This window comes from Eretmochelys imbricata, chromosome 4 (genome assembly GCF_965152235.1).
Source record: "Eretmochelys imbricata isolate rEreImb1 chromosome 4, rEreImb1.hap1, whole genome shotgun sequence".
In the NCBI taxonomy this organism is placed as follows: domain Eukaryota; kingdom Metazoa; phylum Chordata; order Testudines; family Cheloniidae; genus Eretmochelys; species Eretmochelys imbricata.
The window spans coordinates 53565190-53709368 of record NC_135575.1 but is presented as its reverse complement, the minus strand read 5'-3'; the positions used below and the strand labels follow the sequence as shown (position 1 = coordinate 53709368).

General features: G+C 39.7%; 1 protein-coding gene across 1 annotated transcript; it reads left to right on the top strand.

Annotated features, from left to right (window-relative positions):
- The first annotated feature begins 50891 nt into the window (after window positions 1–50891).
- Window positions 50892–121444, top strand: SLC7A11 (solute carrier family 7 member 11). Its single transcript, XM_077814436.1, has 12 exons — window positions 50892–51168; window positions 54144–54270; window positions 58940–59055; window positions 68119–68244; window positions 76128–76227; window positions 81598–81642; window positions 109226–109349; window positions 110593–110696; window positions 111452–111548; window positions 114591–114740; window positions 116557–116734; window positions 121377–121444. The coding sequence occupies exons 1-12, from the start codon at window positions 50892–50894 to the stop codon at window positions 121442–121444; spliced, it is 1512 nt and encodes a 503-aa protein (XP_077670562.1).
- The last annotated feature ends 22735 nt before the right edge of the window (window positions 121445–144179 follow it).

Sequence of the window (144179 nt, the reverse complement as noted above, 5' to 3'; positions counted from 1 at the left end):
ATTAAACAGCTGCTGAAAAGAGTGAGCTGGCCATTTAGAAATCACCAGATAAATGTTCACTGTTTCAGCAGATGGATAATGTTGCATCTGGGTTTCATTCTCATCTCTGCCATGGTCTTTCTGTATGACCATAGGCTAGCCATTTAGGGCAGAACTTTCAAAAGTGCTTAAGGGACTTAGAAGCACAAGTCCTACTGAAAGTATTGTGCTCCTAAATCACTAAAGTGCTTTTGAAAATTACACCCTTGATTGTTCTGTGCCTCTGTTTCCCCACTGTTATAAATGCCTTAAAACAGGGAATTAGAATGGAATTGCTCACATAATTAAACCATAACAAGACTCAATCTCACCTTGATTTCCTTTCATTTCTCTTCACCCTTTGCCTCTAAGTATCCTAATAGGCCTCAAACAAATGATTAGTTTTCTTTTGTGCACAGTCATGTTTTCCATTGTTTGAGACAGGTTACTAAGCTACATACTCCACATTTTTCTCATGCTGGGAGGGTGGATTAACGTTTTTACCATCTTATGTAGCTCACTATCCTTCCTCATTTCTCTGCAGACATCATGCTTCTAAAGGGGAGAATATTATCGGTTTGGAACACTGGGTAATTTTACATTTTAACATACTTTAGTTTCATAGATTACAACCAATGAGGAATATAAGGTATTAGAGATTCAGAAGGTCCTAGACTGGTTTAATTGCTCTGAAAATTGATCAAAGTCAGACTTTATATATAAAAAGATATAAAATGCATGTTCTCTCTTCTTTTCAGTCCCTCTTTGTGGCATAGTTCCTTGTGCCACTAAAGAGGATGCTTGATATTTCATAGCAAAGAGAAAAAATATAAAGCAGGATAGTTAGTGCTGCTTATTCTCAGTGGAGCTAGAGGTACAGAGGTAAACAATTTTTCAGGTAAGTCTTGTATTAATATTTACACGTTCTCATTTCATACATGGTAGTGTCCTTAAAATAAATATTAGTTTCCCTCTATCCATATGGTTTTATTTAAAAGGGATATGAGTCTCAACTCTTCAGCTTCCGTTTTTATATCTCCCAACATCTGTGACACAGGACCTGGGTCTGTCTTTCCAGGAAATATCAGTCATAGCTCGAATAGGCTTATGATTTAATACAATATATTCAGAATCAGGGCTGTCCTTAGGATTTAGGGGGCCCTATGCAGTATTATTAAACTGATGCCCCTATGCCTGACGGCAGCCCAGACTCACATTTCAGATAAGGGTGGTCTTTTGAAGGATTTATTTAAAAAACTCTATGTCTGGAGATCCAAGCATTTAAGGCTAAAGATGAATACTCAGATTGTGCATCTAAAAATCTATGCAAGGATTTTTTAGATATGTGATTTTTATAATCTTCAGCAACACACTAATGAAATATTTTTAAAGCAAATTTTAAACTAAAGTTCTGTAGACTAACATGTTCTGAGTAAATATTACAGTAATGCACAACTGTTTTTGTCAGTATATTCAGAAACTGACAGTATACATCTGGGGGTTGGCAAATGCCTGTTAAATGCCCAAATAAATTTTTTAGTCTGTAAGGTGCCACAAGTACTCCTCATTCTTATTACCACTTGTATAGCTCTTTAACAGTTTCAATGTTGAGCTAATAGGTCTGGCAGGCTGGAAGACTTTTTCACTTTTAAGTACTAGATCCCCTCCGGAGCAAGACTCACCAGGCTGCAGCAGCCAGCTGTGGTGGGAGCCTGCAGGAAGGGTCAGAACAGGGATAGAAAGAGGTGGTGTGGTGGGTAGAGACTAAGACCCAGGGGTGCCCCAAATTTTTGGGTGCCCTACGCAGCCGTGTATGCTTCATATGCCTAAGGACAGTCCTGTTCAGAATAAATAGTGAGGGATAAAATCTGTATTGGTTCTAACTACTTTTTAGTAAGGGAGCTGCTTCTTCAAGTTCTGATCATTCGCCCATTGAAGTAAATCATACTTCTGCCATTGATCTAAATGGGACCAAAATTGGACCCTTATTTTAATAGCACACAATAGAGATGGGCTCAGGTCACAAAACTGGGATCTGGATTTGGAGGTATGTGAATCTGGGTCTTTAGTTTGAACCCTTCTCTACCACAGAACTTGTCTGAGATTGTGTATAGATTAGTTTCTTCTACTTAGTTCTCACCAAAAGCAATGGTTGAAATTGTTTCTATTGTAGTGTTTTTTAAGGATATGAATAAAAGCACCCCATAATTATATTTGCGTGAATGCAGAATAGAATACAAGTGCTTTCAGAAACTGTTTTAATTTCATACATAGTAAAATGAGATTATTTTTACTGATTGTGAACTTTAACACATAGATCCTAAGTCTTAGCAGTCGAGATTTTCAAATAGGTAAGCTACCTATGCAGCCCCTTTTCCCCTTCATAACCATTACACACACACGCACACACACACAGTATATTCCATGAGAATTGTCTGCATACATGTACAATCTAAATGAATTTCCAAAACATTATAAAAGAGAATAACAATGGACATTTTTTATCTTATAATTCCTTCATATCAACTCACAGCCTGATTCCTCACTGAGTTTTGAACTCATATACACAAATGCTAAGAGGGTGTAAAATGAACCACTCTTTCTATATTATATAATTATGAGATTAAAAAGTCAGGGGGCCTTAAAATTCCACGTGTCCATGTTTCAGTTGCAGGAACTCAGTGTTATTCAGTGGAATTCACCTTAGAAGTCATGAATTCCTCTGCAGGATGTGAAAATGTAAAGCTCTAGGTCTGTACCACACTGCACTTGGAATCTATCTTTGAGAAGAGCAGACAGGTTTTGTCTTATTTGTTCAGGAGGAACTGATGTATTGCTCAGAAAGCAGCTTTTCTATTAAAAAATTGCCACAAGCCAGTTTCATCACAGGAGTATAAAATGGTGTAAGTGTCCAGAATTTGCAATGAATTCAGTCCTGAAGAGATCCAATGGTGGTGGAATATGGTGTGTTACAGCCCCAGGCTATCTTTCCAAAGCTGACTCAGTTCTCGGCCATCAGTATTTGTATAATTTCATTTCAGTTTCTGGTGGACAGCAGTCCACATCATAAAACCATCACTGAAACCAAAGTATCAGCAGAAAGGCCAAAGACTGAATCTGAATGTAGGATTGTTAGAGGTGGTTCTCAGAGACTAGAGTTGGGTCACACAGGGTGGACAGTGAAGAATCCTGAACGTTCACTGCTTATGCTTTCATGGTCCTTTGGGTAGTGAATACCATTCTCTAGGGCTGTCAATATGGCTCCATTCATAAGAACAAATGTCTATCTGTCTTTCTTGATTCTCAACCTCAGGCCTGTCAGGCTCAAGTGAATGCTTTAGGGATCTTCAACAGGAGTTAGGGAGAAAGAACAGAACATCAGTCAAGCAATAGAGTAATAGACTTACTTAAAAAAGAAAAAGTGAATGGATTTACATTCTCCACATCCAAAGGACACATACTGAAGCATGTGAAGGATATTTAGCCAGTAAGATTGCATCCTTTCCAGTTAATTGTTTCTCCCTGAGTAGCATCTAGTCATTTCTTGAATGACCCCAGTTCCTTTTCACTCTTTCTGCTATGTTTTCCCTACATTAGCTGTCCACATAGTGCTTTTCTGTTTCATTATTAACAGCTGGTGTTAACATCCTTGTAACCTTTTCCCTGCTTGCTGTCATGTTAGTCAGACTTTTTTTGACCTTCTGCCCTGAGTTATCCAGGAGGAAAATGTCAATGGAGAAACTTGTAGCCTGTTTTGGTGCCCCTTCAAGAATGCTGTTGATATTTTTTTCACCCCTGGTAATTTATAGCTACTGTCACCCTTGAAAGTGCAGAGCACAAAGGTGAGCCTATAATTATGGCCAAAGGCAGATCCCTGAAATGTTGAGCTGTGTCCTAGTGCTGAGCATCAGAATTTCAAATGAGGCAAACCCAGCTGTAAGAGAAGCAAAACAACAGCAGCAAAATTACAGCACCAAAGAAATGCAAAGAACAAACCTTTCTTCAGACTACAGTTCAAGGGATGGCAGCTAGAACTTGGTTTGCGGCATCCCATAAGCTCAACCAGATGATTCAATTTTGTTCTTTTCAGATGGAAGTTTAAATCATTTCCTAATGATCATCAGTCCTTCCTATAAGATTGCTGTCAGCCTGCTTGGAATTCAAGATCAGAACAATAATTTGGGGATTATGAGAGTTCTGCTGGACATTGTTACTTTCCTAAAGCTTCCCCTGAGCCTGCTTTGAAATCTTTCAAGAGTTTTTCTTAGACAGGAAAATGGAGAGAGAGATACTTGTTTTGCTCTTCTGGTAATCCCCAGGTGAAAGTGCGGTTATGAGAGTCCTAGGTTTCCATCTGGTCATATTCTGTTCCCATGTGCTTCTCCTACTGCCCCTTTCCAACCAGCATTTAATTATAATGAATAATACTGGATATCATGGTATATCATGGTCAGAAACCACAGTACATAAGCAGAGCTTCAAATGGAAACATTTTTAGCCTGATCCAAACTAACTGAAATCAATGGGCATCTTTCCATTGACTTAATTGGAGTTTGGATAGACCCTAAATGCTTTGTCAGGGATTTGATGCTTGATCAATCTCCCTATGAAGGGAGAGGATCTTAGAGTGACTGTTATGCTGGGGATATGTGAAGAATGAGAATGGTCAGGACAGGGGCATTGAGTTAGTGGACATGAAATTTGATTTGATTTCATTTTTGGTTTAGAAAAAAAACAACACTGCAGGAAAGAAGGTGAAATCTTTAAATATCTCCCACTGTGTTGTCATTTTTGCCAGATTGATTTAACACAGTATTGTCACAAAAACAACTAAAGCAGGCCAGTCACACTTTAATAATATAGAAAAAAAATAAGTTTAGCAGTAACCCAGTAAACGTATATGAAAGAAACAGATATGGTGTTGTATAAAGAACTTACAACCAATATCAGGAACTTTTAAAAGGTGCTTAAATTTGCCTATGCATATACATAATAAATACTGCTGTCCTTAGTGTTGTGTCCACAGACAAATACACTAGGAGCTCTTAAAGGACCAGATTTTCAAAGTTAAATGTTCTTAGTTGTGCACAGACTTTTGCATGTGCTTATGTTATGTATACAAATACAAGAGTTCTCTGCCTGTGCGAGAAGCCACCCACTTTTTGAAGAGAGCTACCACATCCCTGTTTGAGATTACTTTTTATTCCCAGCTCATACAGATACTTCTGAAGAGCAATATTTTTCCACAGACTGTCCCATTTATAGCTGCTCAGGAATTTTCCATTGAACTAATTCTTCTATGGAAAATGCAGTTTTCACAATATCAATTTTTTCAACTTTCCATTGGGAAAATGTAAAGGAAATATTTTATTTTGGGTCAGGTGGCTCAGAGGACGCACAATAGGTTGTTTCAGGGCAAAGTTTCTTACCCACCAATTAACTATTCATATATTTATTATTATTATGATTTATTATGCATATTTTGGTAATGTCCAAAGGCTCCATCTGGGATCAGGGCCTCACTGAACTGGACACTGTACAAAAACATATGAATGTATAGGGTCTGCCCTAAAGAGCTTACAGTTTTAAGACAACAGGAGTGGGATAAAAGATTCAAGCAAAGTGATGAGGGTGGAGATCAGCATGAGGTCTGCTTGTTCCATGGCTTTTCTTTGTTTGCTTGTTTTAAATATAAACTGTCCCCGAGTGTCTATCTAACTAGACAACATCAGTGCCTGCTGCTCTGGCGGCTGTCTTAATCTCTCACCTAACGGACTGGCTCCCAGAGGAGGTGGACGTGTGGCTTAAACCTTCAAGGAGGCTGTCTAGAGCAGAAGTCGTCTTTTTCATCTCCCAGTCTAAACATTTGCAGGGCATTCCTCAGAATAGGTGGCTAGACTGAAGTGGGGGAAAAGGTGGAGAGGCAGAAAATCTTCTTCATTCTACTTTCCATATCTTTCTGTACCCAAAATGTAAGATTGCAGCAGTCAAGTTTAATTTGCCTTAAGGTCTCTAACAGGGATAAAGAATAATTCAGTAAAGAAGGGATCAGTCAGCTCAGCTGAGTTATTGATTTATGAAGATACTGTGGCTATCACTGAATCACCACTAGGCAACTTATGATGTGGCACTTACACTCACATGCACTAAGCAATGGATAACTTTATATTCCCTTACACATCAGAATTTGACCCTGAGTGAAGGACTCTGAGGGAGTTTGGGGGGATAAAATTACATGCTAAGGAGCTGGAGAGCAGGACAAACAAGTAACAGGATGTGATAGAATTAGGGCTGTCAAGCAATTAAAACAATTAATCATGATAAATCGCATGATTAAAAAATAATTGTGACTAATTGCGCTGTTAAACAATAATAGAACACCATTTATTTAAATGTTTTTGGATGTTTAAATGTTTTTTACATTTTCAAATATATTGATTCCAATTACAACACAGAATACAAAGTGTACAGTGCTCACTTTTTATTATTATTTTTATTACAAATATTTGCACTGTAAAAAACAAAATAAATAGTATTTTTCAGTTCCCCCATTACAAGTACTGTAGTGCAATCTCTTTATCACGAAAGTTGGATTTACAAATGTAGAATTATGTACCAAAAAAACTGCATTCAAAAATAAAACAATGTAAAACTTTAGAGCCTATAAGTCCACTCAGTCCTACTTCTTGCTCAGCCAGTTGCTCAGACAAACAAGTCTGTTTACATTTACAGGAGATAATGCTGCTTGCTTCTTGTTCACAATGTCACCTGAAAGTGAGAACAGGCGTTTGTATGGCACTATTGTAGCTGGCATCGCAAGATATTTATGTGCCAGATGCGCTAAAGATTCATATGTCCCTTCATGCTTCAACCACCATTCCAGAGGACATGTGTCCATGCTGATGACAGGACTGCTTGATAATGATCCAAAGCAGGGGTCCCAACGTGGTGCCCGTGGGCGCAATGGCGCCCACCAGGGCAGTTGCATGCACCCGCAGGACACCGTGCCGCCGAAATGCCACCACCGAGCACGGCCACCGGAGAACCGCCCACTGAAATGCCGCTGAGAAGTGTTGCCGTTGCTTCTGCGACGATGCTTCTTTCTGCTGCCGCTTCTCAGCGGCATTTCGGCGGCGGAGTGTCTGGTGCCCACCACAGTCATCTGGGAATAGGAATATGCTATTCCCACAGAAAGGTTGGGGACCACTGATCCAAAGCAATGTGGACTGATGCATGTTCATTTTCATCATCTGAGTCAAATGCCACCAGCAGAAGGTGGATTTTCTTTTTTGGTAGTTTGGGTTCTGTAGTTTCCACATCGGAGTGCTGCTCTTTTAAGACTTCTGAAAGCATGCTCCACACCTCATCCCTCTCAGATTTTGGAAGGCACTTCAAATTCTTAAACCTGGGGTCAAGTGCTAAAGCTATCTTTAGAAATCTCACATTGGTACCTTCTTTGCATTTTGTCAAATCTGCAGTGAAAGTATTCTTAACATGTTCAATATTCAAACAACATGTTCTGGGTCATCATCAGAGACTGCTATAACACGAAATATATGGCAGAATGTGAGTAAAACAGAACAGGAGACATACAATTCTCTCCCAAGGAGTTCAGTCACAAATTTAATTAGCACATTATTTTTTTTAACGAGCGTCATCAGCATGGAAGCACGTCCTGTGGAATGGTGGCCGAAGCATGAAGGGGCATACAAATATTTAGCATATCTAGCACATAAAATACTTTGCAATGCTGGCTATAAACGTGCCATGCGAACGCCTGTTCTCACTTTCAGGTGACATTGTAAATAAGAGGCGGGCAACATTATCTCCCATAAATGTAAACAAACTTGTTTTTTTTAACAATTGGCTGAACAAGAAGTAGGATTGAGTGGACTTGTAGGCTCTAAAGCTTTACATTGTTTTGTTTTTAAGTGCAGTTATGTAACAAAAAATCTACATGTGTAAGTTGCACTTTCACAATAAAGAGTGTACTACAGTACTTGTATGACGCGAATTGAAAAATACTATTTTTTTGTTTATAATTTTTACAATGCAAATATTTATAATAAAAATAAGTGAGCACTCTACACTTTGTATTATGTGTTGTAATTGAAATCAATATAATTGAAAATGTAGAAAAATGTCCAAAATATTTAATAAATTTCAATTGGTATTCTATTGTTTAACAGTACAATTAAAACTGGGATTAATTGCGATTATTTTTTTTTAAATTAACTGTGTGAATTAACTGCGATTAATTGACAACCCTAGATAGAATGTGTGTTAAAAGTGTGGTTGGATGCAGACAATGCAGGGAGAAGAAAGAAGAATGACTGTGATGGCCCTGTTTGTTCTTATTCTCTCCTTAAGCAATTACCCGGTACTCTGTCTCCCATACTGAAGCAAAATGCAGCACATGCCCAGATCCCACACCAGCACGAGTATTTTCCGGATAAAAAGACCTTATGGGTTGTCTGCTTAACATAAAAATTAAAAAAAACATTACTGGACTAAATATGGGCTTACAATGCAAATTTCGAACAGCTTAACAAAATAGTCCAGATATATATACAGGGGACTTGTTTTTTATATATAATGAGCAGATAAGTAATAAAACGGCTAGACTCAGAAACTCACAAAACCCCGGAATTCAGGAGGGACCCATACTGGCTCCCTAGTTAAGATTGAGTTCCATTTTGCTCTTGAAGCAGGGAGATGAGCTCTTTGTGGTGTAATTTTAAAAATTACAATGTATCTTCCCCCTCAAATTAATACGCTTTCTCTTTGAACATTGTTTTTTTGAAGGATTTACTTGTAAATCCTTCAATGGAGGCTGAAGAATGGTCATCATTTTCAAGAGACTTCCCTGAACAAGTGCCCTCTTTCAAAATGGCTTGCCATGTCTTGTTCTCAGTGGGACTGAGGCCACAGGCTGCCTTCGGTTAAGATATCCTTCTCAAAATGGCCATCATTTCCCATTGTCCTCAATGGGACTGAGGCCATAGACTCAAAGGCTTCAGCCATGGTGAATTACTGACTGAAATTTTGTTGCAAGAGCGAGGTGTTCCTATAACTGTGCTCTGTTTTTGTGAAACATCATAGATGGATGGAATGTGCATTCTACTTCACTTAACTCCAACAGCCTCTTATTCCTTTTCTCTTCTTTTCTCCTCAAAGCTTACTGTGTTTTTGAATAGATAGATAGATATAAATATAAGAGAGAGAGAGATGTTACACTGTGTTTTCCCATCCACCTTCAATCAAAAATACACATCACATCAGAGGCACCCACACCACATAACTCTGCACTAGCGTCATTTGCATTAGACTCTAGACCATACCAAAAGTGGCTGCTTAGGTCCCTCATGTAGTTACTGTCAAACTGAAGGAGCTCACGGGCAATGCAGAGGTTGATGAAATTTGTCCATTATGTGTGCACCTTACTGAGTTCAGACAAACCTGAAATTCAAAGTAAAATGGAAGGGAAGGTGAAATCACATGAAATGGACCTGACAGTCTGATTTGTCAAATCCCATGAGCTCCAAATCCAGAAGGGCTCATAGAGGTCCTCTGCTCAGGTCCTCTGTCCACTTGTGTTGATAAACAGAGGACTTCAGACTGGTAAGCTGATCAGTGCAGCCTTTCAGCAGTATCAGCCCCACTCTAAAAAAGGAAAGTAATATAACTCTTTCCTGCCTCTTAAACTGCCATTAAAGTACTGTAGGTGGAGATGGTGCTAAAAGTAGGAAGCAAAATACAGGGATGCTCCCCCAGTGCTGCAGCACAGATCTGAGCTAGGGATCCCAGCGCAAAGGGTAGGGGGTATGTGGGGAATAGGAATAACCTCTGCAGGAAAGGTCTGATCAGAGCCAATGATTTATCTTTCTTTCTTTCTCTGTCCCCTACCTCTTCCCCCCCGCATCTTCTTTCAGTCATTTAATCTTTCTTCCTTGTTTGTGTGAAGCAGTAAGAAATATTCATGTCCTCTGGTCAGGCATGCTGCTGGCATTCGGCACCTGCTGAGGTGGAAGTTCACTCTGACTGTTGGGTAAATATAAAATGCAAATAGACTTAAAATAGTCAAAGAAGAGCAGTTATGGAGAAAGCCATTTTTATACCGCATCAAAACTTTGTTCCGCCGGAAATTCAATGTATGTTTTTCCTGCTGTGAAGTCACACCCCATTATTTTCCTGCTAGGAAATATTTTTATTTTAGGTTACCAATTCATATGAATACATTAGGAAAGTAAATTCCAATACAAGGCCACGTATTAGATCTGTACTCCCTGGTGGTCTCCTCCAGTCATGTTTGCCTCGCCACTAACCCTGACAAATATCTATCTTTAAAGTTACAGAATTGGATTCAGCCTTGGCTTTTATTGAAGTCACTGTAGGCCCCCAGCATCAAAAGATCTGTTCAGAACCCCTAAATGGTGCTGCTGGCTTTTCAGTGTAAAATCATTCCCCATCTAAACTTCCAAGCACTCATTTTCCCTCCTCACTTGTGCAGACACACTAATGGCCTCTTTTCCTGGTCAAAAAAGTAACAGTTGTTCCCAGCCAGACAAAAATACATGTTAAGATAATTTCATCATTCCCAGGTTATTGGGCCAGTCTGCTTGTTAGGAAGAAAGATTAAAAGAACTAAATATGCATTAGGAATGTCACTGTTACTTTATTTTACAAGGAAGGTGCTCAGGTACCACAGAGATGTGCAGTGGCTAAAGTGAGTGGAGAATAAGCATAGGCTTGTGCCATGAGATTTCTTTGGATGTTTTTGGATGATGGGGAGGGATAAAGAAACAATCAGTTGTTTAATCTATTAACATTACTCTAAGGGGGTGGGGGTGCCAGTCGTGTACCTTTTTAGGTCTGTACTGTGTTCTTGGTTTTGCTGCTTCCCTTGCCTCTTTCACTTTGCCCTTCCTATCCATCTGTTTATCTATCTATGAGTTTTATACTGCTGTACATCACTATGGTATCTGAGCACCTTCCATGTAAAATCAGCTAGAAATTATGAAGTCCCAAATGGACTTCATGGAGTCTCTGGCTCTTCTCCCTTTTACAGCTCACTTTGGGTCCTCCCACCCCACTGTCCCTGCCCCTTTATCTTTGAACTTTCATCCCTCTAACCCATGTCTCCACCATGCCACCATGTCCTCCTTACAGTTACTTATTTTGAATGCACTTGTAGTCCTCTTCTCAGAAGGACTGCCCTAGTCATTCCCTCAGAGAAGTGTTAAATTAGACAACAGATTGTCTTCCTCAGTTCTTGTCCCTTTGCCTCCTCTCAAAGTCAAAATAAAAGTCCTGGCACTAGCAAAATGCATGTTAAACACTACCGTTCAATCACAACAATAGCAGTCCATTCCCCTCTCTGAATTTGAACATTGTCTTAAATTCTAAACACCAAATTCTTCCCGGATTTATATCCTGTGCAGTGCCATTGAAGTTTATAGGGTTTCTTAATGTCTGAAGTATCCCAGAAGCAGCACCAAAGAATGTCCTGCTAATCAATTATTGCAAACTCTTTGCATTATTAAGTGTTCTCACATTCTGAAAAGCAGACAAAGGTGCATAATCCTAATTTCTAGTTCCCTCTGTAATTTAACTATTGTTCAATGATGTTTCACTGGAGAAAGATTTTTCAAAAGTCTTTTTAAAAATCTATATTTTTTACATGACAGCCATACTTTCAGCTATGATTATGATTTGGTCAAACATAGGGGAAGGTCCGAACATCATATAAAATAGATCATCTTGCTTCTAGTGACACTCCAGCAAAGTAGAGAAATAGATCAATAAAGCATGTTGAAACCATTATAATCCAGATTCTGAAAATTCCTCTTAGCAGAGTACTTGCAGACATGAACAGAAAATGTGTTTTCTTTTAAGGGTGACCAACTGCAGTGCTGCTGTCACTCAGATACTGAGAGCCCTCTTTGCATGCAGATATCATGCTCTGTTCATATAGGTGGCACTTTTGTTTAGTGACCTATTGTAAATAGACAGATAAAATAACTCTGCCAAAACTTTGATCATTTTTCAAATTAACTAAATCTCTTTGAAGGGTGGAAATATTTGAGACTCCCACATCCAGTACTCACTAACCAACTAACTCAGATGGGATGGAGGTTCAAATAATCTCATCTCCACCCCCAAATTGATATCTGAGGATGAGCAGAAATTCTGAGATAATCTTATCCATCTGCAACAAGCAGATTTATTTAATCAGTGATTAGAAAAGTAGAATTCCTTATTCTTAATTGCACAAAGATGAGCAAAATCCACCCTGCTCTCTAGGATTGCAGTCCACAGAAACAGGCATATTTAATTCTTGATTAGAGATGGCATAATGTCCACTATTCATAAAGATCCCAGGTGCTACCATTATACAAGTGTCAGCTAGCCAATTGATTTATGTATACAAATTTCTTAGGCCAAGATCACGAAATTAAGGCAGCAACAAAGAAAGACCAAATTTTAATGTGATTTAAAAAAAATACATTTTGTATCAGAAAAATGAATGCATGAAACTAGTTATAAAATCAGTGGCATGTGGTTCATATTTTTGAAACTACATCTTAGGGTGATCTACATTTCAAGGAAATAAAGGACAACTGGCTGCAAATACAGGACAAAGCTTATTTTTTAGGGCACCTGCCCCACAATGTTTTATAAATGGTAAAACATGATACATTTGCAACACAATATGTAATCCTTTATATGATTATTCCTTGAAAATTTACAGATGTCAGTTTTAAGACGAAATATATGGCTCTTAGTGTCTCAAAAGCAACCATCAGAGAAGATGGAGAATCACTAGAAGAAATAAGTCTTTACCTTTCTCGGGAGCAAGAGTTTCCTGCAACATCAAAAAATCTAAGTAGAAAAAAAAACAACTGAAAGCATCAAACATGGTAAGATGACAATGATGGGCACTGAAGTCCAGAGGAGAGCAACAAAAATGATTAAAGGTCTAGAAAACAGGACCTCTGAAGAAAGATTTAAAAAACTGGGTTTGCTTAGTCTGGAGAAAAGAAGACCCATGGGGGACACGATAACAGTTTTGAAGTACGTAAAAGGTTGTTACAAGGAGGATAGAGAAAATTGTTCTCATTAACCTCTGAGGATAGGACAAAAAGCAATGGGTTTAAATTGCAGCAAGGGAGTTTGAGGTTGGACATTAGGAAAAATTTCCTAACTGTGAGGGTGGTTAAGCACTGGAATAAATTGCCTAGGGAAGTTGTGGAGTTTGTGTCATTGGAGGTTTTCAAGAAAAGGTTGGACAATCACCTGTCAGGGATGGTCTAGATAATACTTAGTCCTGCCTTGAGTGCAGAGGACTGGAGTAGATGACCTCTCGAGGTCCCTTCCAGTCCTATGATTCTATGATTCTATATTTAGGCTTTAAGAATGCCATCAGCACGACTTCCACATCAAGTGCCATAATAGATGGCATCTGGGAAGAGAAAAAGATGGCGGTGAGAGAAACATTACAGAGAATAACAGTGAAAGAAGCCAAATATAATCACATGACATGGAGAAGCTTGAATAGACCAGCACAAGATCAAAATAAATAGCTGAAACTGGTAGACATCCTATACCCCTGACAGGGCAGGAGGATAAAGAAAGAAGAAGAAAAAAGAAAATTCTCTAGCCCAGATTATCTTCTCCTGTCTTTCTTTGCCCCAGTACTTTTGTCACAGATAGGGTTGTTTCGGCATTCCTCTTATCTATAAAGATTAGGTTATCCAATCAGAGAATAGTAACAATACCATATGACTTAGGTGATAAATCACACAATTGCAGATATTGAATTCTTCAGGAATAAGTCACAGTAAACAATTTGCTAGCAATCAATAGGCTGAAATTTGTTCTCACAAAGCATTAGTTGAAAAATTATGAATTGTGAACAAATTCATGAAAATCTGTATTCAGCAGATACTTATGGATTTTATTGCCCTGGTCTCTAGCTCATATAATCTGTGCCTTGGAAGGAGTATTTTCATTTTCCTGTAGAAGACTGGAGAAAAGGAAGTATGCTAGAGAGAGATGTTCAAACTGCCATATGTGGCTATGTGAAAATTATGGCTTTGATTCCTGAGCAGAAATTGTCTCCTTGGGAAATAAGGAGCCCTAAAAGTTTGTAACACTGGCTGCCTAGTTATATATTTCATTTGAAGTCTAGTTAGGAATCTACTGCATGGCTAAATAGCTTCATATTAAAAATAACAAAACAAGTAACTAATAGCCTGACTTTGAAATAAAGATGTAGTCCTACAGCAGTTTTATTGGTACAATTTATGATCTATTACTAGCACCCTATAATTTTCCTAGTCCAAAATGTTTTGCAAAGCACAGACATTTTGGATAACGTGCTTTGTCATGTGTGTGTTAATTTTTACAGGATACTCCTAGTAATTTGAGATGTAAAAGACCGATCAAATTATCTAGTCTATCCTTCTGCAAGTGTAGGATGGTTTCCTAGAGTGTATGTTTTAGTACATTCAGTATATATTTATAAATATTTGCAATATTTAAATATGCTGCAACTAACTGATATGCTGCTTGAACGCCTATAATAAATATAAGCAGTGTTATTCTGTTGATGATATGCAAGAGCAAACCCTGCAGCTTGAGTTTTATATCACAAGATTTACAGCTAGATGCACATGCTCTTTCTCTTTCTCTCTCATGCAAACACGCAGGCATGAACACTCGCACAGAGGCAGATGTATATTCCATAAGACTCACCTCCAAACATGTATAATATAAATCCATTTACAAAAAAATAAGACAAAAATGGATAGTTTTTATCCTGTAATTCCTTCATAACATCTCAGAGCTTGATTTCTTGCTGATTTCTGTACTCATTTGCACAAATGCTAAGATGGTGTAAAATGAACCACTCTTTCTTTATTATGCAGGGCAGAATCTTTTCCTGGTTAACAGATTATAGGCTTTTGTTTATTGAATGGTTACCTAAGTCCTTCCCATTGGTTATAGTTTATAAAAGATAGTGGGTCTGATTCTCCTCTCACTACTCCAGTCTTATGTAACTCTATAGATTTCAGTGGAACTACTCTTGATTTACACTAATGTAAGTAAGAGAAGAATAAGGCTCTAGAGTTTTAAGAAAATCAAACATTCTTTTTGTCTTGTACCTGAGATTATAGAGTCTGGGGGCCTTAAAATTCCTCCTGTCCATGTCTTTATTACCAGAACTCAGTGTTAGTCCATGGAATTCACCTCACAGGCCAGGAATTCCTCTGCAGGACATGTGAAAGTGTAAAGCTCCAGGTCTGTACCACACTGTACTTGGAATCTAATGTTATCTTTGAGAAGAGCAGACAGGATTTGTCTTATTTGTTCAGGAGGAACTAATGTATTGCTCAGTGCAGCTCTTCTATTACAAAATTGCCATGAGCCAATTTCATCACAGGAGTATACCTGAAAGTGTCCAGAGTTTGCAATGAATTCAATCCTGAAGAGATCCAGTGATGGTGGAATATGGTGTGTTACAGCCCCAGGCTATCTTTCCAAAGCTGACTCAGTTCTTGTCCCTCAGTATTTGTATAGTTTCATTTCAGTTTCTAGTGGACAGCAGTCCACATAATAAAATCACCACTGAAACCACAGTATTAGCAGAAAGGCCAAAGACTGAATCTGAATGTAGGATTGTTAGAGGTGGTTCTCAGAGACTAGAGTTGGGTCACACAGGGTGGACAGTGAAGAATCTTGAACATTCACTTCTTAGTTTTCAGAGTAGCAGCCACGTTAGTCTGTATCCGCAAAAGGAAGAGGAATACTTGTGGCACCTTAGAGACTAAGAAATTTATTTGAGCATAAGCTTTCGTGGGCTAAAACCCGCTTCATCGGATGCATGCAGTGGAAAATATAGTAGGAAGATATATATATACACAGAGAACATGAAACAATGTGTGTTACCATACACACTATAATGAGAGTGATCAGTTAAGGTGAGCTATTACCAGCAGGAGAGAAAAAAAACAAACAAACAACCTTTTGTAGTGATAATCAAGATGGGCCATTTCCAGCAGTTGACAAGAATGTGTGTACCCACCTGCTGAAGTGAAGAAACAGAATGACAGAGCCAGAAGAGTACCCAGAAGTCACCTATTACAGGACAGCCCAACAAAGAAAATAACAGAATGCCACTAGCCATCACCTTCAGCCCCCAACTAAAAACTGGGAGTGGATGGGTCATTACACAAAGTAAAACTATTTCCCCATGTTTATTTTGCCCCCCTACTGTTCCTCACACGTTCTTGTCAACTGCTGGAAATGGCCCATCTTGATTATCACTACAAAAGATTTTTTTTTTTCTCTCCTGCTGGTAATAGCTCACCTTAACTGATCATTCTCGTTATAGTGTGTATGGTAACACACATTGTTTTGTATGGTAACACACATTGTTTCATATTCTGTGTGTGTGTGTGTATATATATATGTATGTATGTATCTATCTTCCTACCGTATTTTCCACTGCATGCATCCGATGAAGTGGGTTTGAGCCTACGAAAGCTTATGCTCCAATAAATTTGTTAGTCTCTAAGGTGCCACAAGTACTCCTGTTCTATTCATTGCTTATACTTTTATAGTCCTTTGGCTAGTGAAATTCAATCTCTAGGGCTGTCAATATGGTACCATTCATAACAACAAATGTTATTAATGGAACACCTGTTGCTTCTTATACGGAGTGAATTATTTTAGTTTTGTGATATGCTCATCAAAATCAATATAATTTATGGGAAATTAGAAAAGGTTTTTTGACATTTGAGGATAGCAAGAATTAAAAAGAGAGGAATTTCAGAGCTGATATGCAGAGTATTACAAGAGAGTGGTATCAAGCTCTAAAATGGTAGAGGCCCAGTCAAATATGGCTGGGCTTTTAAAGGAGTGCAAGCTGTAATTTTACAGAAGAATCCTCAGACAATCTGTTCACTGAGTAGTGTATACAGGCTCTGAATTTTTATGGTATGCATGCAGAGTCTAGCATGGCGATGAAGAGTTTCTTTGGAAACATTAAAAATTCTCAACTTGTTCAGTTCCAGTCCTGCCCGAAGGGAAAATCTAGAGGAAGCTGCAAATACTTCATTGCATAGTATGTTACAGACTTGGTAAAGTTCAAGAATTTAAGCAGTGAAATCACAAGCAAAGATTCCGAGGGAAATCCTACATGCTTTAGAAAACTGAAGGAAGAACTTAACCTGCCTGTGGACTTCTGAAATTAAATGGACTGTTTGCCTAAATGGTTAAAGTCTTTTGAATTCATTTTACCAGCCACTTCCTGCTTTAAAACTACAAGCCATTGGTAACTTAAATAATTCATTTCAGGACTCTGAGCTTACACTGGATGAAGAAATAAAGCTGATGAAATCACTTCTAACTGAACCTGAGTGCTTTTGAGAATCTTAGCCTCTGTTGATGAATCAAACTTTTAGCAGTTGGTCTGGGCCTTGGACAAGATTTGAAGAAGAAAAGAGGAAGATCGAGGACAACATTCCTCCAGAAGACAGGATAACTGTGTAAGACTATGAAAACCAAGAAACAGAGTTCAAAGCTTTACATTGCTCTAGACACCCGTATCTGCGAAATTACAAGAAGATCTGAAGCAGCTGAAAAAATCAGCAGCATGTTCTAATTTATTTGGAATCCAACACACATGATACCAATTCCAGGATCACAAAAGTGTTAGAATTGTCAAAATGCCACCAAGAGATTTGATAGAAGAGGATTTTACTGAAGGGACCCTTCTTTTAAATAAGCTGAGAATGACACTATTTGAAAAGTGACTTCAATTAAGTTGCTAAACAAGATTTCTGAAAAAGGGCTGCAGAATGTTTTCACATAGACTCGCATCACTCTAAGGATTTTTTGTCTTGATACCAATTCCCTTTAGTAACTAAGCCCTGATTAAAAAGCAAACAAACAAAAACTCAAAAAAAGCCCAGCCTCCAATTTACTATTGGCCAAGACTGCATTATTGGCCGTAGTGAGGCTGTCAACAAAGCACAATCTTGAAAGGAACCTAAATTATGATAGCATTATAAATGTATTCCCTAAAAAAATTGAGAAAGATAAACACGATGTAATTTGTCTTTTGTGGTAATAAATCAGTTTTGAAATTTTCAATAGATTTCAATTGACTACATCTGCTAGGAATGGGGTGGTTGGAGCTATATATATAAGGTCCCTTCCGACCTTAGTATCTATGAATATTCTAAGTTTGTTTTTGCTGGAGGAGGTCGGGGAGGGGGGGTTGCACTGGAGGTGCTTCTATGGCATTGAAAAGTAAAGTGATGGTTATGGGAGATCTGGGGGATGAGCTAAATAATAATCCCCTCTAGACCCCCCTTTTTGACTCTCAATTTCATTACAATGAAGTGGGTGACTAGGAGACAGAGAATGATCCTATTCAAAAGCAAAGGGCAGACCGGCAAGACATGCTGTGAAGTCATTCACCAGGATGATCCCCAAGAAGCACTGCAGGAGTGGGAGGGGCTTGCAAGCTGTAGCAGGAGGCATGAAAGCAGATGTAGTCAACTGAAATCTTAATGCACCCAGCCCAATTATCTCTCTCTTTCTCTTTCTCTCCTCTGTCTAACTAAACAAAGCTATTATGGCTTAACTAGGATATGAATAATAAAGGACTGTTGTTTTTTTCCCCCTACCCCACAGCACCTGCAAGGTCAAGGCTTCTATCTGTTGCTGACAGGGTAGCCAACCTGAGTGGAAGAGAAGTTTGCAGAACCCATAGAAGAGTCACAAAGGTAAACCAAGCTGGCTGAGAGGGTATATGAGGACCAAAAGGAAGAAACAAATGCAGTTCTCTCAGGAGAAGGACAATGTTTTAGTGGCCAGGGAAAGTGTAGCTGTGGCCAAGGACAGCATCACCATGGTAAAGGAGAGCATGGAAAAAGAGATGCAGAGGCAACTCATGGACTCTATCCTGAGCCAGAATGCCCGCCTGCAAAACATGCTCCTGCTAGGCCATAGTTTGGGACCCAGCCATGTCCTTCAGCTCACGGACAGTGCTGGATACTTGGACCAGCAGCAACCCCCAACTGCTACATCCCCACAACAGTGCTCCTAATGGCTCCCATTCACCTCTCAAATCCAGGCTTTGGGTATTGGGAATGCTTGTGCTTGTATGCACTGAGAATTTTGTGCTATGGCACACCATCCCAGGAACCCAGGTGGACAAGAAGAGCCAGAGGTAAGGCATATTCACCCATTATGAGTCATCACTTCACAAAATACAGGTAATCTTTTAAATAAAGCTGAAGTAATTCAAAGGGTTTCACAAAAGCACATAGGAACATTAAACTTTAACCACCTCAACATGATATCCCAGTGCTTGCAATATCTGCCTCCTCTCCTCCCATGGGCTAACATGCTCAGGCATGAGACTCAACATACCAACAGTAGGCATCCCTGACAGCATCCCTTGTGAGTTTGTGTCCTCTGTGAGATGCCTTACTGGCTTCTTGAACCTTCAAGCAAGCGTCTGGACCTCAGTCTCCCACCAATCAGTAAGGCTTCTCCTTTGCTCCCTCAAATACTATGCAAAATGCAACATGCAGTTATAATTAATGGAACTTTTTTTTCCCTACTGCTTCCAACCTATTCCATAAACAGTGACATCTGCCTTTCTAATGGCCACATGCACACTTGACTACTATTCTGCAGCTTCTAAGGTGATAGTTAAAATGTTCCTTTCTTTTGTCCAAGAGGCCAGCATATGATTTCATTAACTAAGGCATCAGGAGATAAGCCATTCCCAGAATTACTGGACCAACAGTTATTAGTGTCCACAGTGCTCCTGGGGGCGAACAGTCTTTTCTCCAGTGATTTAAATAGTACTGAGTTCTGAAACATTCTTGCATCATGGACCCACCGAGACCACCCTGCATTTATATTTGTAAACCTGTTCACCACTCCTTGTAGGGAGAAATACCTTTTTCTGTTTATAAATTCTGTGCCCTGGGATGGAGGAGCAAATGATATGTAGTTTCCCCCAAAACAATTTGGGAACCCTGTGCCTGCAAAGCTATCAATAATCTCCTGAGCATTACCCAGCTTTATGACCTGGTTAGATAGCACCTTATCAGTGGCATAGCAGATCTGCATGAGAATGGCCCCAACAGTTTATCTCCCTAGGCCAAATTGGTTGGCTACAGACTGGAAAAATTCTGGGGTGCCCAGCTTCCAAATACAACAGTGACCCATTTCTCCAAGGGTATGGGCACTACATGTTGGTATGCTTGTTGCTGAAGGTCTGGGGTTATTTCTGCACAGATCTCAAAGAAGGTAGTCCTCCCCATCCTAAAGATCTCTAGCTACTGCTTGTCATCCCAGCTCCACAGAATGATTCTCTCCCACAATCCATGCTGGTTTCCTGGCCCAGAAATGGTGCTGAAAGCTGTGTAGGGATCTAGGACCCAAAGCTCTTGATCCAACAGCTCAGTTTTCTCCTGTTCTCCTATCTTATCCTGCTGTCACTGCTGCAGAGTATCCTTGTGCGGCCCGAGAAGCTGCTGCTGTAGAATATTTTGCTGCTCCCTCATCATTTGTTAGGTGATGTTATAGGCAAAGCCTAATGCCAAATTCGTCAGGCTGTGAGTGCTGTAATACAGCCCAAGACAGGCTGTGCATCTTTGTGCTTGTCATAGAGTGGTGTAGAGAGCACTGTTAGGTCCCACAGGTTGATAGCAATTTGAAAATGGTGAGAGTCAGCCTGAAAAGGAAGTATGTGGCGGAGACAGTGGAAACATGGGATTTCCATAATTCACAGCAAAAACAATCCCACAGTGCACGCTGCTCAACTGCAAAGCAAAGGAATGTTACCCCCAGAGAATGTGAGTCCCTCAGTTCTCAGCAAACTGCCACTGTGGGTTCACACAATGCAAACTGAAAATGGAACAGGCATTCTGTATGCATGCTATTGTTACTTGCATACTCTGCGTTATGTGATGCATATCAAAAAGCTTCATATTAACCCCCCTGTATAGACACAAAGATTACCTGTTGAATGGAAAACAACCGGAGGCATCCTCAAACACATATTCAATGCATGCCAGTGCTAATCGACCAGTCAGCATGAATACTTGTGATGCCTTTCATCTAATTTAAGAAATGCATAAATCTACAATAAAAGCTCATAGTTTGGCGTTTGGAATTTAAATTGGATGAAAACATGTTTAAACAGTGAACTGATGTAAGTGCTTGGGATCATGAGAAAAAAATTAGAAGAGACCATGGGACCAAGGTTGGTTAGATGTGACTGAAAATTAGAAGTGTTGAGCACTGTATGTGATTTCTGTGGTGTAAATGGAATTAAACACGTTATGGTTTAATAAGTCTGTGTCTGTCTCTCTCTTTGTAATTCAGAGGAATTCTTTTCTTTCTTTGCTGGTAATTAGTACAGATGCCATTGTCCCCTGACACCCGTATAGTTTAGCTGCATAATTCTTTTTGTTTCAGAATCCTGATCTCTGCTTTTTGCTACTAAAGTTTCATGGTTTACGTGTAGGTTAATTTAAAAATCTAAATTAATTTGGATGGTGAGTGTTATTGTGGCCCTTTCTTGTAGTTCATGTGTCTAAGTGGTGGGACCTGCTGATAACTGAGTAAAATAAGAGATGGGCTACCCAGTTTTGATATAATAAGAACCAACCTGTCCTTGTGTCCATAACTCAAACCCCATTTTTCCTGTAAGTCAAAAAAAGTCTGGCTAATTTATCTCCCATTAGTGTGCACCTCTGTCTTTCTGTTTGGCTTGAAGTGACAGTTTCAAAATATCAATTTCCCAACCAGTTGTGTAGACTCAAGGGGATGGATTTAGATGTCTGTTTATAAATCGGGAGTAACTCCACTGATGGGGACAGAGGAGGCACTTGAATTCACTGAAATTACTCTGGGTATAGAGACAGGTTTCAGAGTAACAGCCGTGTTAGTCTGTATTCGCAAAAAGAAAAGGAGGACTTGTGGCACCTTAGAGACTAACCAATTTATTTGAGCATGAGCTTTCGTGAGCTGTAGCTCTAAGGTGCCACAAGTACTCCTTTTCTTTCTGGGTATAGACTATTCAGAAGTATAAAACCGAGATCAGAATCTGGCCCAAAAGTTTCAGATAGTTCAAAGAAGATTCTTATTTTAACCAAGCCAAACAAATTCCAAACTGTTTTGACTTTTCTGACATTAGCTGAAATCTGGTGAATAGGAACAAAGTTTTAGGTGCTATGCTGTGAAACTTTGAAATCATGAGATTTCCTTTCTTTTTTATGTTTAACTGTGTTTTTCATTCAAATCCCAATTCAGGGCTCTAGTGCTATATCAGAGAGAAACAAGTGCAGGATTAAATATTGACCATTCTAATGAAAAATGACATGTATATTGTGAAAGATATTTCATCCAAGCAATTTTTGAGATTTCTGTACCAAGTGGGCCAAATTTTCTATCTCTTGCACAGGTGAAAATCCACAGTAACTCCACTGAAGTCAGCATAGTTACTTCATTTACACTGGTGTAAATGAGAACAGAATTTAGCCATGAGTCTGGTATTTATTTGTGGAATTGGTAACTATATGTCCTTTACATCACTTAAATTCTCAGTCGGATTCCGCCACCCTAGAGGAAGCAGAACTGGAACTTCTGTAAGCATTAAGAAAAAATCCTATTCAAGTCAGTTACACACATAGAACTTCTCTGAAATAATGAATTGAAAAAGCTACTGTTTTTGTAATCAATAGCTAACCATAACTATTGCAAGACTGATCTTTGCAATGATTTTGCAGATAACATCAGAATGAGGGTCTCTACTGAAATGATAGATATGGGGAAAAAAATTCAACCAACTTTCTTGTTGTGACCAGCCTCCATGGAGTGATGCCTGCTAAGCCTCTGTAAGATCACTTGGAGCTTGTTACTGCATGTTTCTTCTTTCATGTGTATTTTAGTATTAAAAAAGTTGTTCAGATCAGACAGCTATGTCTAAGAATGGACTTAACTACATGGAGCGATTTCAACAGTCACGGACTTGCCATAGTCACAGCTTGTGCATTAAGGGCCAGATTCTGCCAGTCTTGGTGAGGCTGAATATTACCTTACTCTGTGACTAATTGGGCTGGAACAATAATTTCAGTGAGACAATTTATGGAAGACGGTACTATTAAATGTGTGTAGGGGTGGTGGAATCCGTTCCTGAGTGAGTGCAGAGAGAAGCTAAGCTTGTGTAACTCTCAATGGAAAGGTGAAAAGAGAGCATTGTAACAAGAAGGTATAAAGAAAGCCGAAGTAGAAGTAGTTCATCACTTTTATATAATATCATCTTCTGGGAGCTCCTGGGCTTGTAATTGAAACTAATTGAGACTCCCTTACACTCACAGCACATAAATAAGTGAATGTAAGTAGGGCTAAGGAAGTCTAACTATTAACACCTTACACATCACCTTTTGATTTGACCTATAGTATGCATGTTCAAACTTAGGGCTGAAGAAACTGCTGGTATGTGGAAGAGTTCTGATAGTGGATAAAGTTCCTCTTGAAGATTCTGGTCTTTATCTAAAAATAATAGTCTACAGGCCACAACAAAATAACTGCAGTGGAAGGGACAGTGTTGTTCTGTAACTGATATATATTTACAATGTAATATGTTGCATGGAACAGACACAACAAACAGATGGAAAGTGCTGAGAATTAGACAATGATCTCCTAACTGGAAGTCTACAGGCCACTTTATTAAGCACCTTCATACAACATATTCTGCCCCTCTTTACAAACTGGAGGAACTGTACTTTGAATCTACTTGTTCTTTCATTTTAATAAAAGGCCTATCAGGCCCAGTTTAGGTGTAGCTTTTTTGAGTGGAAGTGCCTAAGGGTTGGGTTGGGGCATGAGAATATTGCAGTTATATTAGTCATATTCAGAAATGGAAAATCAACTCATAATGTCCTCAACAAACAAGAGGTCTGTACTTGTTGGCTAGCACTTAAACATTATACGTTATAATTGTTTTCAATACACAGAGAGAAACTATATGCTTTCCAAATTACTGAATGGCTTTTATTTGAGATGACGGGAAATGAACAAACAAGAAAGAGTCAAAATAAAGTTGCCATAAGATGCAATAGTTTTTGCCTTTTTTGTAACATGCTACATCTAATTTGCCTTACAAAATGGTGGCTGCCACAGCTGATAAAAATTTAAGGTTACAATACAGAAAAAGTCATAGCAGCTACATAGGTACATATAGTGCAATTAGACTGTGAATGACTATCATCTGTAGAACTATAACACTTTATATATAATATGTATAGCAAAATAATTTTACTATTATGTTTACTCAATAAGCAGGTGTCAAATATTCAAATTGATTTCTAATGGGGACAGTTAGAGAAAAAATTATTTGTAAAATTACATATATTTTCAAATTGATTAATATTTATGCCAAAGTAAAAATGTTCTCTCCTCCTCCTAGATACAAAATCGTTCTTTCCCTATGCAGGACATATGGGTGGGCGGTGGGAACTGTGTGTTACTAAATGTGGCAGTGTATTAAACTTTCAGGGCTCCATTCCACAAGGTTCTAAGTGAAGCTGGGCAATAATTTTCAGTGAAAAAATGGGAAAAATAATAATGAAACATTTGCAAAACATGCTTCTATTTTTTGACCAGCTCTGGCTCTGAGCACTCCTGTGAGGCTTTGAGTAACCTCAACTCCCACTGACTCCTTAACGCCAAATGGGAGTTGAGGGCACTAAGTTCTAAGGTTAATTAATAATATTACTTCAAACATTATTAGTGTCTTCCACCTGAGAATCTCAAACTCCTTGACTAATGTTAATTTATTAAGCTTCAGAGCATTGTATCAAGTAGGGATTTAGAAAGGTAATTTTATCCTCCTCTGAAATGCAACAGTCTCTGCAATGGAGTGCAGTAGTTGTTTAAGATTGCACAGCAACACTGGACAGCAGTTTCAGACAGAAAGTGAAAAAGAATATTATATCCACTGGAAACTAGAGGGAGGGAGCGATTGCAATTACCTGAATAGGATTTTAGCCAGGACACTGGTTTAACATTGCTTCTGTAACAAAATGCCACTGGATCTTTAAGACTATAGTTGGTCAGGACTTTGATTTATGGCACCTTTTAAAGATAAGCTACTGTACGTAATGCTTGTGGTGTGCTTTTCTGAATTATAGACGGTGGCATTTTCGGAGTTTCTAAGGAATCTGATGAGCTTGGATACTTTGTGTGGCACAGACCTTATCACCAGCCGGCCAGTTTCAGTTTTCTGTTTTAATGTGTCACGCTTTCTTCTCTCCGTTTTACGTGGGGACTGCCCCTGAGGTAATGAGCTAGTGCCATTGCTAACACCACACAGGTGAGTGGGGATTCAGTAAGATTTTCTTATGACTCTCCACATTCTTCAGGTAAGCAGGCACTGTTTCTTCCTAAATTGCTCCTGTGCAGTAATCAGCATATCCATGACCTTGCAAAATGAATGAAAGCATACATACCCATTCATCTTCAACAGGCTTCCATTTTCCCACTAAGAACAGAAGCCTTGCTGGGCCCAGATTATAGTGACCAGGCACTGTGATAACTCTGGGTTCAATCATTTAATGAGCTGTTCAAGGAGCATACATGAAGGTTACTTTTTTCTGGACGTGTCAAACTGCCACATTCATTTAGAGTAAGATAGCAGGAATTTGCATTTTGTTGTAGCTACACTGTTTCTTTCATCCTCCACTGGGATTTTGCTATCCTTAGATAATAATTTTATTCCCTTATTTATTTTCATGGGGAGGTTCTTTGTATCTTCCATGATACTCATATAAATAAAGTCACACATGTATGGACTAATATATTGTATGTCCAGCTAGGAATTTTTGGAATCTTGTTTTTTTTCTTTTTCTCAGTTAAATCCCTAAAGAGGCACTACCTTTCCCTTGTATCCATGTTGGAAAAACTTGTTAGAATGGAATTACAACTGCAAATCTGAAAAATTACTTTTTACATTGTTACCAGATGAATATTAGAATTAAACTCTTAAAGCTTAGCTTTGGACTTAAAAGGAAACTATGCGTTTTGTTCAGTGCTGATTTTTGAAAATACACAGCAGGAAGAACTTCATGAGTTGTATAGACCACGAAACAAATTTAAAAAGAAAGTCTACTGTATAATTGTTTTGCCTCGGTGAGACTGCTGCTGCCATCGACTGTCTAACAATACACCCAAGTCCTATATCAAAGCAGGATGGAAGCTGGTTGACAGACTCCCAGTAACCTAGGGCTACCAGTATTAGTGGCAGCATTATATGATGTCATTATCTAGCAAGAAAACCATTTCCTGAAAATTACCAAATGTACTAAACACTTTATAGTTAAAAGCTACCCATAATATATAGGGTAAGAAGTACTTCTGGCATGAGGGAGTACAAATTGTTGTGCTTCAATAGCTTTCTGAAAGGAAACTTCTGCTTCTATGGAATTCAACTGAGTCTGATTGCCTGGTCTATCACTCATTGTATGCTCCAATTTGCCTTTGTCCTTTACATACTGGATATTTCTTTATTATTACTGTAGACCTGGCACTGGCCACTGTTGGAAGACAGGATACTGGGCTAGATAGACGTTTGGTCTGACCATTCTTATGTTCTTATTAGAATTGCTGAACTTTGAAACTCAAATTGCAATATAGTGACTGAAATTAATCCAAAATCTTTTGTGGCTTCCTCTTTTGTGTTTTTGTTTGCCATTCATTCTGAGACTTTCTCACACATTTCAAGGTCAGGGTCACACCCTTGGGTCCTGGCAGCTCAAGAACTAACTATGTGTATGTCCCTGTCAAATGTATTAAAAATGACCAGCTGCTATGCTGCAAAACTGTGAATGGGGGATGCTATGAAAAAGAAAGAGAAGCAGTTGGTAATTAATTATCCCTTGATTGGTAAATAGAAGAGCCATGATACAGATAAAGTGGAGAAAGCCTAGAAAATCAGACTGAAAAGAGATCAATATTGTTTAAATTAATACAGTTCATGATCATTATCAATAATTCAGTAAAATGTTGCTATTGGTTTTAAATATGATTGAATATATGACAAACAGGGACCTGGTAACTGCAAGCTATAAAGCAGTTATAAATAGCTTACCATGTTAATCTTGGCTCTCAGATCTGTGTGGGTATGACTGCACAAAGTAGTGTATAATGCCATCATATGCAGTTTCCAACCAAAAGAACAAGATACAAGATAAATGATGACAGAGAATGTAGTATACAGTTGTGTATCATGTTATGCACTGATCTTGTACCGATTTCCTTCCCACACATCCATTAGAAATTGAGAGAGTTTCCAGCAGAGAAGCAGCATAGAAGTGTGTCATTGCACAGTAGACCTAAAGTGGTGACCACTCTAACTGATCTACACTATGCTGTATTGTCAGTGTAGGGTATCAAAACAGTTAGACATCAACACAGAAGGAACCAAGGTTTAAAGTGAGGATCTACTTTGAAAAGCAACTAGGTAAAAGTGGCATTTTATTACTCAGAACACCAGTTTTATGGGTGTATTCAAAGTCATATGTGCTATCTTTACTGACAAAAAATAAAATAAGATTTTTTTTTTTTTTTTACTCCTGCCAGCCTTGCAGAAGCGATACATCTCTGGCAAAGTGAGCTTTTTTGTCACTCATGATCAACCTAACTAAAAAAAAGTTCAGCTTGCCATCTGTACAACCCCATTGTCTCAAATTCTGTGTATACTTGGGTAACTCTACTGAAGGAGATCAGTATAATTGATGGCACAATATGAGGACAATGAGGTTGCACAAGAATAACTGTTGGAAGAACACTGCTTGATTTTCAGATCCAAGAACTGTTTGCAAGGATGGTAATTAGGAAATAAATATGTATTTTTTGTGTGTAAACTTTGATTTGGAAATTACTGAGAAACAATAAAATTGGAGCTCAATGATGCAATTTTTGTAGAGTTACTTTTCAGAGCAGAGCCACAGTTTAGTTAAGGGTCACAGACACAGCCAAAAAAAAAAAAAAAGTTACAGTTCTGAGAAGGATCTGAGGTGGATTGGTCACTTGGAAATAAAGCAGGGTCTATACAAATGCCGGTTGCTTGACACAGATGGAGTGTTGTATCAATTTTTCCCATTCCCAAAGTGTTTTCCTGAATTTTCCTGCAGGTTTTATGACACCATGCTATTAGGAATGGTGCTATAAGGCATCTGCATGGGAGGGGTCCAGAATCAGTAGTAGCAGCTTCTGTATGCATTTTAGGTTGGCCTGTGTCATGAAATAAAAATTCTTCCCTGAACCCTCAAAGGAACCAATATAATATTTTATATACATCTAATCTGCCACTATAGTAATTTCCATATTATTCTCCTAATACTGTACCCCTGCTCTCAACATAAAGGAGCAGTTTGCTCCCAGGATAAATAAATCACATTACTGAGTAGATGATTTAGTCACTTAGCTTCTTGTAGGAGTAGCAGAAGTGGGATTCAGGAGGAATTTGAAAAAGGAGAGGAGAGGATGGTGGGTTTTTTTGGAGCTGCTCAGGAAGGATGTTCTTTGCATAGGCATACTCTTGAACTTCCTATTTGCCCTGGCAACTTTTACATGTTGAGCAGAAGTTCTCATTGGTAATGCTGAGCTCGTTTACACTGATATATCGCAGCTACAGTAGCTTAGAATTTGTCTGTGTTGGTTATAGCTGGCCTTTGCTTACATGGAATTTCATCTAGCATTATGTTACCCCATTTCCTAGTAGTGTTAGGTCCTTGGGAATTTCCCCATACCCCTCACTTGTCATCAACAAATTTTGCCAGTTCAATGTTTGCCCCTTCTCCCCGTTCGTTAGCACACATGGTGAACAACAACAGGCCTATTACAACTCCATGGGCCACTGCACTACTTATAATTTTACATGCTGAAAAGTGCTCTCTTCATCAGTTTTTAATTCATGATAGGACTTTATGACTCACTTCTTGGTTATTAAGGCTCCTTAATTGCCTCAAATGAGTGGCTTCATAAAAATTCTTTTGTAAATCTAAATCTTTTCTATCTGCCACCTCTCTCTTCTCTTTAGAACCAAATAATTGTAGTCTGGATGATGAAAGAGAACTGCAGCAAGATCTTTCTTATACACTCTCTAATAATTTTCTAGTACCTGCAGCTTTATATATACAATGGCTGTTTTTACTACCACTGTACAGTAGACTCACACTGTATATATACAGTATATGTATTTACAGCACTATAAGTTAAATATTTAAAAGGAGTATACTTTTGTTTACCCATTATAACCACGTTCCTTCTTTAAAAACAAAATCTTTGCTGCCATAGGGGACTGACAGTGATGAATTTATTTTCATTATCTCATCATACGTCTTGCCTCTCACTACCTCCTCCTGTTTTTACAAATCACAATACTCGCTTGTGCTAAAACAACTGTGATAGGATTTTCTAATGGACCTAACTCATTAACAAGCTGGTGCAGGAGGGGCAGCTTTTTGTAACTCGGTTGGCTGGTAGGGAGAGGGGAGTTAGAACAATGACTTTGTCTACACTTGGAGCTAAGGGTTGTGATTCCCAGCTCAAGTGGGTATGCTTGTATTAGGTCTCACTGAGCTAGAGTACTAAAAATAGTAGTGTAGACATGTGCTAGCTGCCCCAAGTAAACCCCTCCCCCCCCAGGTACCATGGGTATGTATTTGGAGTGGCCAGCTTGTGCTGCCATTCACGAATGCCCATGCCGCTATTTTTAGTAGGCTGGCTCAATGAATGCTAGTGTGAGTATGGTGTCTCCAGCTGGGAATCACACCCCAGCTCCCAGTGTGGATGTAGCCAATGACTTCCCTCCATTGCAACCACTTTTGGGTGGCTTGTGCCCTAAGGTTGGCTAGTTCTGATTACAGGGATAGCAATTGTGCCTGGCCATTATGCAGCAAGGGGGGATGAGAGATAATGTCTTGCACCCTTCTACCTTCTGCTACAATCTGGCCCTTGGTATTAGACAGTGGTGCCATTCTATTGCACAGCGGTACATTTGTGTAGTATGAGAGTCTTGCCACAGGTCAGGTTTTTACATCAATAGCATGCTAAAGCCTTGACACACACCAAAGTACACACAATTACTTGCAGTGATATTTAACATCCATGGGAAAAGCTCCTGTTAGAAAGATGGAGCTTAAAAATGACCAGTGACCGCCAATGACCTTTGACTCTCCATCTGGCTGCACTGAGTTTGAAGCTGGGATGCTTGATTCTTGATAAGAAAGGGGTCTACACAACCTTTTGTCGTGAGCACCCTTTATGGCCCAGAAGGAATTTGTGGATGTGTCTGAAAGGCGCAGGAATGCAGGGGTGGATCAGAAGGACAAAGAGAGGAGGGAGGAAAATGCTGTGGCTCTTAATGGTTTCCTACTTTTTCCTGTGGCAGAAGGGCTATCAAAGCACTTTTCTTCCACCACCAGCAACAGCAGTCAACCTGTTTCATCATTTGTTTCACATCAAAATTATCACTGGGATATTATTTGACAGACTAAACCATTTGGTTTTTTTTTTTTTAAAGTACAGTGCATTATTTGAATTGGTGGGCCTGATTCTCATTTACACTACCGCCTCTTTACACCATTTGGGCAGTGTAAAGGTGCTTTGGAGTGAGTGTAAATGTGATTCGTTCTCACTTGCCCAAGCAGTGTGAAGGGGTCTTAGTGAGATAAAATCCGATATTTTTTTATTCTGAATGAATATGTCTTATTATGCTCTTGTTTGCGGGTGCGCACACACGCACACACAATATATAAAAAGTACACTAAATAGGGCTGCTAGGGTAATCATCTTAAATGACAGGGGATAACTGCTGTATTAAATTCCACATAGCTTATCTGCCATGCAAAACTACAGTGCATTACATGTAACTTGTCAGCATGTAAATTACAGCTGCCTCAGGCATCATCTTTTCCAATTTTTAAAAAAATTACTCATGCATAGTTGTATTAACTTCGAAAAGGGCTAGTGGTGAAAATGAGCCAGTTCTTGCTGGACAGCCACTCTGCATGCTCTGGTATCTGTCCACAAAGTTGATCTATCCTCTGGTCATCTCTGATGACATAGATTCATAGATATTAAGATCAGAAGGGACCATTATGATCATCCAGTCTGAGCTTCTGCACAATGCGGGCCACAGAATCTCACCCACCCACTCCTGCAATAAACCTCTCACCTATGTCTGAGCTATTGAAGTCCTCAAATCATGGTTTAAAGACATGTATCTGAAAGAAGAAATACTTTAGTGAATTCTCCTTCTCCAGTCTTGATGCCTGTTCCTGATGGGAAAGAGTGAAATGAAGGGATTGGAGATAATTACTAGGGTCTTGTGCTGGCTGAGTATTCACTTTGTTCTATACATTTCGTATCATGACAGACAAAAGTGTGAGTAGCATGGATCTAGCTACAGTTGAGTGCAGTGGGAGGAGAGTAGGAAGTGCTTCAAATAATATGTCACTCTCTGCTAAATGACTGCAGTAGTTTTACTGGGATTGGGATGGTTCATCCTGCAAGCCTCCTCTGACAGGAGGAGATTCTTTATTCTGAATAGTATTTGAAGCTGGACAAAGCAGCTTCGTGCACCATGGGGACTTTTCATCTCCCCACAACTGGATCTCTATAATTTGATCTATGAAGAAGGGCTTTGGGATGGCCAGGAATCAGGCGGCTGGGTGAACAGGGTGACTGTTCTGAAGCTTTGTCCTTGCATTAGTCTATATAATTCATGTTCTTGGGAAATGAACCCTTGCCTAAGAGAGTGGTACACCAGTACTTCAACAGGAGCACCTTTATTCCTCCTGGCATCAAAGGTGCACTAGGGAGAAGAATCATTCCCCTTTTCACTCCAGGCTGCAGGAACAGTGGAATTTACATACTAGACTCAGTCCTTTCTGGGTTCAAACTCCTGACACTGACTTCAACTAGAGCAAGATGGGATCCTGTGAGCCAGTTATTAATCATGAGACTTAGATATTTAAATGTGTCCAGGACACAGTTAAGGACACACAGCAATATAAAAAACTGCTCCATCAGTGGGTAAAAGTGCATAAATTAGTTTGGATTAACCTTTGCATTCACAAGTATATTAAGGGATTACATTGTTTTCATTCATTCTTGACTAACCTTAGGCAAGCAGCCTGAGTTTCAGGCCTTTGGTGGAGTTCTCAGGTCATGAAGACATTCTGGGAGCTGCAGATAGTGAAGCACACACCTAACATTAAGCATGTGATAGTCTTTATTGTTGTTTTTATTATTTATACTGTACTAGTGCCTAGAGACTCAGTGATAGATCAGGGTTCCATTGTACTAGGCAACGTACATATGTATAACTAAAGTCAGTCCCGGATCCAAAGAGCTTACAGTCTAAGTCCCACTAAAATCAAGGGGGCTACTCATGTGCTTAAAGTTAAGCATGAGCTCAAGTGCTTTGCTGGATTGGTAAACGGCTGCAGCAATGGTGTCCTTGACAGTGGCTTTAATGAGAATAGAGGGGAATTGAGAGTCACGCAGGCAGTGCTGGGGACTGTTCTGCTACCCCACTGGTTCCGGATTCACCTGAAGTATGGTATATATTATTTCCTCATTTAAAAATAAAAAGGAAAAGACATTCTTATTTGTTATTCATTGACTTAAAATGTAATGTAGTCATAGCCGTGTCGGTGCCAGGATGTTAAAGAGACAAGATGGGTGACCTCTGTGACCTGAAGAAGAGCTCTGTGTGCTCGAAAGCTTTCTCTCTCACCAACAGAAGTTGGTCCAATAAAAGACATAACTTCACCCACCTAATTACTCTTAAAAATGTAATGCAGTTTTAAAATTTCTCTATAGAAAAATGACCTATACTCTAAATAGGTAAAAGTTCATTTTAAATGAATGTTTTGTAACCATTTCCACTGCAAACAATTATGCCATAACCATAGGATTGTTTAAGGACGTGGACCAAGCAATAAGAGCAATTTATGTATAAATAAGTATATTGACCCTAACAGCCAATATGAGATGGACTGCTATCTATGTACAGCACAGCTAATTGCTTGATATCCATGTGTAAATATAATGGCTCGTACTGTACTTAACTCCACAGCTAGACACGAAGATTAACCAATGATTATCTGCGTGGACATGATCCTAGAATTCACGTAGTTGAGTGTACTGAATTTATCATGCATTTATTTATACATGGCCAGGGACTCTGGTCTGCAGATGAGCACAACTATGCTTCCCTCTTCCATTCATGCAGCCTGATTTTAGGGGTATGAGTGTAACATGCTGGCTAAATGTGGGGTACCTCTTCCAATGGCTCATCCACATACAGAATAAGAGCCTGTTACTGCTACAGTTCAGGTGGTCAGTGCTGTGGTCTGTGCTATCGATGCTGAAAGTCACAGGTTCATGCCTGCTGATGACCTATGGTTGAGGTTGTTCCACATCCTTTTGAACATCTGACTGTAACTAGCCACGCTATAAATCTCTCTTTGTAGCCTTTAGCAAAAATGAAGCTTAGTTTTATAGTTCCTAATTAGATTTCTCTGTTCCTGTACGAAGTTCCTTGTCTGGAATACTGTGACCAACAATAGAGCATGTAGTTTTCAATTTACAAAGTACCTGGCTCCAGAATGTGAACCTGTCACATATACAGCCTTAAATGTTTCTGACATATGACACATATCTGGGTGTGATTTTACTATTTTCTCAGTGAACAGGTTGGAAAGGTTCTGGGCTGGTAATCTGGTGAAGTGGTTTCTGTATCTACAAACTGCTGTCTTTCCACCTGCAGATTTAGGATTTCTGTGAGAATTGGAATTGCATTTGAATAGTCAATTAATGCCTTAAGCACAGTAAATCAACTGTCCATTGGAGAATCTTATATCCCACAGCTAAATTCTGAACCCATGGGAATAGCCAGACTACACTCCACGATATGACAAATGACGAAAAGAGAATTAATACATGATTAGAGCTAAAAACAATTTATCAGAAATGCCCCCCCCCCACCTCAATAAATACCCAAATAAACCAATCCCTGGTATTCTGCCTTTACACTCATACTACCACAGCAGTGGGGTCAATATGAATGTGAGGGCAGAATTTCACCTACTAAATGTGCTGGTGAAACAGTTGTATTAATGTATGCTGTTATCTGCTGTGTCAATCTCCAGACCTCTAGTCCTTTGGCTTATTATTAGTATGGTACTTTTACATTCCAGCTTTTTTTAATGTTTGTTTTTGTTTCTAGGGCACAATCGCTCTATTGAATGGGTGCTTCCTGAAGCTTTTACTAAGAAGGTAAATAGAAACTTGTTTGAAGTTGTATGGGGGAAGTAGTTTAGAATGTGTAAGCTTTACCAAGGCTTCTTTCTTCAATGAACAACATAGCAGACCCATGGGTCTCATTTACCTTTGACTCTATCTCCATCTGGAGAAACTATTATGTAATGATGATAATGGGGCATACAATCCTTTTCTCACAGGCCCCATTCAGAAATTAATTCCCCCCATGCTCAGCAATTAAATCTGAGCACTACTTAACCGAAGAAATTAAAAGGTAAATGTTGAGATGTTCACAGTTTAAACAGATGCAGGTGTTAAAATACTTTTGTGAAAATATATTATGGTGGGGTTTTGTTTAAAATCAAAAATAAATAAAACTCTTGGTCTTTAAATTTTTCTACCATATCCCAAAACTTTTCAGACGCCCCAGAGCTTTGGGGATTTTTGGAGGCCCTGGGGATTTTTGGAGTTTCATATGCCCTGGAGCTTTATAGATTTTGCAGATTTTCAGAGGCCCCGCAGTTTGGGGATTTTGAGTATACCCGTAGAACCTGCCATAGAATTACATTTGTTCTCTTAAAGTAGTTACAATAATAACATATTTTTTAAATAACTGACTAGAAGCAGAAAAGATGGAGTAAGAATGCTAAAAGAAACTTCTCTTCCTGTATGTGCCAAAGTAAAAGAGTATTACCTTCTGTGCCACATACAAGGCACACTTCTTCAACCTTGTCTTCTCTAAAATAAACAGCTAGCAACATGTACGCTATCCCCCCTCCCCCATGCTCCTCTGCACCCAAAACAAAACTCTACACACACAATTCTCCCCCTGGAGAGGGGATGAGAGAAAGAAGGAACCACACATGACAGCTTGTTGGTCATATTGCTTAATGCACTTCTGGAAGCTGAGGGCAGTAAGAGAGTATGTAGGATAGAATAGGACTGACTCTTCTAAAAGTCCTGGTTAAAAAAGGCTATGCTCTTTGTTTGCTATGTCAGTTTCTTCCCTCTGTATTAGTCAAAAGATTGGGGGTGAAATCCTGGATGTATTGAAACCAGTGGCAAAACCCTCATTGATTTCAGGAGAGGCAGAATTTCAACCGTGGACTCTACATGAGTAAAGCATGTTGGGAAGTTATTTGTTTAGGATATGTAATTCAGCCTTATGGACCCTTTCCTAGCAATACCACTGAACAAAAAGATTCTTTCTTTTGGAAAGTTATCAGTGACTCTGGATTAGGATATCATGTATCCAGGGCAGTGTTCTCAAACCAGAGTCCACCGATTATTAATGAAATCAGGACTGGGTCCTCTACCATATTCTTATGGACAGAACATTTCTGATCAAAGAAAGTTAAGAGAAATCATTTGAATGGTTACTAATCCCCCTTAGTCACTCATTTCCCCCTTTCAGTGATTTTAAAAACTTTATACCTCTTTAATTTTTATTTTAGCATCTTTCAAAGGATTTAGACTGCATTGGACAGAAACTTTTGGATGAAAGGTGTGTATATTATGAAGTGCAAACCTAATTAATGAAACTATTCAATCCTGAAAAAATGGTTAGTGCTACTAGTGACAATAGTTATTTCTCCTATTTTGTTGCTATTCTATACAAAAGTGATTTGATATAGCTGATCAGAATGATATTTACAGAAACTTGGCCAAATTCTGCTGATATTAAAGTAGCGTAATTGTAAATTAAGGCAAAAATTGGTCCATTGACTGCACTGGGTAGGTGATTTTGTATATTAGAAATCTTAGAAAGTTATATTTTCCTGTTCTGGTTCTGTAGAGATAAGATTCTGAAGTGTAGTTTGATTGCCCTGAGACACTTCTGGTTTATTTCTGTTTGAAATGGTCTTGGATGTTAACCTGAATTTGTTCCTTTGACTGAATAGTTTTGTTGACATATTGGGGTCAGCAGAATGTGCAGATAAGCATACAGCAACTGAATGGGGTAAATGAACAGCTGTGACTTAAGATGTTGCAATAGCTCTTTAATTTAATACTATCTTTACTACACGGTACATACTTGTAGTGCACAGTTACATTGTGCTAACAGCATCTATTAAAAACATCATTTCCTTTATGCATTGCTCCCAAAAGGGAAAATGCCTATAGCGGGATGCAAATAAGACTTTATTCCAGAACAAGGAGGGAGAGGGGGAGCGGAGGAGAAAAAAAGAAATTGGAGTTAGCTCATAGACTGTTCATGTTAATCCTCTTTCTAATCACACATGACTTCAGCTGAAAAACCTCTCACATTTTTCAATCTGTTGCAGCAAAACAAGCTTAGTGACAAATCACTGGAACCTCTTAAGAACTTTTAAAGCATTTTCTGACACCCCTCTGTTTCATCTTCTGAATAAGCTGTCTGCCTGTGCTCAGAAGACCTAAGAGTAAATGATAAATGCTAACCCTGCTATTGTATCTTTCAAATAGTCTATTATACCATGACTAACACTTCAAAATTACATGCCAGAAATTGAACATAATTATTTTTTATGTAATTTGCAAAGAGAAAACTACACTGAGTTTTGAATTTTAAGGGCATATTTATAAATTTATGAAGTATATTCTAACGCACCACTAGAATCCTCTGATTCTGATTGCAGTGTTATTACAGAGGAAATCACTTCAGGTTCTTAAAAGAATAAAGTAGGACACAATCTTAAAGACCTTCTCTGTTGTAGCCGTAGAAGTAAGAAATAGAAAAGAACTATTACAGTAGTTTATTTAGTCTATCCCTTTGCCTTGCTCCAGACATTATCTTTTCTAGTGGTTATCCAGTCTAATTTTAAAGATCTCAAGGAATGGTGTTTCCAATCAGATGTTCAAGGATTGAGACGGAGGGTTACTTCTGTGGCTATCTTTTGTGGGGATGCAGGTTTTTCTTTCGTGACAGTTCTCTTAAACGGATCATGGAGGAAATACTGGCTCTATGAACACAGTTTTATAAAACAATTATGATGTATGGCCTGACAGTAAGCAGAAGCTGTGTCACAATGATATTGCATCTTAAAAAGGAGCTTGTATCTTAGACAATTCATAAGAAAGATCTAATAGCTAGCCTGGAAAGTCAATGTTCAGGTGACTTTTTTCTGTAGTGAATTTCTCTGTCATATTTAAACACCCCAACTGATGGGGAAAAATAGACGGCAACTTTTTGTATGAAATGTTACTAAGAATAAACCTGCACTGTTTCATCATACGAGATTTATTATTTTTTCTTTGAGAGTATTTTGCCACCTGTTTGTGCCTATATTTATAATGCATTGGCATCGATTAACTTAATTGATGATTCATTTCCTGTGTTTGGAATACATAAAAAGTCTGGAAATGCCTTGAAAACCATTCAGCTCTATGTGGTACTCATCAGTTATTAGAACTTGGGTTTTGTTTCATTTGCATATTAGAGTTTGGGATTTGTTGCATATCTACATGGGAATGATGGTGAAACTCTCCAACAAGTGAAACAAGAAAAGTTAATCAGAATGGGTCTTTCCTACATAATTATTTGGGGTGATGTAATGCAGGATCATAGATGGAGTATTATTTCCTTAACATACTATCCTTGAATCTAATTTTGAGTAATGATTCTTACATTCCTTGATTCATCCATACCTGATCCCCGCACCATTGCCAGTATGGGGAGTATAACAGTATTTTAAACACTGCATTTTATAAATATAAATCTGGCTGCTTTTGATGGTTGCACAGCTGATCCCTTGTGAACTCAAAGGATAGCATTTACTCATAAAATCCCTTTGTGTTGGAAATGAAGCAGAATTTGATTTTCCACTTTTAAATCTGTGTGTACAAATGACAGTGATCAAAAACATATGCAGAAAGGTGAACATGCATCAACAGAGCTGGCCCTGAAAAGAGGAAAGCCAACAAAAGTTCACAATACTTGAACATTTACATGGTATGAAACACTTCTTGTCAAAAACTCTTAGCTGTATTTGAAATGGGCATTTTTTATTCCAGTGATAGATGTCTACAAATAGGTGTATAATTACACTTACTTACACCTTCAGATTCCAACAGGTGGAACTTGAATAACAAATGCTATTGTACATATAAGGGGGACAATGATAGTAGAAACACTTAGGCAGGCTGGGTGTGGTCATCTACTTACAAACACAACTGTATTTTCACCATAATTAGTGGTCTAATTGAGCATCCAAATTTAGCTGATGCATTTGAACATGTAATTTATTCAAATGTACTCTTGTTTGTAATCTGTTCCTAATGTTACGTTCTTAATTACTGAGTGAGAGGCTTGAATATGAATTCATTTAGAAAGTGTTCTTATGATAAATAGAAAGAGAAGAGAAACGATGTATTTAGCAACCCTGATAATAGACTGTATATGGAAACAATTTAAATTTCTTCAGCAAATTAAGTGATTAAAAACCCTGCAGCACTGAGTCTCAGACCCTGGTTCAGCTGACTCAGGCTTATGTGTCTCAGACTGTGCAGGGCTATAAAATTGCAGTGTAGACATTCAGGGTTGGGCTGGAGCGCAGGCTCTGAGACACTCCTCACTTGAGACCCCTGCAGTGAATATCTGCACTGCAATGTTATAACCCTGTGGCTGGAGCCCAGGCTCTGAGAACCATCCCCACTCTACCGTGGGTCTCCGGGCCCTGGGCTCCAGCCTGAGCTCAAATGATTACACTGCAATTTTAGAGCCCTGCAGTCTGATACCACAAGCCCGAGTCAGCTGACCTGGGCCAGCTGTGACCATGCCTTGGGTCTTATTGCAATGTAGATGTATGCTCGGTGGTCACTGTGTGAAAGAAGAGTGCATCCTCACCAATTTAGTCTCCTATACACAGGGTTTGGGATAATGGACAAAGCTGAATGAAAATTTTCAGACAAACCGTTTATTCTCTGAATGCAGTTATGGTTGACCCCAAACTATTCCTGAATTTGACACAAATTTACTGGAGGCCTGTCTTCTAAACTTTATCCTGGTGGTTAGAGCACTCACCCAGAGTGTGGGAGACCTGGGTTCAATTCCGCCTGCCTCATCTGGAGAAGGGATTTGAACTTGAGGCTCTCACATTGCAGGCCCGTGTTATAGCCTCAGGGCTAGTCTGATGTAGGACTGGCTCAATCTTTCCAGTTGAAGCTGTTCCACTTTGAATAAATAGTCACTGCAGTAGGAACTTGAACTTGGTGCCCTAACCATCAGCCTACAAAGTCTTTCTCGGTCCCTTTGCCTGGCCCCACGACTATTCATCGTCATTCATAACATTTCAGTCAATCAGACATGGATTTTTTTCAATGTGCCAAATTGTTTTGTAATGTTTGGATTCAGTTCGACCCAAACCGATTTTTGTTTAAAATTATTGATTTTCTGAGCTGCCAACAAATCGAAAAATAAATTATTTCTCCAGCTCTAATAAATGATCTGGTTCTGCACAGAGCCTCTCTTCACAATTCTGCGACTCCCTCAGCATCGGATGGATGCAGAGTTTTCTTGTGTGGACTCTCTGCTCTGTAGCACTCTCCCCAGCAGAAACATATAACAGCGACTGTATTTTGGGTGTTGTGTGCTCACAAAGGGGGCTTTAGGAGTCGTTTGCAATGGGTATCCTATTTATTTGTCAGTGAACGTATTCCAAGTCTTCTTTTAGTGCTTTACAAAATCGAATTTAATTTTATTGAGCTAATCAACTCTAAACTAATCATACGCCCATGTGTTTGCAAAGCATTTTTATTATCTATATGTGTATACCTCAAGGATTTCCTAATTAGTTACTTGATCTTTTTCAAACTGAAAATAAATTTAAAAATCCCCAGACAATCCAATGCATCATCTGGTCAGCCAGTCCACTTTGTGTTGGACTTGTACTGCTGGTTTTAATCTATTTAAAATTTCTTGGGCTAGAGACCAGGTGTGAAATCCTGGCCCCATAGAAGTCAGTGGCAAAACTCTCATGTCTTCCTTTATGTTCCATACAGTGCTGAGCACAGTGATGACACCAAATAATAATACTAATAACCAAAGAAGCTCCATCAGCAGCCCTGGCTCTTGGCTTTGAAGGCAAAATTCAAGTCTATTTTGTTTCAACAAGCTCCTGCATCTCCATATTTAGATCTTTTCCTCTGTTCTGTTGTTTTTGTATTTAAAATCCACTCCACATCCTAATTTGTATTAATTGGTAATTGATCTTATGTTAGTAGACTGGCTGGAAGTAATCAGGTTTTCCTTTGTGCCAATCAACATGGCAACATATTTGAGCTGGTTGGATCTCTATTTTGATGAGGATGTTTTGTATTACTTTCATTGCAGTGAGCCAGTGCAGCTATCATTTACACAGTTTATTAGAGGAGACTGTCAAAGTGTGCAAAAGCAATTCCATAGCTGAAAATCAAGAGTATCTCTACTTTTGCATTCTGTTTCTTCATATTACAGTTGACTCTCTAATTGATGCAGCAAATTCAAAAGATAGTATCACATAAATATGATCAGGTGTAACATTACATAGGTTTACTAGGTTAAAAGGAAACCTGCAATTATTTAGTTCAGTCTGGCAAATAATTCTTGACATTTAAGAAGCACTTTTCAGCAAGAATACACAGTGAAACATTTTTTCAAAATAAAGGTCCAAATCCTTGGCTACAGCTGAGGCATGCACAAGACAACTCAAAGGGGAAGGTGGAGAGGTGACTTTAGGCCATCTTTTGCTCCCCAGTCCAAGACTGGCTGTGGGCTGGGCCTGTTCCCCAGTGTAATTTAAAGCAGCCTAAGGGTTGCACCAATTTGTACCTGTTCCGATACCACAGAGGTGTTCAGATACCATGGTGACGGGGTGTGGTCTAAGAACCTAAAAAGAAAGATAGCTGCCGACAGCATTAAGTAGCCAACAGGGCAGCCAGGGATTGCTTGACCCTGTAGATCACCAACATGGAGTGGGACAGGCCCACGAGCCACTATGCCAGCTCTTCACCTATCAGAGGGTGGCCCATTCTACCAGCTCTAGGTCCAGTATCTGCCAGTGATTCAATAAAAAATAGCCATGCCCCAGGGCAGTATCTGGGTCAACGTTTTTAATGATATATTTTGCTTTTCAGTGCCATTGGGTGGTGGTGTCTGTCATACTGAAAAGGGCTATTTCTCACCTCCATACTAGAAGTCTGAAATGCACTTGGCTTTTTACCCTTTTATTAATACCCTGAGTCACGCAGTCTCATCACAATGGTCAGCCTGGGTGTTCTAACACTCTCTGTTACTTAAAGTTAAGCTACTGTATATAACTATGCTAACTGCACAATCAGATTTTTACTTAGGTTATTCCAATTTGCATTTCTGCTTCCAGCACAGCATCGTTTCTCACTTCTTAGTTCTTAACAGAGTCATTGTCAGGAGGTCATATTGTGCCCTGCATTGTGTTCAGTAAAGCCTTTATCATGAGAATAGGTATTAGACTGTTAATGCCAAATGCATCCTGTTAAATAGAATAAAGCTCTCTACTACTTTGACCTTTCAATATTTTGCATTTTGTTTCATGTTGTTCATTCTACATAAATTAGCAAAGGAAGAGGACAGCTTATCAAAAACTCTCTCTCTTACCTGGCTGCAGTATCTATTGGGCATGCTTTAAATATTTTGACTGTGAAATCACTACAGTGCTTACTTATTCATAGGGGAAGAAAGAGATCTTTCCATTTAAAACAAAAAAACCCACTGTTTCCTGTTGATCCTATGAAGTGATGAGCAGCCTCAACACCACTCTGTCTGCTCTTCTAAATAGGAGTCCAGGCTACTCGGAATCACCTGAGAAGTGCTCAGTACCTTGCAGGATAACTCCTATGTTACTTAATTTTTCAAATATTTCAACAGATTTGAATAAAGTCAATAGCCCAGTTCTTCACTCAATCACACTAAGGGAAATCAGAAAATCAATGGAGTTATGCCAACCTGACTTAAAGCAAGATCGGTTTCAGTTGGATTTGTCTAGCTAAACTCCCAGACAATGCTTGAAAAATATGTGGGTAGAGAAGCATTCACTGCTTTAAATAATCTGTAAATAATTCTTTTGCTAAGAAAAAGAGTTAATATTTCACTTTCTCTCAACTGACTGTTTTAGTGATTTACCCAATTACTTAAAGGCGTAATGTTGGACATTTCAAGTGAATACAGAATGAAGAGATCATAATTAGCTGGTCAGAATTTTCACACTGACATGTTTTTTCAACAGAACCCTGCTTTTTGACAAAATGAACTTTTTTGTGAAAAATTGTTTGTTTCGATCTAGAATTTTTGAGGTTTAATATTTTTTATGTTTATGAAAATCCAAAACATTTTGAGGAAAATTTGTTTGGTTGAAATAAATGGATTTGAATTACTATTAAAAATACCCTCAACAACTAATATGATATCTCATCTGAGCCTATATACTGCTGTTCACATGAATGTTTATACCAATTTCTTGTATTTAAAATAAATAAGAGCCCACAACTGCATCACCTGACTGGCAAACTGAAAGAATACTAGATCAGGTTTAATTCTTATTCAGTTTTATTTAAAACTCTGAAGAACAGGTTTTTTAAATAAATTGACCCGTCTTGCTCTAGGATATTTAATATTTGGATGCACCTGCTTAAAGCTGAGAAATCAAAGCTATTGGACTAGATTTATCCCCACTGATACAGGGGCATACTAGAGAGCAGCCAACCTCATACTAGAAGGTCTTTCAAAGAAGATCGGTGAGCAGTACATTGACTGCAGAATGAATTTATTGTGCATGCGTCTTGCATGATGACATACTCGCATGGTCTTCAGACAGGAGCTATGTCAAATGCACCAAAAAAGAACTGAGTGTTGAGAAGCCCCACTTGGACAATAAGAGAAGTGTGAGAAGAAAGCATTAAGGAGGACTCCCCGCTCTCCTGCTGGTATTAGCTCATCTTAAGTGATCACTCTCCTTACAGTGTGTATGGTAACACCCATGGCTTCATTTTTTCTGTGTATATAAATCTCCCCACTGTATTTTCCACTGAATGCATCAGAAGAGGTGAGCTATAGCTCACGAAAGCTTAGGCTCAAATAAATTGGTTAGTCTCTAAGGTGCCACAAGTCCTCCTTTTCTTTTTGTCAATATAGACTAACACGGCTGCTACTCTGAAACCTGAGATGTCAGTGTGGTTTTCTGCTTTTTAAGAATGTAACCCAGCCAGAGGGGTGATGTAGAAAGGGAAAACAAGCCTCTTTTATAACATGTTATATTTGTCCTAACTTATGTATAGTAGGTGGTGGATAGATTTTATGGGAAATAATGGCATCCTTTTCTTAACAGTTATAATGAGGAATGGGAAGAAAGAAAATGGACATCTTTCGATCCAGAGCAATTATCTGTATAGCTGCCTTTCATAGAGACTCAGTTAATTCAGGATTTGCTTAACTGCTGACAATTCCCCTTTTCACAGGCACCAGATTTTTAACAGATTATTTTAATAACAGAAGTAAGTGAACTGAGAAAGTGAATGAATTAAACCTCCCAGCATGTCTATGAGGTGGATAAGTATTATTAACTGTTCTCCAGTTACTTCAGTTGGATTACATCAGGGATGAATTTGAGCCATAATATATTTTACATGGATCCTGTGTTTTTACAGGACAAGTCAAATAGAGGGTAAAGTAGGTATGTCCCATGGTTATATCTGATTGTGTAGATTGGCCTGTGATTCTTTACTGGAAGAACAATAAACGCAAACAGAAAAGTTATTAAACAACCAAGCCTACTGAACTAGAAATCAGGAACTTCTGAGTACTAATCCTGGCTCTGCCAATGCCTTTCTCTGGAACCTTTGAAATGTCACATGAAGCCATATTTTCAGAAGTGTTGACTAATTTTGTGTGGCCCAGCTTGGAGGTCTAGGCTCCTTTGAGTTAGATTTCTATCTGCTTGTTGGATATGCATTTTTTTGAAGCATTAAGTTACTTAGATTGAATATTTAAAATATATGCAGTAATATTTGAATTGTCTCTGTCTTTAATTTCTCTGAATCGTAAGGGTGTGTCATTTGTTCTCTTGATTATTTTGCTGTCTTGTTAGTATCAAAAACTAGATATTATTGTCTTTTAAAATTTTTTGCAAAAGTTTAATCCGGAGACGTTGTACTTAAATAGGAACTTATTTAGTCACTTGTTTGGATGCTCCCTCCTCGCAGGGTGTTAGAGTCCCGGCTCTATGTGTACACTGCAATTACACAGCCCCTTAGCCTGAGACCCGCAAATCTGAGTCAGCTGGCACTGGGCAGCCACAGCTTTTTAACTGAAGTGTAGATATACCTGTAGTGTTTTGGACACAGAACAGATTCTCTTGTGCTAGAGTCTGCCCACAACTCTAAGAGTTTGTGGATGAATTTTAAGCTTTCATTTAAAAAGAAAAAATGAAGGGTCTGATCTTTTGAGGGGCTGTGCACCTCCTGAGAGGTGCCATTCACACTCAACTCCCGTTAAAGACTCAGATTTTTCAGAGGGTTTTTTTGGAAGTTAAAAACTTGTTCCAGTCCGACAGACAAAAGCAACAGCAAATTTGTCTGCCCACATTTGCCTAGTCTGACTATTTCAATGCCAAGGTTGTCAAGTGTGACAAAGTGACAAAGTGTGACAAATATGAAACAAATATTAAAATAATTTTTTTAGCCATTGGGCCCTGCCTACTCTGATTTTTTAAATCAAGTGAGCATGTCCCCAGAGAACTATATCTAAACCTGCAACATCTCTAAATTATACAGGAAAATCTTTTATTAAACAAAATTTCCTTAGTTATCCCCACACCGCCAATATTGAAGAGACTGGGGATTTCCTTGCCTTTTCAAATGTGCTCAGCTTCCCTTTTATGTCTGAATTACACCAGTAACAATTGCAGTGTTGAGCCTAAAAGGCTGGGCTAGTGATTCTTTTGTTTACTTGATGCAATAAAATGTTACACAAATCACCTAGTAGGAGGAACAAGGTGTGCCTACTACACCTAAGAATTAGGCAGATTTCCTGCCTTTCATAGGCATGCAGAGGGGAAAACACAAGTCCAGACTTGAATTTTAGGTCATTTATTTTGTGATATGTGGCTTGTCTCATTCATGTAAATGTTTCTTAAGTGTAGTTATTAGTGTGCCATTATTTGTGAACCCTGTGACTCAGATAGCCTCATTTGCACGTACATCTGCAAAACAGGTTTAAACAGACTATCCTCTAAAGTTTGAATTGACAATGCACCGTACAAATCATGCAATCTTTCTGTTCATGAAGGCCTGTTGAAGTCAATAGGAGCTCAGTGCAGGACTAACCACATTGGACTCTAATTTAGTCATCTTCAAAAATCAAGATTTTAGGCAAAAGTGCGTATAGGATTTGCCAGGCCTGTTGATTAAGAACTCATTGAAAAAGAATAAAAATAGATATATTTATAAATATTTCAATGTTTGTGGTAAGGTTCAGAAGGAAACTACTTTATGTTGTTGGTCTAGTTTATATATTAAAACTTTTGGATGTGAAATTAATATGCCATTCGGAATAAACCGATGGAAAACATGAAAATGCTGGTGCATCTTTCCCATTGCCACTTGGGGTGAACTCTTATTTTCAGAATGTCTCTTTTGGAAGAATGTTTCATTGGTGTAAAAAAATTTCAGCAACTTGATGAAGATCCTGCCTTAAAAAAACAAAACTAAAACCCAAATAAATAAACAAAAAAATCCCTGTATGAATTAAGGGGCTGTGTGAACGTTTTGAGTGATAAGCAATGTAAACCATATGTAGTCCAAAGAGATGAGCTCCCTGGAAAATGTGGCTGCATATAGTGTTGTGTTTGTGCAGTGATGCCATAATCCTTGGTTCACTTAGAACAGTTCAAATGAAAACTGTCAGCAGAAGATGCTCCAGGTGGCCACATCTGAACCAGGATAGCTCTGGCGAACAATGTGAGCTAACAGGCAGTAGTAATGTGTCTGTCACTGTTTCCTGCTATCATAAGAACATAAGAATAACCATACTGAGTCAGACCAAAGGTCCATCTAGCCCAGTATCCTGCTTTCCGACAGTGGTCAATGCCAGGTGCCCCAGGGGGAATGAACAGAACAGGAAATCATCAAGTGATCCATCCCCTGTCGCCCATTCCCAAACAGAGGCTAGGGACACCATCCTTGAAAATAGGCTCGGGGGCAGAAAATTTGCAAAAAAGGACTAACAAATGTTTGCCAAAGTGGATGAAGGTAATAGCTTCAAGTACTCAGAGTGTGAATTGTGAAGAAGAAGTGTTCCTACATTTTGCTGACTTTCTTTCCTTTTTATAACGGACAGCAGTGAGAAGTGGGGCATGTAATAGCTCCCAATGTGAGTATTGTAAATGGCACAGACATTTAGAAAAGGATAGGAATACTTGTGGCACCTTAGAGACTAACCAATTTATTTGAGCATAAGCTTTCGTGAGCTACAGCTCACTTCATCGGATGCATACTGTGGAAAGTGTAGAAGATCTTTTATACACACAAAGCATGAAAAAATACCTCCCCCCCACCCCGCTATCCTGCTGGCAATAGCTTATCTAAAGTGATCATTCTCCGTAGAATATAGAGTGTTGCAGCTAAGGAGTGCACTATACTGCTCTGGAGGGCATGCAAACATGACTTTAAGGCATCTTGAAATACTCCTCTACTCTGGGGCTGACTGTGCACCAGACTGGTCCACTGGCATTCAGTTAGATCATCCCATAGGCTACTCTAAATTACTCTGGCTCTAATAACTCCCCAAATGCTGATACAGAATTTGGGGAACCACACTCTAAACACAGGTTATAAATGCTGTTACTGGAAAAGTGAAGGCTTTGGTAAAGAAAAATAGAAAATCACCTGAAAGCTTAATTAAAAATAAACCCAAACCAATCAGTATCTATATATTTTTGGTGAAAACTGAAGATGTGGCCACTTTGTGCTGTAATTATGTATAGTATTGCCCTAACTCAGTGGTTGTCAACCTGTAGTCCGTGGAACCCTGGGGAGGGGGGCGGGGGTTCACAGACTTTGCCTAAGGGGTCTGCAAAAGATGACTATGATGATAAAGTTTCAGATCCCAGAAAAGGCATTCTGTTTTTCTGATCAATCAAAAATATGTGAATACCCCCCTACAGGTCAATACCTGGAAGTATTGTCATTACCATAGAAGCCCACAATTTAGTGCCCTTTCTCACGCTGCATCAAATTCCATGGTGAGCACGTGCAACATTTATAGTTGAATTCTGTTCAGTCAGTTTTCAGTCTAACTCTTCCATGGTAGGGGTCTACGGATCACAGGTTGAATTTCCGAAGGGTTCTGCACCTCTGTTAGAAATTGTTTAGGGGTCCACAAATGAAAAAGGTTGAAAACCACTGCCCTAACTCACACATGTCAGCCACAGGATGATCACTCCTGTGAATGGTGAACCTTCATTGATGTACAGTCAGAGATGGGAACATGGCCAGAATGCTTCTATGACCATTGAATCCTGGCAGTTATATTGCTCTTTTGGGGCTACTGACAACCCATAGAATTTAAATCAGCCTTCAACATGGGCTCTGTATCAGGGTAGTGCAAAGACCACCCCTGCCAACCCCTCTTGAGCTAAGCAGGAGTCTATGAACTGCTGGAGTCAATGTTAGTAGCTAGGTTCCTACTGGCTAGAAGAGCCAGGGTCAAATAAATATTGCTCTTTGTTTGACTCTGGCAGAGCAAGGACTTGAGCCTCAGTCTTCCACATCTTAGGTGACTGCCTTAATCATCAGGCTATTAGCTATTCCAGGGTGCTCTTTCTCTCTCTCTTGTTTTGATCAGAAATTCCTTCCTGGACTTAAGAAACCAATTCTTGACAAAAGTTTTGTTGAAATTGGCACATTCCCTAGAAAAGTTTTAGATTTGGCACGTTGACATGTTCTGACTGAAAACCATTTCGTAAAAAATTTCCTGACTGGCTCTGCTGGTGATTGTTCAGTACACAGCCTTTTAAAATTCATTTTAAGTTCATCAGACCAGCTCAGATTTGTGGCTAATGCTTTGACCTGGCTTGGTTTGTAGATCAGGTCACTCACTTCAGGTGCTGGGAGAACTGCAGGTACGGCAAGAAGAGGGAACACCTTGAATTATTCTGTAGCAATTCCTCTAGCTCATATGTGAGTGGCATGCAATACTCTTTGGACAAAGAAACATTACGCTGTCTTATGGGGTCTGATCCAATTGACAAATATACATACATATCTTATTTGCATACTAACGTTTACCAATCTCCTAGCTCAGTAGGAGCTCTAAGTTAATTAGTTTGAGGACCCATTGTCTCACACTCCTTAATGTTTCTCTTCCTGACAACTATATTTCAAGAAACCCTTCAAGTAGCATTTCTTTAATGAATTATAATTTCAATATAATTCATTCTACTTTCACACAATGGTGCGCTGAAGAGAAGCATAAACCAGAGGAGAAATCAAATGAGCTGCTGTTGAACACAGGGAAGGGTATGGAGGAAGAAATAAGCCCTTTAAAAATATTATAGCCGTACAAATATATATCCAAATGCTAAAAACTATTTGTGTTTGTTCCTCTGTAGATTAAAAGCAGTCAGGCCTTTTATGCCTAGTTTTATCACAGTGCAAATTATTATAGACAAGTTATAACCCCTGAAAATATGGGGTTTTAAAAGCATTGACTTGGCTTTTACTACTGCAATATAAACAGCACTGTTATGATTAAGCGCTGTTATGATACTCTAATATTTACTGTTTCCAAAATACACTTAAAAGCACAGAAGTTGTGCTTAGAGCTCAGTGCCGCCTTCTGAAATGACAAAACGTTTAGCTAATATCTTTCCCCCCTATTCGGAGCTAATTAAGCAATAACAGTAAAGGGAGCATGCAAGGCAATAACTACTGCTCATTATGCTGATTGACCCCAAAGCCATGAGCAGCTGCAGTAGTTATGCTACACAGGATTTTTTTCCTTTGCCATATACTGTACGGGCTGTCCCGTGATGAGGTTGTAAGTGCTCAAGGACTATTGATTTTTTTAATGAAAACGTCTTTTTTCTTTTACTTTTATTTTACTTTACTGTTTTGGTTTGAAATCAAGTAACTAGGCTGAGTTAGCAAGAAATCTAAGTACAGATTAGTTCATCCACTCAGGAAGGCACAATTGCAGGAGTGGCCAAACTTACTGACCCTCCAAGCTGCATATAATAGTCTTCAGAACTTTGACAGCCACAATCCTCCCTGGAGGGCTAGACTCCCCTTTCTGCAGTATGGAAGTCCCTAGTCCCACCACCCCGCCGCAGGACAAAAGCCCCGAGCTCCCCTCGCTGAGTCTGTTAGGTGGAGAATAGAGGGATTGCAGGGGAGAGGGGCTCTGTGAGCCACACTTTAACTGTAAAAGAGACAAATGCAGCTCACGAGCCACAGTTTGGCCATGCCTACATTATTGTGACATGCAAATCAGATGGTGTCTCTGGTTTCTGAGACATTGTGATGTGACGATTTAGTGCTCTGAAATGTTGATATCATTCTATCATATCTTAAAAGAATTTGCTGTAAATATTAGCAAGAGTGCTTACCTGACTTGAAGGGGTATTTTCATTTGTGTGTTATTTACAAATATCCCAGAAACTCTGTACATGTGATAATTACTGTACTGTGGAAATAACCTAGATTTTTCACTAGTCTGATTTGGTTGTTGGTAGGCAACACAAGGTACCAAAAGCTTTATATGTAGTCTTTATGTAAAGGTATGTAGTCTTTGTGTACATTTCCAGGTAAGGGATAGATTTGGGAGAAACCAACCAACTAAAAAAGAAATGTTTAAACCCACAAAACCTGTATTAGTTTAAAAGTCTTTTGAGGAAAAAATTGGAATAGAACCAAAGGTGACACATCCTATTTGATTTTTTTTTCTTTCTGGCTAAAGAACTTTGTGTTTTAAATCAGGCTTGTGCATCCCTCACTACGAGTTCCTTTAAATATATGGGAGTGTGTTGACAGTAATATACTACCTTCTGATTGGTTAAACTTTCTTTCAAGTGAGAGCTTTGTTCTTCCTAAGAAGCTCAAATCAGTTGTGCAACATGCTGTTACTATTTGAAAATGCTGAGTAATGCCAGAGCCTTTTCTTATGGCTGATGCAAACCTGGAGAATTTGCATCATCATTCAGCAGACTAATTTGGTATGACAGGAGCTTAAATACAAGTCCATGAGGAAGCTGAGCTGGTTTCCAATGAGAGGGCAGCACCGGCTAACAACGTAAAAGGACAGGTGTTACTAAGTAGTATTTATACAGCAGTGAATATTAAAATACACTTCAGAGTGTTATACCTGTGTGCAGGAGCAGCTTGAAAGGTAACAAAAGGCAGAGAAAGAGAGTGAGAACAGTTAGAAAGAGAGCACAAAGATTGAGGGGAAGAAACTTTGAGTGCTTGCCAGAAAGTTTTTTATTTTGTTTGTCTTGAGTGTGTGGTGGCAAGGTAGCATGTTTAGGAAACCTGGTCTCTCCACAATCCCTAATGGAAGTTCTTTGCAGGAGCAATCTATTGGCAGGTTGCCCTCTCTGGACAGTAAAGAGCCAGCTCAAGAAGAAAAAGTGGTGCTGAAGAAGAAAGTAACTTTTTTGAGAGGGGTATCCATTATAATTGGCACTATCATTGGAGCAGGAATCTTCATCTCTCCCAAAGGGATCCTAAAGAACACAGGCAGTGTGGGAATGTCCTTGATTCTCTGGACGGTGTGTGGTATCCTCTCACTGTTTGGTAAGTTGGTGAAAGTAAGTAAGTAAGAAAGTAAGTTTATAATTGATCCTTGGGGGCAGCTGGTGGATTTTCCCCCCCTGCTATTGGAAATCAAAGACCAATCTGATATGTGAGGACCAATAAGGCTACCAATATTTTTTGTTATTTGATAATGTCTGTAAATGGTACAGTACTATGCATTTGGCATTATCTCTTTCACAAGCATTGTGACACAAAACTGTACCTTTTAAAAAATATTATAAGACCAAATAATGTTTCTTATGAGTCCCTAAAGTAATAGGAGAGGAAGTATCCTTTGTTTCATTTGTGACTTTTTGTTCTAGCTGTAATGGTTCATTTACAGCACGCTTGCAAGGTGCTGGCTCTTGGGGATATGGGCCAATCAGTCTGAACACCTGTGAAATGTACAGACAGCTTGATCCAGTTCCCCACTGACTAGATTAAGCTCTGAATTGAATAGCTTCTGCTGGACGAAATATTTATTGGCAAGAGTGAGTGAGAGAAAACTTTGTTAGTTTTTTTCACTTTATTCACCAATTCACAATATCACTATGAAAAACCTTGTCGCAAAAAGTTATGAAACTTAGTAGCTAACACTTACTAAGAGTGTTAGTTTTGACTGAGAGTTTTGACTGCTGCCGTAGATTTTCTGGCAGTCTACTTGTTTTCTGGCAGGTGATCTTGAGAGCAAGCACTGAGTAACACACATCTGCTTAAGACCATGTAAATGTCACCCTGTGTAAACTGGTTGTGGACTTAAAAGAGGCATCATCTCTTAAGAAGGACCATAAGGCCCTAGCTAAATGTACAGTTGAAGAAAGTTAGGATCAATTTTGATTAGAAGCTAAACTTCTTATTTTGATGCCAAAGTCCCATGCACAACAAAAATCTACTGTGGAACTTTGGAGGTTCTGCCTTGACCGAAATCCTCCTGTACAAGTGAAGTGAGAGCTGACACATAACTTGGAACCTAGTTAGGAGATGCTGGGCTTCAGATTAAACTAGAGATAGAACTTGCCTCAACAAAGCACTGTACATTTTAATTTAGGTGAGTGTTATATGAGCAAGTGATTAAAGTGTAGTAAATTATGGAGATTTCCCCTACACTACATACTGTGATAAAATCTTATACAAAGTTCACCTATTTGATCAGTGAGGGTCTCTGTGAAACATGTATTACAACATTACAGTAGTTACCTCAGACTGATTCTATATTGTATCTCTCCAGATGCACTTGGCAAGAGAAAATCTGCCAATGGGTTCATTAAATGTGACTCTAAGTAGATTATCAGGTACCCTGAATAATCTTAAATAAAATTTACCCAACTTTATTTACCAAAGAAATGAGATATGCCTGATATTCTTCATTAAAACGTATGATTTAATGGGCTGCTGTCAGAATAAGAACAGAATGGAAGCCCTTTGAATTACAAATCCATCTCTAAATGATGTATTATTTGGTGGTTTTTGTATTGCAATAGCTATAGCAGATGTATGCATGTCTCTGCATAACCCTGGACATTTAAGGTGCTGTATGTTGTAAATGTGCTTTATATCTTATAATTACAATGGCATAAATTAATTAGGGAACACATAATTGATAACTGCATATATTTTATTGATCATAACACTAGACACCATATCACTTTATCATTGATTCCCAAAGGTTGCTCAAACACTGTGCACACACTAATGAATGGGTTGACTGAATTTGTTAGTGCTGGTAAATCTCTCCTTGACTGATGCTGTCCATATATGGAGGTGAGAATCTATTGGCTTTGTAATTGTGTGATGGCCTATTAAACACCCCAGCAGACACAAAGACTGGAGGGATGGTACATGACTAAGAATATTTAATACAGGTCCATTGTTTTTCTAGCATGCTGCTCCATAAGGCTGAGGATGCATATTGTGTATGTGGCTACCTCAGGGAGCTTTCTGAGGGTCATCATTGTGTGGTGCAGTCCCTCCACAGTGGACCAAATGACTTTTGCATGACCAGACCTCCTAAAGTAATAACACAACACTGGTTTTCTTTTTATTTGATCCAGTGAAAACATATTGAAGAATGAAATATTCCTCTTACTAGGGAAATGTGAAGTCATCTGGCAATACAGAAACCCATGAAGCTTCCCAGAGCTAGGAACAAATGCAGTAATGTGCAAGCACTGAACAACTTAATTTGAGGAGTGGGGGTGACACTAGTACACAACACATCAATAGTCCTGGAGAGTGAAGTCTTGAATCAACAGTGCACACTTCCTGACATTGCTCCATCAATGTGCCTCAGAACTAGCAGTGAATGTGTAGTACAGTTTCCAGGCCCTTGTAATCTCAGCAGAGACTAAACCGATGATATTTCCTAGTGACAGGGCTTTGAGTATGTCTACTTTTGAAGCTGTGGGGGGGATTCCCAAGAGATGTACTAGCTAGAATGCTAACAACCAAATGTAGCCACAGCAGAATGAACGTTGGGAGGGGCTCATTGTCAAAGATCCCGTTCCCTCCTATTGCTTGTTCTGCCATGGCTATACTCTGTTTTTAGCGTGCTAGCTCGATGAGACCTAGTATGAGTATGTGTCCTTGAGCTGGGAATCACCCACCCCTCTCCAAGTGTAGACACACCTTTTGTCATTGTTTGGTGGGTAGCCAGACAAGCTAGCATGACAAAGCACTTTCATCTGTCTGTTTGCTAGAGCTGGTTGAGTAATGAGAAACTGTATTAGCAAATTACCTATTCAGTGGGTTACAGAAAAATGTAATTGAACAAATTACACACAAATATTTGGCCACTTACAGGGCTAACTGAACTAGTGCAAAACGTATTTACAGATAACTTATTTGAAGAAATATGTCAAAACTTGTCAGAAATAATTACTCAGTAAATAACTTGCTCTGTTGTTTAGTCTGTTCCTAATGCTCATGTATCACAAAAGTTTTGAATAAACATTTCAATTTTAAATACATTTCCATAGGTGCACTGTGCTATGCTGAATTGGGAACATGTATCAAGAAATCCGGTGGACACTACACTTATATCCTGGAGGCGTTTGGCCCGTTACCGGCTTTTGTTAGAGTCTGGGTGGAACTGCTTATAATACGGTAAGTGTGCTGAGGGTTCTATTTACCTTCTCTGTCCACTGTCAATGCAGTTTCAAATACAAAGAGAAACCTCAGATCTGAGGGGGACAGAAATGTGTGTGGTGCGGTTTTTTTGGTTATTTTTTTTTAAATATTTCTGCTGCAGGATACTTACTGGTTCTATTTTGTTTGCCAGCACTGATTATTTGGTTTCAAGATATTTTTAAGAAAAATGATTTAAAATGGACTGGTTTTCATAAAAATTCAGCAACGTGATTTCAATTCTTCTGCAAAGCCTGCCAGGCTCACTGATGTCACTAATAGTGCTGATACCCACACACCATATTTAAAAATACTCTAAAGGACCTACCTTTTGAACTTGCAGTGTGTCATGTGTTGGCTGCCTACTTAGATTTGTGGAAGTAAACTCTGTCTTGGAATAATTGAGGAGGGATGCAAAGGTAGTTCTAAACTATCTTTCTACCTCCCTGAGGAGAGACAGGAATAGTCTTCTCGGGTATGTATACACTACAGTGTAATCCAGGGTTATTTGAATTTGAGGTAGCAGACCATGGTTTTGATAACCTAGGGGCTGAGCATCTACACTCATTTGTAACCCCAGGTTAGGAATTATTGAACCCTGGGTCTCAAAATGAGGCTTCAGCGCCTACCCAGCATTTTGAAAACCTGAATCTAATTACCATCCCAAAATGTGTCCACTCTAGCCCTTTGTTCATGGTGCAGTTTGGGAAAACTTGACTCTTCACCAAACTTGACTGTTCAGAGGACAAAGGCAGTCAGCACGTGGAATTGTGAGATATTTTTGATGGACTCCTAGAACATGAGTCCAGTGGGGCTACATCTGCAATGCAAAGCAATAGGGCTAAATGCTGGGTCCCAGCTTGACTCAGGCTGGGATGTTCCAGCCCTGTGGGATCGTGGGATCCTGAGACCCTGGGTCCAAGCCCTGGGTCAGCATGATTTGTGTGTAGAAGGAAGGGGGATTAGACTTGAGCCTGAGTTTGACCCCTGGGCTTACCCTGTGATGTAAACATATCACTAGAGTACTGTTCAGCTGGCCGTGGCTCACCAGAGAACCATGTACTCTGCTCATGCCCCTACATTTTCCCCCCTGTGAAGGTGTGGGAAATTTGGCTATGGCAGCTTTATACCACTTGGATATTACTCTAAAACAGGAGATTCCCCAGCTGCCCATGTAAAGCAGCTTTAAGTCTGTAAATACTTAACTTGGGCCAAGAATCTGCTTTATTGTGTTGTTTTGTGACTTTTGCTACAGGTGTATATGCTGTTGGAGCCTTAAAGTATAATATATATATGTGTCTTTATGTCAAACCAAACCCACAATTTTAATCAGTTAAATCAGTTATCATATTCAAATTGATTATAGAAAGTTAGTCCCTTGAAATCTATTTGAACTATTTCTGTGAGTAGCTCAATCTATCTATATAGTTATGACAATTCACCTACATAAAATAAATGTAGGTCATTTGAAATCTGCCTGGCCTTAATAAGACTCACTTCCTCTCATGCAGCAAGCTAATCACAGTGCACATGCTTTATTTGATCTCACTTCCATACTTCCATAAAAATGGGCAAGGATCCAAATTCTAGTACAGACTGAGTTGGCTAAAAGCAATAATAATGCTAAGTCACTCTGAACCCAAAGTTTGTTTAAAATGTGTCAACATCCTGGTGATGTTACGAGAACTTTCATTATCGTCATAGCCTGTCCCACACCCAAATAAATATAAACTGTGCATGAGAATAAAGTCAAACCATCCTTGAATCAGGAATTCTCAGAAATAACTATGGGGGCGTACTTGTTATAACTTGTAGTTATCAGAACTACATTGCTGAAATTCTGTGTAGAGTTTTATTTCTGACTCCTATGGCTGTGAACGAATTGTTTGTTATTGTAGAAAGAACTAGCCACCCAATATGTATTTATGTTCTAAGCAGTGACTTCTAAGGAGTCAGAAAAGTTACACACACATTCCTCAGCTGTGCCCTTTTTCCTCTGAAAGTCTGCAGGGTTGTGAAAACCACAGACTAGTGGAGCAGCCAGAATAAAGAATAAACATTTCCTGCTCCCATATATCATTTCAGCCACAGTATTACAAATCCAAGCGACATTTCAATTCTGTGTGATAGGGATTAAACTGTGCTAGCAACGGTTATGTTTAAATGTGACTTTCACATGCACTTTCTCTAACCAGTGCATTCAGGGATATTTTCCCCTCCTCCCCCCCACCCCGAGAACCATGTTAGACCTGTGTTATAAAGCCATGTCAGGAAAAAATACTACTTTCTACACAGGTCAGGGAAATCATGCTAGTAACACCCACAATGTTTAAACATGGTGGTTGCTAACAGGGCTTAAACCATAGGTTGGACAATGGCATACTGCAACCTATTTAGAGCTACGGGATGCGCTAGTGGTAATTTTCCTACTTCTATCCGCACACAGTCAGCTACTATCCCTTGTTTGCAAGGGATACATTCTCTTTCTACCTATTACTGAAAGCAAGAGAAGTGCACAAGGTGTATGTACTTTGCCAACTTTTCTTCACATTTGCAATACAATGCAAAGTGTATTCTTACTTTGATCCTCTGCTCTCTTATTTGTGGCCTGCAGCTGTTAGCACAATCCACAGAAAAATGAGAGCATATAAATGTTCATTAAGCCACGGTATTTATTGCAGGCACAATTTAGGAAAACCAGGGATGTAAAAATTATAGTGGTGCAGCTAACATTCACTCTGTCTTTAAGAGAATTAAAAAGAGGTCTGTGTGAAAAAGATTAGGTAAGGCTCTGGAAGAGAGCACTGGAATTGAAGACGGAAGTTGTGTGTGGATACTCAAAAGATCTGGTCTGATGGTTGATCTATAGCTGTACAAACAACCTGATGCAAACTTACTCCTGTGTAAATTAGAAGTAACTCAGTTGAAGTTAATAGAGTGACATGTAAATGAGAAGAGAATCAGGCCCTGAGTGTCTGCTAAGCCATTAAACCCACATGTATGAGGGTGGGTGCCGGAGCAGTAAATGTGTACAAGAAGCAACCCTCCCTTAACCAGCACAGAACCTTTGTTAACAAGATAGTTTTGGCATTTGCTTGCTGGCAGTTTGATCCAACACAATCTATGATATTGTGTCTGAGTCACAACACTGAGAAAATATTTTTCTTTTCAGAGATGCAGCTCCCTTGTGGAATTTAACAGACAATAATAACCTCTCAATAGAATTTTTAAATTGTCTCATAAAATTTTATGGCAGGGATAATAGCTATTACATTCTAAAGGATGGTTTAAATCCCATAGACAGACTATTATTCTCTGTTTAAATTCTAGAGATTTTTACAGCAATTTCAATACAGTCTTGTTTAATTTCTGTTGGTTTCACCATTGTTATATTCTATAAGATCTTTCTGTAATGATACTCTGGTAAGGATTGTTGAACAAGTTTAAATACAGAATTACCTAAACTTTCATCTATCCCCTGGACTGAACCAGACATTTACTGAACTTTGAATAAAAAGTATACTTAACTTTTTGTTTTGTTTGAATTTGCAAGCACTTTTGCACTTCCTGGTTTTGACCACAAGAGGAAATAAAAATACTATAATATTAATCTGTATGGGCTGGGCCTTACTCCAGGGGAATCAGATCAAAGGTATCCCTGGCCCTTAGCTCCTTATTGTTTGAAACTAGGTGATGGAAGCACAAATAGCTGTCTGAGCAGGTAGAAATGATATTTCCGGAAACAGAATTCCTGGAACTCCACTATGTAGGCAACATGACTACATCTAACCTAGAGTAACAGGGCAAACTGGTGTCAAAACCTGGGTTAATGCTAAGGCCTCTGGTTAACTTTCTCCCTTGTCTTAAAAAGAAGAGGAGGCATATCCCTTATTAAGCTGGTCTTGCATATATTGATGTGAGCTATCTCCTGCTCTTGAAATCACCTCACCCATCTCTGTAATATGTACTTTCTTTCTGCACATTTCATTGTGCAATAAGTGCTCTCTCACTTTCTTTGGGGAATATTCCCCAGTGTTGAAAGGGACCTGAAGCTTTTGACCAGGACAGGAAGCAGAAATCATTTACAGAAGCCTATTTACAATTACAATTTAGCGACACAGCTTCATCCCGATTAAATACGCTAGGACTTTGATATAAGTGTTGGATATTTTTAGGATTCTTATCTGAATAAAGCAGAATCTCTGAACTTTGAAATTCTCTTGTGAAGAATGAGATGCATGCAAACGTTAAAATTCTATCCACATGAACTTCTATAAAGTTGGATTTAAATACCAGTTATTATCTGGTACCTGATCCAATTTGATTTAAAGAGAATGAATAAAGGACTGTGTCCATAAATCTCCAGTGCATGTCATTTCTGACTGTGCTACAACAGGTAAGTCATAAGTCAGCCCATGCTGATAAAAGTCATGATGATAGTTTAGTAGCACCTGAGCAAAGCATAAATGATTATGTACCCCTGAGAACCTCCACTATATTCAGACACTATGGTTTTACACAGCTATGAAGGACACACCACAGTTAAATTTATCTCAGTTTTGTGATAATGAAGATGATCCTGTGTGAACATTGTTTATCCACTGGTGTAGATTAACCATCATTTCTTGATTCTTTCTGTTTACCTTAGCCCTGCTGCCACAGCAGTGATATCCTTGGCATTTGGACGCTATATTTTGGAACCATTTTTTATCCAATGTGAAATTCCAGACCTAGCAATTAAGCTTATTACAGCTGTTGGCATCAGTAAGTATCAAATTTAAGTTTTGGAGAAAGGTGAAGGTGATGTTAAAGTAGAAAATAATTAAAATAAGTCAGACATTGAATAGGTAGTGCCTTGATGTGAACCATTACAGAATTACTGTGCATTCTGGGGGGGTCTCTCAGTCGCTCCTCTTGGAACTGTTTCATGTTGTATAAATAATTAAATATTAATTGTATGCAGTGGTGTTGTAGCCATGTTGGTCCCAGGATATTGGAGAGACAAGGTGGAAGAGGTAATATCTTTCATTGGACCAACTTCTGTTGGTGAGTGAGACAAGCTTTCGAGCTCACAGAGAGCTGTACTTCAGGTCTATTTATTAGCATATGGGAGATGCAGGTTCAAGTCTTGGGTAAGTGCCCTAACCATCAGGCTATAGCAGTGGTGGGCAAACTACGGCCCACGGGCCACATCTGCCCCACCAGCCGTTTTAATCTGGCCTTCAAGCTCCTGCTGGCGAGGAAAGTCTGGGGCTTGCCCTGCTCTGGCGCTTCAGCCTGGGTGCAATGTCAGTGGCTGCGCGGCTTCTGGAGGCAGTGGCATATCCCCCTCCAGCTTCTATGCAGAGGGTAGCGTGAGGGCTCCACTCTGCATGGTGCCCCCGCCCCAAGCGCCACCCCAGCAGCTCCCATTGGCCAGGAACGGCAGCTGTGGATGGTGCAGTGTGTAGCAGAGCTCCCTGGCCAGGTCTCTGCGTAGGAGCCAGAGGGGGGACATGCTGCTGCTGCTTCCGGGAGCTACTTGAGGTAAGCACCGCCCCGAACCTGCAGCCCTGAGCCACACCCCTCCGTGCCCCAACCCCCTGTCACAGACCTGCTCCTGCTCCTGCCCTCTCTCTGTCCACTGAATATTTAATTAATTACACAAACTGGAACAGCTGCAAGAGGAGAGATTGAGAAAGACTCACCCCAGAATACCCAGTAGCCTGGCAGTCAGGACAGAGCAGGGACTTGAAGCCTCATCAGAGGTGAGTGCCCTAACCAACCGGCTCTTCTGGGGAGGATCTCTCAAGCTCATTTTTCCTGGTGAACAACTTTGGGACAAAACTGAAGCCTTTCAATATGGAACAGGACATTTTTTGAAATCTCAAAGTTTTTTGGGACAGGAAAACCATTTCCTGCCCAGGTCTAGCCGGTATTTCAGTAAGCTATGAACCCAACCATCTCTTATCACAGTGGGTGCAGAGCAGTGTAGGTATTAATGCATAGCACTGACACAAACACAATAGGAACAGCCCCTCTTAGTCTTTTTTCCTATTATTCAGCTGGCACATAGGTAGCCCCTACATTACAGTGTTCTGTTTACTTCTGGTGGAATGAGGTTGGCAGTTCCTTAGGAACAGTGCTCTTTTTAATTTGGGCAGCACATATATTTCAAACAATATAAAAGGAATGAAAAAGGAGTTCAGACAAAACAGTGTAAAAAGTCACACAGGAAGATACTTTTGTTTTGCACAGGTAATTGAATCCGATGACTTTTTATTTATATAGGGAGATAGATTGAACTTCCAGTCTCCAGTATAAAGAAACAAGTTATTTGTAGAAGTGTTTGTCCACCAGTATTAAAAAAAAATCAGTATCTGACCACATTTACTTCTATTTTAATTATGCAGAAACCATATGAGTAATTAAATTAAGGTCTTGAGTTTTTGAGGTTAATGACTTCTTTTATAATTACATCTGCCTAAAATATTTCAGGAAAAGATAAGGGTAAGACAGATGTTCAAGAACTTCAAGGTCACTGAGACAGAAGGAGCATTATGGGGTGACTCCATTAAAGTGTTTTGTTAAGTGCCTGTAATTCTAGCACCAAGAATGAACAATTTAAAATCGTATTTTTATTACTTTTAATTTAATTGAAAATCTGTCTGATAAGCCAGGATTTCACAAAATAATTAAGCAAAGAAGCAGCGTGGCAGGAGGGTGGAGTTATCCTGAAATAATGACGCCCTGAGGGGAGTTTGGAGTCAACAGCAAATTGTTGCTATGGTGACCAAAAGAGAGTTTGTGCAGAGCAGGTAGGATGAGTTACTGCCTCACTGAAACTAGAGATTCCTGGAGAAAGTCTTGTAAATATGACCAACAAAGATGTCAAGGGAAACACTGATGGATGGCGTTTAGTGTTTACTTTTCTGTAATGATGTAGCATTTTGTGTATTGTATCAGATAGTGCACATATATCCAGGGATCTGAAAGTCTGACTGTGACTCTTATATGAGCAGAATTATCTAGTGTATTTATTATTAGTAGTCGTAGTAGTATGGTTGTATACAAAGTTCCCCATCCAGACTGGAGTCTTTGTTTCCTTTCAAGGGTTTGATATAGTCAAAGTCAAACTGCAAGTCAGCTACCTTATCTCTTGCCTTCTCACCCACTTCTGTGTCTCTTCTTTCTGTCTGCCGCCATGGCTGATTATGCAGAATGATAAGACTGCTCTTTGCAGCTCTCTGGCTCACCCAAGTTATCTTTATTATCTCAGATGGGAATAAAATAATCGGAAGCATCATGGAACTATGTGTTAGTAATACGAGAGATTTTGTTCTGTAGCTTTACCATCTTGCTCTATGATCTTCTCAGCAAGCAAGATTTACAAGATGATAAGGGTTGGGCTGGATTAGTATTTGGATGGGAACATTCCCCGAAAAGTCCACAATTATGTTAATGGTTCAGAAAGTGAGGTAGTTCCCTTTAGAGCAGTACTAAAACTGTGTTCCTATATTGTGTTGGGGGCACCGTGCTGCTGCAGTTGCCATATTTCAGATGAGAGCTAAAGCTGAGCTCCTGGACAACGTATCAATTTTCAAATTCCATTATTTATTTATGTATTTATTTATTTTATAGCTCCAAAGAGCATGCTAGACACAAAATACCCCCTGTAGTCATACCAAACCTTAGCAATTTTGGGCATATTTTGGAAGCAAATTACTTGTATCTACCAACGTAATCAATTACTGCCCACCATTATCAGGCCTCTATGTGCAGGGCCAGCCTAAGGATTTTAGTGATGTTAGTGAAACAATTCTTTGGGAGAACACCGCAAATGTAACCAATTCATTATACATAAAAAGTGAACGTATGGGGGATAATCTTTAGATTCTTCTCTGGCTCTACCCCAGTCGTCTGCTACAGAAATGGAATCCAGCTGTCTCTTCCTTTCAAACTTAGCAATAATTTTATGTCAATTTGTGTTTTTCATGTTGACCTTTGCAAGGAGGAGGGCTAGAAACATACTTTTTCTTCTTAAATGAAAGCTGAGAGTCTCCTTCATGTTTGTATTTCCCCCAAATCACAGGTCCCTTGACTGCAGACTTTGCAGGGCCAAAAGGCCTACATTACATGCAGTTTCAATTCTAGCACAATCAGAGAGCGAGAAAATGCTATATACACACAGTGCGTAGTGGTCTGTGTGTGTGTGTGTATGTATATATATAATGCATTCTTTGGGATAAATTACACTACATAAGTGTATTGAACTGTATTATTACTATGTAACCTGAGTAGAAATGGCACAGTTTATACTGTATATGCAATCACTTCACTTCGTCTCCATATCAGATGAGCAGGTAAAGAGGCTTCAGATATAGAAAGCTATGAGTCTGAGAACAGATCAATTGCTCATGTATGATTTAAGTGTTTTTAATTTGCTTATGTGTATTTTGGGGCTACTCCTAGTATTTGACATCCTAGAGAGGACTCAAATTTCCCTTGTCTTTGAGTTCTGCCCCATCATCAAATACCCCAGATATAGACCCCTTCCTAAACACTAGTAATATTGTTCTGGGAATGGCAGCCAATGGGAGCTGGGCGCTGCAGGGCTGGTGCCTCAAGGCAGGGACAGCACGCAGAGCCCCTGGCACCTCCGCCTAGGAGTTAGAGGGACATGCCAGCTGCTTTTGGGGAGCTCCCCCCGCCTCAGGTAAGCACCGCTCTGCACCCCAGCCCTGAGCCCCCATCCACATCCAAACTGCCCCAGCAGTGGCCGGTGTGACTGGCCCAGGGGTTGCCTGATCTACTTGGGCAGCCCTGGAGCCAGCTGGACTGGCCGCTGCAGAGGTCACGGAAAGACATAGAATCTGTGACTTCCGAGATCTCTGTGACAGACACGCAGCCTTGGTTATGACTAAATCAGTCCCTTTGGCAGATAAGCAGCTTAAATAAAGACTTTTCTTGGCTGGGCTGCTTTTGTATTCCAGATCAAGATTTAGGCCTTCTGTGCCTCCTTTTCAACTGGTGCACACAGATGTACAAATAGCAATGTATTTAGGCTAATGTGGGCTGTTTCTTCTCACAAGCACTTAGGCCATAAAAGCCTGACAAGCTGGTGTAGCTGGCTCCCTTTTGTTCCCTACTCTATCAGTGGAAAATAGACCAGGATCTAACTCTACTGCTGCTCTCCTGTTGGCTTTTATTATTTTATTGTACTTTTTATAGCGATGACAGTGTGAAGGATCAGATTGAGGCAAGCGATAGCTGACAAATGTCACCATCACATTTGATTGTATATTCATGCCATTTTTTTCACCCTCCATGGTCACCTACTGTGCCACAGGTGCCTGCTATACCCGGGCTGGCACTGCCTGCTTCTGCCATTCACTAGCATTACCTCAGTCCCGTAGCATAGCCCCTGCAAACAGTTTATGGTGGTGTTTCTCAAGGTGTCTATGCCCTATGAACCCCCAGGCCACAATTCATTGTCATGGTGGCAAAGGACAGCAGGATCAATGCATGGAAGCAAACCACTCTGATGCTGCATAATCACCCTTGTTACAGCTTCTATCTTGATAATTGGCACAGTTGTTATATCCTCTTCCACATCCTGCTCAGGTATTCCTTCATGGCTTCTATTCTCCACTATCATCTCCCTTCTCTCCTCTAAAATCACACTGCTGTTATAAAACACAGGTACAAAAACCACAGGTAGACAGACTTGTGCTAGCTTTGCTAAACCTAGTATGCTAAAAATAGCAGTGTGGACATTGTGCCATGGGCAGTGGCTTGGACTGGTCACCTGAGCTCAGACCCAGGGGTCAGGTGGACTTGGGTGGCTAGCGCGAGCCAGTGCCTCAATGTCCGCACTGCTACTTTTAGTGTACTAGCTCAAGCAACGCTAGTGTGAGTCTGTCTGTCCATGCTGAGAATCGCACCTCCTCACCGCAGTATAGATGTACTGTTAGGCTCGTGCAGATTGCCACTGACTTCACTCAGGCTCTGCAGTAGCATAAGTATTTTCTGTGCCTGAACAGATCTGCTTGCAACACTGGAATCATGCATGTTCAGTCTTTAATTGCATTTCTCTCTCTCTCTCTCTTCCTGTTCAACTGCAAACCCACAACTAAGCAGCCACAAAGTAGCTAACTACCCCATTTCTGGTTTTGCCTTGGCTGAGATCACAAGAAACATCTGTGAGTTTCGAATGTGGCCACAAACAGAGGAGATTGTGTTCAAGAAAACACGACCCACCTACGAATTTATGGCTAGTGCATGAGCTAAACCAGGAGGTACGTCTACACTGCAATAAAAAATCTGCAGTATTGAGCCTCAGACCCTGTGTCAGCTGACTTGAGCTCATGGGGCTGGTGTCACAGGGCTATAACTTTGCAATGTAGATTTTCAGCCTTTAGCTGGAACCCAGGCTTGGAACCCCTCCTTGCTTGAGACCCCCCAGTGAATGTCTGCACTGCAACTTTGTATCCCTGTGGCCCGAGCCCTGCAAGTCCAAGTCAGCTGACCTGGGCCAGCCACAGCCATACCACGGGTCTTTTATTGCAGTGTAGACATAACATGTGTGAATTGAAATTATCATTCTCTCAGCTCTAGTACTTACTAGCTGTTTGCTATCTGATAAAAATGTTACTTACTCTGTGCTGAGTTGTGTAACTGAATGTTCCTGGCATGGAACTTGAACTCTACATGAGCTGAATGTAAGGTTTACAATACTGAGCTGAACATTTCATCTTATATTTGTATTGTGCCCCCTGCCTGTGCTTTGTCTTGTGCAAGAGCCACAATACAAATATAAGCTGAAATTTCTAGAAAATATGAAATAAACCACTGAATAGCTCCTGGCATTGGATTTCTAAGTGACTTACACAGTGCAGGTATATTAGCTGTTTAAAATGTATTTTGGTGAATTTTCAATTAAATGCTTAAGGGTAGCTGCGAAAATTTACAATATAAAAGAGTATTTGATCAACAAACAAGTCAATCCAACATAAGGATTTACGGCCTGATTCAGAACTCTGTTACTCCACTTTAGAACTGGAGGAACTTTTAACACTTAAATCAACTGAGTTATATCAGGTTTCAGAGTAGCAGCCATGTTAGTCTGTATCCGCAAAAAGAAAAGGAGTACTTGCGGATTTGTTAGTCTCTAAGGTGCCACAAGTACTCCTTTTCTTTTTGAGTTATATCAGTGACAAGTGTCACCGAGGTGAATCAGTCTCCCAGCACGTTATATGTGTTGCCAGGTCAATGTATGCACACAAGAATTATAAAGCAAAACACAAAATATTCTGACTACAAGGAGATTTTGCAGAAGTCAGACACTTTTGTTTTTGTGGTAACCCAGAAGAGACTATCTCAGTTCTGAAGTACAGTAAAACCCAGCTCCGTTTTGCTGGTTAAGCATCACCCGAAGCCCTAGAGCTGACTTGTAAAGACACATGATGAAATAGCAGTTCTAGCATCTGGAGAGTCTGTACAGGGCCAGACCTGCAGCACCTGCATTCATATTTGCTAAGCTCCAAGTTTCAGGCTCTGGATGGCCACTCCTGAGTTGTGATTTTATAAATCCAGTGGTGTGTGAGATATTTGGTAATCCAGATAAACCAGGGCTCCTAAGAAGGCTTTGAAGTAAGGAAGCATTCTGATGTAAAGCTGATTCATTAGGCCCTCTAAATGGAAACAGAGAGAGGATCAATTGATAGGCTTGCACTGTCTCATTAACCCCTTTCTCCAGTAAGGGATTAAAAACTGTATTCTTCTTTTGGCTAGCAATAGGTATTTGTACTCTATAATTATTCATTTACTAATACTGCTTTATCTCCTCTCTTCCTATGGGCATATCATTACATAAGCTAGAATAACTGGGATAGAATTAGATGCTTCATTGTTCATCTTCTGTGTCAGTCATTAAGAACCAGAATGTACTTGCCATGACGTGTTGTTCCTTGATTTTAGCAAAGCTTTTGACACGGTCTCCCACAGTATTCTTGACAGAAAGTTAAAGTATGGGCTGGATGAATGGACTATAAGGTGGATAGAAAGTTGGCTAGATTGTCGGGCTCAACGGGTAGTGATCGATGGCTCCATGTTTAGTTGGCAGCCAATATCAAGTGGAGTGCCCCAAGGGTCGGTCCTTGGGCCGTTTTTGTTCAATATCTTCATAAATGATCTGGAGGATGGTGTGGATTACACCCTCAGCAAGTCTGCAGATGACACTAAACTGGGAGGAGAGGTAGATACACTGGAGGGTAGGGATAGGATACAGAGGGCCCTAGACAAATTAGAGGATTGGGCCAAAAGAAATGTGATGAGGTTCAACAAGGACAAGTGCAGAGTCCTGCACTTAGGACGGAAGAATCCCATGCACTGCTACAGACTAGGGACCGAATGGCTCGGCAGCAGTTCTGCAGAAAAGGATCTAGGGGTTACAGTGGACGAGAAGCTGGATATGAGTCAACAGTGTGCCCTTGTTGCCAAGAAGGCCAATGGCATTTTGGGATGTATATGTAGGGGCATTGCCAGCAGATTGAGGGACCTGATCGTTCCCCTCTAGTCGACATTGGTGAAGCCTCATCTGAAGTACTGTGTCCAGTTTTGGGCCCCACACTACAAGAAGGATGTGGAATAATTGGAAAGAGTCCAGCGAAGGGCAACAAAAATGATTAGGGGACTGGAACACATGACTTATGAGGAGAGGCTGAGGGAACTGGGATTGTTTAGTCTGCGGAAGAGAAGATTGAGGGGGGATTTGATACTGCTTTCAACTACCTGAAAGGGGGTTCCAAAGAGGATAGATCTAGACTGTTCTCAGTGGTAGCTGATGACAGAACAAGGAGTAATGGTCTCAAGTTGCAGTGGGGGAGGTTTAGGTTGGATATTAGGAAAAACTTTTTCACTAGGAGGGTGGTGAAACACTGGAATGCATTACCTAGGGAGGTGGTGGAATATCCTTCCTTTGAAGTTTTTAAGGTCAGGCTTGACAAAGCCCTGGCTGGGATGATTTAATTGGGGATTGGTCCTGCTTTGAGCAGGGGGTTGGACTAGATGACCTCCTGAGGTCCCTTCCAACCGTGATATTCTATGGTGTGTAGGGCACACAATTGGGGGTAAGGATGAAAGGATCCTTCCTTCCCCTTCTTCTGTCTTTGTATATGAGCTGGACACAGGCCCAAACTTGGCACTGCAAGGCCTCTGTGCGCCTAGCACCACCAACAGTGCTAGAATTCCCAAAGATGGCTGGGAAGTTCTTTGCATCCTAATCCCCTTGTGTCTGTTGTAATATGGTCCTAAAAGAGGATAAATAGTGAGAAGAAGAGTAAGTGGAAATAAAGGCAGAGATGAAGCAAGGGGCAAATTTATGCAGGGCCTAAGTGAGAGTGAGAAGCCTTCATTTTATTATTAATTAATGTTTTAAAAATGCAAATCTACAATCAAGCCAACATTAACACTGAGGCCCAGAGCGATGGGATGTGCAATTAATTTTTTAATCAAAAGCAGTGTTATATCAGCCCATCCATTACCAACAGTTAACAATTCTGACACTGAGTAAGTGACGAGCTATAATTTGAGGTGGAAAGAGCTAGGCAGATAGTGAAGAGATTGATGGTTGGAGCAGTGGGACAGAAAGATGGGTTCAGCAGAGGCATTTAGCGTAGGATGGGGAGGGGAAAGGTGAGGCGGTAACAGAGGGAAAAAGTTATTAGGATGTTTCTGTTTTCTTTCATGTGTAAGAACCCATTGTTCAGCGTTGTTCAGTTTCTAGTTTACGATGCCTTCAGTGGGATAAGCACTTCTGTTTAACTTTCCCCTCTTCTTCTCTTGCAGCAGTGATAATGGTCCTGAATAGCATGAGTGTCAGTTGGAGTGCTCGCATCCAGATTTTCCTTACCTTTTGCAAGCTCATAGCAATTTTGGTAATTATAGTCCCTGGAGTTATGCAGCTAATTAAAGGTATGAACTGAAAAGTAAATGCTTTTTAAATTATTTTTCTCTTCCTTCCCCCACCCTCACTGCCACCAAATAGTGCCTATACCAGCAAAATCTCTTAATTAGTCTCTGCTTGTTTAACTTGAGCTCTGTCCTGTCATGCAATTGATTGGAAGTGGAACTACACTGGGATGAACTGGTATTTACAGCAGCATGCCAATGAGAGTTTGAGTCTAGATCCAGCACGTTAAATTAAGAAGCACAGAATTGCTCCTTTCAGTATCCAAACTTCTATTTGAAGTGAAAACTCTCTGTAGAAAGGACAGAATCAGTTTTAATGGCAGATGGGCATGTCTTGTTCCTCTAAATGTTTTAATAAATTGGACATTAAGAATCGTCTGGCCTAGATAATTTGTTTTTAACTGCATTAACGCTTAGCCCTGTTCACTACTATATTATGAATTAGCAACAGGAATGTTCAGGGTTCATAATTTTCACAACGTTATGAGCATATCAAAATGTGCACTGTAGCTCCCAAATGTTAAAATACTTGTGTTTAAAATATTGTGGTGATTATTCATTGAATCTGCATGGGAGAAAGATGTTGTTCCTGATGTTGGCCTTTGCAGATATTTAAACTAGCAGACCTGCCCATATGTGATTGTATTTGATGCTCATGTACATGCACGTTACTGATACCAAGTGAAAGAATAAATATAAAACCAAGACAGCAGGGCTAATACAAACCCAGTGAAGGAAATCTGAAGAGTTCACAAGTCTCTCCATATTGTCATTGTTTAAATGTTACAGTAACAAAGCTCAAAAAAGTCATTCAGAGTAGGGGAGACAGAAGAGCTGTTGATTTTAATAAGCTCATTGGTAGATCCTATCTGGCAAGAATTTCATATGCTATCAGTTCAGGAGGATACTTTTACAATATTCTGCATAGCCTCAAACCTGAGTCAAAACCACAGTATGTCTGTCCATCATATCTGTCATGGCATCTCATGTATTCTCTTGTGGCTGTATAGTCCAATTTGTGAGGAGCAAGGTCTTGAGCAGATCTAGGAATGCTGCTGAAAAACTTGGCATGATGCTTGGCCCTTTTTTCAATCTGCTTTTCACACCTGTCTTTCTCAGAATATTTACAATATTTTTTGATAGTTACTCTCCATTCAGGCGTGTCGTTGGCTGTGTCTTCGAAGTCATCAATATTTACCTACCTATGAGTTGATATTCTGCTTAAGGTCATCTTTGAAGCATTTATGTTGACTGCCTTTCCTATACTTTCCTAGTTCCAGCTCACCATAAAGAACTCTTTTGGGGGAATCTGTTACCACCCATTCTGATAATGTGACCCGCCCATCCTAGCTGAGCTTTCATAATCATTACTTTGATGCTATTTGTTTCATCTCTCTCAAGGATGTTGATATTTGACACTTTGTCTTGCCAGCAGAACTACAGAATAGAACAAAGACAATGCATGTAAAAGCTTCCAAGTTGCTTGATGTGTCTGTAGTAAACTGTCCATGTTTCACATCCATATAAAAGGGTGCTATCACTGCAGAATTGTATATCAGTTCTGGCAACAGTTTGAAGATAGGCTGGTTGAGTACACTATGGGAAAGTTTTCCAAAAGACTGGCTTGCCTTTGTATTCTGTTTGATATTTCTTGACCCAGGGAGCGATCGTCTGAGATACTACTGCCAAGATATGTAAAGTTACTGCCATTCTTTAGTTTTGTACCAGTGATGCTGATGTTTGGCTTAGTGGTTGATGGGGCTGGTTGGAAGAGGACTTCATTTTTTTCCAGGCTGATGATGTGTCCAAACTGTTTAGTTGCTTCTGAGAACCTCTCAAGGATGAGCTGGAGGTCACTTTCACTGTGACTAAGTAGAGCACAAACATCTGCAAAAGAGAGCTTCACAAATGAGTTCCTCAAGGGCTTTTGTCTTTGCAGCAAGTTTTCAGAGATTGAAGAGTTCTCCATCAGTTATGTACCTTATGTATATGCCTTTTTGACAGCTATCATTTGCATAATTCAGAATGGCTACAAAGAAGAGACCACAAAGTACTGGTGCCAGTATGCAGCTGTGTTTCACCCTGTTAGATATGGGGAATGATTTAGAAAGGTCACCATCTGAGAGTTCTTGATCAGACATGTCTTCATGGAATTGACATATGGTGTTAATGAATTGGGCAGCCAAACTTTTCTAGAACTTTCCAGAGGCCATTTCTGTTCACACTGTCAAGCACTATTTTTAGATCTATGAAGACAACATACAGTTCCATGTTTTGTTGAATGCATTTTTCCTGAATCTATCTCACAACAAAAATCATGTCTATGGTGCACTGACCCAACCTAAATCCTCATTTGGTCTCTGATGGAAGCTTCTCTGACACTATTTCGACAAGCTGATGGAGCAAAATGAGAGCTGATGATATAATGCTATCAATTTTTTCCTTTGAGTTTTCCCTTAGTTTTTCTTGATGAAATGGATGTCTCAACTTTGTTATATTCAGTTGTGGTTTGATCTATTCCGTATTGTTTCAATGAGGGGCAATAATGTGTAAATTGAAAATGGTTCTGATCATACTGTGGTCAGTCCAACAGTTTGCTCCTCACATTGCTGTGGTGATCTTGATATCCCTGATGACTCTGCCATGTAATGACATAGTCAGTCAGGTGCTTGGATCTTGGATGCATCAACAAAGTTTCATATTTGTCAGCTTGCCTGAAGATTGTGTCCGTAATAACAAACTCATGTTCAATACACTTGCTGAGGAGACCACACCTGTTAATTTTTCTCTTTTCCAGCTCTGGCATTAAGGTCTACCAGACGTATGAGTTTGTCTTCACTGGATATAAATTTGGTTATGTCATCCAAATCAGAATAGAACTGTTCTTTTAATTATTCATGGCTGGAGCACAAGCACTGATAAGAGTCACAATATCATGAATTTCCAACAGAAAATTGTAGAGTAATTAGGTGGTTTTTTTTGCCCACAGGTAAGTATCTCGGTGATTTCAGGAGGCTATATTTAATGGCAAAACCAGCACCATCAATTGTCATCTTCTGCTGGTTTCCCTTTTCAAAAAAAGCTGTAGCCACCTTCTAGTTCATTATGGAGCCTTCATCTTCAAGTTTGGTTTTGCTGAGGGCAGCTATGTTGTTGCTATTTCTAGCAGGTTTTCTTGCAAGTAATGCTGTACGTCTTTCAAATCTTGATGGGCTATCTTTGTCCATTAGGGTCTTTATGTTCCATGTAACCACAGAGAGAGTTCTTGTTTTGTAGGAAAAACAAGAGAGATGTTACTGAACATCCTTGCTCCCCAGGATTCAAGGTTGAGCAACCAAAGTCCCAGGTCACCTGTGTAAAAGTTTGTGATTGTGACTCCAAGTGTTCAGCTACACCTGACACTTCACCTCTCACCCATCGTTGGAGACTTTTTTTCTTAATGATTTGTGAGGTTTTTTAGGTGAGAAGTCTGTTGCATATGGGCAATCACACTCTTTGGGCTGCTGAAGTTGGAGAACAGTGACACAAAAGGTCACGATGACTGGGAACTACATAAGATGCAGGGGATAGTCATTGACCTCTTTTGTGCTTTATCAGGGCTTATGTATTTCACAATACAATGATGCAGTGCCTTTTTAGAGGTTGGACCTAGAGGTTTCCTCCACTTGGTGCACCAAAGCAGATTTAACATGTTGAGGGTCATCAACACAGTAGTCATTCTATAAAGAACTTGATCCTGAATCCTGGGCAGCAAAAATGTTCAGCAATGCCCCAGGTGAATGAGAAGCTCTTTTACAGGACAGCAGTGCTCACCCTAGCAAGTGAAAGGGCTAGGAAAGGTGCTCTAATCATTGCCTGCCCAAATGTAATCTGAACAATTCATCACAACTGGTGGATCATTTGTAAAACAGTCATTCTATAAGAGCTCAACAACACTGTTCCCCCCCACCACAAACACACACGCTCACAGAGCAGTGGATTCAGATTTTCTCAGGGCCATAGATGGCTCACTTTTTTAAAATTCTCTTTAGCCAGTGACTGTCTCTTAAACAAAAGTTTCCCACTCTAGGTCTCTGTCTAATCACTAGACAGATTCCTGATCTCATGTGTTTTGTTTTCTTCTTCACAGCTGCTCCTCCTCCTTCCTCTCACTTTCACATTAAAAAATACTCTTTTTTTTAACTCATCTCTTAATATCCTTGTAGCGGACCAAATCCTGAGCTCCTCGCTCAGGGCTAGATCCAATTACCCTTACTTATGTTGAGTAGAACCATTGATTTCCCCATGTGACCCACCCCCATCATTGGCTTCCCATGGTGCTTTTGTCTTGTGTGTCAAACCAGCTATGCTAAACTGTGTCCCCCTGAATCACTCCTTCTGTCCACGCTATCCTCTCACAGCCCCACGACCCTCTCCTTCCCTATGCTGTTAGTTAGGCTATCCACAGAATAAGGTACTTCTCATTGTGAGTGAGGCTGGCAGAATCTTGCTTTCAATTTTTTTCAGTCATTACTCAGGCAAAACTCACATCAGCTTCAGTGATGTAATGGAATGCTAATTATTAAATTATTATACCATGTACTGTATTATACCATTCAGCCACTAGGTGGCGCTGTGTGAGAAAATACGTTATTTAAAGCTACCCTCAGCCATACCTGACAGAGTATTAAAGTATAAACACATCTAGTGTGTATAAGCAAGCGCTGTAGCCAGTCCATATCTGCGACAGGAACATGACAAGTGAGGAGTTTGAAATGAATAAAGACAGAGTGAAAACTGAGTAAGGAGTTCAGGATTTGTCCCTTTGATAATTAGGAAACTGAACAGAATACTGCGTAGGCTTACAACTTCCTAGAAAATGTAGCACATAACAATGCGCTAGAGCTACACTGAACCTGGTAACATTATAGCAGAGAATGAGAGTAATTCTCCTTGAGGGGAATTGCACAGATACACACACAAAGCTTGCTATTAGTTACAGCACACATTTGCAGTGCCAGTTTCCCCCAGCAGATTCGGTTACAATATTCCTGTCCCGATAGGATCGATGGATCTATAAGCAAACCTTTCTTTCTGTGTGCAAACTCTTCACCGCATCTTCCAAATGTGAATGTTTGTGAAGTGGGGAGTAGCAAAACCCTGCATTCCTGAGATATGAATGTACATGTGCCTACAGGGAAGAACTTGTTTTGTCAATTTCTCCCCTTCCCCATTATCTTTTTAAAATGAGCAGAAGTACATTCAAAACAATCTGTACAGGAAATTGAGTAGGGAAAATCTTTAGAACAATCTGTGGAAAAATATGAGCACACAGCCTATTACGATATGTCTGTAGTCACCTCCTGGGTACTATTTTCAATATGTTTACCCGCAAGTGTTTGGATAGATAGCTGTATAATTCTTGCTTAGTATAATGTGACTCATGGTTATGAATATTATGTGGTAGAAATCTACTGGATGCTAATAGCTTAACTGCTGGACAGATTTTAGCTATCAATTCAGTTTTCCAAAAAATGCTGTTTATAAGTGAAATGCTGGCAGTGTTCTTTGTGATTTAAATTTTAACATATAATTACAGAGAATAATTAGGAAAAATTAAGAGCCTAATTCTGTTCTCATTTGTGTTAGTGTAAATCAGGAATAGCTCCACTGAAGTGAGTGCAGTTACAGCACTGTGAGTGCACTCAGGATCAAGCCCAAGAAAGAAAATAGAATAAACACAGAAGATCAAATTCTGATGTTACATGACTGTGTGGACCTCCCATTGAAGCCTCTGAAAGCCTCCTGCAGCCAGTGGCAGAATTTGGCCTGAGCCAGACATTTCAAATCCAGAATTTGAACCTTCTCTTTCCCCCAAGTGTCAGCTCGGGGGAGGGGGAAGGGGGGAACTGCAACCAGATAGCAATTTATGCTGACTCCTGTGTACTTATCAACCCCAAATTACCCACATTCAAAATCTAATTGGCTACAGAAAATAAATAGGCCTAAATTATACAAATAACTAACAATTGGACATAAAAATTAATTACACATCAACTATACAACTAGGGCAACCACATAAACAATGTAGCCCACCCTAATTGGTTGGTCTGTTCTAAAACACAGCCGTTAGACCAGATAAAAAGGACGAAGGCACGGGACTCTGTGTGTGTGTGTGTTTTCGGTCATAAGGAAAACCTGACCCACACCCCCTGAACCGAAGGGACGTGCACTTCTCAACTGTCTGTACCCGGCCAGTGCAGAAAACGGCCGACTGAAGGGTAACATATTTTTGGACGAATGCAGGGTAAGTCTACGGAGTAATAGAAGTCTGGTCTCTCAAGCCAAATTGATCACAGTCGTATCAATTCTGTAGTATAAAATCAATAGTAGGTGGCTAATGCATAATAGCTTTGGATGCATTTGTGCTTGTCTTTTAAGTAACCCAAGCAGATGCCGTAGTGCTGTCGTTCATTAGCTCCTTATATGTATAGTTGTGTTGCCTTTAAAATATTTTGTCACCAGGAATATAAAACTGGTGTGTCATAAATATAAAGGGAAGGGTAAACACCTTTAAAATCCCTCCTGGCCAGAGGAAAAACCCTTTCACCTGTAAAGGGTTAAGAAGCTAGGACAACCTCACTGGCACCTGACCAAAATGACCAATGAGGAGACAAGATGCTTTCAAAAGCTGGGGGGAGGGAAAAACAAAGCCTCTCTCTCTGTCTGTGTGATGCTTTTGCCGGGGGACAGAACAGGAATGGAGTCTTAGATTAGTAAGTAATCTAGCTAGATATGCGTTAGATTCTGATTACTTTAAATGGCTGAGAAAAGAAGCTGTGCTGAATGGAATGTAGATTCCTGTTTTTGTGTCTTTTTGTAACTTAAGGTTTTGCCTAGAGGGATTCTCTATTTTTTGAATCTGATTACCCTGTAAGGTATTTACCATCCTGATTTTACAGAGGTGATTCTTTTTACTTCTATTAAAATTCTTCTTTTAAGAATCTGAATGCTTTTTCATAGTTCTTAAGATCCAAGGGTTTGGGTCTGTGTTCACCTATGCAAATTGGTGAGGATTTTTATCAAACCTTCCCCAGGAAGGGGGGTGTAAGATTTGGGAGGATTTTGGGGGGAAAGACATTTCCAAACAGGCTCTTTCCCAATTATATCCCTGTTAGATGCTGGGTGGTGGCAGCAATAAGTCCAAGGGCAAAAGGTAAAATAGTTTGTACCTTAGGGAAGTTTTAACCTAAGCTGGTAAAAGTAAGCTTAGGAGGTTTTCATGCAGGTCCCCATATCTGTACCCTAGCGTTCAGAGTGGGGAAGGAACCCTGATATGGTGAATAAGAGCTTTACTTATGCTTCTCTTCAGGGCTTTTATTATAACCTGCCAGGACCAGCATATGTAAAGTTACTGTTCAGGAACTCGCAAATTGTCCACAATATTACATGTACTTGCGCTTGTCTTAAATATAATCTGCCTTTTGTATTAATCCTTATTCAGTGCTGGTCTTTGGTTTTCCTTTTCTTGTTTTGCTTATGCTGTTGTTATAGTCAAAAATCATTCAAAGCCTTTCTTAAAGAATAATTAGTAGTTCTTACTTATTTTATACGGACACCACTTAACCTCATTACATCTGTGTTGGGTGGTGGGAAGTAGTAAACACCCCAGGGTAAAATAGGGCCCCAAGGCGTGCCTCCTTCCAGATAGTCCCATTGATGTCAACAGCAGAATCTGAAGTCAGTTGAACTATCTGGGTGAGTAACTTCTCCATGATGTGATTTTTTTTTTGAAGAGGGAAAGGGAGAGTAGATGGTCACAATGCAGTAGTCATGGGTAATTTTTTTTATTGTCTAGTGAATATTTCAGAGGTTATATTTAAGCATCATTTCTATTTCTATTGCAGGAGAAACACAGCACTTTAAAGATGCATTTGCAGGGAATGATGCCAGTGTTATGGGATTACCTCTTGCTTTTTATTCAGGAATGTATGCCTATTCAGGCTGGTAAGTAGTCCAAAGATGTCCACTTGTATTATAGATTGTATGCTGTAACAAAGCCATGTATCTAAGTGTAAAAAATGACTGACATGTCCTGTATCATGGAATCATAGAAGATTAGGGTTGGAAGAGACCTCAGGAGGTCATCTAGTCCAACCCCCTGCTCAAAGCAGGACCAACCCCAATTAAAACATCTCAGCCAGGGCTTTGTCAAGCAAGGCCTTAAAAATCTCTAAATATGGAGATACCACCACCTCCCTAGGTAACCCATTCCAGTGCTTCACCACCCTTCTGGTGAAATAGTTTTCCCTAATATCCAACCTTGACCTTCCCCATGGCAACTTGAAACCTTTGCTTCTTGTTCTGTCATCAGCCAACACTGAGAAAGAGCCTAGCTCCATCCTCTTTGGAACCGCCCTTCAGGTAGTTGAAGGCTGCTATCAAATCCCCATCGCTCTTCTCTTCTGCAGACTAAATTAGCCCAGTTCCCTCAGCCATTCTTCATAAGTAACGTGCCCCTGCCCCTAATAATTTTCATAGTCCTCCGCTGGACTCTCTCCAATTTGTCCACATCCTTTCTGAAATAGGGGGCCCAATACTGGACGCGATACTCTAGATGTGGCCTCACCAGTGCCGAATAGAGGGGAATAATCACTTCCCTTGGTCTGCTGGCAATGCTCCTACGAATGCAGCCCAATATGCCATTAGCCTTCTTGGCAACAAGGGCACACTGTCCACTCATATCCAACTTCTCATCCACTGTAATCCCCAGGCCCTTTTCTGCAGAACTGCCGCTTACCCAGTCAGTCCCCAGCTTGTAGCAGTGCATGGGATTCTTCCATGCTAAGTGCAGGACTCTGCACTTGTCCTTGTTGAACCTCATCAGATTATTTTTGGCCCAATCCTTCAATTTGTCTAGGTCACTCTGGACCCTATTCCTACCCTCCAGTGTATCTACCTCTTCCCCCTAGCTTAGTGTCATCCGCAAACTTGCTGAGCGTGCAATCCATCCCAACATCCAGATCATTAATGAAGATGTTGAACAAAACCGGTCCCAGGGCCGACTCCTGGGGCACTCCACTGGATACTGGCTGCGAACTAGACCTGGAGCCATTGATCACTACCCGTTGACCCCGACGATCTAGCCAGCTTTCTATCCACCTTATAATCCATTCATCCAATCCATACATCTTTATCTTGCTGGCAAGAATACTGTGGGAGACCGTATCAAAAGCTTTACTAAAGTCACATCCACCACTTTCCCCATCCCACAGAGCTAGTTAACTCATCATAGAAGGCAGTCAGGTTGGTCAGGCATGACTTGTCCTTGGTGAATCCATGTTGACTGTTCCTGATCACCTTCCTCTCCTCCAAGTGCTTCAAAATGGATTCCTTGAGGACCTGCTCCATGATTTTTCCGGGGACTGAGGTGAGGCTTACCAGTTTGTAGTTCCCTGGATTCTCCTTCTTCCCTTTTTTAAAGATGGCCACTATATTTGCCTTTTTACAATCGTCTGGGACCTCCCTCGATCGCCATTTCAAAGATAAAGGCCAATGGCTCTGCAATCACATCAGCCAACTCCCTCAGCACTCTAGGATGCATTGCATCTGGTCCCATGGACTTGTGCATGTCCAGCTTTTCTAAATAGTCCTTAACCTGTTCTTTCACCACTGAGGCTGCTCAGCTCCTCCCCACACTGTGCTGCCCAGTGCAGCAATCTGGGAGCTGACCTTGTCTGTGAAGACTGAGGCAAATAAAAGCATTGAGTACTTCAGCTTTTTCTGCATCATCTTTCAGTAGGTTGCCTCCCCCATTTAGTAAGGGTCCCACAGTTTCCTTGATTTTCTTCTTGTTGGTAACATACCCGTGGAAACCTTTCTTGTTACCCTTCACATCCCTTGCTAGCTGCAACTCCAGTTGTGCTTTGTCCTTTCTGATTACACCCCTGCATGCTTGAGCAACATTTTTATACTCCTCCCTAGTCATCTGTCCAAGTTTCCACTTCTCGTAAGTTTCCTTTTTGTGTTTAAGCTCACTGAAGATTCCTCTGTTAAGCCAAATTGGTCGCCTGCCATATTTGCTATTCTTTCTGCACATTAGGATGGTTTGTACCTGTGCTCTCAATAAGGCTTCTTTAAAATACAGCCAGCTCTCCTGGACTCCTTTCCTCCTCACATTAGCCTCTCAGGGGATCATGCCCATCAGTTCCCTGACGGAGTCAAAGTCTGCTTTTCTGAAGTCCAGGGTCCTGGACTCTCTGCTGCTCTCCTTTCTTCCTTTTGTTGGGATCCTGAATTCAACCACCTCATGTATATCTTAGTTTGAATTACGTGATGTATTAAGAGACAGATTCTGCTGGTTTTACTTATGTTCAGTAGTTACTCTGTGGGTAGCCCCATCAAGGAAAGAGAGTATTTTTGCAGAGTAAGGTGAGTAAGCATGGACGAATCTGGCTCAAAATAATTATTGATTTACATTTTTGGCCTCAGGATAGAGCTGAAGTGAACAAGGAGGACTATACTTTAATTCTCATAATCCATTTTAATTAAAAGCAAAGCAGGAAAAAACATTCCCTTTGTTAAATATATGGGTAATTGCATGCACAAATACCGTTTTATATGGGCAGTTAAACAATTTGCAAGAGGAATTGTGTTTCCTGTGGACCTCGGTCTCTACTTTTAAGAAAATGTAGCCCAAAAGACAAGTAAAAACTGAGTGCTTACAAGGGTATATTAATAACTTTAGCTAGGTCACAAAGTAGTGATATAAGACCACTTTGCACTTGTTGACTAGCACCTTACATCATTTTAGTGGGAGTAAAGTACTAGTCGGTGTGAACTATGGTATCAGAATCTGGCTCAAAGTATCTTACTCAGAACTTTCCTCCAAGTTCTCTCTCTCTCCGTGTCACTAATGACACTATTGTAGGCTGGAAACAGGTTGGTGTTTTTAGCTTCTTCCTTATAATTTATTTATGCTCTATAGGTGTTCCACATTGTGCAGTGTCTATATACTGTGCAGCTGGAGTTTAAAAAGTACTGCAATGCACAGACAGGGTTTATTTTGAGAGCTGTTTGGAAGCCTTTTTTCCCCCTTTACACACTGCTCACAGGCACTAAACCACTTTGCCTTATACAGAGGATGAGGCTTGAATGATAAGGGTTTGGTTTTTTTTTGGAGGTGGGAGAGGTGGCAATGGGTAAGGTCAGATATTTGAATTCTCTGCCAGCCTGTATCTCCCCTTTTGTAGAAGGGCATTACAAACATGCCCAGTGAATTACTGAACAAAACACATTCAGTTGTGTGGGGGACACCCTAGAGAATCCACAGGTTCAGAAAATAGAGCTGGCATTTTGAAAGCTGAAAGAAATCTTCCTGATTATATGAAATCTCTCTTCCCTCCCCCCCCCCCTTTCTTTCTTTCTCTCATTTACCTGTGAAATGGACTCTGGCTTAAAATACTCCCCTTAATGATAATTTTTGTTTTATTGCTACTTTTGAAAACCCTTTGTTTGGACATTACTCACCCCTTGAGGCTGTAAAATAGGTTTTAAAAATATTATCTTTATACCTCTTAGACCTAGGTACTTCCCTTTCCCAACCAAAACACTGAGCTCCTCAAAACGTACATTTAAAATAAAAGTAATCACTTTTTGCCTTGCCTTTCCCAGCTACTGACTTTTAATCCTAGGTCCTTATTTGCCATTTACAAAATTAGTAAACAGAATCAGATCTAACTTTTGCCAGTGCTTCTTCCAAGCTACCTCTCTCTCTTTGTCACTAGCTCAAACTGATAGCTTTAGAGCAGAACAGACCAGAGCACTAAGAGGTATGTCACACACTAGCCTTGCTGGGTTAGTCACATGTGGCTAATTTAATCCAATAAAATAACTGTGAAGAAGCAGGGCAAAATTTGATGTTGTGACCATAGGTGCTGACTCCGTAGGTGCTCCATGGCTGGAACACCATGGGGAAAAATTGGTGTGTGCTCTGCACCCACCAGCAGCTCCCTGCCCCACCCAAGCTCACCTCCGCCTCCCCCCATGAGCATGACTTCCCCGCTTCTCCTCCCAGTGCTTGCCGCCGCGAAATAGCTGTTTCACGACGTAACAAGCTGTGGGAGGGAGGGGAGGAGGAGCGGAGAGAAGGTGGGGGAGAGGCGGGGGCAGGACGGGGATTTGGGGAAGGAGTCCAATGGGGCAGGGAGGGGTGAAGTTGGGGCGGGGACTCTGGGGAAGGGGTTGGAATGGGGGTGGGGCAGGAGTGGAGTTGGGGCTGGGGGCGGGGAGGCACGAGCACCCACCGGCACCAGGAAAAGTTGGCGCCTATGGTTGTGACCCAGGTTACTGGCTGAATTTAATACGCGCCCTAAGAGGCAGTAGTAAAATGAAGAGCAGGGATGTTTTATTGGCTATGTCTGGAATTTTATCCTGCATAGTGCAGGAGCAGAGTATTGTGTATATCAGTGGTGGGTGAGAAGCAGAACAAAGAATGTAGGGAAACACGATCTTGCATTACTGAGAGAGCTGCTGCATGGCCACCAAATTATTTCTGTCTAGTAGCTGGAATGAGAGTTAAGAGATGATCATGTAGCTAACTGCTTTACTAGGTATAAACCAACATCCTTACGTTACTCCCCCCTCCCTTTTTTTACTCTGTGCATTTGCAAGTTAGGGAACAATTACTCAAGAAGTTTGAGACTTACTAGTGCTCAGTGTGTAGGACTATGGCCTCTGCATAGCCTTATGTATGCAGATACACAGCTTTGTCTAGCTCTTACACTGGAGTGCAAAGGCCTCATTGATCATGCAGTGGTCAGTGTCATAGCTTGCAGGATTAATGACCTTGGTTACTGGCTATATACGTGACATTAGCCAATACTGGAAAGTTGTAGTTAAAGTCTGAGATGGATTCTTTTGAAATTGCTTCTATTCTGGTTGCTCCAAAGGCCTGGTCAAGGTCACTGATATAACATTTATAAGACATTCTCTCAAATGCAAGCTTAAGGCTAGGGCCTAAGACTGAGATTTATGTGGCTTAAGGGGGATTTTTGGCCACACTTTTTTCAGTATGTGAGCTTGGGAAAAAACCCTAAGTGCAATGTCAGTCCACATTGGCATTGTGTAGGATTTTGTCTGGTGTCGTATTCTCCTTGATAACTAGCAAGCCAACTTTTCCTCCAAAATGGAAGGAAGGCAGAAGGATAAATAGGTGTGATTTCCTTCCTCGGTATAATTGCAAAGGTAGGTCTCTAAAGAAAATGTGATAATGGGCAGGTCTGTTTAATGAATTAAGAATATCTACATGACTGTTGGAAAATTAATCTAGGATGAAAATGCACTAAAGTTTTGTAAAATTTTTCTCTCATTTTCTAGGTTTTACCTCAATTTTGTTACTGAAGAAGTGGAAAATCCTGAGAAGTAGGTACCTTATTTCCCCCCCTTTCCTTTTAAAAATGATCATAACGTTAAAATGCTGTAGAAAAAGCAATGATCCCTGGAAACTGCATGCTGGTCAAGTTGTTTTTTCCAGCGGATCTGGTATCTATTTGAATTGCTGTTGCTTGAAGATTTGCTCTTTCTGGCCCTTGGTGACCTCATTGTGCATTCTGCTTTCATATGCAGAGAAAGCAGAAGAGTAAGTAGATCTCCAGAGTTCTGAATCTCACCTTCAGGATACGAATAACTACCAATGGTTTCATTCAGTGGAAGTTATTTGTGTCCTTCTAGGAAGAATCAGGCCCAAGAATGTTTCTGAATGTTATATTATGTGACAATTTTTCTGTTGTTTAAATAGTGATCTAAACAGCTAATTCTACAGTTCAGCAAAAGAATAACTTGATTTAGTCACACAGGGTATATCTACAGAGCAAGTAGCAACCCACTCCCGTGAGTCTCAAAGCTCATGTCTACAGATTTGGACTTGTGGGACTCATGTTATGACGCTACAAATAGCTGTGTAGACATTTGGGCTAGGGTTGAAGCTCGGGCTCTGAAGACTAGGGAGGGAGGTGGACTTCAGTCTCCAGCTTGAACTGCAATTTCTACACAGCTGTTTTTAGCACTGTAGTCTGAGCCCCACAAGCCTGAGTTTGTAGACCCAGGATCTGACACTTATAGGGTTATCTCTGTAAATGTTATCCACGGAGTAACACAACAAGCAACGTGAGCGTGTGTCAGTCTTTCACAACCAATATGAGCTTGTCGCTCTGGTCACCTGTAAAAAAACTGTATGGATTTCCTTTTGACTCTTATTGGTTGTCTGCCCCTAATAATTACAAATGAATATGCTCCTTAAAGAAAAAATGGCTAGATTCTGAAAATAAGTCATTTGGCTTCTGAGCTGTGAAAACCTGGGAAAAGCTATGTAAAGATGGTAAAATGGACACTTGTGGGCTGTATGCTGTCATAAATATAAAGGGAAGGGTAAGCACCTTTCTGTATACAGTGCTATAAAATCCCTCCTGGTCAGAGGCAAAACCCTTTCACCTGTAAAGGGTTAAGAAGCTAAGGTAACCTCACTGGCACCTGACCCAAAATAACCAATGAGAGGACAAGATGCTTTCAAATCTGGAGGGGGGGGGGACAAAGGGTTTTGTCTGTCTGTGTGATGCTTTTGCCAGGAACAGATCAGGAATGCAAGCCTTACAACTCCTGGAAAGTTAGTAAGTAATCTAGCTAGAAAATGCATTAGATTTTCTTTTGTTTAATGACTTGTAAAATAAGCTGTGCTGGAGGGAATGTATATTCCTGTTTTTGTGTCTTTTTGTAACTTACGGTTTTGCCTAGAGGGATTCTCTGTGTTTTGAATCTGATTACCCTGTAAAGTATTTATCATCCTGATTTTACAGAGGCGATTCTTTTACCTTTTCTTTAATTAAAATTCATCTTTTAAGAACCTGACTGATTTTTCATTGTTCTTAAGATCCAAGGGTTTGGGTCTGTGTTCACCTGTACCCATTGGTGAGGATTATTATCAAGTCTTCCCCAGGAAAGGGGGTGTAGGGCTTGGGGGGGGGGGGATATTTTGGGGGAAGACGTCTCCAAATGGTTTCTTTCCCTGTTCTTTGTTTAAAAACGCTTGGTGGTGGCAGCATACGGTTCAAGGACAAGGCAAAGTTTGTACCTTGGGGAAGTTTTTAACCTACGCTGGTAAGAATAAGCTTAGGGGGTCTTTCATGCAGGTCCCCACACCTGTACCCTAGAGTTCAGAGTGGGGGAGGAACCTTGACATATGCGCATGTGTGCGTGTATGTGTGTATACACATACAACACACACACACATTCATCAGAACAGTATAATCTTGTGAGAAAGAATGAGAGAAGTCTACATTTCTTTTGGTGGGGGAAAAGAACCTTTTTCTAGCAGTTTTTTTGTTTTGTTTATTTGTTATTAGTCTTATTGCTTATGTTCAAGTGTCTGGAATGCTACTGTAAGTCCTGGGGAAATGCATTAGCGGGCAGAGTGCAGGTGAGGTGGTCAAGGGTTTGTATTCGACACTATTCCTCTCCTGGCTCTGTAAGTTATATGGCTATTATCAATATAGATGAGGTGTTCTTTTAAAAATGCACATGTGCACGCACACAAAATCCCCACCAGACTTTCCACACAGTTAAATCTCTTTGAGAACTTGCACACTGAAGAATATATTGTAATTAAGCAATATTACTAATTATTTTTGTTATGGATAATTTTGGAACTGTCCTGCTTCTGTTTAGATCAGCACAAGTTTTTTGCGGTTGGGTTAAATGAGTGTGAGATCAGGTATTATGTATTTCTGAGCATATTGCTGCTCTGCTGGTTAGAACGTAAGGGACACTATTCTTTCTTTAAAAGTACAAATAAAAATAATATTACCTCCCACAGAGTATACATATAGTGGGCTAGATCCTTATCTGCAGCTGAGGTGTACGCAGTACAACTTGGGAGGAGGGGAGCATGACGGTGACTTTAAGGCTGCCCCAGGTATACCCCCTTTCTCACGGGAACATCCATTGCGGGATTCCCTTTAGTTATGGAGAATCTTTAGAGAGCTGGTTAAGGTGGTATTGTGGCTGCTTTGCACAGCTGGAGCAGACCAAAGAATTGTGGCGATCTGTATTGTTTCAGAACTCTGATAGTCCAGCTGATTTGATGTGTTCCATTAAAAGATAGTTTCAGAAAAAGGGGCTCAGCTTTACATGTGTAGGGTTGCTTCCTCCATGCTACAAAGCTGCTGAAGCATCAGTTTATCACTCTTCCTAGTCAGGGTGCTTTTTGCATGGGAGATAAAGGAAGGTTTACTATGTTTACTGTGCATCTGATGGCACATTCTACACATGAATGTAGAAGTACATAAGAAAAAGACAAGGGTTTCCAATGCATTATTTAATAACTATCAAAACACAATTGGACTAAACAAATTATTACGTGCTATGCTGAATGCGGCTTTTTAGACTCCATTAAACAGTCCTGAAACAGAAGTAATTAAACAATGGATGTTTTTTTAAAATTCGCTTGCTGCATGAAGGCTGAATTGTAAAGATGCTGCTTGCTGTTAAGCATACTGAGAGGAATTCTACATCTGAAATTTCTCCAGAGATAGAGTAGAAAGATACCATTGCCTAGCTATTGTGGCAAAAAAAAAAAAAAAGGGGGGGGGGGGCTTTTGAAGATAGCTTTGACTAATATTAATAGGGGCTGACTCAACAGCCCCTGAAATAACGGGAGTGTTTCCATTGACTTCAATGAGCATTGAGTCTCAGGCCCCTAAACAGCAGCTGGTGATGGGTATTTGTCAGGCCATGCTGTTATTTATAAAGTCTTCGAGCTGTGATGCTGACATTGCTTAGAATCCTTTCCATCAGTGTTATGTTAAAGATCACACATAGTATGTCAGTGTTGGAGTGGTATTACATGATGGGATTTAAACAAAAACTAAGGGTGGTGCCTTGAGCTAGTTAACATTTGTGACTCCTCCAGGTGTGTAATTTGTAATATATTTGTAAATGGCTGTAGATGTAAATTACTTCAGGAGCAAGGAAGTTTGCGGTGATTCCTTCTGTGTTGTGATGTGCCAAGGTAAATGTTTGCTTCAGAATCAGTCACAGTTGTGCATTTCTAGGTGTGGCAGAGCATGTAAAATAACTGGCAGCTGGTACTTGGGTGAATGATCAGCTGATTCTCAAACAGTGTCAACCAGCTTTCTGCCAGCCTGCAACAAAATGTGCCTAAAGAGTTTTGAGGAGAATTTAACTAATTACATCACTAGGAATAGGGAGATGTTAGGGCACCTACCGTCCTTATAACAAAGCTGTCAAATGCCCATATTTGGTGCATAGTCCCCTTTTCAATGGCTCATCCTATGAATCCCTCTCCATATCTGCATTATGAAGTGAGTGGAACGGACCAATACTTTAGAGTCCATGTTAAAGGGCACAGGGAGATGCAGACAGCTGCTTGATTGTCTTCTAGATTATAAACTCTTCAGGTCATAGATTGTCTTCTCTTCTGTGTCATGTACAGGACCAGGAACATTATTGGGGTGTATCAAATATATTAGAAAATTCTATGTAATAATTAACAAATAACTCCAAAACGTGCCACCCCACAGCTCCTCCAGCTGGGAACTGTGTGTGTCCGAGACAGTCTGCAATTGGTTGTGCACGGTTAGGCCCGCTGCACCCACACAAACCCCCTTAAAGTCAGCAGGAATTTGTGCAGGGGGCAGCTGTCTGCACTCAGGGAACAAATTGCAGGATCAGGGCCTTAAATAGGTTAAATCCTCTGAGCCTGAGGCACTCGGATACCAAGTTGATGTAAAAACCCAGATAGACAGAAGTGATAGAGAATACACAGATGCTGAATAGGAGGGGGGAAAGATACTTGAAGCTACAGAAGACACAGTGGAAGAGAAAATAAACCAAAAGAAAATGCGTGATAATCCTTTTTTTACTTTTTAAAACTGAAAATACTATTGGCCTTGGGATGGAGGAGCATTGAGTCCCTCTTCAGACACGGTATATACCCCTTATTTACTTTGAAAAGTGCATTTAAAGATTTAAGGGTAGGTGTGTTTTTTATTTCCTAGTGAAACTCTGTTAATTACCTTATTCTCAAGCCTGGAGTTTCATTCTTTATTTGTTGTAAGCACAAGTGTAAAGAGCAAAGCCCCTAGTGTACTAATGGGACCTGAAGTAACATGGAGGTTAATGATCGCTTCATGCAGACTTTGAGGTCACAGTGTTCAGCTGCTCAACTATGCATTTTTTTAATAACTTGAAATAATTTTGTTAACCAAGAATATTTTGAATTGCAGTGAAATCTTTTCTTTTTCTGCAGTGTAAAATTAACTTCTACATATATGTACTGGGTCAATAAGGATTCTTATTCAAGATAAAAATATTTGAATAACCCTAAAAGTAAAACTTCATTAAAAATTACATCATGCAACCATGCCATCTGCAGCTGTGTTCTCTTCATTTTTTCATACATGATAAGGATCAGGCTTGTCAGGACTGAAAAACCGGTTAATGAGCTAACAACCGGTACTCTGAAAGCAAGCAAGCTTGTTACTTTAAAAATGACAGAGGAAGCAGTATCAGAAAGTAAAATGTAGAGGACTGGAAATTGGGCACATTGAACCTTCAGATTAATCTCATATATGGTCTTTAGGTTTATTTTGTGCTTTGCGCTAACTTATACTGCCTCATAGTCTTTGGCCAAGACCTTAACTACAGATATCCATCCCTTCATTGTCGCTCTTCAGCAAGGATTGGATTTCAGGATCAGAACCCTAGTTTGTAAAGAACGTTTACGAGCCCTTGGGATGAAAGATGCTATAGAAATTATCAGTCTGTATTTGCATTAGAGTTGTGCCTTGAGGGCCCAATCAAGATCAGATCCCCACTCAGTCAGGTACTGCACAAACAGATAGTAGGTTGGGAGATGGTCCCTGTTCAGAATTGTTGATAGTTTAAAACCCCAATCCTGCATTACGTATGTATGTAAGTGGACTGCCGAGCCTGCACGAATCACAGTGCAAGATTAGAGTATGAATAGTAAAGACAGAAGAAAGTATTATTCCCATTTTACAGATGGGAATCTGACTCAGTCATTAACTACTTGCTCAAGGTCAAACAGGAAGACTGTGGTGTAGCTGAAAATTAAATCCAGATCTCCTGAGTCACAATCTAGTTTTAACCACAAAACCATCCTTTCTCTTTGGAAATATACGTGGTTGTTTGTTACTATTGTTATATTTTAAAAAACAAATCTACTGCAATGGTATCCAATATTAGCAGCATCAAATGATGAAGAAAAGAAGACATTTGTTTAGTGTCCTGATGTGTAACAATATGTGAAGTTGGTAAAATCCCTGGAGGCATATATATTAGGAAACTTCTATGCTCTAAAATGGCACAATTAGCCATTGTGATTAACTATATTTGGCATACTTCTTTTTTTAAGGGTCATTTTGTTGCAAATATTTTGTTTCTGTTTGTAATATAACTTTGGTTCAACACAGGCAATCTATCATTGTTTAAAAAGTTACACAGTGCAAAGGATGTATTATTGAGATGTATAGTGTTTGTAAGCCTGCTCTCAGATTGATAAATCATGTCTTGTGCTGTGGAAAAGCCAAGAAATGAATTGCTTTGCTATGACCTTGGGGTCTGAGATTAGTCAGTTTGTCTATTAGACTTTTCCAGTGTTCTTTTCACTTCATTTATTCCTTCTTTTCTAAGGAGCCAAGAAGCAGTAGACTTATAGCAAGTTACCAAGGCTTGATATTATCAGTCATTTTGGAAAAGCAGGGTGCCAAAATGCTTTGTATAATCTTGATTTTGTATTGGGTTTAAATAATTTGAGTGTCATGTTTAATTAATATATGGTCTGCATCCAATTTGTATTAATTAACACTTGAATGTCACACCTAGCATCAATGAAAACTGAAAGGGGAAAAACTGTCCTGGAAATTTTTCAAAAATGTCTGAGTATGATATGGACACAGATGAATGAAACGAGAGAGGTCTCAAAAATGTGTGTGTGAAATTACAACACATGTGTGGTTTGTAGCCTTTTAATATTTGACATGGCACAGTGTGATGCTCCAAAATGTCAATGTAAGTCAATAACTTGAATCACGCTGTCACCAACAAGTCAATATCCTTGATGGCTTGTGGGCAGCAGGGTTCAAACCCAGAAGTTCTGAATCTAAAAGTATGAGTCTCTACTACTTGAGCTAGAAAATGCAGCTGTTACTGCAAAGCTGTAGCAGGTCCATTAACCTCTCTCTGTGGCATAACCACAAGAGAGAAAGAGAGACAAAAACACTGTGTAAGTCTGGGTTACATGGAGCACCCACAATTCCAATTGACTTCAATGTGAGTTGTTCATGCGCAGCATCTATGAAAATGAGGTACCTAAAATGGAGTTTTTCAATTTAAAAATGTTGGCTTTAAGCTCTTTGTTCCTCAGTTTACAGAGCTGTGAAATGGGGATAATATCTTACTTCATGTAGGTTTTAAAAGGTTTAGAGCCTGATTTGAAGCCCATCGAATCAATCTCTTAATGCATTAATGTTTGTAAAGTGCTTTGAGATCTTCAGATGAAAAATGAATAGTAGTACAAAGCATTATATTTATAAACTAGCTGCTACTTCTAGGTTTGAAAAGTCTGGATTTTGAAAAGCTGTGTTCAAATAATTTATACAGTTTATTCACAAGGAGATGGCTCCTCCTTTATGCACTTTAAGGCCCTGATCCTAGACTTGTGTTCAGTGATGTAAGTTGGGTGACTCATAGTCTATGTAGCCACATGTGTGAATCTTTGCAGGATCAGGTCGTAGGGCTGTGGATGAAATGGATGCAATTTTCTTTTCTAGTAAAATACAGCAGAGCTATTCTCAAACTGCAGTTAGGCAGCTCTATTTTTTCCCCTCTCTTTGGAAGTTTGTACCCAGATTAATATATCCTGCACAGAGGAACACAGTTACTGTTCCTTGGGATCAAAATCCTTCTTGCATTAGTCTGCTTCAGATAAGCATAACAGATACATTTGGCTCCAAGTCAATTTGTTCATGTACTGCCAAAGTGCCAAATAAGTGGTACAGAAATTATAGGATTATATTGTAATATTTTATCATGAGGTAATCAAAGGTGACCTGTATTAATCTTTCAAATGCTTTACAAAGCCCAGTGGATGGTGTGAATTTACAAGGTGTCCAGCTACCCTCAAGTAAAAAGTGAAGGGCAATTTTATATTTTCCTTCATTTTTCCTCAGTATACTTTTTTGTGTCTTGTGATATTTTGTTTTGGAATCTTTATTCTTTATCTCAGAATCATTGAGAAAAAAACAAATATTTCTACATCATGTTTTTCTCGAAATTATATTTCTAAAATTTCACGTAGAGCCCTAGAATAAATAATGCAAGGTGATCAGGACCTTAAACTCCCATCAACTTCTGCAGAACTTTGAGATGCTGCTCCTGATTCGATGCCCATTGAAATACCTGGATTCCTGGAAAGTCTCCAATTTACTTCAGTGAGCTTTGGATCAGATCCATAGTCTGCAGCATAACTCACTTCCTATAGCTTCATTAAAGGGGCACTTCTGTGCAAAAATGATACATAATAATCATATACTGTGCTAAGCTGTACCAAGAGCTCTGAACGGAGAGAGATACTAAATTGTGGTTCAGATACTTCCTGCCTTTCTGACTCCAGATGATATCCAGAGGTAGGACCTCTACCTCATTTGCTGCTGACAGAGATAGAAGCTGAAGGGGTGGTCTGCTGTTGTCTTTAAGATTACAGTGCTATTTTATCCATGAAGAGTCTGGAAAATTGAAGTAATGGTTTCACAATCAAATCTTCATGTACCTGTAACTCGTTAACTAGTAACAGAATCTGCTGATCATGGCAAACAAAGCAGATGAATTTAACTGGTGGATTTTCCTGCCTAGAAAGTAAACATTGGTTTTGCTCCTGATGAAGCCTCTGAAAATGCATACAACGAAATGACACATGCATGTAATTCAGTCATGGACTAGGTATTTATCATGATTGCTTGAGGTGGGAGAGTTGGTTTGCCAGTCTGAGAATCTGTCTTGCTAAAGTGAACTTTCCTGTACCTTTGCACATTTGCTGAGAGTGTTGGCTGGCCCCATACAGCTAAAATTATGTTTGCATTTGCATTATATCGACCAATTTTTAGGTCTTCCTAAATTACCTATAAATTCCTTTCTGAAACTTGGGCTTTCATTCCTAGATTGGGGGGGAAATCTGTTCAGCTCTTTGAAAATTGAGAGTGCAATTAAAAATAAAAATCCTGACTCATTTCAGGTGCTTTCCATAGCTTCTGAAGCTTCAAAATGCTTTCATTTTTGGACTAAATTGCCTGACTGTTGTTAATTTAAAATGCAGGCCAGTTAAGACTTTGGGGCATTTTTTAAAAAAGCAGCTGAAAAACAACAGTGATTGTGTTTTGCAATTTGCGGCCCATATGCATGAATTGTGACAAGGACTGACCGTACTCCTTATGGCTCAGATGTGAGGAGTTCTAAGAAGAACCTTTGACATCCCTACCTCTCACATGGGTGATTTGAGGTGGGGAAACAGGGCAGCTGTAAGTGAAGGCTACCTAAAGGAAAGAGCAGAAAAGGCTGAAAGCTGGAATGGCCTTGCATTCTAAGTTGCTTTGTTCTTATTTAGTATCCTTTTTGTATTAATAAAGCAGCTCAGTGGAAAGGGACTTGAATTGAACCATAGTTTGAGGCTTTATTTTATGTGTCCTGGCTGAACTATCTGCCCACTGGCTTGAATATATATCGGTGGAATATTTCTCAGGTTCCATGCTCATCTAGGCAGTTGAATAATTTTCTGGTGAAAGTGTCTGTTCCATTCTGTTGAGTCAGTTAAAAATGCCTTTCGACATATTCAGAGTTGGGCTGCCTGGTCATCTTAATCCTCCTGCTACAAACGTTTGCCCATTGCAGCTGACTAGGGTTCTCAGAACACTTTGTGGCCTGGCATAATGTGAGCTACGATACCTATTATCTACAACATGATAAATTAAGGATGCAAACTCAGCCCTCTAACTCTGAATTCCCTTGCTTTTATCTGTTTAATGCAAAGCCTTGATATTATGGGACAAATCCTGCTCTCTGCTCTGTGGCTGTAGCAGAGCCCACTGCACTGAGGTGTTGCCAGTTTGGGAGAGGTCAGAGGCAGAATTTGGGGAGCACAGTTTGCGTCATGCAGTTCAGCTCCTGTGGGCCCAGAACATGTGTACAAAAAAGTTTTTTCGGTTTGGAAAGCAATTCCTCCACCTCGGCTATTATGACACATACACATGATAGTGATATGAGTCCATCTGAAGGTGATGTGCTGGGAGAGAGCAGGGACAATGAATCACTATATGAATGCCCCTGTCATTTTCTCCCCTCGAGTAGAGTGCAGGCAGCATAAAGGCTACTGCAGCCTCGGGCCACAGTACAGGCTGCAGTTCGGTGGAGAATGATCCTTCTTCCTTACCCCATGAAAAACCCCAGCTGCTGGGTCAATGCACTGCTTTCCAGGATTTGTCCCTTTGTGTGTATATTTAAATACTGCACATTTAGAAACTGATCAGCCCAATAATTATTAGTTCAAACTGTAACATCTGTGATGGTTAATCGCTTCTGCATGGCTTTTCTCTTTTCTTCCAGTTTTCCAAGTCATTTTTACAGCTGGTTCGGAAACATGCACAGAGAGTCATTTCCCATGCCATGGGAAATAGAAATTATCTCTAGCTGCATCTTAAGGCATTAGTAATCTCTGCCGCTGGCTGTTTTCCGAAAACCTATGTGACTTCTGAATTGGTTTTCTGAGAAGACAACCCACTAGTACTTTAAAATCAGATGACTTTCTGGCCTTCTGTCTACTATATCCACTTCATTGTCTCTCTATTTTAATGTAAAAATTCGGAAGTGTGATGCTCTGTTTAGTAGATTGGCTGCCAGTAAGAGCTATTTGTGACAAAGACTCAGCTGATATGCCAATCAATGCATGAGTGTATCAGTCAGGATCGAGGCTGATCTAATCTGTGGCTTCTATAAATGTTGCAGAGATATGTTTTAACATGGAGTAGAACAACAGGGATGCCTCATAAAATTACAGTGAAATAGGTTAAATGCACCAATTCACTATCAAATAGCAACATTAGATCGCTTCTCCAATTATAATAGGGCAAAATGTCAAACAATCTTTGTGTGAGGAATCCATCCACACATAATAATTCCATTTAAACATTAGTAAAGACTGTAGGATTGGATCCTTGGGCTTTGAAGACCTAACCTTATCTGACTGTTTAGATACAACTATTGTTTTATAGTTAAAATTATTATTCCTGTGCAATAAGACTTAGCATCAGGCACCTACCATGTGTGGACACATAAGGAGGAACAAAGGGAGTACGAAGGGATATCAAAAATAAATGTGATAGGCTCAGGGTTGCTTTTATCAGTGTTGCTGTCATGTATTTACATCTGTAGATATGTGTATCCTAATAAAAAGAGAAGTTCTAGCCTGGTTATTACTTTTTCACTCTCTCCTAACTGACTGATGTAGGATCCAATCATAAGTCATGTCAGCTTGTTAGACTTATGAGTTTGCACATTTTAGGAAAGCAATGCAGATGTTTTAAAAGAGTATAAGCATGGGAATAACAAAGGCTGTTGGTTGTCCAATGAAAAAGAGGGATAGGGCAAATGTAACTGGGGGGAAAAAGAACAGGAGAAAGGGACAAATGAATTGCTAGGGAGAAGGCCATGATATTGTATTTGACATTGGCCAAGGTATGTGTTTCTGTTTCTGTGGGGTACAGTAACCAGGCCCAGCCACTTTCCTTTTGCTCCCTCATGACCAACGGTCACATTGTAGGCAGCCTGCATCAGCTTCCCCTCTTGGAATGTCTAGGCCTTTTTCTGGGTCAAAAATACCTCTCCTTGAGGATGAGGTTTATTTATATAACATAAATTGCAAATAAAACTCAGAATACCAAAGTCCATGCATGGTCCTCACAACACAAGGTTTCTCTTCCTCCTCTTTTTAGGCTCTCCCACCTGTCACCTTTGCAATTTCTCCCTTGCTTGGTCAAGGTCTGTCCCAGGCCTCTCTGCCTGGGACAACTCTCCTGGTCTCAGGGTCATCCCTGACAGAGCCTTTCCTCATTCTGAAAACTCTGCCACAACTCCCCTCCCCTTCATTGCAACCTCCTGCTGCTCTTTATAGGATAATCACCTTACTCTCTCTCTCCCAGATGTGGCTCATTCTGTAACCAGAGTTAATGAGCCCCAGACTTCAAGAGGTGAGCCACTCTGTTACAGGTACTCTTGTTTACATTAGTGACTCCCAGTCTATAGTCTATCAACCACTGATGACACATGGTGGTGGTTTACACAGAGATGGCTGGTCACATGACGCTGGCTGTCCTTGTTTCCAGATGCTTCTATGGGAGTCTAGGGTCTTCATTGCAAAGCAGAATGTGGATGCCTGTAAAAGCATCTGGATTAAGCAGAAGGAACTGCCTGTCCTACATAGTTGCTGCTACGTAAGAGGAGGAGGAGCAGAGGAAATGAGCTGCCAGCTATCATTGGTGAGGAATATACAGGGAAGAAAGGAATGAGGCTGCCAGATATTATGACTACAGAAGCAAGGAGAGAAGAGGATCAGATGGTTGGGCAACATGTCTGGGGGCAGAAGGGAAGCAAGAAGTGAGGAACATGTGCAGGGGAAGAAGAGGTGAAGTGGACCAGGCAGCCAAGAAGCTTGAAGAGGGGAGCAGGTGGAGACAAAAGATGGAATGGGTATGGCGGGAAGAGCAGAGAGCATGATTAGCTCTTTTTCAAGGAGGGTGCAACAGTTACTGCATTAGAAGCTGATAAGTCTTTTTCAGTATTACTTTCCCACAGAAGTAATTATTGTAATTGCCACAAGGATGTTAAGAGATTGTGAATGAGCTGGTAAGTGATCTGTATAATCACACTGGGAGAGGAGGCAGGCTGTGAGAACAATCTCTTTGTTAAAAGAAAAGGAGTACTTGTGGCACCTTAGAGACTAACCAATTTATTTGAGCATAAGCTTTCGTGAGCTACAGCTCACTTCATCGGATGCATACTGTGGATGAAGTGAGCTGTAGCTCACGAAAGCTTATGCTCAAATAAATTGGTTAGTCTCTAAGGTGCCACAAGTACTCCTTTTCTTTTTGCGAATACAGACTAACATGGCTGTTACTCTGAAACCTCTTTGTTAAGATGTGGTTAAGATAGATATCAAGAATTGGTTCCCATCTCTGTTTAGATATCTTCATCTGCTGAGGGTAAACGGCATAAGCTGAGATGGATATGGGAATGATTGACCTTCCGGGGAGCCACATAAATCCTGAAGCAGATTCTGAAAACAATTTAAACCATGTAAAGATTTCAAAATTATAAGTGAAAGTAACTCTAATCTGGTCAGTGCAGTTTATTTAGGGATACATTTGCAGAACAATGCATGGAAGCTTAGAAATGTAATTTCCATTAGGTGAGAAAGGCATGATCCTACTGGTTGGCTAGTGATACAAGTTGTCAAGCAGGAGCATGCACTGTAATAAGATACCAAACTACTGTTTCTGGTCAGGATAATGATGGAGTACCAGGAATCAATGGCTATTTTCTGGGATGATCCCCCCTGCCCACAAGAAAGGGGGAAGTGCATTGTCCCTTGCACACCATTCTGATTTCAATATGACAGTTCCATTGGGGCTTTATAATGTTTGAAGACAATCATGGAGTGATTCCAGCACGTGCCACTCTACTGGTGGAAGGTAAGGCCAACAGGTCCACATGAGTCAGGTGCCCATCCATGAAGTTCTGAGTGGTAAGACCAAACATCCACTGTGTTGGGAGGCTTTTCCCCCTGCCAAATCCATAAAGCCCCAAGCTCCTTCCCCTTGGGGGGACACTATTCTTAAAAACTCAATACAAGGAAACTCAGTTTCCCCATCCCTCGATCTCCACAGCTTCTAAGTTTCTCCAAAGGTGGGGACCAAAATAACTCCAGTAAAGGGACCACTTGGAAGTAAAGGGACCACATGAGGGGAAAAAGTTTACACCGAGGTTTGTGGTTATAGAATTTTACAGTTTATGCTGGTTTAGTGGCTCAGAGATGTTGCTTGTATTTATTGTCAGAATTGTCAGTGGCTAACAGTTCTGGCTTATCTCTGTATTTCATGTTTTGTTTGCATTGTGATGTGGTGCATCACTGTGCCTCCATTTACTTTGTGTCAAGCCCCAGCGTTTCATCTACTGATGTGCTAATCTGCTGAGTGTGTGGTGTGTTTGCTTTTCTTTTGTTTGCTTATGTGAAGCATAGTTACAATAAATCCACCTTGCTAAGAGAAGTAAAACCTTTTACCCATAATCCACCTGGGTATTTGTCAGGATTTCAATCTTAGCTTTATTTTACTTCACATGTAACAGTGAAACTTTCTAGGTTTTCATATACCTACATCTCGCCCCATTCATGCCTCTTTGACATCTGAAGTCCCGTGACAAGTTGATGATGTTCGTATATTTTAACAGTTTTATCTTTCACTGAGGTGAAATCCTCAAGCTTTATACTGTTACCATTCGAGCAAGAAGATAGTGTCCTTTTTTATAGGAACTCAGAATTTCTTACTGGGATTTACACTGAAAAACTAGAAATCTCCTGCAGGACAGGTGGAAAGTTAAAGCTCCAGAACTGTGAGAATTTTTTTTTTTTATATAGGAGAGAACATGGCCATTGTGAACTCTCATGTAAATACTGGGAGCTAAATTCTTTCATCAAATGTGTTGAGTGTATCTTAGTTGAATGGCTTGTATCTTGGACGCTGTGGAAATCCTGTGGAGCCTTCTGTACACTTTATAGTGTTTTATGCCCTGCTCCATTCTTGTCCTGTGTATCTGTCACAGCGCATGTGGTTTGACCAAAAGGCTCTATCAGTTTGGTACCTTTCAAAGCACTGAATTCACTTAAACTAAAATGGGTTCAGAGATGTGTAATATATGCAGTCAAATCAGTGGGAGTTTTGCCTGAGTAACGACTGCAAGATTTGGCCCCTTTTGAAATCACACAACATGGTTTTCTGTGGAGTGGAGCAGCTACAACAAGTATGATATTAACATTAAAGAACTCCAGATGTGTACATCTGATTGCCAGTTGTGTCTGATCACATTCTGAACTAAGAACCAGGCAAGTTATTTGTAATAAAATGCAAATATTTATGAACGGTTTTATAGAATATATATTTGCATAACTTCCATTCAAAGGGCACGGTCCAATGTCCATGGAAGACAATGGGAGTTTGCAATAGCTCCATCTGAAAAAGGTAGTTTTTCTTTTCTCTCACATTAATGTTTGTGTTTCTATTCTTAGCAGACCTGTACAGTAATGGGGGGCTTTGATTTGCAGTGATTCACAAAAGTATATGGAGTTGGTTCATGCTTTGGCTTTAAATAAAATTAAACTCTCAATGTGATACCCAACATGATCTACCCAGCAAGTTCAGCATGATGCTGGGTAGATCTAGTGCACACTTTCCACACAGACAACTAGGGAACCTTGCTTGGGGAAGCACCTTGCTGCTGTTTTGACCAGGATTCATTGAAAACATCCCTATCTCCTGGTTAACGCTTGCTTCTGATGATAGTATGTTGATAGCTAGGTTGGGGAAGGTGGTGTGTTAGTTGAATCTGTATTTTAGTGTATCAAAGTGTGTTGTGGAGGAATTATTTCCTACTGGTTGTATGTGAGGGATAGCCTCCCTACACATATAGAAGAAAAGAAGCACATATTCTACCTGAGTCAGCAGTAAAGCTAGCTGAATAACTTGATCAATTAATTTCACTTTTTTTATCTGAATGAAATATACAACAGATGCGTTCATTATTCACTCTACTTTAATCAACAGCTAAGTTATTTTTAAGTTACATTGTAGTCTTATCAAAACAAATGTAATTTGAATTAGTAGATACTGCTTTCAGATATACATATGCATTGTATACTGACCTTTTTTAAGCTCTTAGTTCACAGTTTGACTGATACATTGGTAGTTTGGACTTCAATATTTTGGAATCTTAAAGAAAGGAACAATGATAGAGGCACTTTAAACAAAGGGCTATTGTTAACTAACATTACATAAGATTTTTATCTCTGAAAGTCATTACCTTACATTACAGTCTGTGTCCATGAACTGTGAATTAAGTGGATTAATATAAGACCTTAACAGCTCCAGAAGAGCTATAGAGTGAATAATCTGCATTTACAAAAATACCTAAATAAATATAGCATTTGCAAGTTATGCTGCTGTGATCTATTGTATCTATTCTCATTAACTTATGGGACTTTTGGGTTAAGTACTACTATTACTTGCATCTTTATCATGTCATTATTTTTTGAGTGCATTACAATAGTATCTAACTCGTCTTTTAGAAGTATTAAAAGTAGTTCTGATTACCCTATCTTGACAAGGACATAGCAAAAAAACGAAACAAAAAAAAAAAGGTGGCCGGGGTGGGAAATTAGAGGGTGTTCGAAGAGAGGCAATGAGAATAATTAGGGCATGTAAAACTCTTAAATGAATAGAGCTTGAACTGTTGACTGGGATTGGCTTATCTTAGAGACGAGGCAAATGGGAGGAGACACAATAAAAGGATATAAAATAAGGAATGGTATAGAGAAAGGGGACAAGGTGATTTTATTTACCCTGTGTCAAGATATGAGAACAAAGAGCTACTGTGTAAAATTGAATAGTGACAGATTCAAAAGTGATAGAAAGCAAATAGTTTTGCAACACACAAATGGCCCATGGATCTCATTGCTACATGATATCACTGAAGTCAATATATCAGCACAATTCTAAAAAGGATTAGATATTCATATGGATATGAACAATATCCAGAGTCATCATAGTAAATATATTTTTTATGTTTTGGAATGGATATAAATCCTCATGCTTCAAGGGCTTAAGCCAATGTCTATCTATTGAGAACTAGAAGGATTTTTTCTGTAAGAGCAGTTATCCTGTAACTGTCTACAATAGGGTTTCTTAAACCGTCCTCTGACGCTTCTGTGTTGGCTACTGTTGGAGAAAAGATACTGGACTGAACGGCCCTTGGTCTGTGGGAACACTTTTCTTCACCAAGGCCCCAGTTCTGCAATCTGCTCTGCACTTACTCCAATTACCTAAATTGCTTGTAGGATCAAAGCCAAAGTTTATCCTTTTCCATCTGCTTAACATTTTCCCCGTTCCCCTCCAGTAAGTCCAAATGTGTAACTCGTGCTTCCTGAAGTCTATCTGAGTAAGAGCTGTTTTGTTATGGAGCACTAGAATGTGTGCTATGTTCGTGTACTACTTTGTATGTTGGCTTCACAAATATTTGCACATTTTTGAGAGACTTGGTTTTTATTTTTGGTGTTCATCTATGCTAGTTCTGAGGCAGAATAGCATGACATATTGTGGATCTTAAAGAGGAGTTACTCTTTTTTTTGTTTAAGTTTTGGTGTGAAAGAGCTGTGGATCATTTTGTTTTGCCATAGACATGGGTTAACCAGTGGACAATCCCCAAAAAGATTGTAACTTTTGTTTAGAAATACTGTAGGTCACATTTGGCTCTTACTGACAGTATGGCCAAGACTTTCAAAAGTGACTAGTGATCTGGCATGTCTTCTCTTTTTGGATGCCAAATGTGAGATTCATTAAAGAGGCCTGACATTCATAAAAGGTTAAAAGCAGAATAAATAACCCCTTTAAGATCACTCAGCTTGGTCACCCAAAAACTGAGGTACCCAGGATCACTGGTTGCCTTTCAAAATTCAGACCAGTATCTACCTCTTTCTCCTGTCATTAAAATATGGGCATATTCTACTCTCTATTACACCCATGCAACTCCAGTTGAAAAGTGGAGCTGTACAAGTTTAACAGAGCAGAATTTAGCCTGTTGTATTGAACTGATGTTATCTATACACAAAAGTCAAAGCAAGGAAATTCAAAGATGAATCTTAAGTCCCCGTTAAACTCATTTCAGGGATCTCCAGTCAGTCTGCAGCGTGCACGGCATATCATACCATATATGCATGAGCATATTTCAGACCACACTTGGAATTTTCTGGCTTTGGTGTGCTGTGTGAGAACTCGATCATTTCTTACAGTACCTATTTCTAGGTGCTGCATAAAGCATGCAGTGCACATAGTAAGTTTGCTGCAATATATCTAGCAAGATCTCATTTCCTTGCTCTCTTGGGGGAGAGTTATTTACATGCTAGATAAGCCCATTCGTCACAGTGCAATACTGTTAAGATGTCTTCCTTTAATTTTCTTTAAAATTCTCTTATTTTTGAAAAGTGCTAACTAATTAATGTCCCTCAAGGCACTTGCGTTACCATTTTTCTCATTTTAAATTCCTATAATAGAACAGCCTTTGTTGGTAAATTATATTCCAGTTTCCATGGCGCTCTTTGTTACAAGTAGCTGCTCTTTTCATCACTGAATAGTGCTATTTCAATTCATGCTGAAATATCAATGGTAACATACAGCAGCAAATTGTTCCTTTATGATCCTTGTCATTGTTGAAACTCTCCTGTTAAGAATTAAATGTCAAAGAATTTAATGAATATGAAAAGTCTGATTCCTTTTTTCTTTTTACCTTGTGAACCTAAGATATCATCCTTTGTTGTTACCAAACGAGGTTATTAAAATGCTAACAACGATGATTCCTAAAAAGCTCAGATGCAAGAAGCAGAGGGCACCGTTCTCCTCCACCTCTGCGGTAGCATCTGAGCAAAGTGTTTTGTATTCACTCTGCTTGTTACAAGGCTCTGAACTTCAGCAGTTCGTTTTCAGAATGGTAGGAGCCTAGCCAGTCTGCTCCATTACATTACTTGAGGTATTAGTGTGCAATTTGCTATTACATAAAACAGAAACATGTGTCCTCAATATAGATAATAGATATACATGCAGATCAGTGCATGTGAGTTCCCAAATCCTTTCACAGTCAAGATGTCCCAATCCTTACTATGACAAAGACAGATGATTTGACAGCTAATATATTGCTAAATGGGATACTCCTCTCTTACCCATCCCCTGCCCCATCTCTCTTCCCAGGCAATGACATTATAGTTATACGGCAATTGGTTTCAACTGGCTCAGACATCCAGAGCAACTACTTTCCCAGCTCAGATCCCCTTGTTTGTACCTCTGAGTTCCATGCCCGTGGCTGCCAGTTCATTGGCTAGTGTGGTCTTCATGATTTATGGGAAAGCACTTGAATATGGCTGCTGCTATGTCAGTGGCATTGGAACAGTTTTTATAGTGGGGGGTGCTGAAAGCCATAGAACAAAACTGTAAACCCTGTATATGATGGAAACCATTTCAAGCCAGGGGGTGCGGCAGCACACCCAGCACTCATGTGCTATGTTTGATATTAAATCTGACTTGAATTTCAGGAGACTTCTCTTTTTTTTCTTTTAATACTAAAAATGATTTTGGCTGTGGGCAGTACGTCCTGCTCATAAATCAGGAGTTCAGAAATTCAATCATTCTGAAGTCATATGAGAACCTGGTGCAATAAAATATTTTTCTCTCTCATTTTTAATATATAATTGCCCCCCTCTATTTTTTTAAGCCTTCTATTGGGATGTGTGTGTTTATGCATTTCCTGTAGCAGCTGAGGAGAAGGTAAAACTGAGACCTAGGGTTGTAAAATCCAGGTTGCAAAGGGGTCATGGCCAAGGCTTTCCCTCTAGACTTGTTGGCAGATATGGAAATTTAGGGCAGCCTTAAGGACAGTCTAACTGAGGCTGGAAGACCAGGCTATTGCACAGTCTGCTCAGGACCTGGGGAGTACAAACATGGCTCAAAGCCAGTTTTACACACTTGCCCCACTACACACATTCACTCCGAAGATGTTCTGTGTGCTGTTCACTCACAGCTGAGGATCTGGGCCTTAAATTTTAATATATCATTTACTTCTGATGTTTTCTTGAGAATACCAGGAGTGCTTATCCATTCTGTGCAGGAAGATGAGGGATTTCATTATGAACATGATATAAAGCCGATTAAAGTGTAAATGTGCAAAAATGTCAAAAGTTGAACAATTTATCATTACTGCCTTCTATGGTCTAAAACAATAAAAAGTGTGAACCCTCTTTAGTTGGTTACACCAAGCTTCAGCTGAACGAGTTCATTCCATTCCTCTGTAAATTTTTTTTTTTTTTTTATGGAAGATACCACCTTTACTAGATGGCAGCCAGGGCTTGAACGTATTTAGAATCGTGTGTTCTAATGTGCAACCTGGCCAGCCAACTGCGTTAGAGCATGGTATGGCTGTAGTCAAGTTTAAACCGTGTTAAAAATAACCAGTGTGTGAATGGGGCACTTGGCACCAAACCTGCCAAAGGCTTTTGACATGTTTACTTCTGCTCAATCCTGAGATTAAAATGTTTGGTTTGGACAATATGCTGTGGAGATCAGTGTTTAGCCCTTACAGCTGGTACCATTATAGGTCTTGAGTTCTGGCTGTGAGAGCATTTTAAGCCACTGCTGTAAAACAAATAAATAAATAAATAAAAATTCAGAGTAGTGAATTAAATCCACTGTTTTAACATTGTTTGACCTGTCCAAGTCAGTTAGTCATGCAGCAGGCCCTTTATTAAATGAAACCAATTATAATCCAAGTGAGGTGAGTCAAAAAGCAAGTAATTAAAAGCATTTTGCTTTCCTTGCTAGGTGACAGAAAGTGAGAAGGCCTGATTCTCTACTCTGTTACACCTGTCATGCTCTGTCATGCTGGTGTATCTCCATTGATATCAATAGCATAAAACTAATACAGTGAAGCAGAGAATCAGGTCCTTTAACTCTCATTCTAGCAATAACTTCTTTGGCACATGGGGTGGTGCAAATGAAATTGTGGCTTAATGGCCTACCCTTTCTCTCCACAGAAAGTCATGATCAAAAGACGATGAATAGAGCTCACTTGATTTAAGATTGTCTGAGCTGCAAGACCATAAATAACCATCCTAGTTCAGAACATATGGATGCTGGGAATGAAACATATTGACAGGCATTGAAGGGAAAAGAGCTGTGATTTTCTTCACACAATGTTCCCTACAATAATCAAAATAATAATCACTTATGGCTCAAGGCTACAAGCCTAAAAATTATTGCACATGTTCCCATTAGTATTTTCAAAAATACTCACTCAGGATCTGAAGCAGTGAAAACTGGGGTTCTAAACCACACAGTACAAAAAGTTCACAACTTCAAGCCCATTTGTGCTCGATTGCCCTGGGAGGTGGTACTCTTTTTCAGTTCTTTGTGTCCGTTTTACATCCCCACCCCCTTTCCTGTTACAGAAGATGAAGATGGCAGCCTTTTTAAACTTTACAGGACAGGTGTGAATCATTTTGATTTCTCCTTCACCATAATGGGTTATATTGTATGCCCCCCATTCTTCATGGGAAATACCAACAGATCTGTGGATGCAGACTTGCAAATGTTACACATCCTTTTGTTCTGTCTGTGGATTTGATGCATTCATGCATGCAGGCATAGGCTGAAAATCTGTGGATACAGACCTAAGACCCCAGAGATGTTACTCCTAGCCTGTGCGTCCTCTGTGCTTCCACTGAGTTCCTGGCTCCTTCTGAGCTCCTGACTCTTTCCAAGCACTAGTCACATGTTTGCTCCCTTTCTGTGCTGCATTTATTTTCTTCCATGACTATTATTTGGGGGAAACCTGTAGCACAAATGTCTTCTGGACGTCTCCCACCATGAATGTGGCCCTACTACCCATGTAATAGACAATTTTTAAATTGTCCAAATTTGGAAGCAATGCACTTACAGAACTGTTTTTAAAAGACTTCAGTGATTCCCTGAGGAAATATCATTGCACAAGGGTAATTCCTATAAAGGAAACTGAATGGCCTATGATGGTAAATTTTCAGCACTAAAGAAATAAACAGTATGTACAGTACTGCATAATAAAAACCAAACTTCATGTCCTGCCATAATAACTTTGTAGCCATGTTGAAAGAAGTTAAGACTTCTGCTCATTAGGGTTTACTCAGCAGCAATATTAACTGCTTTCACCATTATTACAAGATAGTACATTTATTACCCAAATGATAATAAGTAATTTGCTTTGTTTTTTTGCTTATTTTGGTACACTGGACGAGTTGTATTATGTTTTGCAAACAATGGGTCTGATCCGGCTCCCCTGAAAATCAAGAACTCAAATCCAATTGCTTTCAGTGATAGGATCAGGCCCATAATTTATATTAGCTTTGAAGAGTAAAAATCTGCAATTTTGCTGGACTATGTAGGAAATTTGACTTATCATGTTCTTATCATATGAAAGGGAGAGCAGAGTTCTATGAGAGATTGTGCCTTTTATCAATGAATTTAATATGAAATTGCTGCAGTGTAAGGGTAATACACTCTCATTAGACAGATAGGAATTTGGCAGATAATGGCTGTTTGTTGCATGCATTACTGAAGACTGAAACCTTCATCTCATTTCAGAATTGCCTTTGCTTTCAAATATGTTATCCACATTAAAATTTGCACCAGTTAAATTAAACCGATTTAGCTGAACCAGTGCACACCCTGAGGTGGACATTCTTATTTCTGTTTTAAGAGTGACATACTTCAGATCAGTTTAAACTTGCTCCTAAACAATTTAAACTGTATTGAAGTAAATCTGGTTTCAGCCAAACTAAGAGGGTTCACATAGCCTTTTGCACTAATTGAACTAAATACAGTAAGTAGGTTTAAAATCCTACCTGAAATTGAACTAGTACAACTCTGTAGGTTGGATAAGCCCATAAGTGAGCTCTTCTCTTTTCCTGGGCATTATATTCCACCAAAGATATGTAAGGGAGTACGAGCAAATCATTGATTGCTTAAGATCCTGCATTTCCTATATTCTGTTTACTTTTTTTCTCTGTGTGTGCCTGTTTTATTATAGTTTTTCTCTTACTTTGCTTTTTATATTTGCTCCTTTGCCTTTATTCAGCTGCTAATCTATAACTGCTCCTTTTTCACATCTTCTTGCAGGCCTGTAGCCTCACTTTTTTGTGTACGGAGTTTTTCCCTGGACAGTGGGCTGAGCTAAGGCTTTAGTAAAATCTGCATTTAAAGTGAATACAAGGAAATGACTTTTTGCTTGGCTGCGGAGCTATACGGTGTGTGGAGACACACCATATGTTATGACTGTGAACTCAGCTCAATCTGTTGAGCATATTTTGACTGTATGACTGTCATTTCGTGGAAGGAGCAGCCTGCAGTGGTCTCAGCTCTGACCACTGACAGTTTGTTGTTATAAAGCTTGTCATTAAAGCTGGGATATGAGCTGTAGACCTCTGGGAATGTTCATAACCTGACTTATTGAAGTTGCTCTTCCTATCCCCAGGTTCTCATCTTTTCCTTACTGTGTCTTCCCTGTATGTTTCTCTTGAAAATATTTACAGTGAGTAATGCAGTAGCAGACCAGATTGCTGGATGAGCTATGATTTTGCTACACTTAGGATCAAATCCTAAACCCAGTGTATAGCCTGAGTAACTGGGCTGTGACCTAGGGAGGTCCACAGAATCCAGGAAGGAAGAAATTCTCTCCCAGTCCATAACTAAGTAGTGGAGCTCTGACAGTAGGGAAGATGAATGACTTTTGCATCTATACAGTTACAGGTTTACCAACTCCATTCCTACCCCCTAATTCTTCTGGGATGCAGGGAGCCTCTCTCACTTGTGTTCCGTGGAGCACATGGTGTGCACACCCCCAATTCAGACTTCCCTGTTCCTGCATTGGAACTGCACCATATGTAGGGCAGGAAGGTGGGATTTGCCCCTCAATAGTAACTAGTCATGGGTAAATCTTAAAAAGTGTAGAGGCTTGGTTCGGTTGGGATAAGCACCCAGATGTTTGAATGTTCCCTAAATATTAACTGGCCCACAGAAAGAGTGAGAGTGACACTATAGTCCAGTATTTAGGGCAATCACCTGAGAGGTGGGGAAGCCCTGTTCAAATCCCTACTCCTGAAGCAGAGAAGGAATTGAACCAGGTGAGTACCACATCCTAGGTGAGATCGATATTTGTTTGCAGCCACACCTTGTAAGAGCAACTGCCGCTTACAAGCAACATTTCCCCTGGGAACACTTTCCCTACTGTGAATTGTCGACACTACCCATAACAGCAACAGCCACTTTGGAACAACATAGCAAAAGGACACTGATATGTTGCTACTAATGAGCGTCTGCTGTATCCTCACCATTGGCCTAAAGGCTGTATCAGAGGCTTCCTCCTCCCCCTCTGCTCTTTTGTAAGGAGTCAGGCATGCTCTTAGCACTCCTACTGGCTCAGGCCCCATAGGCAAGATAGATGTTTCCCTGCCTATAAGCACCTGGTTTGAAGATCATGCTGGGGCTTAGTTGTGAAATAGGTGTCCTGGTGCCTGTGCCAGGCAGCATGCCCAGAAGCAGAAACTTAGGTGCCTAAGGGACTTTTACCCTGCAAATGTAGATACAGATGAATTCAGGTACCTTCAGCATTTGGTGGCAGCTGAACAGGGGTTTTGTGGATCTCAGTAGTACCTAAATTTGGATTTTATATGCGTAAATTCCTTTGTCGATTTAAGTTTCATAAGCCTTTCAATGCCTTATAAATAACAATTATGTCTCTCATATGACCTTATGGATAAATAGTACATAATGGGTCCTGTTAAATGCAGTGTAAACAAATGCCCAATAATATGGAGTATTAATATGGATCCAGTGTATCCGGAGTGAATTTACTTCATTGAGCATGCTCACTTGCACTTGTTTCGTAACTCCAGTTTTTCTTCTGGCATTATAGCTACTCACATAATGGTGAAAGGATTAATTTTATGAGATAGAGATGAATAAAGGTATGTTATTGCAGGCTGGGAATTCTCTCTCCAATTTGACCAGTAGAAAAGACTCTTTTAAAGCTCCTACTTAGTATTTTAACGTAGTGTTCAAATCTGGCTTGATGTGCTATACAATGATTAAGTCACAAAATGCAATTCTGAACTGATGCGTCAATGAGAAGTCAACCAGGGCTGGATTACTCATCAGTTAAATCATGAAACTGGATCGTCATTTTTGTCAAAATTTGCCATTGCAAGCAGCCATCTAACAAGCAGCACTCACTGGTGTTACATGATAATGTATTGCAACCCCCTAAGGGCCTGATCATGTTGGGAGAGAAAAAAGAGGTATAGATGAAGCACTTTTACATAAGAGCACTAAGAACTTAGAGGTCACCAAGCCTCTTATTCTGCTCAAGGCTTTTGGGAACATGATGATTCCCAATGTAATGAATGGCACTTGCTGACTAGTTATGTTTTGTTGTTGTTGTTGTTGCTATCAGCAGAGTTTTTAGTGGTACTCAGCATAAATGAGCCAGGACTCAGTGTGCTAAATACTCTCAGGTTTTAAAGTGCTTTTTACTTCTTTGGTTTTGAACTGCCATTTTATTTTAGAGGACATTTTATTGAGATCTGAATTAGAGGCACCTTGTAGTGCTAAGGTTCTTTAAGGGTTGATAAGTACTCAAGATGAAGAGCAGACAGTTTTAGCTCAGGTAGTTGAAGGTTTTGGCTGCCTGAACTCAAGAAAGTCAGAATAGGAGATTATACCAGCAAGTAGAGGACATATATATTGGTAACAATGCAGTAATTTCATGGCTTTCCCACCAGTACTCGAATTCTGTATTGTGTGCTATCCACCCCGCCATTGTGTCTTGCATTGAGTGACATATACAACCTGATGGGTTCCCTTTTTCTATAGTTACCTGAGACTGTGGGCCTCTTCCTGTAATAGCATTGGGCTTATGCAATGCCACAATGTCCATCATATTGCAATCATTGCTACATGATCCTAATTATCTCTCTAGTTTCTATAGTACTGATCACCATGGTTTCTAATGTAGTTAAGATGGGGAACAGTGTACACCACCACTGCATTTTTAACATCTCATTCCATAACCTCCTTTCAACTTGAAAGGTCTGTAAAGGTATCTGCAACAAGGTGCTCTGCCCCTTTAAAGGCCAGGGGTCCTAGAGCCAGCCAGTCCTGTTTTCAGGCAGACCCCTTTAAGGACAGGTGTTTGGGCCTGGTAGAAGGGATTCTTAGACCCAGCTGGAAGGGCACGAGGTAGTTATAAGAGCCAGAAAATGGCTCAGATGGTGGGAGAGCTGCCAGGAGCTGGGTGGTGATGGTGATAGTGGTAGTGATAGGAAGAGGAGGAAGTCCCTGGGCCAAGGGAACAGCACCACATGAAGAATGTTGGTTCCTAAGGTTATCAACCCTCCAGGATTGTCTTGGAGTCTCCAGGAATTAAAGATGAATCTTTAATTAAAGATTATGTCATGTGATGAAACCTTCAGGAATACATCCAACCAAAATTGGCAAACCTGTAGGTTCTTGTGGTAGGCACTGGAGAGGGGGCTCCAGGATAGCTTATAGGAAGACTGGGAATAACTTTTTTTTGTGTTTGTGTTTTGAATAATAAATTAAGCTCTGAGGAAAAGAGCCTTTGTGGAAGACAGGCCAGCTGCCTACAATGTTAAAGAAGGTCCTTATTAAATTCTTACCTAGGAGTGGCAATGTAGTTTGCAAGAGTTATGACAAAAAACAACACATAATGGGTCAGTGTGTTGAATCCCAAAGGCGCTCTTTGAGGGAGCTGATTTTATTTCTTCTGGGATGTGTGCTAGCAGGTTCTGTGGATCATCCAGAACTCCTGATCTTCCCTCTTTCCTGCCATAGTTGACCGTGTCCATTGTTTTTCGTACAGAAGATTGCTACATGTAACAACCTTTTGATCCCATCAAAAGTAAAGCGTTGAGATCAAAATGTTTTGTTTTGCCATTTTTGAAAGAATGTTTTTTGTTTGTGTTTTTGATTCAAAACAAATTTTTATTTCAAAATTTTAAAAAATCAAAATAATCAAAAAAGCTCAAAACTGAAATGTTTTGTTTTGAGCCCAATAGGATGTTGATTGGACACACAATTATATTTTTTTCTTCAATTTGCTGAAAATTTTTAAAAATATTCCATTTCAGGTTAACCCAAAACAAATTCTTCCCTGATTTTTAGAATTGCCAGTGAACTTAAAAAATCTGTTTTCACCTAGCTTTACTCCTGACTGAAGGGAATAGCCAAGAAGCAGGAGCAACCCCTTCTCAAGGCAATGCATATCCTGTATCTACCATGCTGCTTCCTGTTAACTTGGATTGATTAATTATTTCTCAAAGCTGAATCCCTTCTTGGTCTGAACCAGAGGAGGTCATTTTAAGGGAGGCAGTGTTGTTTACTGAGTAGAGCACTGGACTGGGATTCAGGAGACCTGGTTTCTATTCCCAGCTCAGCCATTGGCACGACCTTGGACATGTCATTTTGCCTCTGCACCTTGGTTTCCCTTAATTAAAAAAAAAAAAAAGGATAACTACACTGGCTCCTTTGAGAGCTTCTGATCAAAAGTGTTGTAAAATACAAAGCTCTTATTATTGTTTATTAACATGTTGTTCCTTCTCCCATATTGATAAAATAGCAAGGTTTTTCATGCTTATTGCTGCTATTTCTAAGGCAAACTCAATCTTCAGTTATCTTCATAAATTTCACTCCTGGGTGTGAATGCCAGTTGGCACATGGTAGAGCTTTTGAGGGCACTGTTGCATATGCCTGACTGAGGGCAGAATATGCCCGACTATGTATTATTTGAATAGTTGATTCAAATTAGAGACATGGAACATAAATTTATTTATTTTTACCTGTAGCTTCTAGTTATAATTTTTTGGATCACCAACTGCTCATCTGTTCATGCCAATCATAGATATAGGGATACAAAGACCAAATGGCTTTTTCTCATGTTCTTATTTGCTTCATTTTCAGGGAATGACTAGCAGATTGCAACTAATGAGCTTCTTTGTGTATTCCAGAAACATACCACTCGCAATATGCGTTTCAATGGTTATTGTCACAGTTGGCTATGTGTTAACAAATGTGGCCTATTTCACTACAATCAGCCCTGAGGAATTGCTAAATTCAGGGGCCGTGGCAGTGGTAAGTTATGGAGGAAAAATACAAATGTATAGATCTGGCTACAGTTAAAGTGGATCTGCTGCTGTTAGAGATGATCATTTCCCCCTGAAAATAAGAATAAAAAAAGTGGGACACTTATAATGAAGCTACACAAAAACACCCTTGTAAGGCCCCAATTTAGCAAAGCACTTAAACATGGGCTTAAGTCTCATTGACTTTATTGGATTCCTTATTGATGCATAGGGATGAATTTAAACTTGTGGATAGCATTAGCCCATCCCTATTCAGTTGACTTTTTAGAGTTGCTGGGACTTAAGTGCATGCTTAAGGTCAAGTACGGGTTTAAGTTTTTTGCTGAACTGTGGTGGTGTCAATTATTTTTTTGGCATCTGTCTTGCAATAAACAAGTGTAAAACCACATGCCAATATTGATACAGCTAAGGGTTTTTTCAATAGGAGAATCTGAACACCCTGTTTTCAAATGACTAATTCTGTAACATTTATAAAATCTAGCAGCAGAATGTTTCGTGGGACCACAGAAAATCACGGGCAGCATCTGTGTGATCCTTCAAACCATGAGGATAAGAAACAAAACTCTTATAGTAATGACCTAGGAGAGTGAGATGTGACTGGCTATTATAGACTGTAGGATGACGGAAGCTAAGTGTTCAGAGTAGCAGCCGTGTTCGTCTGTATTCGCAAAAAGAAAAGGAGGACTTGTGGCACCTTAGAGACTAACAAATTTATCTGAGCATAAGCTTTCGTGAGCTACAGCTTCATCGTTCCGATGAAGTGAGCTGTAGCTCACAAAAGCTTAAGCTCAGATAAATTTGTTAGTCTCTAAGGTGCCACAAGTACTCCTTTTTTTTTTTTTGGAAGCTCAGTGTGGTGATCATTGTACAAAATATTATGCATGTTTGTATATGTATGACAAATGTGGATTAGACATCCATTCTCCTTCATAGAATGTAAATGAATAGTTGATAGCTGACAGTATTTAAAACAAATATTAGGGGCAGAGTCTACCCCTCTTCCATGAAATAGTACCTTAACTGATAAGTAGCCGCACTGAAATAAGGCTTTGCTGTCTGAATAAGGTGCTACCCACTGAGTATGAGTGGGAGACACTTGTCCACAGTAAGTTGGATCCCACCAGTGAAGAGAAGATGACAAATGTGCAGTACAATATCACAGAAAGTTATAGAATGGGATCTTGTAGAAACTATTATTTTTTCTGTTAATTCATGTTGCTCTCTTTTACCAGACCTTTGCTGAACGATTAATGGGAAATTTTTCATTAGCCGTTCCAATATTTGTCGCCCTTTCCTGCTTTGGATCTATGAATGGTGGTGTCTTTGCAGTTTCCAGGTGAGAAGATCCAGGTATTATTGGAGTGTGTGGGGGAGGTGGGTAAGACCATAAGAACAGCCATACTGGGTCAGACCAAAGGTCCATCTAGCCCAGTTTCCCGTCTTCTGACAGTGGCCAATTGCCAGGTGCCCTAGAGGGAATGAACAGAACAGGGAATCATCAAGTGATCCATTCCCTGTCACTCATTCCCAGTTTCTGGCAAACACAGGCTAGGGACACCATCTCTACCCATCCTGGCTAATAACCATTGATGGACCTATCCTCCATGAACTTATCTTGTTCTTTTTTGAACTAGTTAAGGCATGACCCAAAACCAAGAAGGGCAAATGAAGCCCGGATTAATTCCTTTAACTATCAGGAGAGGTTGACTACAATAGTCTTTATGACTTTTATCATGTTTGGCATTACTATCACATTGCTAAAGCCCTGTGAATTGCTTTAAAATTAATCCTTTTAATGTAATACCTAATGAATTGATGCTTTATTTCTATGGGGTAGGGTAAATGTGAGAAAACACTAATATTAACTGCTGGTAAAGACTGATAATTTCGGGATGGGGAATGGTTATAAGCCTTTTGCTTTGGTTTCTGAGTATGGGCTTCTGTTATCTTTTAAAATCTGAATGTCTTCAATAAAAATAAGTAGAGCTGCTGAGGATAACTTTGAATGTGTTCTGCATCTCTAGTGAACTGCTTTGACTTCTCTTTGTAATAGAGTGTATTTAAAGTCTGTCCACATTTACTTCTCACCAGGATGTTCTACGTTGCATCCCGTGAGGGTCACCTTCCGGAAATTCTCTCCATGATTCATGTCCGCAAGCACACTCCTCTGCCAGCTATCATTGTTTTGGTAAATCATATAACCAAATGTTCCTGCGCAATATTCTGTATTACAGGCTTGCACAGGAGGATTCAAGCAGAACTTGGGGGCACTGCTGGAGTCTCATTTATTTATTTATATTTTGGGGTTTGGTGAGGGGCAGAGGAATGTAGGCATTGAAGTGATCTATTCTAGTGCCTCCTCCTCTGTGTTTCTGATGGTAGCACTTAGCTCTTTGTGGCTGCTACCTAAATCCTGTCTCATTACACTTCATTTCTAAGGATTTGGAAAGTTGAAAGAAAGTGATTAATTGGACCCCTTTCAGTGACATGAATTCTCATAGAAAAAGGAAGTAGAGAAATAAAACTCAAATTCACTTAATTGGAAGCATAGCTAAACAGTAGTGTCTGAGAGCACCATAATGTGAAAAATGCAAACCATGATACACAAAGGTAATGTAGGAGAGGGGAGCCCTGAGCAGTGCAGTGATTGCTTTTTAATCTTTGTGAGAACGTGTCTGAAAAGATGGGGAACAGAGAAACAATTGTGAAAGGGCTATGAGAAGAAAGGAAAAGCACAAGGTAGTATAGTGATGGGCCAGTTACCAATTCCTAAGATAGACTGACAGCTGAAAGTTGGCTCTGTGTTCACACTGAAGACTAATTTATACAGGAAAGCATTAGGAAAAAAGAAGAGCAGTAACTCAGGCCCTAATTTTCAAACTCAGTTGCCTAACGTTATGTCTGTAAATAAATTTCCATTTAGGACTCAGTCTTCTGTGGGAATTGGGGTACTCAGCACCTCTCAGCATCAGGCCCTGAGGAACCAATGGCCCTGCTTCAGATGGCTTGACCCTTGTATACATGTGCAATCCCACCGACCTGAGTGGGACTCCATGTTGGAGTCTGCTGATCCAATCAGATAGCAGGATTTGGGCCTAAATAAACACTTACAATAGGTGCCTAAATACTCACTTTAAATGTGCACATATCAGTTTAAGGGTCTGTTTACACTGCAGTCAGACACAGGTGTGGTTATAGCACGTGCTGACACACCCAAGCTAACTTTAGTCTAGCTAGCGCAAGTGCTAATAGCAATGGAGCTCAGCAGGATGGGCTAGCTACCTGATTACAAGCCCGCTAGGGAGGCTGGGTACATATTGTGCTGGCTTCCACGCTGCCACGGTTTCATTGTTATTGGTACCTGCCCTAGCAAGATTAAAGCTAGCTCAGGTATGTCTCCATGTGCTGCAATCACACATCCAATTGCAGTGGAGCCATACGCTAAATGTTTAATTTTAAATTCATTCATTTATTCATAAATTTAGGTGCCCAAGTTTGAAAATTGGGTTCCCTAAGTGGGGGCGGGGGGGGGAGGAGAGAATGTTTTAATGTATTTGGTTTACCCTGCAATCTTCCATTTGTTTTGCTAAATATTTTATTGACTCTTTTGTGACTTGCATTTCTGTTTAGCCCTTGGCACGGTGCAGCTTTCCTGAGTTCCCTTTTATTGTGCTAGTACCAGTTACACACACTACTTTTCCTTCTAGAAGCAGCATGCTTCTATATGAAGATGGCTTTTATGCAGACTCTTCCTGTTGTTCATGCCATCCTAGAGATAAGTGCAGTTGTTACAAAGATGATTTTCTGCCCTGACCCTTAGCATCTCTGCGTTTTCCTGTTGTGTGTTATGTAGAGGGCTGAGCTTGTTTTGGGGAGAGGAGGAAAATGAGCACATTCAGTGCTCGAGGCTCAGTACACAAAGTGAAGAAAGGAAGATATTGCTTATTACATGCCAGCTTATTTGTGGCTAGGGGAACTCTTAATATCAAGATGTGCATATAACAAGCTGAAGTAACCATGTGATCCTATCTGTAGCCTTTTTTGTGTCTTACCCCTATTTCTGTCCTCCACCATTGGTTTCCCTGCATTGCAGCATCATGCTTAAAGTTAGATTTTAGGGGGGCACGGTCTATGGGTGAAATCCAGGCCGCACTGAAGTCAAATGCTGAATTCCCATTGATTTCATGAGGTGAGGATTTTATCCTGTATCTTTTATTTGTAAAAAAAACTAGCACATTTGGGGGACTGTGGAAATGAGAATGGGCTGGAAGTCAGAGGGGGTGTTCAGTGGGGTAAGCCCCATGTTTGAAATATTTACACTTCCTGTCCAAATCCCAAAGAGGTCTTTACTGCCAAAAATCTATGTGTGGTGCATTAGTTTTTTTCACTGAAAAACCAAACAAGTTAATTATCTCACTGTAAAATCCTAGTGGAGACAAGGTAGAGGTAGTTTTTATCACAATTTAGCTAGGCAAGGCCAGCCTTACATGCCTCCACCTCCCACCCAGGGTTGACCTTGCCTCACTACATCTCAGTAAAAACTACACAGCCTGTCTCCACTAGGATTTTTTACTTTTTTGTTTGGCAGTCAACACATAGCCTATAGCCAGGTTGACCTAGCCCTTCATTCCAAAAAGGATAAATTGGCTGTGCCTTTTGAATTAGACCATAAAAACAGAGAGCTGGTTTTCACTAGACATTTTTACCTTGTGTTATTGTGACACTTAACATGCTTGTAAAAGCGAGTGTGGACAATCCCCAGCCATTTGATCCAGGCTATAAATGTTTATTCTTTAACCTAGGCTGATCCCTCTGATTAAAAAAAAAGTTTGTAGCCTAGAACAAATGTGTGTGGAGTTTCTACACTAGTTTTTACAAACATATTAGGAACTGCAAATTTAATTAACTGCCAAAGTGCAAAAGTCTAGTTTAGACATAACCTGAGTTCCTGTGTGCTCTATGTAGACATTAAAGATCTCAGGGCACTTCTCATAAGGGTAGGGGCTTTCCTGGTGTTGACCAAAATTTCCCCTTCCCCTGCTGTGTACATCCTTCTGGGTGACAATTTAGCTGCTGTTCTCCACTCCAGAGGTGATTGCATTTCAGAGGTGCAGTATGTGTGTAGTTTGTGATTGGTTATGGGACGAAAGTCATACTATAAATACAAGATGATATAAATAAAAGAAGTGTGTGCATTAAGTCTCTCTTATGCTCTGAATTTCTTTTGCAGCACCCTCTAACAATGATAATGCTCTTCACTGGGGATCTGTACAGCCTCCTGAACTTCCTCAGTTTCGCCAGGTGGCTTTTTATTGGGCTGGTAGTTGTTGGGCTGATTTATCTCAGATATAAACGTCCTGATATGCCTCGTCCTTTCAAGGTAACTTCAGCAATCTGACTGTTTTTACATAAATCTCTCTCCCTGTACTTAACCCTCGCCTAGTCCACAGACTGATGTTAAGGGAACAGATTTTCTGAAGTAAAATGTTAGCTGCTGGCAGGCAACCGATGTGAACAGAATTGATTCTTTTACTGTAGTTTCAATGTTTAACTTTAGAATTCCCAGCTTGTTTCGCTACAAGATCTCTGATGAAGAGCAAATATATTAATCTAGCCATGTTTCTCTCCAGAGAAGAAGTCTTTCTTGTTCACTGTTGATGGGGTTTGGGGAGAAGCAGTTGTATGTTTATATTTAGGTTTGTGTGTGAAAGTGAAGGTGTTTGATCAGTTTTGCTCACACCATGTTGAGGAACTAAGGTAGTGGGTTCTGACTGCTCTGTAATCTAACAAACTGTTTGAAGATGCCTCCTAATTGTACACAGCTGTGTATCTTTGAAACTGCCAGTATTTTGGGGGTATTGCAGCTGGGCCTCAGTCTGGCCTTTGGTTTGCAGGCCCAAACAACGTCATCTACATTTTGCAACCAGAATTAATGTCAGGAACAAAAATTGGTAATTAGACGTCAAGAAGGTATTTTTTTAATTTTTATTTTCCTAATCTCTCTGCAGAGCCTTATTTGGCATTAATCACCAATTTCAGGTACAAACAGGTCATTAGACATTAAATTACTGTTATTTGTACCCACAACAGTTACTTTTGAGCACTAAAATGCACCCAGAAAAATTGATCCATCTGGCCTGCTAGTTATTTTGGCCTTGATTCTGCCACACTTATTTATATTAAGTAGTACCTTACTATGTGAATATTCCCAGTGAGGTTACTTGTATAGCAAGACAGTACTTAGCATGAGTAAGAGTAGCAAAAACCTATCCCTATTTAAATATGAGGAAGAAACTTATCTTAACTTAGAAAATAATTTGCCTTGTTGCATTCTTGTAGGCGTATAAATGAAGGGCAGCTGCTTAGCACATTTCTCGGTGATTTCTTTTTTACAACACTTTGACAGGGTACACTAGAGAATTGGTAATGTCTAAAGGCAAGGGGATCATCTCTTGAGAATTCTCCATTACACTAGGCTTCTAGTTAGCAGCACCATCATGCACCTCCTTCAAAGAGGTGAAAAGACAGTTTACAGCATCACCCTCGAAAGTTGAGAGAATTAATTGCTATTTTTTCTGCTTTCAGAATGGCATTGATAACATAATCAGTCATGCTGTCAGAAGCACAATACTTCTTCAGTAACTGTCAGTTACCTAATGCTATCAAATATCTTTTATCCGTGGTCAAATGACAATTTAACTTGCGCTCCTCCAGCCAGATTTTGTTTTGTACCTTAGGAAGGATATCAGTATGTACTTAATAATTTTACAAGACAGCTGGTGACTTGAGCACTTTGCTTTATTTTAAAATAGAGTGTAATAGGTAATTATCAAAGAGGAAATCTTTACTATAGTTAGTGCTGCTTATCTAAGAGAGGACTAGAGGAAGGACTTTTTTAATATAACATATTTACGACTCTTACATTTTAAAGGATGTAAAGTGCTGTGGTGTTTTAGTGTGTAATTAAGAGACTGCTGTAGAACTTACTGTGTAACACTGTATTTAATTTATATTCTTTAGTTACTCACATTTCAAAGACATGTTCCAAAACACTAGTATTTCTGCAGAACCATAGTGTGCTGCTGTGTTTTATCCAATTTACATTTCATGGAACATTAAATACCAGTGTCATTCAATAACCAAGGTCAGTGGAAAGTAATAACGTTTTTTGGGGGTTTTTTTGGCCTGTGTTTCAGGTGCCGCTATTTATTCCAGCTTTGTTTTCCTTCACCTGCCTCTTCATGGTTGCACTGTCACTTTACTCTGATCCTGTCAATACAGGAATAGGCTTTGCAATAACCCTGACTGGTGTCCCCGCCTACTACCTCTTTATCATATGGGACAAGAAGCCAAGGTGGTTCAGAAGGCTCTTAGGTAAGTCCACATTAATGTGGGACTCTTCCTTCTCTCTCAGAACTTTTCAGTCGATCCCTGTAATGGGGTTGCCACCCCCAAAACACTCTCTCATAGCATGGGGTGGCCCTTATCACTGGGCCTCACTCCCCCCCCCCCTTGTTAAGACTGCTCAAAAACTCCATAGCCCAGTTTGGCTGCTGCTGTGATTTAGCCCTCCAGCTAAGTAATTAACAAAAACACCACCCTTTCCAGGCTATACCAGTACAAACATAAACACAAAGCCAGAGTCTTCTTGCCAATATCAAACAGTGCCCAGCCCCTTCTTTCTTAGGGTCTGGTCCAATTTCAATAACTCATACAACTTGACACACCTCAGCTTTCAGCCGTTCCCAGGCTGTTTCCAGTTTCTCCCTCTTAGTCCTTCCTGAACTCCTATGGGATGGCTCTCTAATGAGCAGCAGCTCCCTAGACTTGCTTCTTTCCTGGAGGCCTCCCTTCTCTTTCCATCTCTCCTCTGGCATCTGAGTATCCAGGCTTCTCCCTTATCTATTCCAGAGGCCTGATTGAGTCATATGACCCATTTTCCCCTGGGGTGGCAAGTTAAGTATGTCACAGATGTGGCTGAGACCCAACTCCCCTTAAAGGGTCAGCCACACTATGATAAGCCCCAAACTGGAAAGGCCTTTCGATTCTTGTCACCACTCTGTTCCAGGGACAGCGGAGCCACTTGCTTTTCACTCAAATGCTGTAACCATTAAACTAAACTCAGGCTAATTAAATGGCCATGTCTGCAGCATGCTTATTCTTTAAACCAATCAGACAGACAAGCATTTTTTAAACAAGACATTTCAGATTACTGAACCCCTGTGCACCTACCACACAGGTATCTGATCCCAGTTAAGTTACTGACCTTCCTCCTACAGTCATTTGCCTGTTCTAATAGATTAAATGTTTCCTTGAGAGGACAACAGCTTCTGACAACTAAAGCATTGCCCTAAATGTAGGTCTGATTCTGCACTGACTACTCAAAGCAAACACCTATGGGCTGCAGTAGGACTTTGTTTAAAGTAAACTGTGCTGGATCCTTTAATTAATCCTTCATTAAAACGGATCCTAGATGGTGATGTGATTCTTAATGACAGGTTTCAGAGTAACAGCTATGTTCGTCTGTATTTGTATTCGCAAAAAGAAAAGGAGGACTTGTGCCACCTTAGAGACTAACCAATTTATTTGAGCATAAGCTTCATCCGATGAAGTGAGCTGTAGCTCACGAAAGCTTATGCTCAAATAAATAAAGGTGCCACAAGTCCTCCTTTTCTTTTTGATTCTTAATGGTTACTAAAAAGCAAAGTTATGGGATAAAATGCTTTATGTTTGACATATTGTCATGATGGTTGTTTACATCTTTTCTGTGAATGACTTCCAACATATTTTCCTGAAGTAACTTAGCTGTATTTTTTTTTTTTTTTACATCTGAATCTAATTGAGGAAAATTGTTTATATATTATTTTTGGAATTTTTTCAAAAACCTGTGAAACTTTTGATGTGTTGGGGAAGAGCTGTCTGAATCTCTTTTGATTAGAGACGAAAAAACAGTACAGTTAATTTTAAAAAATGCTGTCCCACTCCCTTTTTAATTTTTGTTACTCATCCCTATTTTGTGAGGTTTTATCATGAGACAGTTTCAGTGCAAACAGAAATATAGGCAAGATCTCCTAAGAGATTTGAGAAATGGTGGGCAATTTGTTAAACAAAACTGGGTGAAAAGCTTGCCTTATGCTGCAGACACTTGGTGAAAGGTAGAGATTTGAATAGAAGTTGGTTTCCCCACTCCAGTTTATTAAAATAAAAAATCAAGGGCTCTCCCCAACTCCACACCACTGGGCTTTACTGGACCTTTAAAATGAGCTTGTCCTAATAAAGTAGCACAAGTGCCTTTTGTGCATGCAACATGTACTTCTGCCAATGACAGGCCAGTTTGTGCCTCCCAGCAGCAATTAACCAGCCCTATTCTGAGTCGGAGATGTCCACATTAGTTTATGATTTCTTTGACTTGACGTTTAGGAACTAGAAAATATTTTCTTAATAAACCAACAATATTTGTTTGCCTTTTCTGGTGAGAAGCTCTGAGGTTTTGCAACATAGTTTCTTGAAACTCTGCGGCCACAGGATGCCAGTGTTGAACTACATTACTCGGGTGAAAGGAAAATATTCTCTTTAAGGGTGGTTGGATATACATTATGCTTTTTCTACCAGCTGTGACAGTGTGGCTGATTCTTCTAGCCCTTTGGAGAACACCGGATCCTCATGCAGGAAATCAAGCCAGATGCCTTTGTAACACATACAGACGCATAGTACTGGCTCAGAGGGGAAAGCAGCAGACACCTGTCAATATGGGTGAAACAGCTTGTTCAGCTTCCCTGTGTTATTCCTATAGTAACAATAGTAGTTAGAGAAAACTGATGCTGAGAGTTTTGAGGTGGGGAGGAGGTGATAACCCACTCATTAAATAAACAGCTTTGTTTCAGAGTAGGCAGTGAGAAATATCCCTGGAGTCATTTTTTAAAAATGATATTACTTTGCAGGAGTTGATACTGCTGCACTGTCGAGACCAAAGAGCATTTTTCACATGTACTGTTTCAGAATAAGTCTATTTAGGATGCTTCTCTGAGATCTGAATAATGCATTTAGCTGATCTCCCACAGAGACTGCAACATGAGCATTCATCTTACTTATCAAGTTACCGTATTTCATAAAAATAACTTCACTTACTGTGAAGTTAATATGCCTGGCCAATGCAGGTAGCCAGAGAGATGTTTGAGTTCACTTTCTCTCTCTAGCTCTCTCACTCCCAAATGGCTTTTAATCTTGCACCAGGCAGTTAATATTTCACTAGTATCAGACACCTGTGAGACATAGTTTTACACAATGTGCTTGGACAAATCATATGTGCACCTGGCTGTTTTCTTACCTTTGACAGAATTAACCTGAAACCAAAGATCCAAGAAAAGGGGCACCCTACAAAAGTAGATTCGTAATGAAAAGAATGTAGCAGAAATCAGAGGTGGAGCTGAGCCAAAACACATGAATTTGGGGGTGTTTGTTACACAGCCCTAAATCTGGATCAATGTCTCTTTATAATGGGCTGAGCATCCCCCAACCTTTGAGGAATTTAAAATTCAGCAATTGCTCTGAATGTTGAGGGCTGAGCTCATATCAGGGTAGAGATATGCTGTACTTGTAAAATCCATCCCATTCTTTACCTGCTATTTCTAGACATTAGAGGGTGCCATGTGCCCATTCAAGGTGTAGCATGATATGTTCAGTGCTGCTCTCCTTGTTGAGTTAATGAGGTTGGGCTCCACAGGAATTCATCTCCGCTTTATGCTAGAGAGCAGCAGCAGGCCCCTTGTCCTGTCATCTACATGTCCAGTGAATCACTGCTGTTACTGTGAGGTTTCTTTCCCATTCCCAGCCTTTATTCTGTGGTTATAGATAACGGCTCCGAGCTCGCCTATGAAGGCAGTCCAGATGAGCCTGACTTTCGTTTATGCTCAGGGTTCTTTAAACTGCCCTGGAAGCGCACAAAGGGCTTTACAATGGATACAAATATAACTTGCGGTGCCAGAGTGGTATAAAGGGCCTTAGTGTAAATGAGAATCAGGCCCAATATCTCTAGCCACTGCTTAAAGCACAAAAGTACCATGGGTGTTTCAGTGCTTGCAGCTTCTCACTTCCATAATCCAGGCTACAATGCAAAATATTTCTTCTGAAAAAACTCCTCACCTTAAATATTGTATTAAACCTCTGCGCCCCCCCCGGCCCCAAATAAAAAGAGCAGAGAAGAGCTGTACAGAGAGAGATTCTCCATTGTCTTGCACCTTGTGTCATTTACCAGTGCAGAGTGAGTGTGAAACACTAACAAATCAGAATGGTAGTGTGTTACCCCCCCTAGTGCCCTCATTTTGCCCTGGTGTAAATGACTACACAAGGTGCTGGGCAGTGGAGAATCAGGCCCTTGAGTGGCAAGGATGCCTTTTAGTTTAAGATGAACTTTGAAGAAGAAGTGAATCTTTCCTTGGTATTCAATATTTATGATTGGTGCCCACATCAACAGTGTAAACAGGCACACCACTCAAAGGACAAATCCCACTAATCCATGACTCTTATCTTTAATAATAGCAAAGGTCACAAAGAAAAATATAAAATTGTATCTACTTGTAACATGTTTAAACCAGTGCAGAGGCGTTACATGCACATATTTAATATTTTATTTTGGTCAAGCAGATTCTGACACAGAATATGGGTGCATCATTCAGCATATTTGGACCTTTATTGCAACATTAACATTGTTTGTTTTGAGCTGAACAACTGTAGAGAATCAGCTCTCTAGAGATAATGTCTAAATAGAAGTCTCTCCAACAAATAAGAACCTTTCTATACCTAGTAATTGTCCCTTTTTGGCACAGAGCTGAGCAAAATGTGGTTAGAAAAGGAACACAGTGGTAGGGCTCTTTAAATGAGACATTTTATGATGCTATGACTGGTACATCTAAATACTTATGAACACATATAATTGGTGAGTTGAACAGCTCTTCTAGGAAAATCTTCCTTGATTGCTTCCCACATATCTCCAGTTTCTTTACTTTTATCTTTGCAGACAGGGTAACTGAAACATTGCAAATCATCCTGGAGGTTGTCCCAACGGAAGATGGCTTGAAATCGTGATCACTTACATCATGAAGAAGCAGGTGTTGCCTGAGTGCCCCATTTCAGCTTGGGGCATTGGGGTAGGGAGGTTTTTTCCCCTCCCTGGAAGTTCAGTGAATTACAAGAGCAAGTCACAGTTAAAATTAAGCCTGGAAAAGAATTGGTTACTAGAGCTGTAATTTTTTTTTACATTTTCAAACTTTTGTACAAGGAGTTGATATGTAGAAAGTACATCTGCTCTGTGCTGTAAAATAACAGAAGCCACAGCACTCATGTGGACATCGATCCCATCTTGTCTCTCTAGGAGAGTGGGGACAAGTAGAAAAAAATGAAAAATCTCATTAGTATTTCCCTTTTATAATATTATATTTTAGCAAACCTTAGGTTCTTCAAATTGGGGATTTTACTACATTGTCAATGAACATTTGTTCTGGAAATGTTTTTGTAATCAGATATACTGTGAACAGTGTATCCTGCACCCTGCTCATGAAGAACCTAGCCTTCGCCGGAAAGCAGGGCAAGGTAAAGCTCCTTAGCTAAAAGTTTGGGTCAACATTGTTCTTTCTCTCCCTCCATTCTTCACCCATATCTTACTTCTCTTGTCTCAACTGAAGCAGCACCTCAGTTCCTCACATACAAACAGGGTGGCTTCACCCACCTTTGTGGTGGCCTAGTAGGATTGCTAAATTACCTGAGGTTTTTTCAATAGAGTAATTGAAAATAGATTCTGATATTTAATATTGATTTTCTGCTAAAGGGAAGGCAAATTTTAGGTTTGAGGCAATAATTTGATGCATTTGAAAAGTTTCTACAAGCCTGAAAGTTATCATTGGTTCTGCCGGTATTCCACGGTATATATGTAAGAAATATCTCTCAGTCCAGTAAATACTTTCAAATCAGTTGAGACATTTGAAATTCAACCACTGAACATACATGGATATTTGTAGTCTAGGAAAATGTGGATCTGCAGTCCTCATTTAGGCAAAGCTCCCATTAAAGACAATAACAGTTGGTTAACAGATGTGATTGGAAGTACCACCAGTTATGGAATCAATGGGAATTTTGTCAAAGAAAGGACAGCTGTTTTGGAATAAGCATACTAAGTGAAAGGTGAATTAGAGAAGGTTTGGAACGTTGAATTGGATATGTACACAAACCGTGGGATGTTTTCTTAAACACATACCGAGTTCTTCGGCCTTGTAATCTCAGCAAATTATGTTCTCCTACAAAACCTACTTCCTGGTTCCCAGTTTCAACTGAAACTAGAAATTAGGGAGGAAATTGGGTTGCAAAAATTGAAGGCAAAACTTGGTTCAGAATCAAAACAGTTTGGTGCGTTTTTTTTTCCAGTTTGTGGTTTGGGTTAAGGTTTGGCTCAGTTGTGACTTAGCTTGCCCTTTCCTATTAATAATACTTTGCACAGTAGGTGAACACTGAAATATTTTAAATGCTCAAGAAAGTGGTTCTATATTTCAAAGACTACTCCAGCCTTAGGATAAGATGTTACTGTTAATATGTGAGAAAAAAACCCCTGTAATTAAATATTTAAATATCTACTTTTAAAACTGTTGCCTATTAGAAGATAAATTGTTTCTTCAAAACCTTCATGAAACAGACAGAAATCTTTTAATTTATATATATTGAGGGAAACACTAGAACTATCTAAACTTCTACAGTTAAAGGGATGCTGTCAACTTGAAGTAATCAATTTTTAAAAAGAAGAGGTTTAAAGTCTGTTCACTGCACATGCTTCTGAGGTCTCCTGTCAGTTTTTGTGGTCTTACAATCAAATTTTCCTGGGTTTTTTTGTGCAGTTTTTTTCTCCTGTGTTTGTGTGAAAGACCCACATAAATAGGGAAGATGCACTAATTGACTAGATTGTGTGCAGTTAGTATTACTGTTTCCTCTAAGTGCAGTCAAATGAACAAAGTAAATAGAGAGGACAATATTTTTCCGCTGATCTCTTTCAGTTATAGTAACCTTAAGTATTGTTTGCAACTACAATAGACAAATATTTTCAGACGGATTTTTAAGTTGACTGGGTTCCTTTAAGTTTACTATAGTATTATTTTTGTTTTCTTCTTACAGAGACTGAAATTTAGAAGTGTTAAGAGAGCCTGTTTCAGCCATTACTTTTCAGTAGCATTAGTTTCACACAAGCAGTTACTTTGTCTTAAGAGAAATCATTGAATTTACTGCAATTGTATATTTAAAAGAAAAATAACATGTGAAATAATGTAATGATTTTTAAAATGGCATACAGGTGCTTATGATTCTAATTAATGATTCAATTCCATGAATATGTACAATGTTAATGCAAAAATATTTTAATCAGATGTCCATTGAGTTACAAAAAGTCAGAACGAAGGACATGTATTGGGTCCTGAAGCAATGGTATAACTGCACAAAGCAAAGGAAGTAGACAATATAAAGAAATCCTTGGAATGCTGCTTTTGACCTTTCTAAGATGTCATCTTCAAGTCCTTCAAGAAAGATCCCCTAAAATAGCATGCTAAACTTACGTTGTGACTTTTCTCATTTAGGGCCCAATTATGCACCCATTCAAAGCAATGGAACTAGTATTATGGTAAGGATTTGCATCCTACTATTACTAGTGTGGATAAGGATCAGGACCTTCAACTTTTATCCTCCTTTTTTTACTCTCAAACCTCTTTACCAACCAGCTACTGTCAAAACACCTCTTGCTGGGAATATGGGATGTGCTTTTTCTTTCTAGTGTTGGTCTTTTCAGGCTCTATCTGGTATTCCCTATGCAGGCAGACCTCGCACTGAAGTCAATGAGAATGATAGTTTTTTCAGCATAGAGGACTTCAAGGGAGATATTGAGTTGCATCCCATAGAGGCACAGCATATAGCTCACAGCCTAGGGAGAGGGGGAACCATGGTGATGGTAAGCCACCTTTGCACCCACTCTATTCCGGATTTTTCTGGGGGCAGATATGGCCCTGGAGGCATGTTTAAGATACAGCAGCCTGCCCAGAGCTGCCTATGGGCACCAGTGTCATCCAGAATTTCTGCAGTGCTCCATGCTGCAGGTCCACCTCTGACATGTCTCTCCCATCCCTAGCCTCCCACCGTCTGTACCTGACCTTGTGAAGGGGCTCTCATATAACAGCCTGAGACTGTCTTACTACATTCATGCACTGGAGATATTCTCTCCTGTTCAGATCCAGGGCTTGTAGATCCCCTTTTATGCTGTTCCTTCACCCAGCATGCAGGAGCTGGACTGGTTGTGATAATCTCACCCTTCAAGAATAGACCATTAGGGCCTGAGCACCATGTGTTTTTGTTTACACCGATGCAAAGTCTGTATAAATCACAACCAGATCAGAACAGCAGTGCTTTGCACAGATGTAAATGATTACATGGATACAAGCAATGAAGAATCACCTTATATTGCAAACTGTGACTAGCAGCTGCAAAATCTTAATCTGCTCTTTGATACTACCTCAGTGCAGGGGGCTGGATTAGATGACCTCTTGAGGTCGCTTTCAACCCTACATTTTTATGGTCACTTAGGATGCACTAACCAGGAGAGGAAGTATGTGAAGGTTAATGTCAATTATGAATATCTGCATGTTATTTGTTACGGCATTGTCTCCGGATAATGAGGTGCCAAAAGTCCCCAGTCAAGGATCAGGGTCTCATTGTACTAAGCATTGTTCAAACACACAACTAATAAGACGGTGCCTACCCCAAACAACTTACAGTTTGAGTATAGAGATGTATGTGACTGGTGCTACAATTCTAAGATAAGGGCCAAATAAATTCCTAAAGAGATTATGTAGCTACTGCCACCATCTATGAGTAGTTATAACTTCTAATACAGCATAGAGAGAATAGGCTCAGGAAAGATTGTTTTTTATTAGCTAGTTTTACAGAAAATAGTAAGTCCATATTTGAAATGAAAAAACAGATTCTTTCCATATTTTTATAATCAGTTTGCATGTGTATATGGAATCCCTCATTCACATCTAAATATTGTTACTACAGGACTGTGAATGTTTATAAATGTTGACAAGATGTTAAGATACATTTTTATCTATGTAAACATGCAACATTGTAGCATTTTTCTGAAATAAATGTAAAAACGTATTTCTATATATTTTCCAAATACCTAACACTTCTTATGCAACCAAAATCTTGACTGCAACACAGCTTATGGATATGTTCAGTTCCAAAAGCATATAGTATATACTGTATATGTGTATATATTTCCATAATTCATGTATTCAATGAACAAACTTTTAAATACTAACAATGGTGCTACTAGACAAATGAAAATGTCTGTGCTATATTTTTGTAAATATGTAGAGATAATTTACTTTATGCACAGAGATTTCCAAATATTTTACTTTGATTTGTGCAGATCAAGTAATATCTTTTACTAATAACATAGTCACAAAACCCATTTACAATTATCTGATATAAATACATATCTGATTTGACATAATCAGTTAAGGGTCCAGCTGATATTAGCAGGAGTTGTGCCTGAGAAATAACTTCAAAACAAGGCACTATATAATTACAGACAGTATAATAAAGGATTTGAAAGCATTTCCATTATAAACTCCATTTTGGCCTTACCCGTCACATGATATATTTAATCTTGAGGGCTGTAATTAGTCTGTAGATATTTTTGTATACAAAATGTGGCATAAGTTTATTTTAACTGGAACCAGTTAAATTTTTTGAATTTTGTGACTTCAATAAAAAAAAAAAAGGAGTACTAGTGGCACCTTAGAGACTAACCAATTTAAGGTGCCACAAGTCCTCCTTTTCTTTTTGCGAATACAAACTAACATGGCTGCTACTCTGAAACCTGTAACTTCAATGAAATTTCTTTTTTTCTTCTTCTTTCTTTTTTTTTTTTTGAACTTTTCCTGAAAACTTTCTCCTGGTTTTTTTTTTTTTTTTGGTCACCAACTATGGAGCAAGTTCACATTTTAAAAATGTTGAAATTTTGCATTTTGAAAAAAATTGGAGTTTTGAATTTAGAAAAGGAAAAATATGTTTTAAACAGTGATTCCCTCACCCTCAAACTCCACACCTTTTAAAAAAGCTTCTGATTTCTTTTAACTTCAGAAAGAGGCAAAGAAATATAGCTCTTCTGGGTGGTTGTATGTGCTTGTTTGTTTTTATTTCCAAATGCAAATCATCCCTAATTTTAACCATGAAGTTTCTAGTATTATTTTTTAAGGGGAAAGATTTTAAGTTATTTGTGTTAGTATGATGGGTAGTTAATTTTCATAACATTCAGTGAGATGAAAGGGACTTTGCATATTATCTTATGGCTTCATAATTTCCAGTGCAAACACAGCCATTTTATTAGTATATAGTCTAGCTTTGGTCAATAAGGTGGTATGTATTTACGAAGTAGACATTCCAGCTAAAATATGTCATGGTTTGTGAAAAGTCCATGTCAAACATTGTATCCAATGATCTTTACTTACTGATTTGAGTATTACATAGGGTAGGAATGGACTTAAGAGGTAGGTAGAAGACATTTGATCTTGTTCAGTTCTTGTGATTAGAAGTGGGTAGGACAGCTAACTGAGAGCTAGAGCTGGGCACTGGGCAATGAAAGGTCACTTCTGCTTTATATGTTTATTGGAAGACTTCCCTGCTTTCTCTCTCTCAGCTTTTTGTAGTGATGGTGTCTTTGTAATGGTTGGCCTTGCCTTAAATACCTTGTTACTGATGTTAAGATAGGACTTAATGAACTGACATTGGCATTTCTGATTTACGTTCAGGACTGTGATTTTTTTTTCTTTCAAATGTTGGGATATCTTTTGGCACAGGGTATCTTAGCTGTCATATCTGGTATGACAATTGTGTCATGAAGCTGAAAAACATGAATGATAATGTCATTTGACTTTATGCTTTGTGGTTCAGAGTTAGGGTTCAGCCCTCTGCAGACATTGGGTCATAATTGAATGTATTTTCTGTTCACCTAGTTTTTGTTAAAGTGCAATTTAGTAGCGTGCTGACTTTGATTATAAATTTTTGCATTGACCAATGGACACTCTTGTTACCAAACTTTGCTAGTCCAAGACTGGATTTTGCTTTGTTTTTTTTTTTGGCAAGGAACTCCAGGAAAGTATAACTATAGTTGACTTGCCAATTCCTGTTTACATTTTTTGGTCTTGTTTTTTATTGAAAGGAATTTAACCTAAAATATTTTAAGTTATTTTTTCCTTCAAGCACAATGGGGTGGGGGTTCTTTTGATTCTTTTAAATGTCCCAAACAGCTAAAATATAGTTCTCAATAAAGGCTTGTATTGCAAAAGAGTAGGGAGTTTCAATTTGCTTTAAACACTTTATGAATGCTGACAAGATTATGTTCAAAAACTGGTCTTTAATATTTTCAGTCTGAGGATCTAAAGTTGCTACAAAAACATCTGTAACTAGCCAGTGCTCTGTGCCTATAACACATTCTTCTTGTGCATTCTCTCTCTCACATGGAGAGCTACAAAATTTTCCAGCTGGCAGGCATTTCTTCAGAGCTTTTTCCACTCCCAAGAATTCAGCTAGATCTTTGAAGTATGAAAAAACCCTTTCCACCCAACCCCATTGCTTAATGTAGCCAGGATCTCACCACAGTGGCGTTGGAACACTTTTTAGAGTGTGGATGCTGAGACAAAACTATAAACCCTGTATATGATGGAAACCACTTCAAGCCAGGGGGAGCTATCGCACTCCCAGCACCCCTAGTTCCAAAACCCTGTCTCATCATTTAGAATGAATACATCTGGAGGTGTATGTAGAGTAAATGAACCTGAAGTAACATACCCATAACACATCTCTGAGCCCACGGTGAACTCTATTAAAATGGATTAGATTCCTGAGTTCTAAGATGCAATTGGTTTTTAAAACTAACAGTTATGATTGCATTTTAAAAGTTTTGTACAGATTTGTGTGATGAACTTTTTTCCATCAAATTATTGATTTGAGTATTACGCCCTCAGGGATGGGAAGTATGGGTTTAAATGTTCTGGGACAATTTTTATTTTTTTCTGATGCCATTGGCTTTGCCTCAGGGAAAGCCATTTGAGGCAGTTTTAGCTGCCAGTAACTATCTGCTACTCAGTCATTACTGTGTAATTGGATCTAAAGTACATTGTATAATTTACTAGTAGCAAGATTTGCTTGCCTAATTGTGGTATCCAGCTGACTTCTAGGGATACTAATCAATGCATATGCATAGCACAGTAGACGGAGAACTGTATGGATGAGTGAATAAGTCTTGAAGTGAACTTTCTCTTTCTCAATCTCAGCACATTTAATGGTTATAAAAGTATCAAAAAAGATCTTGGATTTAAAGTGAGCACAGTGTTTATAAAAGGTGCCAGATTGACATAGCCTGGAAACTGTGCTCTATGTATAGACAAAGTGAAGTTCTTTAGACTGTGGATTTTTGTATGTGTTTCTTATTTTATACCTGACACAGCCGTTGTAAGAAAAAATATGTAAAGTTTTTATGGGTGTGATATCCATTGAATATGCAGCAAACATTTTACTCAGAATTTTCCCACTCCTGTAAATATGGAATCATTTTATTGGGGGAAACACTTCAATATTTAGAGCAAAGCCAGGTAGAAGCAATGAATTTTGTTGAATGTCATGGGCATTATTTACTCATTTACAGGCTTGCTGTGTAAGAATCTCAGCAGCTGTTTTATTGGAAAACTATGTGATTTTTTTCAAATCGAGCCTTTGGGTCAGGCTACATTGTTTACATCCTGTGGTGGTCTGTTTCTTTCTCCTACATTCTCAAGATGCACCCTGACTTCACTTGGAGATTACAAGTATCTAGCCAGGGAAAGCATCTCCTTTTAGTGGCTCTACTGCAAGTGAACATTTTATGAGATCTGCCGTTCGTTTAAACCTGTGCACCCACCTCCTATAGGTTTTAAACATTTTGCGGCAGATAGCAGATACCAGCTGAAATAGTGTTTCTTCCCAAACTGAAATATTCCTGACTTTCACATAACGACGTGATTTCAAGCACTTCCATAACAACTCTTCCCCAGATACTGCAAACAGAGGCTTCCAAGCCTCTGAAGAGTATCTTGCATGTGTTGCTACACTTCTAATTCATGACCAACGCTAGCCCATTTCACTTATGAAAGATATAAGGACAAGGATAGACCTCAGCCTAGTTTTTGCCACTTACACACATTCATTTTTAAATGTGCATTAGGAAATTAGTAAATGATAAAATTATAGTTATGGTCACATTTTTAAAATTAGCTTCTTAAGCTGGGCATGGATACCATTACATTTGCCCATGCAAAATGGGCAGTTGTGTGCATAAGATCCAATTAGCCGGCTCAGCCTTGCTTTTAGACCAAGCTAACCATTTGCATGTGAAAATGTGGGGTTTGGTGCATTGACTCAGGCATGTTTTCAAATATCATGGGCTGCATTGGAGACATTTTCCCTTCATTTTTAAGGAAAGAGGTTTAGAATTTTTTGAGACTTGGGGCATTGCATTCAGTATTTTTGAATCTTTCAGGTATTCTGACTATTGGCTGCTTGGGGCAGGGAAAGACGTTTCTAGGGAGTTCTCACTATATTTTTAGGTGACATACTGCATAGTGAAACTCAATATTCATAAATTACCTTGGTTGCTGTTCATATTTCATAGCTCTGTTTGCTAATTTATGTGCAAAGCTCTGTTTGCTAATTTATGTGCAAGATATATAAAAATAAATCATTAAATGCCATGAGATTTGATGTTTGTTCTACATACAACAGCACACCAATGAACAAAACTGCAGCAGTTTTTATTGATGCTAAAGTCTAGCTACCTGGGATTTTATAATAAATATGAATTAGAAAAAGGCAGGATAAATCAGTTCCTGTACTGTCAGCTTGCCAGAGATGATTTATCTTACCTGTCTGACAAGGCTGGGTTTGACTGAAAACCTCATACAGCTTGGCTTCTGCTTCAGATCACGCAAAGGCACTCTGGGTGGTGAAAAGCAGGGTAGCTTGCAGTGTTGTACTGGTGCCATATTTATGTGGTGATATGTGAACTCTGAAGTGCTTCAGGTTGTAGCTCATGATAATTATTACGAATTACAATGAATCTACCTGAACCCATTTTATTCCTTAACCCATATTTTAAACAAAAAACAGTTTCAAGTTTTTTTCCAAAATCTAAAATAATTTTTAGAGCAATCCAGTAGGTGGGAAATATAAAGCTTTATCTAAAGTGGACATGTGGGTGATAAAATGCCCATTACCCATGTTCACCTGTGTCACTACTTTTAGAAATGGAATGGCATTACCCACTGGCTACATAGTGAGGTGGAAGCCCAGCACTCCTTCTACCTGTTATTTAGAGATACTTTTCTCGGTGAGTAAATATCTTAGACAACGCTGTCCCAATTATTAGGTTTTGCTGTGTTGCTGGTGGGCTCCTGACAATGATGTCTGCACCAAACTTCAATACTTGAAATAATAGGTTCTGCAGCTAAGCAACTGCTCTCAACAGAAGGTGGAACAGGAACTATGGTGTCAGGCTTCGTGCCTGTGTTTATGTATGGGTGACTTGTGTAACTGTAATACTGTTGCTCATTTGGTAGATGTGCTCATATTGGAAACTGTTATGTACGTGCCAACATATAGATGATAGATTGGTGCAATATGATCTCTCTCACATGTTTTGTTATGTAATAGAATTTGAAATGTATGTATACTCACTCTGTAATGCTTTTAGTTGGCTTCCTCTTACACTGTATATGTGGTTTTGTGTGTGTGTGTATGTGTGTGTGTGTGTATATATATATATAAATTATAATTATAATTTGTTTAAAGCTAGTTATGTAGAAACGCATTTCTGTGTTGGAAGTTTAATAAAAAATCAGTAAAGTATCCTTTAATGCATTGGTTTCATTATTTTAATAATATTTCTAAGGCAAAGCTTGAATGGGGGCATTGTTGATGCGCTATCCAAGTTTCCATCCCTGATATGCAGGAAAAGACAAGCAGAAAGCATATAACCACCAGCCACTTAAAAAAAAAAAATGGGGGAAACGGTATTAGGCCCGAATCACTGGAAAGCTCTGTGCCCCACTCCAACAACACAAAGCAGACATAAACCTAGTTGGCAGTGGCATATTGCAACTAATTTATAATCCAGACAAACACTTAAATGCTTTTAACAATGACATTATAAAACAGAGCACAATAAAGCACTGATAGCCCCCTTCAATCTTTCTCTCAATACCTTTTTAAATATCCCCTATTCCCCAAAGTAAATGGGCAAAATAAGATGGGCCCTAATTTTCTCATACATGACTAGAAGGATCATAAAAATAAATGCCTGTCCTTTTTCTGTGTTAATAATAATAATAGTGTTAATAATGAGATACCCCTAGAAAAGGGTACTTCTTGGCCATCAGTGGCTTGTGATACTTTCGTCCATTAGAAGAGGAATTCAAGGTGCACAATATTGCACTGCAGAATGAATTGATTTGCTAACGTCTTCTATCCAGCTGTGCGGTTTGACTTTGTAATCCAGTTGGTGGTTGACTGGATCATTTTCACTGAAATATCCGTGTTAAACCAGTTTTGCCACACTGAATATGCCATTGTTTTTGCAGAAAAAAATGGCCACGGCTAGACATAAGGATGCTTGTTATAATCTTAAATTAGCAAGCAATAATGGCCCATCAACCTTTGTATTGATAATTTTAATAAAAGGGAACTACTAGTAAAGAGCCAAAACAACGGTGAGTACTGTTCAAAGGCCTGCAGGTAAACCTACCTTTTACCTCTTCAGTAATATTTAATAAAACTGATTAAACGACTTTATGCTTAGTTCCACTAAATGATTTTGTTTAACTTTAAGTGAAGCATCCAGCAATGACAATACAGCATAGGAAGGTTCACACTGGCTGTGGATAGTTTTGGTGATACTACAAACACCAGTTGGTATTGTTTGCACCTGTTTATCTCTACTGATAATGAACTGTACCAGCTTCTGGTGAACTTACCAAATATACTAAATCATGCACAAAATGTAGGCCTGGGATTCTGAACTTGGTGCAACCTGACTCAAGATGGCAGAGAGAATTGAAAAGGTTACAGAAAAAAAGAAGTAAAGGTTGCGTGGGTTTTTGTGTGAATGGCTAGGGCCAAATTTTCAAACCACACAAATGTGCACATGTGTTTTATTCATACAAATGGAGGCACTCACAAAAAGTTAATTTGCATATCAGGTAATTGTGAGCCGAACTACTGGATGCAGAAATCCTGACTCTACTTCATATAGATAGATAGATAGATAGCTGTGGATGCACGTTCACAGATTCTGAGGCCCATTTGAAAATTTGGCCCTTAGGGACCTACCAAAGTCACGGTCCACTTTTGGTCATTTTCGTGGTCATAGGATTTTAAAATCATAAATTTGATGATTTCTGCTATTTAAATCTGAAATGTCCCGGTTTTGTAATTGTAGGGATCCTGACTCAGAAAGGAGTTGGGGAGTGGGGGTCGGGGTGTTGCAAGGTTATTGGAGGGGGGTTGCAGTATTGTCACCTTTACTTCAGCAGCGCCGAAGTAAGGGTGGCAATGCCGTACCGTGCCCTCCTTCCTTCTGCGCTGCTGCTGGCGGTGGCGCTGCCTTCAGAGCTGGGCAGCTGGAGAGCGGCGGCTGCTGGCCGGGAGCCCAGCTCTGAAGGCAGCACCACTGCCAGCAGCAGCACAGAAGGAAGGAGGGCACGGTACAGCATTGCCACCCTTACTTCGGCGCTGCTGCCTGCAGACCTGGGCCCTCAGTCAGCAGCCGCCGCTCTCTGGCCGCCCAGGTCTGAAGTCAGTAGCGCAGAAGTAAGGGTGGCAGGGTGTGATATTGCTGCTCTTACTTCTGTGCTGCTTTTGTGCTCTTACTTCTAAGCTGGCCAAGAGCTGACGCTCAGGTCTGAAGGCAGCACAGAAGTACGGGTGGAATACTGCAGCCCCCCCTAAAATAACTTTGTGACACCTCCCCCACAACTCCATTTTGGGTTAGGACCCCCAATTTGAGAAATGCTGGTCTCCCTCCCACCTCCCCTGAAATCTGTATAATGTAAGGTAAAAAGCACACACAAGATCAGATTTTACTGTCGTGACGTGATTTTCATGGCTGTGAATTTGGGAGGGCCCTAGTAATATACATATTCGTCTACATTTTTTTCTAGTGTAGTACAATGCAATAAGTTTTGTATGCTGTATGTGTACAATATTTATCATATTTTTCAACGTTAGCAAATACTGTATGACAACCATCTGCTAACACCTCATTTCTTTATTTCATTTCACAGTTGAAATTAAAATGGATGAAATCAAGGACTAAACTGTTCAGATAATATAATGAGGGAGCTTTTTGACTCTAGATCATTGATTTGAAGCCAGACTATGGTGGCAGCAACTGAAAGTCATTACACTACCTTCACAATTGGCACTAAGTGGCATCCATATGATAGTTGCAGCAGAGACTGGCTGGCTATACATGACCCAATCCAGCATATGCTTAGCCTTAAGCATGTGAGTAATCTTATTGAAGTCAGTGGGAATTCTCACATGCTTAACTTTAAGCATGAGTAACTGTTTTGCTAGATCAGAGCCAGAATCCCTACCAAATTACAACTGAAGCCAATCTTTCCATGAAAGCTTTGTGGAACATTGGCAGGGCAGCACTGCAGAGTTTACCTTGCCATAGCTTGTGCTAACTGTGTTCTGGGCCTAAATCAAGCCATCAGTCTCTAAGGCTATCAGTCTGGGCTCTTTCATGAATACTTATTTCATTTACAAATATTCAGGATCAATTTCTGTAGGGTAAGCAGCAGTGTTTGGAAGGCAGCTGAAATATGGGTTTTGTATTCAATTCTTTTTGCCAGATCACATGCATGTTTCTGAAGTTCTGTTGTAAACAGTTAAAAATAAAACTCAGTTCTCCAGGCTGATATAAAACCTTGTTCTCCAGCAAAATTGGATGTGTGTGTGGTGGGACAGGAGAGAGTTACAGGTGGAGGAAACGTACAAGTATCAGCATTCGGTAGACTAATTGTGAACTGTAGGCTACTGTCTACAGGGAAATAGTGAATGAAATGCAGCTAGAGAACTATGTTGCCATAACTTTGGAGTGAAGGCTCTGATATTAACATCTTCACTGCTGGGCTGCTTCTTGAGTGTCTGTGCAGGGGCAGCAGCAGGCTGTTAATACAGCAGTGAAATCAGAGTAGATTGTTCAATCCTGACAAACGGGGTAAAACTGGACATGATATATGTAAAGTAACAGCAATCCTGTACCCACTGAAATCAATCCATTGACTTCAGAAAGTACAGGATCAGATCTTTACTTTCATTAGATGATGGCAATTTCTAAAGTGCACAGTGTTGGCTTAATTCCACTCTCAGTGGGAGCCTTACTGTTGGATTCAAAGAAAAGCCAAGGTAGGCCAATGTTGAACACTTTTGAAAATCCCATTCTTGATGCATATGCACCCAGTGCACTAAAGTTTGGATTCTTTCGGATTCTGTTGGGGGCCCTGAGAGTCCTTCATGCTTCCAGCTGAGGGCACAAAGTCAGGGTGACCACAGCTGTCTCTCACAGTCTGTCTACACTGCAGGAGAAGGTGTGATTGTAGCAAAGGTAGGCACACTCTGCCTGTAATCTAGCAAACACAGATGACAATAATAGTGAAATAGGGAAGGTATCACCAGTTTGTTTTCTGGGGTCTAGATATTCAGGCCAGTGCACCCTGGGGAAGCAGTTGAGGGCTTATCCCTATTATCCTAGATACAGGAGCCTGAAAAGGGATACTACTCCTTGGTATCCACCCCCTCTTCTCTTCAACCTTACAAAAGGATATTACAACTGGCCCAATTGGCCCCACTACCAGCTGACCAGACAATGGTTCTGATGAAGAATCACAGGCAGAAGAAGACCGAATCCCAGCACCCATCTTATCATCTCTTGATGAAGTTATGAGACCTGCAGCATCTACCTCAACCTCTGATGACTACAAAGTGTCCCAGCACTACTATGAAGAATGGCTGACACATTGGAGATCCAAATGGAGGTGGTCCAGGAAAAAACTCACACAAGCTCCTGAACATCTTTCACACATCTGTTCCTGAGCATCTTGCAATGCCCATGAAGATCTAGGTAAATTGCTTTGGCAGACACCTGCTTCTTTGGCACCAACATAAAAAAAAGGGGGACTGTTACTACCAAATGATATCCCAGGGCTTCAAGCAATTTTACATTCATCCCATGCCTGGATCAATGGTTGTCTCAGTGGCTAAATCTAGGCAAAGCCAACAGAAAGCAACACCTTGAGACAAGGAACCCCAGAAACCAGATTTATTTGGAAGGAAAAATGATTCTACATCAAGTCCTCAAATAAGAATCACCAATTACTAGGCCCTGTTGGCAAAATTGTGATGATCTGAATTGGGACTCCATATCCAAGTTTGCAGGCAGGACTCTTCAAGATAACAGAGAAGAGTCTAAATCCTTGATTGCTGAAGGTTAAATTGTAGTCCACACATCTCTCCAGCCTTTGATGCTGCTGACACAGCTCCTAGATTCATGGCTACCTCAGTTGTCATGAGGAGGTAATCTTGGTTCCAGTCATCAAGGATCTCTAACAAAGTACAAATTATAGCTGATGATCTTCCATTTGAAGGATATGAACTGTTCAGTGTGAATACAGGTGTAACTACACTCTTTGAAGGACGCTTGGGCAACACTGTCTAGTACTAGTGTGTATGGTACCAATTTATTCCTTGCCAGGTTTCATCATAGCTATGGAAGCAAATAACTCAGAATAAATTATTTGATAGAATTATCTCTTTTTTTCTGCTCATAAAATATCTGTGAACATATTTTTGCTGCCTGGAATTTACCTGTTATTCAAATTTATTTAATATCTTTTTGAATTTTTTAATTTGATGGCAAACATTCTAAATATGAACAGTGGTGATTGGTCAAATAAGTCACATGATATAGTTTCTATTCCATGAGTTGATGAGTGTAAGCCACTTTTTGTAAACATTTGCTCAAATGGTCATAGAAAGTGAATTCACAAAGTTTTTGCATGAGTCATCCAGCTCTTGTCATGACATCTCAGTTTTAAAATTTTACTATGAAGTAACAAAGCTACATTTTCAAAAATGGCCATTGAATTTGGTTGCTTCTGTTTTTGGGTGTTCAACTTCAGATATTTTGGCTCTGATTATAAGTGGTGCTACGGACCACCACCTTTAAGTGGAGCATTAGATTCTCATTTTTCAGAATGAAGCTTAAGGTCTCAAAGTGCACACTCAAAAGCTGAGTCTGCTGACAGCACTTTTTAAAGTTTTGACGATGCAGTCTGTCATTCTAAGTTTAATCTGTGGAAAGTATTTCTGTTTGATACTGAAAAAAATGAGACTAGTCTTTCTCTAACTAGTGTACTGGGTACCATTTATGCCTTGGTAATGTTCAGTAGACCAAAGGTTATAATTACAGAGACAGTTGTCTGAGATATAGGCATAAGTATAGATTTTACATTAACTAGAAACTCCTTTCTCTTAATTAATAAAACTTAGATCTGATCGCTACCGTAATACTCCTGCTTTTTTAATGTTTGTTTCTGTTGTTTCAGGAATTGATTACTGTAACTCTTGTGACAGGGTTGGGCCGGATGGCTACAGGAGAGTAATAGAAAGCATATATATTAGCCCCAGGTTAAGTAGGTCCCTTTTCCCTGGGTAAGGTAACAGGGAAGGTTCCAAAACAATCAGGAACCTTCTGGAGACAATTAAGACAGACAGGCTGATTAGAACACCTGCAGCCAATCAAGAAGCTGCTAGAATCAATTAAGGCAGGGTAATCAGGGCACCTGGGTTTAAAAAGGAGCTCACTTCAGTTTGTGGTGCGTGTGTGAGGAGCTGGGAGCAAGAGGCACTAGGAGCTGAGAGTGAGAATGCATACTGTTGGAGGACTGAGGAGTACAAGCATTATCAGACACCAAGAGGAAGGTCCTATGGTGAGGATAAAGAAGGTGTTGGGAGGAGGCCATGGGGAAGTAGCTCAGGGAGTTGTAGCTGTCGCACAGCTGTTCCAGGAGGCACTCTAGATAGCTGCAACCCGGAGTAGAGGGCGGGCCCAGGTTCCCCCAAAACCTCCCAACTCCTGGTCAGACACAGGAGAAGTTGACCTGGACTGAAAACGACCAAACTGAGGGCTGTCTTGAATCTCTGAGGTGAGCAAATCTGCCACTATGCGCAAGACCCACCAATGTAGAGGAGGAACTTTGTCACACTCTGTTTTAGCTGGTTTTGCCATATATTATAATGTGCCACATCTAATGGGTTTTCCAAGCAACAATTCCCATTCAGCTGAGATGGTCCAGGAAATTTTATCTCTCTTCAATTTTGTCTGGCCCTCATTATCTCCATGTTTATCAATTGGTAATGTTTAAAATCCTGCGTGTGGTTTCCAGTTGTCTTTCTGTCAGATATTCTCAGTATCATTCCAAGTTGCTTAGTAAGTAGCCTCCTTTCGTATTGTCTACAAGTTTTTCTTAGGTATTGCTGTATAGTGGAAGAACTCCTTCTTTGGAAAAAAAATTCATTGAGAAATCCAACTTCTGTGTCTTCTAGCTTGGTTTTTAAACCCGACACAAATTTAACTTAACAAATCATTATTCTTAAAATAATATTTTATATTAACAATTTGAAAGGGCTTGATATTATGCTTTGTTAAAATCTGAACTTTTAATATTGTTGAATGTATTGTATGTTAGTTGTTAGACGTGCTAGTGACAATGTAGGATTCAGGCCTATAGTTTCACCTGAGATAGAAATTTAGGTCTTGTTTGCCTGTTTGATTCTTGATACACTTATATTCTTACTGATATGTGTGGACAAAGGGATCCTAACTCATATGTGTAAACAAAGGACAAAGACACTGTGTATGTTGCTTCTGCCTAGCCAGATGTGTTTGTTAGTATAATGGGAACAGAAAAGAACAGTTAAAGTTCTACTGAGCATAGTAGGAGGATAATTTATGAATGCACACTTTAAGACTGCCTCAACTCCTATCTCATGGCAAAGTCAAGCAACCAGTTGGGAGGGCAAGTGGGGTTTTGGGGGGGAAGGTATAAAACACTAAAAGGCGAAAAAAATGCCTGTCCCTGACCGTTGCACAACCTTATCCCTCCCATGGAATACAAAAGAGGAGGGACAAAGACCTCAGACTCACAACCCCTCAAAATGGAACATGACCATAAATTGTAAGGGATGGGACTGAGGGCATGCATTTCAGGTATAATTATGCCTGCTAAGGAGTGGGGGAGAATGGGACACTGCGAAACAAGGCTCTGCAGCGTCAGAGTTATGGACATGCTTCCTGGAAACTAACCCCAATAAACATCGTGTTGCCAGCAACTCAGACTTCTGGTCTTCTGCTTTCTGTTTGCGTGACAAGAACCAGGGCAGAGTGTGAGGGGAAAGCCCTCTAACATTAATATTAAAAGTTTCCCACCCTGTTATTTTTATATACATAGATCTCTTTGGATCTGAATGTCTCTATACAATATAATCCTTTGGCTTCTATGGCAAAAAGCATAGCAATTCACTGCAGAATATATTGGTGTCAAAATTATTTGTGGATTCTAACTGACATTGTGCCATAACAGCTTATAACAGAAAGCCTGTCCTGTTCAGGAAATCTAGAGAAGTTATATGCAATGAATTCGAATTTGTCAGTATAAAGAAAAATCCCATAATATTGATGAGTTTAAATAGTTATTTTTTTTTATTTCTAGGTATAAACCCTTTTATGGTGTATTGTATCATGTTTTCTTATGACTGAAAGATTCTAATAGTTATCACTTTAGCATTTTCTCTCAACGTTGTATGACTGCCAGTTGGAACAGAGAACAGGTGAAGCTATGCCAGATCTGTTAACATACTTAGGTCCCTCCCTCCCGGATAGGTTTAAAATAGAAAGCAAAGAAAATAAAGATATTTTTCCTCTTCTTTGGATGCCACTATAGGTCTCTGTAAACCAAGAAGTAACACACCAGCTATGTGCACCAGCTTCATGAAAGTTGTTGCGATGAGGAAATGTGGGACATGTCAGAGACAAGCCAACGTACACTGTATACTACCTTGGAAACACATTGTCAACTACTACAAAAATTGATAGCATGTTAATGATCTGGCATGAACTTGCTATTTACTAAGATTTGCATCTCAGTATGGCAAAATACAACTCTTTTGATGGATGTCTAAGCATAAAGGAGCCATCTGGGTGGGTGGTTCCTGATTTCATTTGGAGTGGAAGCTGTTTGCTCAAAGCTTGCTATATTTTTATACGCTGTGTATCATGACTACAGAGTCTGCCATAGGTGTAGCACTGCTGTGTGCTTCCTTAAAAGAGTATCTAGTTTTAAACATTTCTTCACTGGGTATATTTAACTAAAGGAAGCCCAATGCTGGTCTCTACAACTTGCATTTGTCTTCCAACTGACTTAGTTACAGAAAACTTTTAAAATGGGCTTCTTGCAATAACATACCTGATTAAGACTCCAGTATTTGGTTTGAGGCAATTTTTCACACTTAGGCCCTGATTGGGGAGATCTACAGGGGAGGAGGAGGTGGAGAAGTGGGGATTTCTCTTGGCTGGGGGAGGTGTGAATGGGCTGGGGCAGAGCCAAGGGAGCTGCATATATTACTGCAACTCCCTGGATAAGATACCATAGCTTCAGACAAGTAGCTTGAAATATTTCAAATTTATTAGGGGCAAGAGGCCCAATCTTGAAAAAATGGCAAAAGCTTTTGCAAATCCCTCTTTCTTTCTTTCTTTCTTTCTTTCTTTCTTTCTTTCTTTCTTTCTTTCTTTCTTTCTTTCTTTCTTTCTTTCTTTCTTTCTTTCTTTCTTTCTTTCCAACTCTGGGCTATATTATCTTTTCTTTTGAGCCAGACTGCTAGGGCCCTGGGGATAGCTGCAACCAGGAGAAATGGGATGGAGTTGTACTGTCACAGAAACGGAGAAGCCCCAACAGGACAGAGCTGGTGTAGAGTCACAGAGAGATGATATTCTGACCTCTTCAATTTAGGCACACAAAGTAGAATGTGTCTGGAACAGGCAATATTATAATCACACATTAAAAATATATTCAGACAGAGTTAAGATTGAACAATGGACTACAATTTAAAAGGATATTATTAAAATGTTTTTGTTTAAGGTGTTCTAAATAATAGAAAGTCAGGAAATGTTCAGTTATGAGTTCAATACCATACATCTTTTTCCTGGTACATATTCACTGGGGCTGAATGAAAATTTTCATCAACATTTGAAATTTTTAGGGGAAAAAAAGGGGACACACTTTTCACAAAAATGTTTGTGATATTTTCTTCTCCATTTACAAGCTTTAATTCTTGCTCACCTGGCTACTACAAGTCATGCTTGGCAATCCTCTAATTTTGTGTAGCTTTTATATCATCTAAATATTTTATACAACTAAAACATTATAACGGAATTAATATAATCAGCTGGGCAGTTGAAAGGTAACCTCTAAAGAAAATTTCTGTTTGTGCCTTTTGTTATTTTTTCTAATGTACAAAGAGGGACTTTTCGGTATGAGAAATATTAGCCCTCTCCACACTCTGCTGGAATGGAATATAGGAAAATTGATAGCGTCATCACAAAATGCTACAGATTCAGAAGTGAGCTATAGAGAGGAGAATTGATTTTTGAGAAGAAATGGTTGGGGATTTTCCATCAAATTGTTTTTTGAGGAAAAATGCAGCTTCCACAAAATCAATATTTTCTGCATGAAAATGTCTATTTTGGTAAAAATGTTAAATTTCCCATTGTGAAAATCTAAATAAAATATTTTATGTTGAGTCAGATTGACTTGAATCAAAACATTTTGATTTATTGAACCAAATTAAAATATTTTGTTTTAGGTCAATTCTTTATAAATCTGTGGCTGCTTGAGCTTCCATAATGCCCCATGGATGTGTTATGTCCCAATTCTCCTCTGTACGCTTAGCTCCCTGTCTGGATTACATTTCCCATTTTGCACAATTGTTCTGCCTCTGGTTGAACCACTGTGGACCCACATGGCCACAGCACATAATGGAAAATATAGTCCAACCCTAAGACGGCCTAAGGAGCTTCTTGTCTCCATCCCAGGGGAATGGAGGTAGGATAGAACCTCTTCCCGCATTAGGGAATCTCATTAGGAAACCTCTGGAGAATAAATCTTTCTGGAGAAATGTCAAGGTATAACAGAATCCATAAATGCTAAGTCACAGGATTTAGATCCAATGCGTTACAACGTACACAAGCCCCAGGGTACACAATATTACCTTCATCCCTGGAACTCTATTTGTCAAATGGAAATATCAGGTGCAGTCTTGCACTGACTTGCACTGACTTGCCTCTGTAGGTTTGTATGCCAATCAACTGTTTGCAAATGTTAGAACTCCTTAAAGGGCATCTCAGTCACTTTATATACGATTTACCAAACTATACCTCTGTGCAAATGGGTGAAATTACGGATTTAAAGATTTATTATTATTTTTTTGTGTTCCTTATGTCATGAAGTCAGTGAAGCTCTGCTGATTTACAGCAGCTGGGGAGCTGGCTCATTAAGTAGTGCCTTGCTATGCCAGTCGTCCAGTGTCAAGTACTACTCATCGTAAAGCAGGGCAGAACCTGGCACTTAGTTTGTCTTCTGAACCTACTGAAGTAAATGTATTGGGGTGGGAATCATGCCATGGAAAATTTTTATATACAAATCCCTCACTAACCAAATTACAGAATCACAGCATTCTGAAACGTTTCTACAATGACATTATTTAAAGTAGCAGAAGGAATATAACATGAAGAAGCATACAATCTATAGGAATAAAAGAGGAAAACATACTCTTTGTACAGAAAGGGGATGCTTTACAGCCTTAATCCATTATTAAAGGTGACCATTCATCCTTGGTAATCAGATCAATTTGTGCTAAAATTTAGTTCTATACGTGTGAATTGGAAGTCATCTTATCAGTGTTTTACTACATCAAGTCTGATAAGCTCCCCAATTCATTTCAGTTAAGCTTCTATTGATCCACTTAAGAGATCAATTTGGCTTGGTTTGATTATTTTGTTGGGGGATTTCGTTTGTCTGGAATCTGAAGTTATGAGAAAAATGTGATTTAGCATTGTGTGTGTGTGTGTGTGTGTGAGAGAGAGAGTGTGTATTATATGTAGGCCAGAGCAACCCAGATGATGATTTGATTTTGAACTCTTGATTTTTTTTTCAGTTCATTGCGAATGAGTCTGTGTACAATAGCTGAATTGTAAGACATTTACAGAACAATGGAGTCAATGGGAAACTGAGACAGTGCTGAGTGTGGTTGTGACCAAAACTCCATCTGGAAGAGAGGAAACTGAGGTACAACTGAACGGTGCTGTAAATTGAAACCCTACCAGTAGAAAGGAACCTGAAGCTGGTAAACACTATTAACAAACATAATATATCTGCCAGTGGGAGGGGGGAAAGCCCAAGATAAGTGTAAAGCAACTTCTTGGAAGACTGCAGAGAGAGCAGCAGCTAGGAGAGATGGGAAATTCTTCCCCAAATCTATAACTGTATGATGGTCAGTGAAAATGTAAATGGCCTACGGAAGGATGGGGTGTCCAACAAAATATGTCCCAAGGGAAGGTTCAACCCCACAAAAATACGTGTATCCCCCATCTACCAAAGGCATTGCATGATTAAACCTGCTCTGCATAATGCCAAGACCCTGTGGTCACCCAACTAATCAGGAATATTGGAGTGAAAAGAGCATTTGGGAGGGGGGAGATATATTCCCAAGTGTACCTCTCCCATGGGATCCACAGGAAGGCACTTTGTAAAATGAATTTGACACTGGGCTGTTATGTTGTCATGAAAACTGTTTTGGTGTAATTATTGGGAATGTTTACTGTATGAATGGATGAAGTTTAAATCACTGACTACATCTTTGTTTACCTTTCTCAAAAAGGGGGGGAAGAACATACCTGGGGTACATGGGAAGTTCCCCCTGCTCTGTTCTTTTTTCTATTAGGGTACAGATGTGATGGATTAATATATATAATCTATATCAAACTACAAATTCCATTTTGTTTTGTGAACTCTATTTTGATTGTAAAACTGTACTGTACCTTCACTGTTGCCTTTTAATCTCTAAATAGAACTGGGATTCCTGGAAGTGTTGGCAGAGAGCTAACAAAGGAGCAATCAGGAATCATTAACCAAAGGGAACCATCCTAGGACAATATGCTAGTTGCAGCCCAAAGGTATGTCTCCTGGGTAGACCAAGCAATGTAACCAAGCAATGGATCCCTGGTGAGAGACTTACAGACACTGAGGAGAGTCATCAGATGGGGGATGGGAATCTTTTAAAAGGAACGCTGTCTCACTGTTTTTTTTTGAGAGACAGAGAGAGAAGAGAGCAGAAGCAGAAGGCAAGGCCATGCAGGAGGACAGGAGGGTCCAAAACCTAAATGGTGGGTCACTGGAAGGAGAGTTTTACGTGCAAGTTTTTGCTATGTTTCCATAGATCTGTATATCTCTTGTGCTTTGTCTGTGAGTAAAGTGTGACTCATTTAGAAATTCATTTGCCATATCTTTGTGTCCCTTACTTTCATTGTCATGTAGTCCCCAAAAGGGGAAACAGTTACTCAGAGGATCCACCACTACTG

Coding starts and splice junctions, on each gene's coding strand:
- SLC7A11 (XM_077814436.1), top strand. CDS start 50,892: ATGTTTAGGAAACCTGGTCTCTCCACAATCCCTAATGGAAGTTCTTTG. Junction 59,056..68,118: donor TATTACAGCTGTTGGCATCA/GTAAGTATCAAA, acceptor CTTCTCTTGCAG/CAGTGATAATGGTCCTGAAT. Junction 114,741..116,556: donor ATATGCCTCGTCCTTTCAAG/GTAACTTCAGCA, acceptor CCTGTGTTTCAG/GTGCCGCTATTTATTCCAGC.